At 36.6% G+C, this 144,179-nt stretch overlaps 3 protein-coding genes and 1 pseudogene across 5 annotated transcripts; 3 read left to right on the top strand and 1 right to left on the bottom strand.

Moving 5' to 3' along the window:
- Positions 1 to 52,771: 52,771 nt before the first annotated feature.
- LOC149848790 (putative 6-phosphogluconolactonase 2) lies at positions 52,772 to 87,944 on the top strand. Of its 3 annotated transcripts, none has more exons than XM_089997478.1 (6): positions 52,772 to 53,139; positions 53,299 to 53,355; positions 53,450 to 53,553; positions 53,675 to 53,858; positions 54,059 to 54,194; positions 87,271 to 87,944. In XM_089997478.1, exons 4-6 carry the CDS (start codon positions 53,686 to 53,688, stop codon positions 87,760 to 87,762), a joined length of 801 nt encoding a protein of 266 aa, XP_089853604.1. In that variant the 5' UTR covers positions 52,772 to 53,139; positions 53,299 to 53,355; positions 53,450 to 53,553; positions 53,675 to 53,685; the 3' UTR covers positions 87,763 to 87,944. The 3 variants fall into 3 exon arrangements, with proteins under 3 accessions (XP_089853604.1, XP_089853613.1, XP_089853595.1); XM_089997469.1 differs by having other exon boundaries at positions 52,773 to 53,139; positions 53,450 to 53,519; XM_089997487.1 differs by lacking the exon at positions 53,299 to 53,355 and having other exon boundaries at positions 53,450 to 53,519.
- A 10,981-nt stretch (positions 87,945 to 98,925) lies between these two features.
- On the top strand, positions 98,926 to 102,997 carry LOC149848789 (COBRA-like protein 1). The gene is made up of 6 exons (XM_089997408.1): positions 98,926 to 99,112; positions 100,011 to 100,090; positions 100,366 to 100,822; positions 100,971 to 101,130; positions 101,208 to 101,485; positions 102,343 to 102,997. Exons 1-6 carry the CDS (start codon positions 99,043 to 99,045, stop codon positions 102,633 to 102,635), a joined length of 1,338 nt encoding a protein of 445 aa, XP_089853534.1. The 5' UTR covers positions 98,926 to 99,042; the 3' UTR covers positions 102,636 to 102,997.
- Positions 102,998 to 103,811: 814 nt separating this feature from the next.
- Positions 103,812 to 106,304, bottom strand: LOC149848788 (COBRA-like protein 4). The gene is made up of 5 exons (XM_090005250.1): positions 106,278 to 106,304; positions 105,087 to 105,543; positions 104,693 to 104,840; positions 104,231 to 104,508; positions 103,812 to 104,104 (listed from the first exon to the last, which is right to left on the bottom strand). Exons 1-5 carry the CDS (start codon positions 106,302 to 106,304, stop codon positions 103,812 to 103,814), a joined length of 1,203 nt encoding a protein of 400 aa, XP_089861376.1.
- A 22,266-nt stretch (positions 106,305 to 128,570) lies between these two features.
- LOC149848787 (secreted RxLR effector protein 161 pseudogene) lies at positions 128,571 to 129,074 on the top strand (annotated as a pseudogene).
- Positions 129,075 to 144,179: the final 15,105 nt, after the last annotated feature.

Genomic DNA, 144,179 nt, shown 5'->3' with positions numbered 1-144,179 from the left:
TTTGGTTCATGGCCGACGATCGCAATTAGCGCTTAAAAACCCGTCGGGGGGGTGGAGCGGTGGATCGGGGAGTGCGTCGAGTGGGAGAGGGTTGCGGCCGAGGGAGTGCGTCGGGCGGAAGAGACGAAACAGGAAAAAGAAAGAAGGGTTTTGATTAGGGATTTACGGGAAACTTAGCGACGGATTTGACGACGGCCTACTTTTGTCGCAACTCCGTCACAAATTTACATGATCAGTTAGCAACAGAATATTTCTCGCTAACGTCGTTGCTACGTAGCGACGGAAAAACCTTCGTCGTCAAATTCGTCGCTAAATGTCATGGGTATTGCGACAAAAATCTAATGTTGCTAAGTCATCGTTAATTAGCGACGGATTTGACGATGGAAGTTTTTCTATCATTATTTTTATAAATATTACGGATTTTAGCGACAGATTTGTTTCTCTCGTTAATCTGTCACAAAGTTGCGATAGAAAAAATCTGTCGCAAACTTCCGTCGCTAATGGTCATTTTTCTTGTAGTGTAGATTTGGGTCCTAACCCAATACCATACCCAAAAATTTGGTTCAAGTCTGGTTCTACCTAGGTCCAAACTAAACTCGACCTGTTGACACCCCTATTCAAAACCCAATGGTATATTTGTATAATAACTGGTAGAGGTCCGCTTAACCCCAACTTACATTTCAAAAAAAAGAAAAAAAAAAACGTGAACAAAAGGATATGAGTTGACCAACTGGGCTCAGAGCAGTTTGTGCAAGTCACCATGTGATGGGATGTTGCAAGTTCAAACCTGACTGGTATATGGATGGTTGAATAACTGGTCAGTTTATCTTATACACAAAATGAATCTTGTAACACCAACATTGTGGAGATATCCAACAAACATTTTTGTATGTAAAATAAATGATGCATTATAGATCAGACAGTTGATCTGTTTGGCTATCTTGATCATATTTCAGTGAAAAATTAAAGAAGAAATTGACACATACCAATTTAAACTTAAGGGTGCAATGAGCGTGGCTAGGGACAACAGTGGACGGGTCTCGCCTCGTTTGGACCGGGGATGGAGAAGGGATAGATGTTAAAATCAAAACCCATGCGGAAATGGACTTGCCCATTCTCTGCCCCATCCAGTCTTCAATCCCCATTAATAAAATAACTAAAATACCCTTCAACAGTTCGACCTCCTTCTTTAAGGATGGCAGTGAACCGGGGAAAACATGGGGTCTCGCCCCGCCATGCCCTGTTTGGACCGAAAATGAAGGACATCAAATGGGGATGGAGGTTAAAATCAAAACCTGTGCGGGGATAAAGGCAAGGATGGAAGGCAGAATTTTGAGACAGAGCGGTTGATAGAGGCCTTTGAAGTAGCCTTCCATCCTTATATGTGGTTGCTTTGAAGCAGCCTTAGTGTGATTGACCAAGCATGGATATCATGCTTATTTAAAGATGGATGATGCCCTAGTTGGGCTTACTTCCAGGCATAGTGACAAATTTCGTGAGATTTATGAAAAATCTTGCGATAATATCACACGAAATTGCTTAAAAGTTTAAAACGGTAATTTCTTGTATGTTTTTTAAAATATCATGAGATTTATGAAAAACATAAATACCTCAATTTAAACTTGTTATTTATGTTTTAAACGTCTATTTATCATGAAAAAACAATGTATTTTTATTTTTAAATATTTTTTATTAATAATTTCTTATAAACATATTTTTATATTTTTTAATTTATATTTATTGCCAATATTTTACCCAAAAATGCAAGATTTATAAAAAAAATTCAATTTCTCAGAAGATTTTGTAAAATGAGATTTTCTCAAAAAAAATGTTTGTCACTATGCTTCCAGGCAACTATGGTTCCATCATGATATATTCTAAAAGTCTAACGTGCATCAGAACTTTGAAATTAAATGAAACTTAACCAGTTTCCTCAACTTAGCATTGCAGCTAGTGGTAGGAAAGTTGAGAATTCAAGAATTTGGTCATGTTTTTTGGCTCCCAAAAATTACCCTACACATACCAGATAAATCGTTTAGCTTGTGACACAATATAAGGTGAGCCATTTTAGCTTGTGGCACTATATAACTTGTGACACTATATAAGGTGAGCGATTTTAGTCATGATCAAAATGCCTGCATGGGGATTCAAACTTGGGCTAAGGGGAAGAATCCCTATCCACAAGCCCAAATCCATGCGAGCAACCCCTTGAGGTAAGTGGTTAGCCCTAGGGGCGGGCAATGGGTCAGACCCTTGCTTAGTTATACACAAATCCTCTGCACATTATTTTGCAGATGAGATTCAATTTAAATATATCCTTATTTAATTGGGCACAACCAAAGGTGCATGTTTGATACCCTCGGATCTCGATATCCTCAGATCTGAGATCCATGGATCACAAGTCCGACCCTTCTCCATCAGAGTTCAAATCCTTGTCCCTCTCCTTTTTAGTGATCTCAGATATCATTTGCAGATCTGAGTCACACCAGCAGTTCGATTTCATTCATCCCCTATCTTCATATCCCTCTTAAGCTGGTTGGTGCAAGTTTTTTTTATCCAAACTGACCCGATAGATGGATTCAGCATGAGAGACTTACAAACTTCCAATAATCTGGGAATAGCTTAATTGAGACACAGGAACGTCAGTCGTATTCTTATAAAGAGGAGTAGAAGGGTCATATGGAGTTGCTACAGATCTTCCTTTGTTATAGCCAAATTTCTCAAGTACTTTTTCAACAAAGATTGAGAAATAGCTATCCCCTCAACTGAACGAGTCAACTTTAAGCCTAAGATCACATTTGCAAATCTCATATTCTTCATATTAAATTTACTACTAAGAAACGACTTTGTCTCATTCACAATTCTCATATTGGAACCAAACAATAGAATATCATCTACATACAAGCATAAAATGATACATGCATCACTTTTAACTTTGCAATAAATACATTTATCAGATTCATTGACAACAAAGTCAAATGATAAAATAATTTTATCAAACTTTTCATGCCATTGTTTAGGGGCTTGTTTTAGTCCATATAATGACTTAACAAGTCTACAAACTTTATTTTCATTATCAGGAGCTACAAAACCCTCAGGTTTATCCATATAGATATTTTCTTCAAGATCGCCATATAAAAAGGCAGTCTTTACATCCATTTGATGGACTGATAAATCATAAATGAAGGCCAGTGCAATAAGCACCCTAATTGTGGTCATCCGAGTAATCGGAGAATAGGTATCAAAATAATGTATTCCTTCATTTTGTTTGAACCCCTTGGCAACTAGTGTAACCTTGTACTTATCAATGGATCCATCTGGATTTAACTTCTTCTTAAAGATCCATTTGCACCCAATAGTTGAGCTACCATGAGGGAGGTCAACCAGTTCTCAAGTGTCATTAGAGACAATGGAGTCTATTTCACTCTTTATGGCTTCTTTCCAATGCCTTGCTTCAGGTGAAGCCATTGTATCTCAAAAAGTGGGAGGATCATCCTCAATAAGGTAAGTGATATAATCACTTTCCAAATCCTCAGTAATTTGTGATCTCTTGCTTCTTCTTGGTTCAATCACTTCCTTATACTCAATTGGTCTAGAGTGGAAACAAGATGGCCCAACTCTCACATCTGTTATTCTTTCCACATGTTCGAGAATGGAATCAGAAGTTGAAGGTACATTCGAAGAAGAAAGATTCTGAGGTACATCAACTTTCATAAGAAATACATTCTCAAAGAATGTAGCTTCTCGAAGCTCAACAATAGAGTTTACATCTATACTTGATATCTCAGACTTAATTACTAAGAACTTATAGGCATAGTTGTTCTCTACATAATCCAAAAAGACAGCGTCTATAGTTTTAGGACCCAGCTTCTTCCTGTTGTGCACTGGGACAAGTATCTTTGCAAGACACCCCCACACTTTGAGGTATTTTAAGCTAGATTTCTTATTTCTCCAAAGTTCAAATAGGCTACTATCTTTATGCTTCTGGGGAACTCGATTCAAAATATGGCAAGCCATATTCAGAGCATCTCCCCACATATAGGTAGGTAATTCAGAACTCCCAAGTAGAGCATTTATCATCTCAGTTAGGGTTTTATTTTTTCTTTTTGTAATCTCATTAGATTTAAGAGAATATGGAGCGGTAAACTCATAAACTATGCCAATGGATTGACAAAATTCATCAAGTTTGTTAGACGTATATTCTCCTCCTCTATCAAACCTTAATCTTTTAAGTTTTTTACCAGTTTGTGTTTCTGCTTCATTCTTAAAAATAAGAAACTTATCAAAAGCTTCATCTTTTGATTTTAGCAGATACACATAACAATATTTAGTGTCATCATCTATAAAAGTGATAAAATACTTTTTATGATTTCTGGTTAACACTCCATTAAACTCATAGATATATGTGTACACCAGACCAGATCCAATATTTCAGAATCTCTAACAATCGTATAGAATGATTTTCTATGTTGTTCTGTTTGCATACAAATTTTATATTTTTTTAGTTTTATCTATGGAATGCTCAAGAATCATCTTCAAATTCATCATGTGTTTTACTGAATTAAAATTCACAAGACTCAATCTATTATGCCATAAATCAGATGATTCTATATTGAAAATAACATTAGACAATGAATCAAAAGAAATATTATTCTCTAATTTATTACTGCAAACATGTTAAACACGAAGTTTAAATAAACCATCATCTAAATATCCCTTGCCAATAAATGTTCTAGAATGCAAAATAACAACTTTATTACATTTAAAGTTAAACTCATAACCCTCTTTAACTTTGACATGAACCACTGAAAATAGTTTTTCTAACTGTAGGCACATGATACACTCTGTGTAGAGATAGAACTCGTCCCGAAGGAAACTTCAGGTCCACACATCCAATCCCCAATACCTTTGCAGTTGTGTAGTTGCTCATAGTCACGAATCTATCCTCAGCAGCCTGGTAAGAGACAAAGACAGACTTTTCAGCACAAACGTGCACATTGGCCCCAGTGTCAACCAACTACTTAGTTGGCTCATAGACAAGATAGATTTGAGGATTAACAGAAACATACCCAACACAGGTCCCAACTACCTCAGTCACCATATTGATTTGAGGAGTATCATTTGTGGTACCATATGCTTTGCCCTTCTTGGAAGGACATTCCTTGGCCTAGTGCCCAACTTGTCTACAGTTCCAGCAAGGTTTGTTCTTTGGCTTTTTCTGGATTTTGGCCTTAGGTTTGAATTGGTTTTTCATTGCAGGTTTTGCTTTTTGGTTCTTGCCTTTAAAGGAACCGGTCATCATATTCACTTTAGAATGTTCAGATGGAATCACAACATGTTTCTGACTCCTATGCTCTTCCTCAATGGCTATGGCTACCATTATATCCAGAGAAATCTTTCCTCTATGGTGCTTGAGAGACATATCAAAGACTACGTAAGACTTAGGAAATTTTTTCACGATGGTTATGACTTGAAACTTCTCAGAAAGTTTCATATCAGCCTCAGCCAAACTATGAAGCAACAACAAAAACTCGTGTGCTTGTTCAGTAACCGACTTGCCCTCAATTATCTGATATTTCAGAAACTTGGCAACCGAGTACTTCTCAAGACCTTGGTCTTCGGTATTGTACTTTTTGTTAAGTTGATCCCATAAGGCTTTAGCAGTGGTAGATGAGAAACTATATACATCAAACAAAGTGTTAGATAGAGCCAACAGAATGCAACCACAACATATATTATCCTTCTCTTTCCACTCTACAGCCGTAGTGACAGCGGCGAGATCAGGATCAGACTCAGAAACTGAAGAGCATTCGACCTCTAAAACGAAAATCAAGCCTATAGTCGTGAACCGGTTTTTCATTCGTTGTTGCCAACACTTGAAATTCTGACCGGGAAACTTTTCAGGCATCTCTGACATGTATACTTTCGGTATAAAACTAGATGAAGTCGACATGCTTAGAATCTTCTCTAAGATTGTTGAAACAATTCATTTCATAATCAACATATTAGTGCAAATCAGATTATAGATTAACATAATAATCATGATTATCAGTTAATTAAAATCGAAATAAGGTATATGCATGTCGAGTTCCATATTATACCACAATCCAGAAAGAGACAACAGAATAAACAAATGCATAGAACAGAATAACAACATCAAATGCAATATGTCAATATTTTGTTATAAGCTAAGGCGTATAAAATACTTTCCTTAGAGAAGATTCGCCCCCACATACAGTGCAAAAAGGGTCCAGCGTCCTTCCCCAGGATACAATAGCCGCAGCGATCTGGATCAGTACACTCCGATGGTAGATCACCTTTTGAAAACAACCTCAGGAACTATAACTGCAGAACTCCCGGTTTCAGGAAAGCAAGAGAGAGAGAGAGAGAGGAGAAAGGAACAATCACAATACGTCAGTCAGTCTGTACGTTGGTCCCTTTGAAACCTCTCTAACTATGTTTTATAGACGTGGGGGAGATCTGTTCGAAAGGACATGGCTCTTGATGAGTTGCTCATTTCGAATAGACATAACTTCTTGCAAAGAGTTACAAGTTCTGAACAAGTGTGACACAACAAAGGGTCACCAGTTCTGAACGGGTGTGACTCTGCAAAGAGTCACCAGTTCCAAAAAGGCATGACTCTTCTCCTTTATTTAATCCAAGAAAAAACAGTAAAATAAAAAGCAGAAAACATTGGATATGGCCCTAAAGGCCAATTACCCGAACCTGAACCGACGGGCGAGCATGTGTGTGTGGTAGCCATCTCATCCCTTTGTTCTATGAAACAAGTGATAGAATCTCCATGTAGGTTATAAACCTCACAACCCTTTTGAGATTCTTTAATATGGGACTATTCCACACCACCATTGTCCAAAAGTACTCCAAAAAGAGTGGTTCCTAAAACTGTTTTCTCATTTGAATTAATCCCTTACCTTTTTTCTACATCCAACAAAAAATTTTGGGTGTTTGATGGGTGCCATGGAGGAGAGAAGTAGGTTGTAGAGATCATGCATCAATGACCAGCTTCACATTTGGCAACCTGAACTGGAATGGGTTTTGGACCCGAAACTTGTATTGGATCAGCACTTGCATACCGATCCTGAGAACTCGATTCTCTTAACAACGTGGTGCTAATTTAAGAGTTTAGTGGCCTAAGCATCAACTAAAGTGATATCGAAACCCAAGGGGGGTTTGGCGCGGTGGGATGGGGCCTAGGCAGTTTGACCGGCACCTAGGATCAAATCCTATGGGCGTTACCCTCTTGCGTAAGTTGAAGCATGTCGTAAGTTGAAGCATGTCGACTTCCTGGGGTCTACCTTCCAAGTATTGCACTGACAGGACAGTGACCATAAAGTACAACTAGCTGATCCAGCATGAATAGATCTCTGCGCTTGGGGCGGTTTCTCTGAGTAAAATTTAAAAAAAAAAAATACTAAACTATATAGAAATGGGTCCTTTCTCCTAGAGTATGGCTATTCTTTTGGAGACATATTGGACAAACAAAAGAAAGTGTACATATAAGCAAAGTTAGGTGTGCAGCTACAGGCGGAATAACTGTGGCCGTCCATCACTCCCCACAAAAAAAATGTGAAAAAGGACAAAAACGTGTTATTTGCATGACAGTTTTTTTTTTACCACCGAGAAAGGTCCCAGCAAAAATTGAGGCCTTTAGTAACAGTCAAAAACTGCTAAAAATGTCACATTTTTTTAGTGTTTTTTGTGCTGGCCGTCCATCAAGCCCTATGATGGACGGCCAAAGCAGTTGCACAGCTACTACTTTTTCTAATTTATTATAAGGAAGAAATAACAAGTCTTTCATGTTTTCTGAAACTCCAAGGCCATGTTTTTTCATTCATTTTGCACATGAAAATTGGTGGTTTATGCATGAAACCTTCCTTTTTCATATGCAGATGAAACTAACATGCCCGTCAAGCCCACAGTCAATGAGGGTTCTTTTTCAGGTCGCCTATGCATTTGATACTAAAGTCCGTTCATATCACCCTCCCGTGAATTGGGGTGTCAACAGGTCTGGTTTACCTGGACCGGACCCGACCCGACCCAGACCAAACCCTATAGGGTCTGGGTATGGTGACAAATAAGAAGACCCAATTAAGACCCAGGCCCAGACCCAAAGTTCTGATTAATACATGGATCTGGCTATAGCTTGTAAAATTTTATACCAGACTTGAACCCGACCCGAGTTCCGATTAAGACCCGCAAATTTTCAATGAAAACATGATAAAAAAATTTATTTTACGGGATATGGTCCGGGTCTGGTTCATGTGGTTTTTATCAGATCTGCATATGGTTTGTCTTATAATAAACCCGATACCATACCCGAAAATCTGGTCCAAGTCTTATTCCACCTGGGTCCGAACCAAACACGACCCGTTGAGACCCTACCTATGAACCAAACCCGACTTAAAGTGTCTCACATAGGATGGCCTTCCCGTGATGGGATGCCTTTCCCATGGGGGTTGGTGGGAATGAAACAAACGAAGCCTGAGTTGTGCTTGAATTTATCGCAACTCATATGCGAAGAAGATATCAAATCCAGGGTTTTCTGAGGATCTCAGATCCTTGCATTTAAGTTCCTTCCTTGGGGGGAGATTGGATGTGATATGGGTGTCGCACCAAATCTAAGCTCGATTGGTGTTTCCACGGATCTCTAGGTGATAAAAATGTGGACCCCATTCGACTAATGGTTAAAATCTGTTTGGTAGTACATTTAAACAAAGAAATTCAAGAATTTTAAAAACTGTTGATATATCCCTCTTTGCCTCTTTGGCACTCATTTATGCTCTTTTATAGATATTAAAGCTATTCCAGCAGCTCAAAATATGGGTCAGATTTAAAATATGGGTCAAATCCAAATGAGAGAGAGAGAGATTGTTATTGATATGACATCGATTGAAATCTTTCTCTAAATAGTGCAGTTTACTATTAGCAGGTCCATAGAAGCACTAGAAAGAGTCATCAAGCTTTAGTGTCAATGATCTCAAGGGATCCCAAGGACCACTAGTATCACAGCAACTTTCAAAGTCAACACTGCGATCAGTTTCTTATCTGATGAAAACTAGTATGTGACTCGTATTTACACATTTGATAATTCTGTAGCTTAACAATGGAAATCAATCATAATTAAAATAGAGCTATTCAGGGTTACAATGCACACAAAATGTTGCATCGTGCTTAATTAGTTCTTTGACATTCATAATCTATTTGATCTATTCTCCGAAGTGGCATTAGCTAAGTTTATAAGATGTAAGAAATTAGCTACATCAATACTGTGCTATACGGCAATTCTTGGTATATGGCTCTCTGTAGTTTGTTGCATTTTGATATATAACCAACAATGGCTTTCTGAGGTGTTTGGATCAAGCTATTTATCCAGAAAAGTGAGATAAGTTGGGGTATTGTGTTGCGAAGTAATCATAAAGGCATATAATCCTATTCATATTTTTATGTAACCAAATGCATCCAAATCATAGTTAGCAGAAGTGCCTCCCTAGGGGAAAAGCATGCTTCCGAAGCGAGAAGTATGGGGGGAACTTGCTTTTTATTTGTGGGAAGCATGCTTCCCACTCGCTTTTCAAAGTGCTTCTCTCTTGCATCAGTTTTGCCTTCCTGTTCTTGTCTTTGTATTTTTCCTTTGTTAGCATTCTCTTAGGGCATGTTTGGAAGAGAGAAAGATATAGGAAAAAGTGATGCAAAATGGATCCAACCCTTCCAAATGAGAGAGATTTTTTCTCTCAGAGAATTTAAAAAACGTATACTTTTTTATAAGAAACATTCCTCCATGAAGAGTGGTGGAAAAATATTTCCTATCAAGAGAAAATTTATTTTTATACTCCTCACCACCCACCATCATCATCACCACCCTCCTCGTCCTCTCTCTCATTTTTTAACATTTTCTCATGTTGCAAGCAAAAAACTTTCTTTTGGAGAACTTCTCATATCAAAAACTCTCATAGGCAAAACTTTCTTTTTCAATAAGAGTTTTCCTCTCTTTCGAACCTGCCCTTAGTAGGTAATGTGTAGATTATTTTTACTATACAATATACTACACCTTGGATCAAAGTTGCTAATACTTGTGGTTTAGATAATGAATGAGAGCTACATTTCATTATTGAAGACAACCAGACATGAGCTTAGATGCTCGAATGCAGAATTGTTGTGGGGGTGAAGAACATGTTGTTACGCTCAAAATCGTCAGGAAGATGCACACTCTCAACTCACTTATAATTTTAATGCTTTTCTTGTAATTGTAACTATTACATTTTGTATATTTGTATGTTTTCCTTACCCTTTCACTGCATTTATAAACTTGTAAGGAGTTCAAGTTTTGGAACACATCTCTAAGAGAAATTCTTTTGTCCCCAAGAAACACATCTATTTGTATTTGAATTGCATGACCGTTGGAATAGCCCCCAACAGTCACCTTATGGTCATATAGCCTTACATCTCTCACTTGGCCATAAGAGATTTTCAGTGTTTATATGCTTGTTCTCAACCGGAACCTTGCATACACACGTTTTGTGTGATCTTTACTCACTCACCACTTAGACATATCTGAGTTTCATCTGACTGGTTTGTCTAGTAAAAACATCATCAGTGACTGCCTTGGTTAACAGATCTGCTACCATGTCACTCGAAGGAATATAATTCACTGTTATTTCATTTTTCATAAGCATATCATGAATATATTGATATTTAACTTAAATATGCTTACTTTTAGAGATATAAGCTCTTGTATGTATTAGTCTTATGACAACTTTATTGTCACAATAAAGTTGAACTAGATTCTTTGGAATGTCCAATTTCAACTTATTTAGGAAATGAGTTATCCACACACCAAATGTGGTTGTCATGTTACAGGCAATATACTCAGTTTTCAGGGTATGTTGTGCCACACACCTTTGTTTCTTACATGACTATGCAATTGCCCCACCTCCTAACATAAATACATAACCAAAGGTAGACTTTGCTTCATCTCTATCTCCAGCAAAGTCAGCATCTAAGTAGCCTACAAACTTTAAACTATTTGATTGATATCATAGCTTGAGTTCCTTAGTTCTCTTTAGATATCAAAAAATCATTTTCATTATTTTTCAGTGAGAGAGCCCATGATTACTTTGATATTTACTCACTAGACTTACAACAAACTTAAATCAGGTCTAGTGCAAAGCATTGCATACAATCATTCTTACTTAGTTTTTGTCATTTTATTACAGGAGTATCGTTTGCCTTGGTACTTTTCATTCAAAATTTCTTTAGAATATGGTCAAGAAATTTTTCTTGACATAGCAATCTCGATTTTTTATCTCTCTGTATATTAATTCTAAGAATATATAAAGCTTCACTCATATCCTTCATTTCAAATCAAGAACTTAATCATGATTTAGTCATATTTATCATGTCTATGTCATTTCCTGCAATTAATATATCATCAACATAGAAGGATAACACAATAAACTTACTCCCACTATTCTTGGCATATACACAGTGGTCCAGACTATTTGCCTCATAACCCAATTTGGTTATAGCATTATAAAAATTCAAATACTACTGTCTTGGTGACTGTTTAAGTTCATACAAGAATTTATTCAATTTGTATACTTTATCCTCTTGACCTTCAATTTCAAAACCTTCTGGTTGCTGCTTGAAAATAATTTCATTTAATTTATCATTTAAGGTCATTTTCACATCCATTTGATATAGGTCAAGATCAAAATAAGCTACTAATGCCAAAATGATACGAATAGATGTCAGTTTGGCTACAGGAGAGTAAGTTTATTCATAATCAATCCTTTATCGTTGAGAATAACATTTTTCTACTAATCTTGCCTTGAATTTATTAATAGATCCATCTGTCTTGATTTCTTTTTTTAGAACCCACTTACTACCAATTTCTCTATATCCATTAGGCAAAATGGTTAGTTCTTAAACTCCATTCTTTTCTATAGAGTACAATTCATCTTTCATTGCTTCCTTCGATAGTTCAGACTCATTGGAAGCAACCACATCTTCAAAATTTAAGTTGTCAAGAGTTTCATCCAAATCCATGGAATAACATAATTCCTTACTTAAGAATTATAATAATCATTCAAATAGGATGAAGGAGTTCTTGTTCTTTTCTGTCCAATTACTAGTTGCAAAATTTGCTCATTATTCACAACTCGATCGTTATGCTCTAACTCTTGATTTGGTACCTCAGGATAATTTATGATATCTAGAAAGACATTATTATCTTCAGGATCAAAATTACTTTCTTTTATTTTTAGGGATTCTACATCTACTCTCTATAAATTCTTTTTCAGGATTATATGGACGATATCTTTTTTATCCTTTTGGGTATTCCATGAAGATGCATTTGATAATTTTGCTATCTAACTTGTCTCTCATTTGACTAGGAATCAATACATGAGTAGGTAATTTCCACTTTTGCAAATGACTCAAATTTGGCTTCCTACCAATCCATAATTCATGTGGTGTAAGCTCTACAGCCTTAGAAGGAACCTTATTTCGGATATACATGGTAGTGCAAATTACTTCTCTCTAGAATTTCTTAGAAAGATTTACATGTACCAACATGGATCTTGTCATATCCATTAAAGTTCTATTCTTTCGTTCCGCTACATCATTCTATTGTGGTGTATAAGGTATAGTTGTATAAAAAGTTATATTATTATCATTGCAAAATATCTTAAACTCATCAGAGTTATATTCACCTCCTCTATCAGATCTAATAACTTGGATTTTTCTTCTTAGTATTCATTTAATTTCATGTTTATATGCCTTAAACTTTTCTAGACTTTTAGATTTCTTAGAAATTAGGTATATGTATCCATACATTGAATAGTCATCTATCAATATAATAAAATATGATTTCTTTTCATGTGTTTCTACTGTTAAGACACCACATATATTTGTGTGTACTAAAACTAGTAAGTCACTTGATCTACTTCCCTTAGAAAAATGTTTTCTAGTCATTTTACCTGATATACATGGTTCGCATTTTTTAAATTCTATATTTTTAAGAGAAGATAATAATCTCATGTGAATTATTTTTTCATTTTATTGACATTTACATATCCTAACCTTAAATGCCATAAATATGTATCGACATTAAATGCATAATCAATATAACCAAAAATATTCATTGCATTATTTATACAAGGAGTTACATTTAAACGAAAGAGACCATGGTCAACATCGTAGTGACCCGTGAGCTTCACTTTTTCATCTTTCTCAATAGTGACCTTGTCATCCCGAAAGCGAATTTTGAAGCTCTTTTTAGCAAAATCTCATACTGTTAAAAGATTTTTTTTCATGAAAGGTACATAAAATATATTTGTTAGTAGGAGACTGGTCTCTTCTACTTGAAGCCAATAGGTCCTTATCCCAACCACATCACTATACGTATTATTTCTCATATACACCTTATGATCTTCAGGCTTCAACTCCTTCATCACCATAAGTCATTCTTTTGACTTAGACACATGTCGCGTCAACCCTAAATCAATCCACTACCCTAAGAGATCACTATCTGCGATCAATGATTCATATATAGTGCATATTATTTCTCGTTTTCCATTTACTTACTTTCCTTAATTCTCTTTATTAGTTCTATTTGGGCAATTATTCTTGAAATGCCCAACTTTTTTGTAAGAAAAATATGCTCCCCTGATTTTAGTCTTTGAGTTTTTGGTTTGCACTGAACACTTCTTATTGAATTTATTCTTCTTAAATTTCTTGAAGAATATGCCTTTAGGCTTGAACTTATGAGAAGTTGCCAGAAAGGTTTCTTTGGCATTCATAACTTCTCCCTCCATGTCTTTTGACATGTGTGCTTGCTCAAGGGTTAATTGTAGAGGGAGCTCAGTTAGAATAAGGATTTTCTGGTTTAATCTCATGACAATTGACACTATCTTCCAAGTTGGAGGAAGGTTGTTCATTATGGTGGAGATTTACATTCGCTTAGAAATATCATTTTCAGCTATGGCTAAGTCCTTAGCCATTACCAGCATTTGATTCACATAATCAACTACATTGTCTGACTTTTTCATCCTGCATGAATTGTATTGCTCCAGAAGAAGTTGAATATGGGTTTTTGAAGTCATATCATACTTCTTTCTAACTTCTTCTATTATTTTCTTTGCAGTGTCAAAGTCTTCAAATACTCGGATGATGTCATTTTGCATAAATATTAAAAGAGTTGCTCGAGCAAATTGATCATCTTCGATCAACTTATTATTAGCTTTCTTCTCTTCTTCACTCAATTTATCAGTTAGTGAAGATTTTATATTATTCAATACATATAGAGTCTTGGCATGTGTTAATAGATATTTCATCTTCCTTCTCCATATTCCAAAATTTATCCTATTGAGTTTTTCAATTTTGGACAACTCAACCATGACTATTCGATTTGCCATATTCCTAATTACAAACAAATATTAGAATTAATAAAGCTTATTTTAACTAATATTTATAATTGTAACCAGTTTTGATCCTTCTAAACGAATTTAGCATATAATAAAGTACATAAACGTGTAATAATATGCACAAAATTCTAAATTTTAAATACTTTTAACACAAACAAGCACTAGGTGGTTTTCAGAAACTCAGGACCACTTTTCTATAATTTTAAAAAATAAAAGAAGAAGCTTTATGTAAGCAAAAATACATAAACATCTTTTTGCAACTTTCTTAGTTAAACATAAAGTTTCTAATCCTCTTTCTATAATATTAGAAAAGATTAAATGCTATGTCCTACAAAAATTCAATAAAGCATAACACTTTTTGAAATTTCTGAGTTTATCAGAAAAGATAAACCACCTTTCTGCAATTTTCAGAAAAGCAGAAGCTTTTCTAAGCAAAAATAAAAACAGAAACTTCAAACTGAATTTTTTTTGAGTTAAACAGACTGATTCAACGCTATTTCTATAATTTCAAAAAATATCAGTAGCTTTTTCATAATTATCCAGCAGGCTATATATATTTAAAATTTCATGAGGTTAACAGAAAAGAAGAGAACCACTTTTCTGTAATTTTAGAAAAGTCAGTGTACTGCTTTTTTGTTTTTCAAAAAAAAACTAAATTAACAACCTGTTAAAGAGACATTTTTCAGAATTTTTAGAAAATTTCAGTTTAAAATTGATTTTTTTTATAAAGAAAGTTTATACGTAAAAAAACAAAAGGGGAACCCGATTAGGGTTCCCTTTCTATTTTTTTTGTTCTTTTCTTTGAGAGGGGAGAACGGCAACTAGAGCGACGTCGGGTTTTCCGGTTAGGGATTTTTCAGCAATGGGTGGCAGCCCAGTGTCTCTACCGGTGAGTCGCTGCCTGAGGGTGGGTTTGAGTCACCCTCTGCTCGAAGGAGCGTCGATGCTTGAGATTTTTTGGTGAGTCACTATCCTCTCCTTTCAATGGTTGATGGCAGCGACAGGGACGAGGAGGTTTTGCTACCTCCTCTGGCCTGTCAGGCGACTCTCAGGCACCGGCAAAGGTCCTCTCTCTTTTTTTTCGTTGATGAATTGGCGAAAAACCTCATGCGAAATGGATTTCAAACGTGTTTTCCCATTCTCCGACAGGGTCGTCTGCCCTACGAGCAATGATTTTTTTTTCAGTCCCTGGCCTCTACCGCTACCATCGCTCTTCGGTGAGAGGGCAGATGCCGAAAAGGAGGGAAGAGGGCAACAACCGAACCCTCTTCCTCTCTTTTTTTTTCGGCATTGCGACTCCTGCCATGAAATTAGACAGTTTGAGCCAGGAAGAATCTCGCCGACCGATGCACAGAGAGAGAGAGGGTGAGAACGACCGGGCCACCACCGATGTCCGATCACCACCGGTGGTGATTTCTTCTTTTCTATCTGAAAAAGAAAAATGAAACGAGAGAGGATCGAACCCTCTTTCTTTTCCCTATTTTTTTTTTCTTTTTTTGTTTAGTTACGCAAATCGGGGACCCTTGGTTCACCGATTTGTTTAAAACAAAAAATAAAACTGAGCTTTTGCTTTTTTTTATTTGTTTTTTTTTAATGTTCCTCTTTTCCGGCGATGAGTCCCTACCGTGAAAGGGGTGCTTTAGTCTAGCATCATCGATGTTCGATTTTTTTATCAATACACTCGCGCACATAGGCTGCTTTCGGCACTATCAGGGATCTGTCGAACCTGCTCTTATACCAATGTTAGTCCTTGGATGCTCGAATGCAGAATTGTTGTGGGGGTGAAGAACACGTTATTATGCTCGAAATCGCAAGGGAGATCCACACTCTCAACTCACTTATAATTTTAATGTTTTTCTCATAACTCTAACTATTACTATTTTGTATATCTATATGTTTTTCATACCTTTTCATTGCATTTGTAAACTTGTAAGGAGTTCAAGTTTTGGGACACATCCCTTCTAAAAATCCCTGCATCCCCAAAAGGCAGGTCTCTTTGTATTTGAACATTGTGACGGTTGGAATAGCCCCCAACAATCACCTTATGGCAATATAGCCTTACAAAGTATACATGGGGCACACCAACCAACTTTCTCTTTGCGTTGATAGTTGATGTCCCAATGATGCAGAAGCGGAGAAAAGCACAATGCGGGTCTAAGAGACCCATTTGGATCTAGTTCCAGTTTAGAGTTTTTATTTGGGTTCTATTTAGTTTTGAATCTTTTTAATGTAATGGATCTTTCTTGGTCCGTAATAGACTTAGGGTGTCTCATGTTTTCCCTATAAATACCTATTATACAGATTTCTTAGTTAGATTTGACGGATTGAGTTATTGTTATTTTCTTTAATTTTCTGTATTATTTTTTTTTCCATTAATCTTGCTTTGGTAGCATAAATCTTTAGGAGAAGCGTACCTTAGTTGTTTCTTCGCGAATCAGGCAATAGATTTGCATCACCTAGATAGGTCCATCAAAAAGCTAGGGATGGGCATTGCACCATGTCTACTAGGTTAACAACGGGATGCCCGTGGACCATTTGGGCAGGGCCTGATCAGGTTCCATGAGGCTGGGTCAGGTATGGCAATTTGATGGGCTATGCCCCGGTCAATAGGCCCAGTGCCTTTCAATGAGGCAGTCAGACCAGTCAAAATAAACACAGCCTAGGTTGGCCTGACCTAACCCATATTTTTCTTCCAAAACATAGTCACAAACATTGCCAATATTTTAAAAAAACTCGTGATTTTAATGCAATACTTACAGTAGATATTATGTGTACCAAAAAAAGTTTGATATTATCATACTTTTACCTAATTTGAAATTATTCATTTTTAACCTGATATTAATGTTATAAAAAAATTGTTTTTTATATTATTATTTTTATATTTATAAAACCAATATTTTCAAGATTTTCTTGAGAAAACTCATTTTTTCACAATATCACGACATTTCCCCCCTCATACTTTTTTTAGACCACGAAGTTTGTGATTGTGTTCTAATCAATGTTGTTAGTATCTGTATTGGACCTGTATCGTTTGGCCAACGATTCTGGTGAAATCGTGATACCGATTCTCAAGTGAATCGTTCTGAATCAGCCAAAAAATAATTAAAAAATATTATGTATCAATCATAACATGACATATGTTGAAGCCATTAAAATGATATTAAAAAATTAATTTAAACTACTTTTGTATTTATTAAAATTAGCCAATTCAGGTCAGCCGATTCAAGCTGACACGCACGGATACTGACAACACTGGTTGTAATAGTAGATAGGTGGCTTGCTAGTTTGTTCATGGCCTGGACTGTCTGGGCTAGGTCTTGGCCAGGTTTTTTCCCTCAGCTAGTCCTTTTTCACAAACAGGGTTTGACTGGGTTGTTGCCCGTTGAGGGACCACCAGGCATGTCCAAAAATGAGCAAGGCCGTTCCATAGCTTACCCCTACCCGTACTTAATTATTGGTGACAACAAGGAAGATTCTGTTACATCAGATTCTCTTCAAAAGGCAGCCAAATCAAACCATGTGCCGAGCATGGTCCGGTTGCCACCAGGGGTGTCAACTGGTCGGGTTTGATTCCGACCCAAGTAGAATCAGACTTAGACAAGATTTTTGAATATGGCATATGGTCTGGAATCAAGCCTAATTGGGTTTATTATAAAAGAAATCATACATGAACCCGATAAAAACTATATGAATCAGACCTGGACCATACCCAATAAAATAATATTTTTATCATTTTTACATTAAAAATTGCAAAAAACGAGTCAGGCATAAATTTCACAAACTATACCCAGATCCATATATTAATCGAACCTTCAGGTCCATATCTGGGTCTTCTTATTTAGTATGGGTTAAAAAGTACTTAAAAATATTTTTAATAATATTTTAATGACTTTAACACTTGCCATATTCTGATCGAAGAAGGTTATATGCTCCCCCCCCCGGAACAGGCAGGTGCGTGTTCTCGGGTCTGAATGAGTGCCACACATGTAAGCACGTGGAGCTCATTTTCCCGTGTGTGTCTGCATCACTTAGCATCGAAGTCCGGTGCGTTTGTAAAAACTAAAATATCCTTTCCTTCCATTAGCGCCATGAAACGACGTTTTGAGTAATGTACCAAAATCTCCTCCAGCCAGAAAATAGAGGATAACCTTTTGTTTTTGCCATAAGCAACGCCTCTGCTTGAAGAGTCTCAACCTCGAAATATGTCACCTTCTCCGTTCCGGATCACCCTTACACTTTCAGAGGAGCACCCTTTGTGTCGTATGATGCTGTGGGAGCACCTTTTGTCGTCGTCTGTTGCTGGAGCACCTTTTACCGTCGTCTGCTGCCGGACCACCTTTTACTGTCGTCTATTGTCGGACCACCCTTTGTCGTGCAGCTGAGGATCTATCAGATATTAAATCAACAAGAGCATATTCAAAAGTATACTCTGCAGCTGGTAGCTCCATGTTCTTTTGCAGAAGTTCTGATAACAACTCTGTATCAGGGGTCAGATCCCACATATCCTTTGCAAGCAAACGAGCTCATTCGTAATGGTAGCCCACTGCACCATTCAAATCGCTATAGTTTCTCATATGTTTGTTATGTTCAATATTGTTTCAATTGGTGGTTGTACATACTCATCGAAGAGAAATAATTGAAGATCTTTACAAAGAATGGGTTGACCTTGCCAAAGAAACAGTGATTCAGTTATTTGTAATGATCTTTGAGTTATTATTTATCATGTCAATAAAAGTAACGATTTATAGTATTAGCATATTTTGATGTGATTCATACAACAAATATCGTAATAATTGACACTAGCAAACACATAACATCTATTTACAATGATTCATACTTCAAATAATGTGCAACGAGTTTAATAGAAATCGCTAAATGAGCAACGATTTGAACACACACATTGATGTACATATCGCAAACACATAACATCTATTTAAAATTCATGTAACTAGCAAAAGCAAGCATCATTTGAATTGACTCCAATCGAGCCACTGGTGCATAGGTTTCATCAAAATCTATGTCTTCTTCTTGATTATAGCCTTGTGCTACTAGTCTTGTTTTGTTTCGAATGACTTCGCCATTTTCTTCCAGCTTATTTCGGAAGACCCATCTTGTTCCAATTACTGGATGATCCTTTGGTCTATCAACTAGATCCCATACATCATTCCTAGTAAATTGGTTAAGTTCTTTAGACATGACCAAAAGCCAAAATTTATCATCACTGGCTTCATTGATATTCTTTGGTTATATTTTAGATATGAAAGACATATTTGCAATATATTGCAATTGCCTTCTAGTTTGGACACCACTCTTTATTTCTCCAATAACTTGTTTGTGTGGATGATTGGGAACTTCTTTCCAAACCGGTTGAAGAGGAACATTTTCTTGAGAAGTACTATCTATCAAAGGTTCTTTTTGAAGTATGACTTCTTCTCCTTCACTTAGAGGTATAACCTGCTCACAATTCTCATCAAATGCAACATGTAAAGATTCTTCAATGCAGAATGTTCTTTTATTAAAAACACAATAAGCTTTACTTCTAGAAGAATATCCAAGAAATATTGATTCATCTGATTTTGAATCAAACTTATCAAGATTATCTTTGGTATTTAACAAGAAGCATTTACTACCAAAAAATTTGAAATATGAGATCTTTGGTATATGATCATAATACAATTCAAAACATGTTTTATGTAAGATTGGTCGAATAAGAACATAGTTTAAAACATAACATGTTGTATTTATTGCTTCAGCCCAAAAGTATTTTGGTAAATTTTTATCTTGAAGCATGGTTCTAGCATATTCTTGCAAAGTTCTATTCTTTCTTTCAACAACTCCATTTTGTGGAGCCGCTCTAGGAAAAGCAAAGTTGTGAGATATACCATGTAAATCACAATACTTTATAAAAGATTTATTTTCAAATTTACCACTATGATCACTACGAATTTTAATAATAGATGTAGATTTTTCATTTGTAATTCTTCTACTAAGTTTGGAAAATTTAGAAAAAGCATCATTTTTGCTTTTTACAAAAATCACCCATGTAAATCGAGAATAACCATCTACTATAACAAAAGCATACTTGCTACCATTCAAACTTTGAATTCTAGATGGTCCAAATAGATCTAAATGTAAAAGTTCAAGAGGACGTTTTGTTGAAACTATATTTTTTTCTTTAAAAAAAACTTTTGATTTGTTTACCCATTTGGCAAACATTACATAAGTGATTATTCTTATATGGTATTCTAGGTAGGCCTCTAACAAGATCATTCTTGGATAACTTGGAAATAATTTTAAAGTTAACATATTCAAGTCTCTTGTGCCATAACCATTGAATTTCATTTAAAACAATAAGACATTTTTCATTAAAAGTGGGTAACTTATCTAGATAAAGTTCATACACATTGTTCCTTCTTTTACCTTTAAAAATGATCTTTTTAGATTGAAAATCATAAATTAAGCATAAATCATGTTCAAAAGAAACAAGAAAACCTTTATCACATAATTGATTAATGGATAATAAATTATGCATTAAACCATCTACTAAAAGAACATTTTCTATCAAGGGAAATTTTGGATTACCAATGTTGCCGATACCGATTACTTTTCCCTTGTTATTGTCACCAAAGGTGACGGTTCCTCCATCCTTACTTTGAAGGGTAGAAAATAACTCCAGCCTTCCAGTCATATGTTTGGAACAACCGTTGTTCAATATCCATTTGATCATTATTTTGTGTACCTACAACAAAATTAGAAGACAACGCATTTGACCCCTTTCAATTTTTGGGTCTATGAGAGTTAGTCTTAGGAACTCATATCCATTTAGATTTTGGTTTCCTTTGATAATAAATATTCTTTGTATAAAAAGATTTTGCATTTCTAGAGTAATCATGTCTAAGCTTATAAGCATTATAAGTTCCATGATTAGATGCATTTCTATTATAACTAGAAAATTTAGTTCTTTGAACAAATGGTTGAGAATATTGTCTTTGATTCTTCACCACATAGTTTGGTCTATTTTGAGTATCAAAGAAGCTATATCCTAATCCGGTTTTATTAACCGAGCATCTTTGAGAACCAAGAAGTCTTTCTAGATTCTCTTGTTCATTTGTGAATTTAGTCACTATAGAAAGAAGATCATTTGATTTTTCTTTTAGACTAGTTATTTCTTTTTGTAAGAGATTGGTTCTAATTCCAATTTCTTTTATCTCAAATGCTTGACAAGAGTTTTCTTTCTTGAGATCTTCTATCTCTTGAAGTAACACTTTGTTGTGAGAGTCAAGAGTTGAATTTACAGTTTTTAACTCTTTGTTTTTAGAACTTAGACTCTTAAATTTAGCATATAAATCATTAAATGCTTCTAATAAATCATCATACTCAAATTGACTTACCGAGTCTTCTTGTACTACAAAGCACATGTTGGCGACTTCTTCATTTGATTCTTCATCGGAAGAGGAGTCACTATCATCCCAACATGCTTGAAATGCCTTTTTCTTCTTGAATTGGTCCTTGTTCTTGATTTTGAGAAGAGGATAATCTTTCTTGATGTATCCTACCTTTTTGCAGTTAAAGCACTTGACTTCATTTGGATTGGAAGAATCCGCTTTCTTTACCTTTCTTTGAAATCTTTCTTTTTTGATGAATCTTTTGAATTGCCTTGTAATGAGGGCAATATCTTCATCTTCATCTTCATCTTCTTCTGAATTTTCAGAGTCATAAGTAGCCTTAAAAGCAAGAGATTTCTTCTTGGGTTCTTCTTCTTGTTTGTCTTAAAGTTGGACTTCATATGCCATTAAGTTACCAACCAAATCTTCAAGAGTGAGAGTGTTTAAATCATTTGCTTCCTCTATAGCTGTGGTTTTTCTCTTTCATTCAGGAGTTAAACACCTTATAATTTTTCTGACTAAATCCACTTGTGAATATTCTTTTCCAAGGGATTTTAGAATATTAGTCATATCGGTCATTCTAGTTACCATGTCCGATATAGATTCATTTTATTTCATTTTAAACAATTCAAATTTATGAACTAAAGAAGCAATTTTAGATTCTTTTACCTTTGACGTATCTTCATGAGTCACGAGAAAAGTATGACAGATTTCATTTGTTGTAGAGCATTGAGAGATGTGATTAAACTCTACCTTGTCAACGGCATAATACAATGCATTCATAGTTTTGGCATTAAGTGAAGCAGTCTTCTTTTCTTCATCGGTCCATTGACTGAAATCAGTTGATGGCATTTGGTACTTTTCTGAAACAACTATCCAAATTTTGAGATCCATGGATTATAAGAATATTGTCATTCTCACTTTCCAGTATCCATAGTTTGTTTCGTCGAAGAGAGGAGGATGAACAGAGGAGCATCCTTCTTTGTGCTGATATGATGTTGTTGACATGCTAGATGATGGTAAGATCAAAATATAGCTAACCTGCTCTGATACCAAATGAAAGTGTTATAGGATCGAGGCAACGAGCACTAGAGGGGGGTGAATAGTGCTTTTAAATAGCGTGTTTGAAATTTTGATGGATTTTGAGATTCACAAAGCAATCACACAAAGAACACAAGAATTTATTTTGTTTCGGTCTTTACCAACCTACATCCAGTCCCCAAGCAAAACCAGCTTGAGATTTTCACTATCAATCTTGTGTAACTACAAGATCATACACAAACCAAATCTGGTCCCACTTTTAGTAACAAACCTACTGAAAGCAAACAACTCCTTTAAACCAAGGAGTCTTTTCCTTTTACAGAAAAATGAAATAATCAACTTACAAACAACCTACGAGCCCTTCTTATAAATGCAAATGAGATGCAATTAGCTTTTGAGGTTGTTGAAATACTCAACTCACGAATTTACTATCTCTCAAAGGAATTTGAGTGAAAACTGAAGTAAAAAATATCAAGTGAGTGAGAAAATGAATATGAGTGAAAAGCAAAGAGTAATTCAATGTAATTCGATTGGATTACATTGCTTTTGAGTATGGAATGCACTCATATTTATAGTTGAAAGATTCCATACGTTGAGGGTATGAAAGGGTGTCAAAATAGTCCATTTTGAATGATCAAAATGCTTGAAAAATGAAAAGACATGCCTTTTAAAAGTTTTAGGAAAAACGGCAAAATTAGTCGACTGGAACAGTAGTTAGTTGACTGATAATTAACTATTAGTAGACTAACAGTTATCGTCGGTCGACTAATGTGTTTATCAAGCCGTTTGAAAATCTGAAGTTTTGAAACTTAGTAGACTAAAGAAAAAATTAGTCGACTGATAATATCATCAGTAGACTGAAAAAATTTTAAGTCGACTGCTGTTAAATTTTTTCTAAAAATACATGTTCTGTTCGGTCGACTGATAAAATCATTAGTCGACTGCTGCTAAATTTTCCAGAAAACAGACATTCTGTCCGGTCGACTGATAAAACCTTCGGTCAACTAATTTGACAAAAATGACATTTTGCTTAGAAAATTTGGCACGAAAGGATTAGTCAGCTGGTGAGTCTATTGGTCAACTAATAAACATGAAAAATTAAATAAAGAGTTTTCTAAAAAGATTTTCATGAAGGATTCTTTTAGAAAAGTTTTTCTACAGATTTTTTAGGTGAAATGCAACTGAAATATGCACTCTAAGTAAGGCTCTTACAAGAATTTAAGAATTTTAATGAATTTTACATTTGCACACTAGTCTTCAAAGATTCTTCATCGAATTCTTCAATTCTTGTCATCTTTCTTTATTGCCTTAGTTGAAATGCAGTTGATTCACTTGTTCATCATCAAAACCTTGTACTTGAAGTATCATGTACGGCTTCATTGTCGTAACAACGACGTGAATAATAAATGAATGAATCATCATGTTTCGCAAGGCACACAAGACGTTTTCTTTAATAGCATGGAACAAACGGCATTTCATTTAAAGAAGAAAAGGAGCCTTTCCTATAACCTGCTTTGTGAGCAACGAACAGAAAAACCAATGTTTCCTCTAACCTCCTTCTAAGCGCAAGTTGTATCGATGTCAAAGAAGGACACTATGATTCAGTCGAATGTCCACAAAAAAGGATACCTTCGATTTCTATAACCCGCTTCAGCCTTTTTACGTCATTTATAGTTCGTTTACTGAATATAATGCTACAGTTATTTTACTGAATATTTAGCTAATTTTAGTGCAATATCTACAAAACAAGGTGCCAGAAAACTCAACAAAGTGCTTGAAGAGAATATCGACCAGATGCGAGATAAATTTGCAGAACACACTATCAGTATTTTTGTACGTATGAAACCACTCTCAGTTATACATTAACGTATGTCATGGGTATGTATATTAACAAATGCACATTTGTTCTAAACAGACTATACATGAATTCATCATGTATATTCAATGCAAGGGAAGAACCATGTCGGTCTGCATCGTCACCCCTTATTTTATGGTATATCGGTTATCTAATATATGTATTTTGTCATTTTATTTACTAATGTACCTTTGTGTTTTAAACTTACTATTATTATTATTTCGTTCAACAAAGTATTGTCCACTGGATGCCATATGCGGCTGGATTTCTAGACGAAATACAATACCGGGGTGACGATGACCAAATAACAGACTTTTTTTCAAATGAAAAGGTTTGTGACTATATCAATTTGTAAGATGTTAAATCTATTTAAGATCCTGTTTTGATTCTTAATATCGATTTTAAGCTATCAATAGGAATTTGCATATCGATTTAAGATATTGTTTTGATTTTTAATATCAATTTCTATGTTGATTCTAAATATCGATTTTTAAGGCATTGTTTAGATTCTTAATATCGATTTCTATGTTGATTCTTAATATCGATTTAGGATATTATTTTGATTCTCAATATCGATTTAAGATATTGCTCTGAATCTTAATATCGATTTTTATGTTGATTCTTAATATCGATTTAAGATATTGTTTTGATTCTTAATATCGATTTCTCTTCTGATTCTTAATATCTATTTTTAAGCTATCAATAGGAATTTCTATAGCGATTTAAGATGTTTTGATTCAATGCTGATTCTTAATATTGATTTAAGATATTGGTTTGATTCTTAATATCGATTTATATGTTGATTCTTAACATCGATTTTTATGGTATCAGTACGCATTTTCATATCCATTTTTTAAGATATTTTATAATCGATTTGCATATATTGATTCCTGCATTGTGGCAATCAGAAAAACATTGGGTCTTATACGTGTTGGATGTACGAGAACAAAAATTATGGCTATACAACTCCTTGGACTATGACATTGGTGTAGATCGTGACATTGTGCATTTGGTAAGTTTCTATCTTTAAGATTATCGTATCTTGTACCGTGGCCTAAAATTTACTTGCTTTTGTATAAACCACAGGTTGGATTTTTCAAAGACATGTCGGGTGTCGACATTGGCCCGTGGAGGCTTCACGTCGCAGAGGATGCTCCTTTACAAAATAATGGCATCGATTGTGGCGTCTTTGTAATGAAGTATATTAAAGCAATATACTATGGACGAGCACCAGAATTCATCGTTGTATGTTGTACACTTAAACATTATTTATTAACCTATATTATTGATTACTATATTTTTATATTGTTCTTATTTCTAGGTTTTTTTTTTCAGGATGATATACATGGATTCCGCAAAGAACTATGCCAGGAATTGAAGGATTTTCTAGTTGAGGATGATACAAAAACACAGACTGCAAGATTACCTACAAAACTATAAAGGACGCGAGGACCCCAGAAGTAAGAGGAAGTCATTTTAAACGTCTACCTGTTCTCAAGGATAACGTGAAGATGGTTACGTTCTACTGCTGAGAGAGAGAGAGAGCAATTTTTGGTTCAACTTTCAATTTTCAATTTTTTGTGTATAGACATTTGTAACAAATTTTGTAAAACTGTGTACAAAATTTACATTGATCCATAAATCAAAATCACGAACCTGGCACACGTGTGTTGAACATGCAAATCGCCACCTCAATCGCCCAAATCGCAACAATATAAATTCTGCAACAATTTAAGATATTATAACGATTTTTGTGAGATATTGTATAAATTGTTAATATCAATTTGGAATATATGATGCTGAATTGTCATATATAGATTTATAAGATATTATGTTTTTTCTAATGTCGATTTGTGAGATATTGTTTGGTTGTTAATATCGATTTGTAATATATTATGGTCAATTGTTGTATATTGATGTGTAAAATATTATGTATTTTCTAGTATCAATTTTTATAATATTTGTAGTATGATTTCTATTGTAGAATTACAAAGAATTATAACAAAGAATTATAACACAGAATTATCGTTTAGCGTTTTGTAGCATGAAAATGCCACTGATTTGCTTTTATGAGCTGTGTTCCTATCGCGATTTGCATAATGATTAATAAAAGTCAAATGATTTGCACGAACATTGACCGTGCAATTTTACCGCGATTTGTACTCATGCATAGTGCAATTTTTATTCAAATGTGGCTGACATAGACGTCATTGTGTAAATCGTTATACCATTGCGATTTGCACAATGACGTCTATCTTTTAGACAATGAGCTTTGTCTAATTGAATGACACGTATCATCGCGATTTACACAATGACGTATGAAGGCTACGTGCTATCGCGATTTGCTTTTACAGGCTATGTCTATGTCAATGATATTTCATAATCGCTTTTACGGGCTATGTCTATGTCAACGAAGGGCGAACATTACAAGCCTTTGTTTACCACATACATCGCTAATTCCTTTTTTGATTTTCATTCACGTAAGGTGAGCATCACAACAATTTATGAACAGTACATGTCTCTAATCGCTTATTGGATTTTCATTGATGAAGGGCGAACATTACAAGCCTTTGTACACTGCATACATCACTAATCTCTTTTGCGATTTGTAAGATATTATATGTTTTCGAGTATCGATTTATAAGATATGGTTTTGTTTGTTAATATCGATTTGTAAGCTATTATGTTGAATTTCCGTATATCGATTTGTAATATATTATGCTCAATTATTGTATATCGATGTGTAATATATTATGTGTTTTCTAGTATCGATTTTTATGATATTTGTAGTATGATTTCTATTGTAGAATTACAACAAAAAATTATAACATTACAACAAAGAATTATCTATTTACAACAAAGAATTATAACATTACAACACAGAATTATCTATTTACAACAAAGAATTATAGAATTACAACAAAGAATTATCGATTTACAACAAAAAATTATAGAACTACAACAAAGAATTATAGAATGCTAAACATTACAATGATTTGTAAGATATGAAAGTTAAATGCTACAACTACTTTGAAGCTGAAGAATCCACACACGATTCCTATGTTGCGTTGCTCGCTTTTGAATTGAACAGCGTCTGTCATGAAACAAAACAATATCAGACACTACATTAAGTTCAACAAGAAATGCTAACATCCTCCCAAAATTGTTACATACTAAAAGACTTGTCATACTCATGACATCGTTCCACTCAAACAGGTCGGGTGGATTGCAGGTTACAACATTGTAGTGCACGTCTGTATGGTATTGCTGCATGTTGAAAATTATACAAGTTAGATATTGATAGGTTGCACGTAATACAATTTACATGGGAAGCAATATATTGTATTACATACATGTTCATGCAAAGGGCTTGGTTGTTTCTTAGACATTTTCTTGTCAACCAATTCTAGTGCACTCTTTGTCCTCCGCCGACTACGATCAGAGGCAGGTTTCCTTTTGATACCCTTTGCTAGGTGAATATTCTCATCATAATTTACAATGTTTACTCCTGACTTGTCGAAGATGATGTTTATGCTTCGGCCCAACTTCTCACAAGGGTTAGGGGAAGCATGATTTTTACCTACATTTTTCTATCCCGTTTTCTTAGATTGGTCTTTATGAGCTACAATGGACTCATGGTAAATTAACTGCACTTTTTCAAGTAATTTCCTTGACACGTTTCTCATACATACATAGGCTTCTTCGCTTTTTTATGCCAAATCTACAACATACATAAGTGACCTACATAGTTGTTGGTAACAGGAAGCTATCTGACACTTCTCATCAACACTAGATGAACTGACATTATTTATCTCTAGCAGTTCAATCTTTGCTTGTCTCATCCATCTTCGCATTATATATGACTCAGGTATTTCTTGTATCTTCTCTTGATTAAGTGCCTTTAATGCATGACGACATAAAATACCTTTGAATTCAAACATTTTGCACATACATTCAACTGTTCTGTTGTCAACATTGTACGTTACATATGCTTCTTGTCTTTTTGGATACCTATCGTCATCCCATACAACATGGTATTTGTGCATATTCCTATATTGCACACGTCCTTCTATGTTGCAATTCATGACCTGTATAACATCCTTCTTAGTCTATTCAAATACAGATAGTGTATATAGATCTGCAGGTCGTGTCAATATTTTCATGCTCAAAGTTACAGGGCGGGTGTTAAAGCATTTCACATCTTGTTCAAACTCATTCTGTCTAAGACCGTCTACAAATAATTCATATTGTTCCATGAAATAAAACATTGTTAAACATGAATACAATGTTTTTTTCAGTGTGGCATGCGTAGATTCAGCTCTTTGTGTGCTTATCATACCTGCATAAAAGTATTGTCTTTCATATACAATGCCCACTTCTCTTTGTCTGCATATAAATGTTGTAACCACACACAGTATTCAAGGTCGTACATCTGAATCATTTGCTCTCAATCAGAGATAAAGGTGACCTCGTCTATGCTCTCAAGTACATACTGTCTAAACTTTTTATTAAACCCTATCTTCTAATTAAAAATGTGTTATATGTTCTTTGTTGCATTTTGAAAGATATGCCACAAACATAGGCGATAATGCACATATGGCCATACATGAGACACTGCAGCTGCAATTGCATGATCACCATCTGTAAGTACAGCTCCAGAGTGCTTCCCATTCATTGCCTGTGTAAATACTCTGAACAATCACTTAAAGGTTTTCTTGGTCTGGTCATACAAAAAAGCACCACCTAATATGCAACTCCGTGAGTAATGATTTACTCTGATAAACTACGCAAATAGCCATTGTTTCGTATTAATCTTCACAGTCGTATAAAAAACAAGCACATCATTGAAGCATTCATAATCCACTCTTGACTTTGAATCTGCCCAAAAAATATTCACAACATACCCATCTTCATCCAGTTGCATTGCACTAAAGAAACTAGGATCAATGTTTGATTTTTTCTGTAGGTAATCAACCAAAGAACATATTCCTCCATTCTTCATGTTTTCTGACATCTTCCTTCTCAAGTGGTTTCTTAGATTCATAGGTGTGAATGAAACATTCTCGGGACCACCATCTACGTGCACACAAAAATTGTATATCTTCCTTAGTGCAATGTCGGCGGTATCAGCTATTTCAGCAATTGCAGCATACACTGCAGTTACTTTACAATGTGACCTTAACATAGGAGTTATAAATGAAGTGGCTAATTCATGGTTATAATCATTGATTAAAGTATGAACTGCATATTTTTTATTCGGAAGTCTTCTTAACACTATTCTTGTTGGACAACTGCATCTTGAATCTGACTTGCTCCTTGTTGGATTTCCACTTAACTTCTTCCAACCTTGCTTTGAACAAACATATGCCTTTCTTACCATGACACCCTGTGCATTTTTTGCCTAAAAATATCTTCTAACATTGAAGCCAATTTTTAAGGCATAACCATTGTAAAATTTGTATGCAGCTTCCTCATTATTAAACTGCATTTCCTCTACGGGAACAGAGCCAAGTGTACTATCATGTAGACTTGAGGTACCTGCACCTTTGTCAAGTGCACTATCATGATTGTCTACCTCATTATCGAATTGCAATTCGTCTACTGGAATATTTAAGTCAAAATTGAATCCAATGCCTGCACCATTCTCATCATGTGCATCAGGTGTATCGATAGTACGGATGTCCGTTACTCTATGACTTCCCAATAATTGAGATACGCCATCTTCACTGCAACTAGTTGATATGCTCAACACTGTCATGTGCAAAATATCAATTTACGTTAGCCAGTTGTGATCATCGCAAAATTTTTTTTCTTGGTTTTTCTCTCTTTTCCTTTCTCTTTCCCTTTATAGCCTCTATTTTCCTTTTTGAAGGGAAAAATAAAAGACAGAAAAGAAGAGAGAAGAGAAAGAGGAACTCTTTTGCGAAGGACTCACTTGACTTAAATTTTGAAAATATTTTGAAATTTACTCACCTTCGCTTTTGAAATATTTGTGAAAAAAATAGAGAGACGGGATTCGCTCATCGATACGAAGTTCGACCATTTCTAGGGCCTTTACCAGGGGTAATCGAACCAACGATCAAATTTATGTCTTTTTGCTTTGCCTTAATATTGTCTGAGAATTTATTCTAAGTCTAAATGCACAAAGAATCATGCTTGTGTAAATGCAAAAGATGTATGCTTTTTAAGAAGAATCATTTTAGAATTTTTGGATTTATCTAAATGGTTTTGAAATAGATTTCAAGATATTTGGAGAAATGATTTAAAGGGTCGAAATTGATTTAGAAAAGTTGGATTTTTGGATATAAACTCAAAGTTTAAAATAAACTTGAGTGTTGAGAAAGACAACTCAAAATCCAAGAATTGGAATCATATCTGGGATCAAAATGACTCAAAAATGGTTGTAAGCTCGTTCTGAAGAAGAAAGATTCAATATTGAAGATAAGAATCTAAATAGAACTTGAAAATGAGAATGAGGCTTGAAATTGAGATGGAATATGAATTTTGAATTTGGATTTAAACTTTGAAAAATAGAATTGAAAGGTGAACTTGGAAATGGATTTTGAAATTGGAAATGAATCTTGAATTTGAGATTTGAATTTGAAATCTGAAATTGGATTTGAATTTTAAAGGAGTTTGAGATCTCTGAAGAAAGTAGGGTTGGAGTTTAAATCTAGAATTAAAAATCAAGATAAAATTTGAAAAATAGGGATTGAATTCCGGATTTAAAGTTTTTAAAATCAAAATGAAATTTGGAAACAGAATGAATTCAAGAAATTCAAATGGGATTCAGAAATGGAATTTGGACTTTAAGAATGAAATTGGTTTTTGAAATCTGAAATCCTAGATGGAATTGGATTTGAAATCTGGAATCCAAAATGGAATCAGATTTGGATATCTGGGATCCAATATGAAATTAGAAGGTGGATCTGGATTCTGGGAATCTAGATGGAATTTAAAAAATCCAGATTTGAATTTAAAAGTGGGCTTTAAACTGAGGAAAAATTGAATTTTTGAGATTCAAAATCAATCTCAAAACCTTGATTTTAAATTGAGAATCAAGACTCAATCTTTAGATAGAACTTTAGAGATTTTGAAAAATAAAGGATAAACTTGATTTTAAACCTGAATCTTGAAATCAGAAGATGAATCTGAAATTTCCAAAGTTTAACTTGAACTTTGAAATACAATCTAGGATATTGAATTGAATTTAAAATCGAATCCTGAAAAGAGAAATGAATTTGAATTTCTAAAGTTAAATTGAACATTGAAATTGGATTCGAATTAAATTTTGAATTTTGAATGTAGAAGTGAATTTCAAAATTTCAAAGTCAAATTGGACTTCAAAATTGAAGTTTGAATGTTGAAATAAGATAAAATTGAGAATAGAAAGATGAATTCGAATTTATAAATAAGAATTGAAGACTGGTTAGAGAAATGAAAGAGATATTTGAAGAATTATCTCAAAATTCCTTGGATTTTGAAATAATATGAAGAGAATTTTGAAAATATGATGTAAATCAATCCAAAATGATGAATGAATTAAAAGAATTTGAAATTGAATTTAAAAAGCATATTTCATTCTTTAAGTGAATTGAAATAAGATTGAAGATATAATACATTTCTGACTATGGTCATAAAATGTATTATATAATAATTTATATTTAAATTCAAATGAAGAATAAGACACATTTTGGTGCCTTTATAGAGTTTGAAATGAAATTAACCCACAATATATCCTGACTATAGTCATTGATATATATTTTGAGTTAATTTTAAATTAAACTCTGATAAAGGAGGAAAATATTTAGAAAAATATGATGATTTTGAAAAAAGATCGAGTGTGGATCCAATGTTATTCCATAAAAGATGAATATTCTAAGTTTTGTTCACACCTTGACTATGGCCATTGATGCAAATCGTCAACTTAGGATTTAATCACCTTTTATTAGAATAGTGCATGTGCCATTGATGTTCCTATTCATGAATTTTTGAAATGAAAGAGGAAAATGGGCAATTTATGATATTTACAATGCTCATTCATTTTATCCTAAGACTGAAAATGTAAAGTTCTCATTAATCTAGCTATTACAATTATTAAATTGGAATTTGAAATGATATAATCTAAGAGAGGAAATCAACATTTTCATATATCCCTGCAAAACACTTTAGTTAGCCACAAAGCAAAATATCCAACATGAAAGAAATGTTAAATTGGAACTAAAATGGACATATTGATGGAGGGAGGCATATATGATGTATTAATCAAATGAGAAAATGAGTTTAAAAATGCATATGAGATGGAGATATAAGAAAACATGGACCTACTGTGAACATAAAGTACATGAACTGATTTATTATATACACACACTAGAATTATGATATAAATTTGATGAGAGGGATAAATACATGTGCCACCGAGGCTATGAGATGTGTTATACGATATCCCAATGCATAAAGGGAAGCAATGCATTAATGTACATGGGAATTGGATAATGAAATGAGCATATGCAGGTAGCAAGCATTGTATGAATATGGACAACATCTATAAAGGAATTGCCTATCATTGGATGGCATGGCTAAGAACGCATTTAATGGAGGTATAACAACTTTGAAAGTGTTATGAAGAGAGATAGAGCTATAAAGGTTCAGGAAATACAGTGGAGGTGGTTGTTGGAACGTGGAAGATGTAGGTAATGTTGGGTAGTGAAGGTGGGCAAATAGCAATGGATGCGTGGTAGATGGCTATGAAGGTTAAAATGGTGGTGCTGAAAAATGGCTACAACAAGATGGGAATTGGAGTGTATAGGATAATGATGAAAGGTAGGATGTGACCAGACTTGTGAGGACAACACGAAATGTAGGGGCTGATAATTAGAAAATGTGAAGATGCAGAATGTGGCTGGAAGTATGTGGTGAATGGGTGCTACTCTGCTACAACAGATGGTTTTAGGGGATATAATGCTGACCATAGGCAATGTTGGGGGTATGTGGATAGCATTAGTGGTGCATATGAAAACACAGGGAATTGGTGCCTACGAAGTTGCATCAGAAGATATGGAGTGAGCAAATAAGCTTTTGAGTGTAACAATGAATTGATATAGGTAATGAGGTATAGGGGAAATGGATAAATCATATTGTGAAGATGCAAGATGCCATGGAGATGTGGTGACAGGGGACAAGTGAGGGTAGAGGAAGGTGATATGTTGGGAAGGATGTTGCAGGTATAATTAGAAGTGTTAGATATAGGTGGATGGTAAGATGGAAGGTAGAAGCAATATGTCGCGGTAAACTGATGTTACAAAGACATTGACAGTAGAATATCAGTGGGTGTGATTTTGTGCATACAGGATGGGTATAACAGCATATGGGAGATGAATGCAAATAGGTGGGTAGCTAGGATGGGTAGCACAGTGGATACTGCTATGAACCGGCTGTGTTGGTGAGATGGGTTCAATAGGCAAATAGCACACAATAATACTATTGAACTGTGATACATTGGGACCATTTACGAACCCAAGAAAATAAATGGGCATGATGTCGACGGCCTTAGAATTCTGAGATGGGAGATTTAGATGCTCATAGAAATATGGAATGCAAGGGTATAATGAGTGAGAATGATGCTACGGTGTAAATGGAGTGGATATATAAAAAAAATAATTAAAATGCAAATGAGTATATATACATATGGAAATCTAAGATGTAATGAAGGTAACAAATGTAGAGTTTAATGACCACATAATACAACAACTATTGTAATGAGGTTATCATGCATGTTGCAAATGCTGAGTGCGAAGGGTAGAAGTGCTGGTGGTGAAGTACTTAAAAAAATAGAAAGAAGCAAAAGATTCGATGATGTAGATAGAACAAAACACTATTAAAAGATAGTAATGAGACACCAAACTGTAATGAGAGATTAGTGAATTTGAGCGATGAAGCATGGATGATGCTGTAACGAAGATGAACAAAAGCATATTTTTGGCACTGTTGGGTATAAAACGTGATTGATCAAAAACTAGCAGAATATAAAAAATGTAATGTAGCAAACCAACAGGTAAGTAGAAAATAGAAAATGTTAGAATACTAAGAAAACAATAATTTGATGAATGCAAGGCATATAGACATTCCTGGATGGGTTAGAAAGAAAGCAAAACGACGATAATATCATGCGATGTAAAGACATAAACCATGAAATCTCAAACAGATCGATGCTTAACAACTGCAAATGTTGTGCCATTAAGCAAAGGCGCAATCTGACACTGCAGAGTTGAACCAAATACTAATGTATGAGGAATGTAGCGAACGACTAATATGCAAGAACATAAACCATGAAATCTCAAACAGACCGATGATAGAATTAAATTAAAACAGAACAATAATGAATTGCAAAATGCTGAATAAAAGAAAATAACCAAATCAGAAAGGAATTGTAGGAACATTCTGCCTTATGAAGAGAATGTTTCGTTGATGTTGCATAGGGTGGGTGGACCCTGCTATAGGCAGGTCGATCCCACCATTCTGCCTTATGAAGAAACGAAAACCAAAACCAAAAAAAGGGCAATGTTATGAAAGAGAATGGGGATTTCTAAAAAAGAATCGAAGAGGAAAGAGTTACTTACCTGTAACTGCAGATGCTTCGGGGTAGTTGGCTTCGATTGAGAGCGGAGATGTATTTCTTCTGTGTATTGCTGCAGGGAGGGTCGATTCCCTTCAGCGTGGCTTTGCAAGATTGAAGCGAGAGAAGGCTGGAGTCGCTTGGAGACGGAGATGTTCGACGAAGAAGGGAAAAGTAGAAATGAGAAGGCAACAGGGACCAGATCTGGAGGAGAAGAAGAATCGAGAAGAGCAAGTGGAGGGGTGAAGGTGATCCGTGAAAGAAGAAGAGGGTTGCTGGGGTGAAGAGGCGATGAAAATGAAGGACCTCTGCGATGGATTTTTATAACAGCAAACCGTTACATTTTTTTCAAAGGGAGTCTTTTAATTTTTAAGAAAATTCGGAAGCAAGGTTTTTGAAAATAGTCTTTTTCAAAGCAATGGTTTTCTTTACAAAGTTTTTCAGAAAGGAGTTTTAAACTAATATTTTTCTTGAAATCTTTTTTATATTTTTTGAGAAAATTCTAAGAATACGAGGAATTTAAGAAAAAAATGGGATTCACACGAAGTTTTTAAAAGATTTTTATAAAATATTCATTTTGAAATTGTAAGTTTTTCTGAAATGGGGTTTTTTATAAAATATATGATTTATTTCAGAAAATAAACTCTAAAATGGATCTGGATCCAAGATCTTTAGAAAATATTGGGTTTGGATCTCAAATTGAGATCAGATCTAGATGAAACATCCGAGAAAATTCAAAGAAATGATTTTTTTTTATTTTTTGAAGAATAAGAGATTCAGTCTCAGAATTGGATCCGGATATCCGATTTGGATCAGAAATTGGGTCAGAAATAAAAATTGAATCTGGATTCCAGTGTACTTGAGAAATGAATGGATTTTTTATCAGAAGTCGACCCGATTATTCAGAAGATGTGAGTCGGGGGAAAAAAGAGAATTTTTGGATTTTTTAGAAAATTTGGGGTGTTCACAGATGCCCTTCTTTGTTGCTAAGTCGGTTATAAGCTGAGCTTAGCTGCAAAAAAAATACACCAATTTTTTTTTAATGCCCCAGTCAGGAGGTCTGAACTGGGTGTGAAAGAATTGTTTTTGTAAAACATTATTCTCAGGTTTGATACCTTATCTTGAAAGGTTTTGGGAGGAAATGAAATCCTTGAGAATGAAAATAATTTGGACAAAAGAAAATGAGGAAATTGTGATGGGACTTTGGAATGAATATCCCAAAATGGTAAAAAGGAGAGATTTTGAAGAAGTCTCATGGCTGAGACAAAAATAAGTATTTTTAAAAAGACTCAGGTTTAGCTCTTAACCTGAATGGGATGAAGATATTTGAAAAACCATGATGGGACATTTTTGAAAAATACCTCATGAGACGAGGTTCAGATATAATCCTTATTTGAATAAATATACAAAGCATGGATTCCTCGATGGGGAAGACCATGATGGGACTGAGAGAAATACCTCACCAGAATGAGGCAACTCTCTTTGAAAAAATAAACAACGCTAGGTTGCATCAAAATAGATATTGGGCATTTATTTCATTTTTGGATAACCAGAAAATTTTGCCAATAAGAAGAAATTGTAATTGATTCAAATGCTTGAAAGTGTGCACGTATGTGCGAAAGGTATTCCCTCTTTTTACCTAGAGTATTTTCTCCAAAATGAGGTTAACTTCTTGGATTCCAGAGTCAGAATTTTTTTTATGTTATTGAGTTTCTTCAAGGAAGTTATCCACTTTCTTGATATGAATAGAGAAGAAATACTCTTAATTTCATAAAAACAAGCAGCAAAAAGATATTAATAAAAGAATTTTGCATAAGAAAAGATGATTTCTGGCAATTTTGGCAGTTTGATATCCTGGGGCTTTTCCCATAATGATCTTTCTGGCACTCTTTTTTAGTCATTGAGCTTTCTTGGGATTCGGGGAAAGTTTATTACATCATCCTTCATTTTGGAGATGTTCTGACTTTTTTTTTCGGAGAAGGGTACGTCACAAACTCCTTCATCTTAAAGATGCTCCGATCCTTCTTTTTCTCAAAAATTATACTGACGATATTAGATCATTGGTCAAAATCTTTAGATGATAGCAAAAATCAAATATCTTTTAGGGTTTGTCGGGAGGTTCATCGCAGCCGCCTTCATCTTGACGGTGGTCTGAACTTTCCCTGGAAGGGTTCGTCACAAACTCCTTCATCTTGGAGATGATCCAAATTTTCTTTGGCCTTGGGGGTCTAGATCGCATATTCGCCTTCATCTTGACGACAATTGAGAGATCCCTTTTTGCGGATATTTGATTGCAGCTTAAATGAACGATATGGATTGAATGAATTCTTTTTATTGCTTAGGATATTTCTACTGCTTGATTGCCAGAAAATCGACTTTAAACATGCGCCATAGCTATGATCAATATTGATTCGCTTCTGGCTTTTCAACATCATTGAATATTTCTTTCGCTAATCATACCAATGATATTTTTTACATCTTTTTGGTTGATCAACAGAGAAAATATTTGAATTTTATCCCTTTTTCGCAAAAAGCTTCACCCTTTTGAAAAGAATACTAGAGGTAATCTGAGGTGATTCTTTTGTGCGCTAAAATATTGGAATCAACACATATTTTTAGCAAATTGGCAATTTTTTTTTAGAATCCTTTGTGAAATAATCACTCAATATAGATTTTGATAGGACCTTTAGCTGAAATTTGGAAGAAATAACATGAAAATATTGGTTTTATTAAAGACAATATTGGCTCAATAGGGACTCAACCTAAGAGCCATAAAGAATATTAGATCTGTAGGGACTCATCCTACAGACAAATTTTTTTTTTGAAAAATGAAGTTAGTTTAATAGGAATTCAACCTAAGAAATGCAAAAGAATATTTGACCAGTAAGGATTTATCCTACAGACTGAATTTTTGAAGAATGAATTTGATTCAATAGGAATTCAACCTAATAGCCGCAAAAGAATATAGATCAGTAAGAATTCAACCTACAGATGAAAATTTTGAAAAATGAAGTTCGCTCAATAGGAATTTGACCAGAGGACTGCAAAAGAATATAGATCAGTAGGAATTCAACCTACAGATGGATTTTTTTTGAAAAATGAAACATGAATTTGACCTGAGAACCGCAAAAGAATATAGATCAGTAGGAATTCAACCTACAGATTGATTTTTTGAAGAATGAATTTGGTTCAATAGGAATTCAACCTAAGAACCACAAAAGAATATAGATCAGTAGGAATTCAACCTACAGACGAAATTTTTGAAAAATGAATTTGGTTCAATAGGAATTTAACTTAAGAACCGCAAAAGAATATAGATCAGTAGGAATTCAACCTACATATTGAATTTTTGAAGAATGAATTTGATTCAATAGGAATTCAACCTAAGAACTGCAAAAGAATATAGATCAGTAGGAATTCAACCAATAGATTGGATTTTTGAAAATGAGATGGGTTCAGAAGGAGTTCAATCTAAAGATCGACTGAAGGAAAATTGGTCCAAAAGGAGTTCAACCTAAGGGCCTTGATCAGTAGGAATTCAACCTAAAGATCAAAATTTTTGAAGGAAAATTAGTCCAAAAGGAGTTCAACCTAAGGGCCTTGATCAGTAGGAATTCAACCTAAAGATCGACTTTTTGAAGGAAAATTGGTCCAAAAGGAGTTCAACCTAAGGGCCTTGATCAGTAGGAATTCAACCTAAAGATCGACTTTTTAAAGGAAAATTGGTTCAAAAAGGCGTTCAACCTAAAGGCCTTGATCAGTAGGAGTTCAACCTAAAGATTGAATTTTAAAAAACATTGGTTCGATAGAAATTCAACCTAAGAACCTCGGATCAGCAAGAATTCAACCTACAAATTGAATCTTTGAAAAATAACATCGATTCAAAAAGAATTCAACCTAAGAACCTCAGATCAGTAGGAATTCAACCTACAAATTGAATTTTTGAAAATGACATTGGTTCGGAAGGAATTCAACCTAAGAACCTTAAATCAGTAGGAATTCAACCTACAGATTGAATCTTTGAAAAATGACATTGGTTCAAAAGGAATTCAACCTAAGAACCTCAGATTGGTAGGAATTCAACCTACAGATCAAATCTTTGAAGGAAAAATTGGTCCAAAAGGAGTTCAACCTAAGGGCCTTGATCAGTAGGAATTCAACCTAAAGATCGACTTTGAATGGTCCTAAAGGGGTTCAACCTAAGGACTGCGAATCAGTAGGAGTTTAACCTAAAGATCGTTGATCAGTAGGAGTTCAACCTAAAGATCGACTTTGAATGGTCCGAAAGGGGTTCAACCTAAGGACTGCAGATTCGTAGGAATTCAACCTAAAGATCGTGGTTAGGTAGGAGTTCAACCTAAAGATCAACTTTGAATGGTCCGAAAGGGGTTCAACCTAAGGACTGCGGATCCGTAGGAGTTCAACTTAAAGATCGCGGATCAGTAGAAGTTCAACCTAAAGATCGACTTTGAATGGTCCTAAAAGAGTTCAACCTAAGGATTGTAGATCCGTAGAGGTTCAACCTAAAGATCGCGGATCAGTAGGAGTTCAACCTAAAGATCGACTTTGAATGGTCCTAAAGGGGTTCAACCTAAGGACTGTGGATCCGTAGGAGTTCAACCTAAAGATCGACTAAAGGAATGATCCTAAAGGGGTTCAACCTAAGGACTGCGGATCACTAGGAGTTCAACCTAAAGATCACGGATCAGTAGGAGTTCAACCTAAAGATGGACTGAAGGAATAGTCCTAAAAGGGTTCAACCTAAGGACTGGGGATCAGTAGGAGTTCAACCTAAAGATCGCAGTTTAGTAGGAGTTCAACCTAAAGATCGACTTGAAATGGTCCTAAAGGGGTTCAACCTAAGGATTGCGGATCAGTAGGAGTTCAACCTAAAGATCGTGGATCAGTAGGGCTTCAACCTAAAGATCAACTTGGAATGGTCCAAAAGGAATTCAACCTGAGGATTGCGGATCAGTAAAAGTTCAACCTAAAGATCACGGATCAGTAGGAGTTCAACCTAAAGATCGACTTTGAATAGTCCGAAAGGGGTTCAACCTAAGGATTGCGGATCCGTAGGAATTCAACCCAAAGATCGCATATCAATACGAGTTTAACCTAAAGATCGACTTTGAATGGTCCAAAAGGGGTTCAACCTAAGGACTGCGGCTCTGTAGGAATTCAACCTAAAGATCGTGGATCAGTAGGGGTTCAACCTAAAGATCGACTTTGAATGGTTCGAAAGGGGTTCAACCTAAGGACTGCGACTCCGTAGGAATTCAACCTAAAGATCGCGGATCAGTAGGGGTTCAACCTAAAGATCGACTTGAAATGGTCTGAAAGGGGTTAAACCTAAGGACTGCAGATCTGTAGGAATTCAACCTAAAGATCGCGGATCAGTAGGAGTTCAACCTAAAGATCGACTTTGAATGGTCTGAAAGGAATTGAACCTAAGGACCGTGGATCAGTAGGAATTCAACCCATAGATCACACTGGGTTGAGAAGGAATTCTAGTTCACAAAGGGATTCAACCTATGAGCCATATTGGTTTGTTAGGGGTTCAACCAACGAACTATCGATTCTATAGGGGTTCAACCTAAAGATCACAATTTAAGAAGGAAGGGTTCAACTCGTGGGTTGAATAGACCATCATAGTTAGTTATATATGGCCTGATTTTCAGGATTAACCCCTTATCCTGAATGGAGAAGAATAGAATTTGAGGAGATTTTAAAAGAAATAAAAATTGACATAAATTTATAAAATCGAGGAAAATTGATGAAAAAATTGTTTTACAAAAGAATTCTCATAGGTAGCATTATTGCTCCTATGAGGGGTCTCTGGATTATCCTTTATCCTGAATGGAAAAAGAATAGAATTGACAAAATTGATGAAAAGTTGATGACTCAAAAGAATTGATAAAGATCGTTAAAGAATCAATAGAATTGATAAAATTGATAAAGAATTGACTAGGACGGACAAAAAATCTGGTAAGAATTGGTAAAATTTGATGAAAATTGATGAGGCTTAAAAAATGATGAAAGACTTCAGGACTATCCTTTATCCTAAAGAAAGAAGGACCTCACAGGACGAGGTTCAGGTTTATCCCTTAACCTGAGTGGAAAATTCAGGTTTATCCCTTAACCTGAGTGAAAAGATTCAGGTTTATCCCTTAACCTGAGTGGGAGGATAAATGGGAAAGGAATACCTCATTAGAAAGAGGCATTAGGTTTATCCCTTAACCTGAAAGGGTATATAAAGAGGAAAGAAATACCTCATGGGAAAGAGACATCAGGTTTATCCCTTAACCTGAAAGGGTAAAAGAATAGAATAAAGATTGACAAAAATTGAAAGAATTTGATGAAAACTCGATAAAAATGATAAAATTTAATAAAGAAGGATAAAATTGATAAGATTGACAAAAGATTAATGAAAATTGATAAAAATTGAGAAAAGAAAGATTTTATTTGATCCTGCCTGCAAACAGGTTTTCGAAAAAATGATTTTTTATAAAAAAATGCTCCAGTATAACTGGGAAGGAAGAATAATATTTGAAGAATGCTATTTGAGAAAAATAAAAGAACTTAAAAATGGGATATTTAGAAAAAAAATTGAAAGAAATTTTGACAAAACATGGAATCAGGTTGACAAAAATGATATCCCATTACCAGGGATTGAGTCATCACAGAAATTGTGACAATTGCATTGTTTCTCCGTGAGAGGGTATAAGCAATGAAGAAAAATGTTATTTTGAAAAGGATATCTCTTGACAAAAGATATTTCATTTATGAAGAGGTAAACAAGAATTTTTGAAATAGAATCAAAAGATACACTCGAAGATATGAAGAAAGAAGAGTTTGAAAATAGATGGCAAAGATTTAAAATTTGAAGAATTGCAGGCAGGATCAAAAGAATTGAAGAAATCAGAAAAAGAAAGGGAAAACACACCTGTGTTTTGAAAACAAGGAGGAAATTTTGAATAATATACCCAGGGTTTTAGAAAATATAAGGAAAATATAAAATATCACACTATCACAGTTGTACAAACAAGGATGCATAAACAACACTCCCTAAAGCTGACTCAAAATGCAATATTTGAAATGGCTTGTTGGACCTCAATCTTAACTCTAAGGTTTAGATCATCTGATTCCAACCAATGTACGCTGATATACTCAAGCCGAAGCTCAAAGTACGTGGCATAAAAATATTTCTCCGGTTCTAAGGTAATGGCTCTCCAACATCCTTGAGCACCTATCGATATACTTCGGACTATGGCCCTTAAGTACATGGTAGGGGGTGTTAACCCAGATAAGTGGTTCAGTTGTGAGGCTCTCTCACGAACAATGGTTCAGTGAGACAATCCAGCAACGTGAAGACCAGGACAATATAGGTAGGGATGTTTTTGAAAACATGTTCAACATGCAATAAAACCAGATGGCTCTAATGCAAGTCCTAAAGAGATATAATTTAAATGAAGAGAAGCATTCACTTGCTTACATTGTTTACATCCAATCCCTAGAATTGATGAGAGTTGTATTTCAGACCTAAGTCTAAGTGAACATGGAATAATCTCCTCAATATGGTCCTACCAAACCATACTTAAAATCCTATATGTAGTATGTCAGCTAGGACAAAGTCTAGGCTCCTAAGGTTTGCATGGAAATGAAGCTGACATTTGAAAAATAAAGACTTGGATAATATTAAAGCAAAGCAAAAGGCAAAAATTTGATCGGACGAAGACGAGTCCCATCACGGTCGCCAACTTCTGTGATCATCGCAAAATTTTCTCTTGGTTTTTCTCTCTTTTTATTTCTCTTTCCCTTTATAGCCTCTATTTTCCTTTTTGAAGGGGAAAATAAAAGACAGAAAAGAAGAGAAAAGAGAAAGAGAAAGAGGAACTCTTTTGCGAAGGACTCACTTGACCTAAATTTTGAAAATATTTTGAAATTTACTCGCCTTTATTTTTGAAATATTTATGGAAAAAATGGAGAGACGGGATTCGCTCGTCGGTACGAAGTTCGACCATTTCTAATGCCTTTACCAGAGGTAATCGAACCAATGATTGAATTTATGCATTTTTGCTTTGCCTTAATATTGTCTAAGAATTTATTCTAAGTCTAAATGCACAAAGAATCAAGCTTGTGTAAATGCAAAAGATGCACTTGGAAATGGATTTTGAAATTGGAAATGAATCTTGAATTTGAGATTTGAATTTGAAATCTGAAATTGGATTTGAATTTCAAAGAAGGAGTTTGAGATCTCTGAAGAAAGTAGGGTTGAAATTTAAATCTAGAATTAAAAATCAAGATAAAATTTGAAAATAGGGATTGAATTCCGGATTTAAAGTTTTTAAAATCAAAATGAAATTGGAAACAGAATGAATTCAAGAAATTCAAATGGGATTCGGAAATAGAATTTGGATTTTAAGAATGGAATTGGTTTTTGAAATCCAGAATCCTAGATATAATTGGATTTGAAATCTAGAATCCAAAATGGAATCAGATTTGGATATCTGGGATCCAATATGAAATTAGAAGGTGGATCTGGATTCTGGGAATCCAGATGGGATTTTAAAGATGGATCTAGATTTTAAAAATTCAGATTTGAATTTAAAAGTGGGCTTTAACTTAGGAAAAATTGAATTTTTGAGATTCAAAAAAATCTCAAAACCTTGATTTGGAATTGAGAATCAAGACTCAATCTTTAGATAGAACTTTAGAGATTTTGAAAAATAAAGGATAAACTTGATTTTAAACCTGAATCTTGAAATCAGAAGATGAATCTGGAATTTCCAAAGTTTAACTTGAACTTTGAAATACAATCTGGGATATTAAATTGAATTTAAAATCGAATTCTGAAAAGGGAAATGAATTTGAATTTCTAAAGTTAAATTGAACTTTGAAATTGGATTCGAATTAAAATTTGAATTTTGAATGTAAAAGTGAATTTCAAAATTTCAAAGTCAAATTGGACTTCGAAATTGAAGTTTGAATTTTGAAATGAGATAAAATTGAGAATAGAAAGATGAATTCAAATTTATAAATAAGAATTAAAGACTGGTTTGAGAAATGAAGCAGATATTTGAAGAATTATCTCAAAATTCCTTGGATTTTGAAATAATATGAAGAGAATTTCGAAAATATGATGTAATTCAATCCTAAATGATTAATGAATTAAAAGAATTTGAAATTGAATTTGAAAAACATATTTCATTCTTTAAGTGAATTGAAATAAGATTGAAGATATAATACATTTCTGACTATGGTCATAAAATGTATTATATAATAATCTATATTTAAATTCAAATGAAGAATAAGACACATTTTGGTGCCTTTATAGAGTTTGAAATGAAATTAACTCTCAATATATCCTGACTATGGTCATTGATATATATTTTGAGTTAATTTTAAATTAAACTCTGATAAAGGAGGAAAATATTTAGAAAAATATGATGAATTTGAAAAAAGATCTAGTGTGGATCCAATGTTATTCCATAAAAGATGAATATCCTAAGTTTTGTTCACACCTTGACTATGGCCATTGATGCAAATCGTCAACTTAGGATTTAATCACCTTTTATTAGAATGGTGCACGTGCCATTCGTGTTCCTATTCGTGAATTTTTGAAATGAAAGAGGAAAATGATATGAAAATGAGCAATTTATGATATTTACAATGCTCATTCATTCTATCTTAAGACTGGAAATGTAAAGTTCTCATTAATCTAGCTATTACAATTATTAAACTGGAATTTGAAATGATATAATCTAAGAGAGGAAATCAACATTTTCATATATCCCTGCAAAACACTTTAGTTAGCCACAAAGCAAAATATCCAACATGAAAGAAATGTTAAATTGGAACTAAAATGGATTTACTGATGGAGGGAGGCATATGTGATGTATTAATCAAATGAGAAAATGAGTTTTAAATTGCATATGAGATGGAGATATAAGAAAACATGGACCTACTGTGAACATAAAGTACATAAACTGATTTATCATATATACACACTAGAATTATGGTATAAATTTGATGAGAGGGCTAAATACATGTGCCACCGGGGCTATGAGATGTGCTATATGATATCCCAATGCATAAAGGAAAGCGATGCATTAATGTACATGGGAATTGGATAATGAAATGAGCATATGCAGGTAGCAAGCAATGTATGAATATGGACAACATCTATAAAGGAATTGCCTATCATTGGATGGCATGGCTAAGAACGCACTTAATGGAGGTATAACAACTTTGAAAGTGTTATGAAGGGAGATAGTGCTATAAAGATTCAGGAAATACGGTAGAGGTGGTTGTTGGAACGTGGAAGATGTAGGTAATGTTGGGTTGTGAAGGTGGGTAAATAGCAGTGGATGTGTGGTAGATGGCTATGAAGGTTAAAATGGTGGTGCTGAAAAATGGCTATAGCAAGATGGGAATTGGAGTGTACAGGATAATGATGAAAGGTAGGATGTGACCAGACTTGTGAAAACAACACGAAATGTAGGGGCTAACAATTAGGAAATGTGAAGATGCAGAATGTGGCTGGAAGTATGTGGTGAATGGGTGCTACTCTGCTGCAACAGATGGTTTTAGGGGATATAATGCTGACCATAGGCAATGTTGGGGGTATGTGGATAACATTAGTGGTGCATATGAAAACACAGGGAATTGGTGCCTACAAAGGTGCATCAGGAGATATGGAGTGAGCAAATAAGCTTTTGAGTGTAACAATGAATTGATATAGGTAATGAGGTACAGAGGAAAAGGCTGAATCATATTGTGAAGATGCAAGATGCCATGGAGATGTGGTGATAGGGGACAGGTGAGGGTAGAGGAAGGTGATATGTTGGGAAGGATGTTGCGGGTATAATTAGAAGTGTTAGATATAGGTGGATGGTAAGATAGAAGGTAGAGGCAATATGTTGCGGCAAACTGATGTTACAAAGACATTGACAGTAGAATATCAGTGGGTGTGATTTTGTGCATACAGGACGGGTATAACAGCATATGGGAGATGAATGCAAATAGGTGGGTAGCTAGGATGGGTAGCACAGTGGATACTGCTATGAACCGGCCGTGTTGGTGAGATGGGTTCAATAGGCAAATAGCACACAATAATACTATTGAACTGTGATACACAACAATGTAGTTGAATGGCCTGGGAGAAGCCTTTGTTTGAAATTCAGCAGAAATTTCAACGATCATCATGCACATGATCCATAATGTCTTTTAAATGCTCATTCAAAACTGGTTGATGCAAAAGATGGTCTAAATGCAGCACTTGATACCCAGATCAGCACTACCTCTGCAAGTTCTAGGAATCGATCATTGCAAATGAAAACCATCTGTGGGTGGATCTTGAACATTTTCTCAAGTGTTGGGAAATGTTGGAGGACCTATTGGGATCATTTACGAACCCAAGAAAATAAATGGGCATGATGTCGACGGCCTTAGAATTCTGAGATGAGAGATTTAGATGCTCATTGGAATATGGAATGCAGGGGTATAATGAGTGAGAATGATGCTACAGTGTAAATGAAGTGGATATATATAAAAAATAATTAAAATGCAAATGAGTATATATACATATGGAAATCTAAGATGTAATGAAGGTAACAAATGTAGAGTTTAATGACCACATAATACAACAACTATTGTAATGAGGTTATCATGCAGGATGCAAACACTGAGTGCGAAGGGTAGAAGTGTTGGTGGTGAAGTACTTAAAAAAAGAGAAAGAAGCAAAAGATTCGATGATGTAGATAGAACAAAACACTATTAAAAGATAGTAATGAGACACCAAACTGTAATGAGAGATTAGTGAATTTGAGCAATGAAGCATGGATGATGCTGTAATGAAGATGAACAAAAGCATATTCTTGGCACTGTTGGGTATAAAACGTGATTGATACAGTGAATCGATCAAGAGAATAAAACACAATGATGTACAGTATGAATGATAAACAGCGGAAGCAAAAGAAAAGATGATTATCCGATGTAATGATGGGATAAGAAGCAATGTTCAATGAAACTAGATGCTCAATGTTAAACAATAACACGACCAACACTGTCAGTGGAATAGAATGTACAAAAACTAGCAGAATATCAAAAATGTATTGTAGCAAACCAACAGGTAAGTAGAAAATAGAAAATGCTAGAATACTAAGAAAACGATAATATGATGAATGCAAGGCATACAAACATTCCTGGATGGGTTTGAAAGAAAGCAAAATGACGATAATATCATGCGATGCAAAGACATAAACCATGAAATCTCAAACAGATCGATGCTTAACAACTGCAAATGTTGTGCCATTAAGCAAAGACGCAATTTGACACTGCAGAGTTGAACCAAATACTAGTGTATGAGGAATGTAGCGAACGACTAATATGCAAGAACATAAACCATGAAATCTCAAACAGATCGATGATAGAATTAAATTAAAACAGAACAATAATGAATTGCAAAATGCTGAATAAAAGAAAATAACGAAATCAGAAAGGAATTGTAGAAACATTATGCGTTATGAAGAGAATGTTCTATTGATGTTGCATAGGGTGGGTCGACCCTGCTATAGGCAGGTCGATCCCACCATTTTGCATTATGAAGAAACGAAAACCAAAACACAAAAAAAAGGCAATGCTATGAAAGGGAATGTGGATTTCTAAAAAAGAATCGGAGAGGAAAGAGTTACACCTGTAACTGCAGATGCTTCAGGGTGGTCAGCTTTGATTGAGAGGGGAGATGTATTTCTCCTGTGTATTGCTGCAGGGAGGGTCGATTCCCTTCAGTGTGGCTTTGCAAGATTGAAGCGAGAGAAGGCTGGAGCCGCTTGGAGACGGAGATGATCGATGAAGGGAAAAGGGAAAATGAGAAGGCAACAGGGACCAGATCTGGAGGAGAAGAAGAGTCAAGAAGAGCAAGTGGAGGGGTGAAGGCGATCCATGAAAGAGAAAGAGGGGTGCTGGGGTGAAGAGGCGATGAAAATGAAGGACCTCTGCGATGGATTTTTATAACAGCAAACCGTTACATTTTTTTCAAAGGGAGTCTTTTAATTTTTAAGAAAATTCGGAAGCAAGGTTTTTGAAAATAGTCTTTTTCAAAGCAATGGTTTTCTTTATAAAGTTTTTCAGAAAGGAGGTTTAAGTTAATATTTTTCTTGAAATCTTTTTTCTATTTTTTGAGAAAATTCTAAGAATACGAGGAATTTAACAAAAAAATGGGATCCACACGAGTTTTTTCAAAGATTTTTATAAAATATTCATTTTGAAATTGTAAGTTTTTTTGAAATGGTTTTTTTTTTATAAAATACATGATTTATTTCAGAAAATAAACTCTAAAATGAATCTGGATCCAAGATTTTTAGAAAATATTGGGTTTGGATCTCAAATTGAGATCGGATCCAGATGAAACATCCAAGAAAATTCAAAGATTTGATTTTTTTGATTTTTTGAAGAATAAGAGATTCAAACTCAGAATTGGATCCAGATATCCGATTTGGATCAGAAATTGGGTTGGAAATAAAAATTGAATCTGGATTCCAGTGAATCTGAGAAATGAATGGATTTTTTATCAGACGTTGATCCAATTATTCAGAAGATGTGAGTCGGGGGCAAAAAGGGATTTTTTGGAAAATTTGGAGTGTTCACATGAGCGCATACGTTTACTACGATTTATTCAAGATGCATATAACAGCGATTACTGATTAGTTAAGCATAATAGCTTACAAATCGATATTAACAAACAACACCATATCTAACAAATCGATACTTAAAAACACATAATATCTTACAAATTGATATACGACAATTCAGCATAATATATTACAAATCGATAGTATCAAACAAAACAATACCTCACAAATCCATAATAAAAAATATATAATATCTTACAAATCGATATACGACAATTCAACATAATATATTACAAATCGATATTAAAAAACAAAATAATATCTGACAAATCGACAATAGAAAATACATAATATCTTACAAATCGATATACGACAATTCAGCATAATATGTTACAAATCGATATTAACAAACAAACTAATATCTTACAAATCGTTACTAGAAAACACATAATAGCTTATAAATCGATATACGGCAATTCAATATAATATTATAAATCAATATCAACAAACGAAACAATATTTCACAAATCGATACTAGAAAATACATAATATCTTATAAATCGATATACGACAATTCAACATAATATATTACAAACAAAACAATATCTCACAAATCGATATACATGTTACTACAACCGCAATTTGTGTTACATTGCATATACTGAGTGAATGGACGATACAGGATGGGGTAGAGGCCCTTGCTCGCATCTATAACCAAGCATTCTTGTCAACAGGTCCCATCGTCTTACAAATGTCTTCAAGTTTTCAACCGTTGAAACGATAAAATCTACTTGGAATAACAGAACAATGCCTTAATGACACTCACAATGACATACATTCTTCAACAATAGCACGATGACATGGAAAGGTACTCACGACGCTTTAATGACACTTGTTGGAATGTTTGTGCTTCATTGCTTTTTTCCATACCGCCTAAAGAAAATAAAGAAGAAGAGAAGACTGTAAAAAGAGATGGCCGATAAATCCCCCTTGATGCCCACCAATGATCAAACCAGTCGTTCGATTTATAGTTATTTCCACGAGGTAGGAACTAACCAGAAAAAGTTTTCTATCTAACAAGTGTCTCTCTTTGCTTCTCCCTTTCCTCCTCCTTTTGCCTTTGTTTTTAGCTTGTGCTACAACAAAGGCGGAATGTGCAAATGTATATATGAGAGTGGGAGGACATTTTCGTCCAACACATATTTATCTTACGGAAAGACATTTCAGTCAAAAGTATATATACTTTTTTTATATATTATTTTATTATAAAGTCATTGTGGCATATGAATTATCATGGGTCCCAAGATATTCTTCCGTAGACACAAGAACATGGGAATTTGTGTTTCGGGGACAACACACAACACCCTCCCTATTCTAGGGATTGACATGTAATATCTTTTAATTATTTTTTAATCGGCTGATTAAGCTGAGACCAGTATCCATACTGACAACATTGCTTTAAATTGCGACAAATCGGCTTAATCAGCACAACATTAGGTCATGGTAAAACCACACCGAGCACGAAGACCTGACCCCACTGGCTTAGCCTGCCACACTACGTACGGTCATCATGCTGGTGGCGTAAACTCCGAGTACTCAAGTATTAAACCGTTAAATTACTTAGGGTGTGTTTAGATCCCTCGAATCTCAAATACAGGAGAGATTAAGGATATGAGAATTATTGGATTTAGGATTTGAGTCTTCCTTCACTCCCCCTTTATACGAGAGGTCTTAGATTCTTTATTGTGATATTCTGCATTTGAGAAGCCAAGAATCTTGATGTGGGTCCTACTCCACATGCATCCTCAAGGCTTTAGATCTAAGATTTGAGGTTCTCAAACACCCCCCTTATAGTGGAGATGGGATCTGGTATTCCGGTACTTCTAGATATGCCGATGATTTCAAGCCGAACGGTACTTCTACTTGGATGAGCCCCTTTTTTTTTTTATGGTGTTCGTGTAAAGATGGTCGACATCAGAATGATTTAAAATGAACGGCTCACAATGAGGTTGTTCACTGTTTTGATGGGTGTCTTTCATTTTTATGATGAATGACATCCAAGGCAGCTATTGTCGGAGCTGCCTCTCTCCTTGCAGTGGGCCTGTAATGTTTGCCAATATGATCATTTTGAGATGTCAACAACCATTTCATTATGTTCACAAGAAAAGGGCTGTGCATTATTATTCTTATGCAAGCAAAACGTAATAACATTTTCAAAGTATCTTGGTTTGTTTTGAGTAATCATATTTGGCATTGATATATTATTAAACCTTTTATTCATCTAATTTAACTGAGGTTAGGCTAGTCATATACCGACAAATGCAACCAAGTGAGTAATTAAACCACAATCAAGGCAGCAAATTAGGGAGATGATTATGATGACAAAGACTTCCAAAATTTTCATATATATATATATATATATATATATATATAGAGAGAGAGAGAGAGAGAGAGAGAGAGAGAGTAGCCCTTAAACCATCCTAAATGGTTTCAAAGGACAAAGTTTTGGGTGTTTGCTTAATTTGAGCTGCTCATAGATGTGTTCTTAGTAAAATGACATGTATTAGATTAAACATTTTGTGTTTAGATGTATATATAGAACTATCCAAATCTTTTTCTCATATTGCACTGAAATTTGATGAAATAGAAATAAGGTTATTTTGCTGGTTTACGCATTCCAGTTTCCCTATAATGAACAATTATATGCAGCATCATTGTTCGGTGTCTGCTTGACAGCCACTTTGATATTTCTTGAGATGAGTGTGGTGTTTATCTTGAGAAATGTTGTCATATGTAGCGGGTGCCTATATATATATATATATATATATATATATATATATATATATATATATATATATATATATATAACGATTGTCGCAATTTTGACTGGGCCCCAGTTTGAGTAATGGAGCACGCAATTATGCAATATTGGCCATTGCAGTTGTAATCTTAACCAAGGGATTGGGCTATGTATGAAATTGCTCAAGATAAAGGAATTATGTCATTTTCTTCAAAAAGTGATTCACAAAAGGGTCACCATCGCCATATATATAAGAAAGAAAAAAAGAAAAAGAGTATATTTTTGAAATGATGATGATAGTGATGACGACAATGATGCTGATGATGGGGATGGGCGGGGAAGAAACGATAAAACAGACAAGATGAAGTGGAGGGCAGGCCTCCATTCACTCCCATTTAATCCCAATTTGACGCAATGCATCGGATATTCTAAACATCTTTCAGTTAATTGAATAAAATAATGGTGATTGAATGGCAGAGGCGATTGCCCCTTGTCTCTTCTGGTTTTAATTTTCTAAGAAGCCCAATGAATTCTACTCTCTCCCTCTCTAAAATAATTTCACTAAAGTTGATTCTCGATTTCCCTCTTTTTCTAGTTTTTGTTTCCCATTGAGAATCTCAATTAACTCACACCACCTCTGCTCTCACTTTTTCTAGTTCTTCACTTGAAAAAGACCAAGCAACACCATCTCTCCCTCTCTCAAGTTGATTTTTGGTTGTTCATTTTGGGAGTTTTTTACTTCACTTGGAAAAAACCAATTAATCCAACTCTCTCTAAAATAGTTTTTTTCTCTCTCTCTAAACTCCAGTTGATTGCCCCTCTTTTTTAGTTTTATTTCGCTTGTAAAAAAACCTTCATCTCTCTCTCTGTCAAGTTGGTTCTTGGTTGTCCTTTTTCTTAGCTTTTATTTCACTTGTGAAAACCCAATTGCCAGTTGTCACCATCTCTCTCTCTCTCTCATAATTTCTAAATTTTTTTATTATCCTTCACAGAAACGTAGTTCTTAAAGGCTAAAGAAACCCAATACTTATGATTCCGCTCGGCGGGTACAGGCATCCGTTGTCGCGTCGAAAACGGTTCCCGAGGATAAAAAATACGGCCACCTTTTCTTATCATTTCTCGGGGTTTTCCTGTCTGTCCTCCCCGAGGAAATAGCGATTAGTGTTAGATTCGGAATCAAAGAATCTAGCATGAACTTGCGTGAAATGAAGATTTGGGGAGGCGTTTCTATCCCCACTTACTGCGATTACCTATTGACTTTCTAGAGAGAGAGAGTGTGAGGACGAGGAGAGTGAAAGAAGGATGATTGGATCGCGTCGTGGTTGCACGTGTGTGTAGCAGCAGCAACGTAGAACTTCTCGTGTCTCCGTAATTCATTCCTTCCGAAAGCCTCTTATTTTTTGAATTTTTTAATCAGTTCTCTCTCTCTCTCTGAGTGTGCTGATTGTGTGCTTTTGCATGTTGGAGTAGCTTAGTTTCATGTTTTCCTTTTGCTAATCTTTGTGTTGGGTTTTTGCTTCAACATAGAACTGGGGGAGCATACACGGATTTTGTGGTCCTCTATTTAAACCAAACGCCAACTTGGTTGTTTTCTCTCTCTGTTAATTGGGTTGTTTCCAATTTTGGAAATTTTGGGTTTTGGTTGCCTTTCTAGTAACACTCATATCTTGTTTTCCAGGTTTTTGGGGAATAGCGGTTCCTTTTCTTTTCTTCAGGCCTTTGGGGTGTTGAGTAGAGGCGTGATTTTGGTTTGTGATATTTAATCTGAGCTTTGCGAATTAGGTGCTCTAGTTTGAGATTCGCTAGAAGACTACTCTCTCTCTCTCTCTCTCTCTCTCTCTCTCTCTCTCTCTCTCTCTCTCTTTGTGGGGGAGGTTAACTTGGAGTTGCATTTTAATTGTAGCTTTGAAAGAGATGGATATTGGTGGTGAATTTAAGAAGAGGGGAGACGTAAGAATCCATGATACTTTGGATGACCTCGCCACAGACTTGGCTGATTATGTAGCAGAGTTGTCAGAGATCGCTGTGAAAGAAAGGGGTTACTTTGCTGTTGCTTTGTCCGGTGGATCCCTGATAAGCTTGATGGGGTATGCTCACTATTCTGCATAGATCTGCTTTTAGTTGTTTGTTTCAGTTGTTGTGACGATTGACCGCTAGTGTTGTCGTTGCAATTTTCGTGGTGCTTGTTGATTTTGTGATAGCTTTCTTGTTTTCTATTTCATTTGTTGCTTTCCTTCTTTGAACTGTGATGGAGATTGTGAGTTTCATGTTTTGGGTTGAGGAACAGGAAACTTTGTGAAGCTCATTATCATAGGACTGTGGATTGGGCAAAATGGCATATATTTTGGGTTGATGAGAGGGTGGTAGCTAAGAGTCATCCAGACAGCAACTACAAATTAGCAAAGGACGGATTACTTTCCAAGGTACATCAAATTATTATTATGATTTTCATGAAATTTCTTGGTGAATTGCTGTCTTTATTTTTCTATAGAATAATGGAAATTTTGGATAAACAATATTTAAGGTCGGTGAAACATCAAGCTTCCAAGGTAAGTCTGGTTAAACTATATTCAAACCTTGGAAGTGAAGAAACTAAGATGAGCAGAGCTGGCAAGCATAAAATTTAGTCGTCATACTTGATTTTGATTACAGTGCTTTTTGTCGGTCAATTGATTCATTCTGTCAGTTGGAGCTTGTATTTTAGTCAAGAATTTAGAGCCTGACCCCAGTGAACTATGAAGCAGGATTTGCAAGGGGTTAAAGTTTGGGAAATTCTTCGTTCTCATCTCCTAGTCTCGATTAAAATAATCCGATTATTAATATGAACTTGATGAGTTGATGGCGAAAGCACCTTTTAATCACTGAGGATCTAAAAGTTGAACGTCTTAGAGGCTTAGTTACTTTGTTCTCTATTTTGGGAAGCAATAAGAGATGCACATTGTAACCTACCACAGATTTTCTCCTATCCTATTTTAGTGAGGTCCAGGGAACCTAATCACTGAGGATCTAAAAGTTGAACGTCTTGGAGGCTTAGTTACTTTGTTCTCTATTTTGGGAAGCAATAAGAGATGCACATTGTAACCTACCACAGAATTTTTTCCTATCCTATTTTAGTGAGGTCCAGGGAACCTAGCAACCACTGATGGCCTGATCCTTGTGTCAGTGGGAGATGGGGCAGGATTGGACATCCCATGCTTCACAAAAAAGAAAAGAAAAGAAAAGAAAAAAAGCTTGTTTCAAGAAACTGTGGCATTGTGATTACTGTCATTGTTTAGAGGGTGTTAATGTCTGTGGCCTTGGACGTTAATGAGCTCACCTGATTTTTTTCCTGTCCATAATGAACTTTCAAATAACTGTGTGATTTCAAACATTAAAGATTTTGAATGTTAGTTGTTCACCACCAAGGCTGACTCAGTAAGTTTTAAGAAGAGGGACATTTATGGTTGTACTTTGAGAATCCATAAAATCTTCTTTGATGTATATAAATGTACTAAAATGATTGTGATGATGCACTTATGTGAAAGGTCACCATGGTATCTTGAAATCTTTTATGGGAAAAAGTGTTGTGAACTTGTGAACATCCTTCTGCGCTAAAGGCTGTGGATCTTAACAGCACCTATTTTATGTATGGTAATGTTAATCCTGTTGTTTTTTGCAAACATGCCCATTGGACATCCCTCCAACCTTTCATTGCAAATTTCAATTTACAAGTGGATACAAAAAGCCAATTCTAGTCTTCCCTTGAAAACTGTATTTTGAATAAGTTGTTGATTTATAACTGGCAGTTCATTTTTTCCATCAAAGGTCAGTGAAAAAGTCTGATGTCATGGATAATAATCATAATACAGACAGACAATTAATTTGAAGTTTGCTATAGTATCTTTTAGATCCTTCCTCTGATCCTGTTTGGAAAATTTGTTCCTTCTAGAGTGCCTTCCAATCACTATGTTTATACTACCAAAATTTTGCTTTCATGCATGAAATAACCATTAGTGGTTGCAGTAGAAGCTACCTGTTTTTCAAAATTCATTTCCTTTACCTGTATGCAACTTCTGGGTATTGACCGTATGACACATCATTTATAGGCTGTCACGAGCCTTCTTGTCCTCTTTCTGTATTTTAATATTCTACACCTGATAGATGCTGCTGAAGCATCTTCAAGTGGGTATGCTTAATTTGATTTAACTAACCTCAAATGAGTAAAGCTCTGCTGTTCATTTTTTGTTTTCAATAGTATACTATAATAAAACAAGAAGACTTCAATCACGAAGCAAAGGTTTTCCAATCTTCAACGAAAGTGTTCTCTCAAGGAACACACTTACAACATCCACAAAGTGTTCCAAAGGATCACTCTCACAAACTCCACAAAGTGATAAAAAATATCATTTATTAACAAAGAGAGTGTGGCAAAAGGCTTACAAAAAAAAGGGGAGAACACCCCTATTTATGCACAAGGGAAAGAAGTGAGAGAGAAAGAGTAGAGAGGGATCAAGGCTCCCAACAGATAGAAATTTTAGTTGTTGAGAGCAGTGAACAACTAGAATTTCTAGCCATTGAGAGTAGTCAAACTTAGTTTGACTTCTCCCTATATTACATATATTATTTATGTTTAATAAATATCTATGATATATACAAGTATATATATATACATATACGTATATATACTACCATATATATAAGTATAAATGTATCTATATTTTAACACTCTCCCTCAAACTTACGTTAGGATAACCGAAAGTTTGCCTAAAAAAGTGAAACCTAGGAGCTGAAAGAGGTTTGATAAAGAAGTTTGTCAACTATTACTCTGATGTGACATAAGGCAGATCGATAGTTATTTGAAGATATTCCTATCGAACATAACGACAGTCAATCTCGATGTGCTTCATTCTTTCATGAAACATGTTATTGTTGGCAATGTAGATAACACTTTTGTTGTTGCAACACATCTTTAAAGCTCATAAAATCTTGATTCTCATATCATCCAACAGTCTTCTCAGCCACACAACTTCCATTATGGTAGTAGTCATGGCTCGGTACTCGTCTTCAGTTAAAGAGAGAGGGACTTTCTGTTGCTTTTTTCATCGCCATGAGATCAATGATTCACCTAAGAAAACACAAAAACCTGTGATTGAGTGTCTATTGTTTGAATCATCTTCCCAATCTGCATAGGTATAGGCAAGTAAATCTAATGCAGAAGAGGAAGACATAAACAAGCCTCTCCCATGTGCAAAACAACTCTCATGTAAACAATTATAGAAGCGTGCTAAAACTAACTGGCTATGTGTACAACATATGCTATATTAGGTCTAGTAATAGTTAGATAAGAAAGAGTTCCAATAAGCTGTCTATAAGGATTTGGATCATCCAGAGGCTCGCTATCATCAATTCTCATCTTAACATTTGTTACTTCAGGAGTGTCAACTTTCTTATCATCTAATATTCTAGATCTGAGAATAATATTAAAAACAAACTTAGATTGAGATAATAAATACCCTATAGGAGAATAAGCAACTTCTATTCCTAGAAAGTAGCATAGAAAACCTAAATCAGTCATTTTAAAATTAGTTTTAAGAATATTTTTGATATATTGAACTCTTTGTTTGTCGCCTTCAGTGATTATCATGTTATCTATTTAGAGTAGAAGAATAATAGTATATGTATTAGAATCCTTAATAAACAAAACAGTGTCAGTTAAACGAGATCTAAAACCAATGTCAAACATAACTTTACTGAATCTATCATACAAAACTTTGGGTACATGTTTCAACTCATATAATGCTTTTTAAAGGCGAAGAGTCTTTTCTTGAGAAAGATTCATACTAAAGGTGCCTCTATATACACTTCTTCCATAAGATTTTTATTTTAAGACATTTTTAACATACATTCGTTATATAGACCAGTTTTTAATCAAAACTACTACAATAAGAATTCTAACTGTAGTCATGCGGGCAACCGGTGTAAAGGTTTTTTCATAATCAATGCAATGTTCTTGCAAATATCCCTTTGCAACTAACCTAGCTTTATATTGTAATGAAGTGGATTGAATCCGATTAATATGCAAGAACACACACCTCAATCAAGTGGGAACACTTGATTGAATAATCACACCACCCACACAAGGGTCAAATGAGAAAGTATATTGCATAAAAAACTCTCTTGAAAAAGAGATGAAATAATACAAAGGCCATAAGGCCTATTTATAATGCAGGAGGCTAAAGGGGCAGCCAATATGGTTGTTGGGCTGCTCCCAACGGTCATATTTATGACTGTTGGGAGCAGCTCCAACAACTATATTAGAGCTGACCCAATAGTAAAAAACAAAAATTATAAAAAATAAAAAGTAAAAAAGGTTGTCAGCCCCTAATAGGCTGACGCATATTACAGAGAAAAGATCAAAATACCCTTCCTGGGTATTTCGGTTATAATACATATATATATATATATATTAACACCCCCCACCCTGAAACTCATGGTGGAAGAACCGAGAGTTTGCCAAGTAAGAAGTGAAATCTTGGAGATGGAAGCGCTTTGGTGAAGAAGTCTGCTAATTGATATTCAAACAGAACATAGGGCAATGTTGTAACGCCCCAAAATTTTGACTTGTGATTTCGAAAACATTATCGAAAAACCTTTCAAAGATTTAAAGTTTTAACTTTTAAAAACGACAGCGGAAGACATTTAGAAAGGGGCACAAGTCAACAATCCTGGGTACGTTAGCTGAAAAACCATCATTCACATGAACAACAACTTAAAGGAATTGAGAAAATAAGGCAATAGATTAAAAATCTGCAGTTTATTACAAAATGAGCATTTTGTTCCAAAGTTCAATAATCTAAAGAAAACTCAAAAAAAAAAAGACTCAGAGCCAAGCCACCAGTAGAAAGAAGATAAATCTTGATCCATATTGCACCACGCTATCGGCCGCCTGTGAAGTCCTACTCCTCACCTGCCCATGAAATGGGTCAGTTTCATAACAAACCAGTAGGTGCACGAACATATGAGTAGAATGAAAATAAAGCAGGACGTTTATGAGATAAGCAGTTATGATATTTAAACAATCAATACAATTGTAATCTATTCTAACAAGTGTAAAATGTGCAAAGAGCTGCTAGTTGAAGCATTTCAAGCAGTGTAAGTCTCAATCATCTACAACTATTCAAGAAGATATTCTTTAAGTTCTGATATTAACTGCCCTGTGGGTACGCAGAGACGTGAAACGTAGAAACAGTCGAGACCGATCCGGGGGTTTATTATGTCAGGTGTTTTCATTAACCCGGATGGCTGACTGATTCTGCTCCTAAGGGTACGGTCAGTGACCAAGAGAGTAAATCCCCAAAGGCATTCGTGGCCCATGGATGCATCCAACTTCTGCAGAAGTACCTGGGAGTTACCACCTAGGATAATTTATGGTAATCCCAATTCCCCTAACTCCGATGACTGAGGAAGCCGAGTCTTTTGCTTGTGGAGTGGTTGTTAACAACCTGTCCATCGGAGTTTTTGTACCATCTATCCTCTCTCTTGATGAACCGTGAAGGTCGAATGGGTACGACGGGGATTTCTTAACCGCCGCCCCATCCTACATGCTCTGGTCTATTAGACCCCCTCGAGCATCTTGCCGGTGAAGGAGAGTTGTCACCATTTATGTGATCTCAGCATTGTGCTAATTGCACGCATCAAGGTTGCTACAACCTCATCCTCCAACCATCGTAACCCACATGGGACGTACTTGTCCAAAAAGTACGGTTATACCTCCCTAGAGGTACGATTACGATGAGAGAGCAACATATAATGTTTTATGATTCTTTTGGTTCATACATGACATGTATTGCTCTTTTGAGCAATTGGCCTGTGGAGGCCGATATTATCACATCAAAATCAATAAAGTGTTGATTTCCCACTTCAAGATACTCCATGACCTCACATAAAATTCATACCGTACCTACCTTAAGGTTCGGTTACAATAGCAATTGCAGTGGTTTTCTCTCCAGAAATGAGTCTATTCACAAAGTCTACCTTAAGTATGCAGTTTCAAAAGAATAAGCATGCATAACAGATAATCATGAGTTAAGTAATCCTACAGGTAAACAGGTATGTCAATTAAACTACTTGATTCTTTCTAGAATGAGTCTACCCAAAGAATTTACATTAAGCATGCAATTTCAAAAGAATCAAAATGAGTAAAACTCTGACCAACCAATACTTCTTCAGATAAGCAGGTATGTAAAATAACTATTCTATCTCAGAAGTCTTATTTTATTTTGTTCATACAAACTCTTCGTGCGACTTTCCCCTACCTTGGGATGTCATGCAGCTGCGTGCGTCTACGAGTGTAGATGATACGAGGCTCAGGCCGTGGAGCTAGAGCGGGGTTCGATACGATGTCTGCAAAAGTATGAGAATTTAGCGCTACTCTATTTATCATGCGGAGAAATAGAAAACATGTCTGTCGATTGGAAAAGAGAGAGGCAGCAGGGGTGTGCCCCTGTTGGCCAAAAACACACAAGTGACAGGGGGCCGAGCCCCTGCTTGTCGACAACAACGGGGCGACAGGGGGGCCAACCCCTGCCGACACCAACGAGGCGGCAGGGGGCCTGCCCCTGCCGACAGCAGCGAAGCGGCAGGGGCTGAGCCCCTGCCGACAGCAGTGAGGCGGGAGGGGCTGAGCCCCTGCCGACCGCAACGAAACAACAGGGGATGAGCCCCTGCCGACAGCCACGAAGCGGCAGGGGGGCCAGCCCTTGCCCACAGCACGAGACGGCAGGGGACCAGCCCCTGTCGGCAGCATCAATGCGGCAGGGGAGGCAGCCCCTGCCGACAGCCAAGAGACGACAGGGCTAGCCCCTTTCGACAACAACAAGGAGGCAGGGGCCAGCCCCTGCCGACAGTCGAGAGGCGGCAGGGGGCCAACCCCTGCCGACAGAGAGAGGGAGAAAGCTCGGGACGGGGGGTGACAGGGGGACAAGCCCCTGCGCTGAGAATCAAGGGGCAGCAGGGGGTATCCCCTGCCCTCCCAGAAGCCAAGAGGCGGCAGGGGGCGAGCCCCTGCCAGCCCAGCAAAACAAAGGGCGACAGGGGCATTGCCCCTTGCCAGTCGAGACAGGAAGGCGGCAGGGGCACTACCCCTGCGCGCCAAAACCCTAGAGGCAGCGGGGCGAGCCCCTGCTTGCCGGGAAACATGAAGCGGCAGGGGCATTGCCCCTGCCTACCGGTGATCGAGAGGCGGCAGGGGGACTAACCCCTGCCAGAGAGAGAGGGCTCGGGGCGGGGGTGACAGGGAGAGAAACCGACCTCCCGTCAGTTTCCCTGTCATCCACAGGGTTGAGGGGGGGTGTCGCAGGGGACTCGGTCCGCTGCCGGCACTCCGGCGAATTCCCAAAGGGAAAAGGGAACGACAGGGGCCCCATAGGCCACCAGTCGGGCCCTCGATGGGCACAGGGGAGGTGGGAGGCCGCGGCAGGGCTGTGAGCCGCCTTTCGGCCTCCCGGCGAGGTGACAGAGAGGGGGGTGTGAGGAAGAGAAGAGGGAGGAGAACGACATACCTGGGAGGCAGTGGTCGGCGTCGGCGGCGTGCGCAACAGAGGAGGAGGGGGGTCGTCGCGAGGGGATCGAGGGCGACGTTGGTGGCGCTGGAGGCGTGCGCAGAGAAGGAGGAGGTCGGCAGGGGGGTGGGGTGGGGGGGGGGGGGAAGGGTTGTGCCTCCCTTTGCCCTCCTGCAGTGTTTTTAAAAGCTTCAGGGGGGGGGGGGGGGGCGATGAATGGGGAAACCCTTGGTGGGTTTCCCTAATCCGCCCAATTTCGTAGGCGGGGAGCGGCGCTCGGGAAGGGGGTTCTCTCAAAATCCCCTTCTCTAGTCGGGTTATTTTAAAACCCTATCGATGGCGGGCCCCGGTCGGGTCCGGACCCAACCCGGCCCGGGTCCAATAAATTTTTTTGTGTGGGTTTTACATCCTACCCCTCTTAAAAGAATTTCGTCCGCGAAATATTTATTGCCTTAAAGAGTCAAAAAATACAGGTCAAGATATTTTTCCCTGATATCATTCTCAGGTTCCCAAGTACATTCGTCAATTCCATGATGTTGCTACCGAACCTTTACAAAAGAAATGGTCTTTGATCTTAGCACTTGGTCACGACGGTTGACGATCTCCACCGGTCTTTCTTCGAATGTCAAGTCCCCTCTAATGTCCACATCATTATAATGAATGATGTGCGATGGATCGTGAACGCACTTCCTCAACATGGATACGTGAAAAACATTATGGATATGGGCGTACTGAGGAGGTAATGCCACGCGATAAGCTGCTTCTCCAATCCGCTCCAGGATTTCGAACGGTCCGGCGTATCTAGGACTTAGCTTCCCCTTCTTCTCGAATCGAAATATGCTCTTCGTCGAAGATACCTTAACAAAAACCATCTCGCCAATATCGAAGGTAAGCTCTCGTCGGCGCCTATCTGCATAGCTTTTCTGCCGACTCTGAGCGGTACGGAGTCGTTCTCGAATCATCTGCACTTGTTGAGTATAGTGTTGCAAAACTATAGGTGCCTCCAATCTTCGTTCGCCAACCTCGTCCCAGTAAACAGGTGATCGGCACAACCTCCCATACAAGGCTTCGTATGGGGCCATCTCGATGCTCGCATGATAGCTGTTGTTATACGCGAATTCCGCCAGACTGATGTGGGAATCCCACTCTCCCTTCCAGTCCATCATACAGGCTCGAAGCATGTCTTATAAGGTCTGAATCGTACGTTCCGACTGCCCGTCAGTCTGAGGGTGAAACGCAGTACTGAACTTCAACTTTGTGCCCAACGCCAACTGAAGTTGCCCCCAAAACCTTGAAGTGAATCTAGGATCACGATCGGAGATAATCGAGACTGGAACACCGTGCAATCTTACAATCTCTCTAACATAGAGATCAACGAGACTATCCAACGATTGGTTGAGACGGATAGGTAGGAAGTGAGCAGACTTTGTGAGTCTATCGACGATCACCCAAATCGCGTCATGCTTCCTCCGCGTCCTCGGTAGACCGACTATGAAGTCCATGTTGACATCTTCCCACTTCCATAGAGGGATTTCAATCTGCTGCATGACCCCACCGAGTCTCTGGTGCTCGATCTTGATCTGCTGACACGTCAAACACTTTGAGACATACTCAACCACGTCTCGCTTTATACCGTCCCACCAATAACTGCGTTGTAGGTCCTTGAACATCTTCGTGCCGCCAGGGTGAATGGTGTATCTAGACTTGTGGGCTTCCGCAAGAATTTCATTTCGAAGGACCGGGTCGTCAGGAACCCAAAGGCGCTCCTTCAACCATATACTTCCATCCTCCTTCAGACGAAAAGGTGTATCTGACAGTATCACTTGAGCCTTCAACTTCTCGTAGCGTGCATTTGTTTTCTGTCCATTGATGATCCTCGCTAGTAGCTCAGGTTGAGCAACAAGGTGGGATAAACCGATTGAACCTTGAGTGATCGCGAAAGGTTCCCATGAGGCTAGGTCTTCGACCAACCTCCATCCAGCAAATAAAGCATTAGTCGAAACTTCCGGTGCTATGCGACTGAGGGCGTCAGCCACAACGTTCGCCTTTTCTGGGTGGTAGGAGAGGGTGAAGTCGTAATCCTTGAGGAATTCAGGCCAACGCCGTTGTCTCATGTTTAATTCTTTCTGCGAGAATAGATACTTAAGACTCTTATGATCGATGAATGCTTCAAACTGCTCCCCATACAAGTAATGTCGCCATATCTTCAGTGCGAACACTACCGCAGCTAACTCTAAATCGTGAGTTGGGTAGTTCTTCTCGTGAATTTTAAGTTGCCGAGAAGCGTAAGCGATCACTTTCCCATTCTGCATCAGCACGGCCCCTAGGCTTGACCCAGAGACATTAGTATAAATCACGAATCCGCCTTTACCAGAAGGTAAGGTCAAAATATGAGCACTGGTAAGTCGCTCCTTCAATAACTGAAAACTCGCCTCGCACTTCTCGTCCTATAAGAATTTAGCCTCTTTCTTCAGCAACTTCGTCAGGGGTAACGCAATTTTAGAAAAATCCTGAATAAATCTTCTGTAATAACCTGCTAGTCCAAGAAAACTCCTGATATCACGTGCGTTCTTTGGTTGTTGTCAACTGAGTACAGCCTCAACCTTTGCGGGGTCCACGGACACTCCTTCCTTAGAAATAACGTGTCCTAGAAACATGACTTCCTCAAGCCAGAATTCACATTTAGAGAACTTGGCATACAAACGTTCCTTTCGCAGGGTCTCCAACACGATGGTTAGGTGTTCCCGATGTTGCTCTCGACTCTCTGAGTACACCAAGATGTCGTCGATGAACACGATCACGAAGGTGTCCAAAAATGGCTTGAACACCCTATTCATTAAGTCCATGAAAGTTGTTGGGGCATTGGTCAGTCCGAACGACATGATTGTGAACTTGTAATATCCGTATCTTGTCCGAAAGCCGTCTTAGGAATATCATTATTCCTAATTCTGAGTTGATGGTATCCAGACCTAAGATCAATCTTCGAGAAAACCTTAGCCTTCTGTAACTGATCGAACAAGTCTTCGATACACGGCAATGGGTACTTGTTTTTTATCGTGGCCTGGTTGAGCATTCGATAGTCGATGCACAGACGCAAGGTCCCGTCTTTCTTTTTCACAAAAAGCACAGGAGCTCCCCAAGGAGATACGCTGGGGCGAATGAATCCCTGATCCAACAACTCCTGCAACTGCTTCTTCAGCTCCTCAAGCTCAGCTGGCGTCATTCTGTAAGGTGCTTTAGAGATTGACGGCATACCTAGTAGCAATTCAATATTGAATTCTACCTCACGAGACGGTGGAAGTCCCGATAGTTCTTTAGGAAAAACGTCGGGATAATCGCGAACCACATCCAGCTCACTGATGGGAATAGGCATTGGATCCGATTGGATAACACTAACCAAAAAGGCAGTGCATCCTCTCCGCAAGAAGTTCTGCGCCTTAAGCGCCGAGATCGTCCAGCTTGCTCGAACAGGTCTGGGAATTCTGAATTCTACTCTCGGAGAGCCTGGAGGTGATAAAACGATCTTGCCATCACGGCAAAAAATCTTGGCATGATACTTGTGCAACCAATTCATGCCTAGGATGACGTCAAATTCTATCATCTCAAGCAAGATAGCACAAGCAGGCAAGTGCCGCTCTGCCACAACTACGTCCAATTCAGGTATGTAAGTGGTGCAAACTGTGTTCTTTACAACGGGGTTATACACGTCTAAAGCATTGTCAAGTGGTTTTACAGTTATATGCAATTGTTTTACGAATTTTTCTGAAACGAACGAGTGTGTAGCACCACAATCAAAGAGTGCAAAAGTTGCTTGATCAGCAACAAAAATGGTACCTTGAACGAAATCCCCTTTCGTCAATTGATCGACCGTGGCTGCATAAACTCGACCCGGCTCCCTGACACTACTTGGTTGTGCTCGTTGTTGCTGCTGATGAGGTGGTCGAGGAGGCTGAGATACGTTGCCGGTTCGCTTGAGGTCGTCTGCTGCTTTCTTTCGACAGTCGCGTATGAAATGACCCATCTTGCCACAGTACAGGCATCCGCCAGTGTCCCGCGGACAAAATTGTCCCACGTGAGGCCTCTTGCACCTGGGGCAGTTATCTCCAGACGGTTGTCTGGACGGTGGATGGCCCTGCTGTCGTTGGCGCTTTACCGGAGGGAACTGTTTCTTCCCTCCCTCAGTCTTCACTGGTAATGGTAGTCGCTGCCCTGGGCCACCAGAATAGGTCTTCTTCTGATCACCACCTGACGCGGGTGACTTTTTGGCTTGCACACTTTTTGAACGCTCCCAATCCTCATTCAGTAGGGTGGCTACTGCTACCGCCGCAGAAAAAGTCATGGGCATGCTGGTGAGAACCCTATGCCTGAGTCCTTCCTTCAGTCCGCGAATGAACTTTCCAGCCCGCTCGTGATCATCCTCGAATAGGTGAGGACAGTAGCGCTCCAACCGTTGAAATTTGGCGACATATTCGTTCAAACTTAAGCTGCCTTGGCACAACTCCAGAAATTCCACCTTCTTCTTTTCCCTCGCATGAGGGGGAAAGTAGTTTCCGAGAAAAGCCCTCCGGAAGGCCTCCCAAGGAATCACCTCCGCACCTGGGAACTGCACCTCCCGGGTAGTGTCCCACCACTCGCGAGCGTCATCCTTCAATCAGAAGGACCCAAACATCGTCTTCTTATCGTCAGGGACGGACAACACTTGGAACACCCGTTCCACCTCTTTGACCCAACTCTCCGCCAAGTCAGGGTCAACCTTGCCAGAGAAGGTAGGAGGGTCAAGCTTAAGAAATTTTTCATACGTGGCGGTTGGTGTATTCCCAACAAGAGAACCCGGATTCTGCTGGGGGCGACCCTGGTTACGAATTGCCTCAGCCAAGGAGTTGAGGGTATCCATCATGAATCCCCTCTGCTCACGCAACTCATCAGCCATGCTGTTGCTTGAGTTTCCCGTCATCCTTAAAAAACAACCAAGGTTAAGAGTCAAAAAATACTGAAGAAGCACAAGAAGACCTAAGTATAAGAGCAAAGGCAAAAATATAGATCTTTATTACGAAAGTCATTTATTTTGAATCCAGACGTGCTGGTACACAAGCAAAAGTTCCATTATATAATTATAAATGAGTTCACAGACTCCAACAAAACTGGGTAGGTGCTACCTCCCCTTAGGGACGGCTAGAGTACTTCCTAAGATATTCCCTTTTATTGCCTGTGCGCCTGAATCTGTGCTTAGGGGTGAAGGGAAGTGGCTCCCCGTAGGAGGTCTCATGTCCGTAGAGGGGCGTCGACGGAGTATATTCTTGTGAGCCAAGGCTATAACTTGACGAATCAGTTGCAGGCGTGTATGTAGGTGATACACCGCTCACTGGGTCTGCTGGAGGTGGCGGTTGCTCGCCTGCAGTCGAAATTGCAATCTTGCCATCATGCTCGGCCTTGTGGAGGCAAGCATCCATGGTGTGCCTTGATTCTCCACAGAAAACACACTCCTCTGCTAACTCAAGGGGAACAAAATCTCCCGATGACTCCTGTGGTGTCTGATGGTGCACCCGAACGTGTGAAGGCGCGAAACCACCTTCTCGAGCATACACCTCAGCCCACGTTGTTGCCAAGGGTATTTGGTAGGCGATCGGTAATGGGAAGCCTTGCTCATCCATAAAAATAGGTAGAGGAGGGCGGTTAGCCTAGTAACCAGTCTCAAACATCCCATGTCCGCCCCTCTCCCTTACAAAACGGTCACGCACTCTACGTGTGCCCCTACCGCGACTACCACTAGAACCAACAAATGGATCCATCTATCTGACGGTACTACGAATAAAACAAGAATATAATTTAGTCTAAACATGCTATAAAATATCAAAGACTTACTTACAGCGCGATGGGATGCTCAATAGTCAAGATTCACTCCTTTCTGATCTGGCTCTGATACCAAGTTGTAACGCCCCAAAATTTCGACTTGTGATTTCGAAAACATTATCGAAAAACCTTTCAAAGATTTAAACTTTTAACTTTTAAAAACGACAGCGGAAGACGTTTAGAAAGGAGCACAAGTCAACAATCCTGGGTACGTTAGCTGAAAAACCATCATTCACATGAACAACTTAAAGGAATTGAGGAAATAAGGCAATAAATTAAAAATCTGCAGTTTATTACAAAATGAGCATTTTGTTCCAAAATTCAATAATCTAAAGAAAACTAAAAAAAAAAAGACTCAGAGCCAAGCCACCAGTAGAAAGAAGATAAATCTTGATCCATATTGCACCACGCTATCGGCCGCCTGTGAAGTCCTACTCCTCACCTGCCCATGAAATGGGTCAGTTTCATAACAAACCAGTAGGTGCACGAACATATGAGTAGAATGAAAATAAAGCAGGACGTTTATGAGATAAGCAGTTATGATATTTAAACAATCAATACAATTGTAATCTATTCTAACAAGTGTAAAATGTGCAAAGAGCTGCTAGTTGAAGCATTTCAAGCAGTGTAAGTCTCAATCATCTACAACTATTCAAGAAGATATTCTTTAAGTTCTGATATTAACTGCCCTGTGGGTACGCAGAGACGTGAAACGTAGAAACAGTCGAGACCGATCCGGGGGTTTATTATGTCAGGTGTTTTCATTAACCCGGATGGCTGACTGATTCTGCTCCTAAGGGTACGGTCAGTGACCAAGAGAGTAAATCCCCAAAGGCATTCGTGGCCCATGGATGCATCCAACTTCTGCAGAAGTACCTGGGAGTTACCACCTAGGATAATTTATGGTAATCCCAATTCCCCTAACTCCGATGACTGAGGAAGCCGAGTCTTTTGCTTGTGGAGTGGTTGTTAACAACCTGTCCATCGGAGTTTTTGTACCATCCATCCTCTCTCTTGATGAACCGTGAAGGTCGAATGGGTACGACGGGGGTTTCTTAACCACCGCCCCATCCTACATGCTCTGGTCTATTAGACCCCCTCGAGCATCTTGCCGGTGAAGGCGAGTTGTCACCATTTATGTGATCTCAGCATTGTGCTAATTGCACGCATCAAGGTTGCTACAACCTCATCCTCCAACCATCGTAACCCACATGGGACGTACTTGTCCAAAAGGTACGGTTATACCTCCCTAGAGGTACAACTACGATGAGAGAGCAACATATAATGTTTTATGATTCTTTTGATTCATACATGACATGTATTGCTCTTTTGAGCAATTGGCCTGTGGAGGCCGATATTATCACATCAAAATCAATAAAGTGTTGATTTCCCACTTCAAGATACTTCATGACCTCACATAAAATTCATACCGTACCTACCTTAAGGTTCGGTTACAATAGTAATTGCAGTGGTTTTCTCTCCAGAAATGAGTCTATTCACAAAGTCTACCTTAAGTATGCAGTTTCAAAAGAATAAGCATGTATAACAGATAATCATGAGTTAAGTAATCCTACATGTAAACAGGTATGCCAATTAAACTACTTGATTCTTTCTAGAATGAGTCTACCCAAAGAATTTACATTAAGCATGCAATTTCAAAAGAATCAAAATGAGTAAAACTCTGACCAACCAATACTTCTTCAGATAAGCAGGTATGTAAAATAACTATTCTATCTCAGAAGTCTTATTTTATTTTGTTCATACAAACTATTGGTGCGACTTTCCCCTACCTCGGGATGTCGTGCAGCTGCATGCGTCTACGCGTGTAGATGATACGAGGCTCAGGCCGCGGAGCCAGAGCGGGGTTCGATACGATGTCTGCAAAAGTATGAGAATTCAGCGCTACTCTATTTATCATGCGGAGAAATAGAAAACAGGCCTGTCGATCGAAAAAGAGAGAGGCAGCAGGGGTGTGCCCCTGTTGGCCGAAAACAGACAAGTGACAGGGGGCCGAGCCCCTGCCTGTCGACAACAATGGGGCGACAGGGGGGCCATCCCCTGCCGACACCAACGAGGCGGCAGGGGGCCTGCCCCTGCCGACAGCAGCGAAGTGGCAGGGGCTGAGCCCCTGCCGACAGCAGTGAGGCGGCAGGGGCTGAGCCCCTGCCGACCGCAACGAAACATCAGGGGCTGAGCCCCTGCCGACAGCCACGAAGTGGCAGGGGGGCTAGCCCCTGCCGACAGCACGAGACGGCAGGGGACCAGCCCCTGCCGGCAGCATCGATGCGGTAGGGTAGGCACCCGCTGCCGATAACCATGAAGCGGCAGAGGTTGAGCCCCTGCCGACAGCCAAGAGACGACAGGGCTAGCCCCTGCCGACAACAACAAGGAGGCAGGGGCCTGCCTCTGTGTGAACACCCCAATTTTTTCAAAATCTTTTAAATATTCCCCTTTTTGCCCCTGATATCATTTTCTGAGCAATTGAGTCTCTTTTAAATCTAAATTCCAATACCTTTCTCAAGTTTTACTGAAATTAATTTCATTTTATATATCTGACTTGGTTTCGGATCCGGACCCATCATCCTGATCCAAATCTGAGTCTCATTGTCCAAATCTTAAATTAAAATTATAGAAAATACCAAAAATAGTTTTTAAAATAGCTCAGACAATCCATCCGACATCCGTTTGGATCCATCACGTGTATTTCTCGATTCGAGCTTCAAAAACTCGAACATTTTCTAAAAACTCTGGTCCAAACCCAGTCTTCTGAAGAAATTTCCCGAAATGGTCTGAAATTCTCAGAAAAATACTTTTGTAAATATTTCTCAGAAAAATACAAAAAAAGTAGTGTTTAATCTTTGTTTTTGTGTAAAAACTTAGATTTTTGTTCAAAAAATACAAAAAATGGAAAAATCATGCAAAAAAACAAAAAAATTAGGAAAAACTACGAGAAAAATAAGTGGTTTTTGAAGATTTTGCCGAAAAACTCACCTTGAACCATTTTACAAAAACCTTTAGAAAAGGAGCCCCCTCTTTGTAAATTTGGGAAAATGGCAAACGGCCATCTCCCGCGCATCCTCCCTCTCGCTTGCCTACCCTCCATCTTCAAATGGCTTCTTCGTTCCTCAACCTTCCATCTTCAACCAATTCCTTCCCGAATCCTCCTCCTTCTCTTTAAAAGAATCTCTCCATCCTCTTCTTCAGGATCCGTCTCCTGCCTCCCCATGGTCATCCATCGCCTCCCCTCCTTCTGCCCTTCTTCTGCTTCTTCACCTCCATTGCGTAGAATCCATTATTGACCCCTTCTTCAACTATTCACGGTCCGATCATCCACCTCTCCTTCTCTGAGAATCCCTGCAAAAGCCACGGAGATCATCATCATCAGCGTTACCAGTCGTGTTATCAGACCAGAGCAATATCCATCCATTGTTTACTTTTCTTCTGAAGGATCCACTCCCATATCAAGTTCCTCCTCTAGTTCTCGATTTCCCCTTTTCAAGTCAATAGGGCTATGATAAAAGAGAGTCCCCACAGTAGAAGAAGGGTCTCTCTCCTCTGACCTCTAAAATTTCTGCGAAATCAAGGTAAAAACTACGTCTCCCATTTTTCTAAATTTTGCTTTTTCCTCTCTGCAGTCGTTGTAGTATCGATCTGCTCATTGCAAAATCGACCTACACACATGCTACATCAAAAGGAATAATTATATTCCAACAACCTTTCGTTTCTGTATAATGCATTTTGAATTCCTTTAATAATTTGGCATTGGTTCTTTATTTTCATCTGTGTTTTTCTCATAACATTCTGTCTGATATTCTCTGATCCCTTGCATCTTTTATTTTCGTCTTTCCGTTTCTTTGCATCTCGTTGATGTTCTGTTTTATTTTTCTCAATGCAATACACTCTGCACCTCGATTATCACTTCATTGCCCCACCATATATATATACCTATTAAAGTCCGGCCTCTGCTATTTGTGTTAGATAAGGGCTGGGGGTTCGTTTTCTTGATTAATGTTCACATTCACGGCATGTGTTTTCTTCAAAGGGGATGAGATTTTATTATAGCCATTCATGACAACTTGGCTCTAGTTCTTCAGTATCCAGTAGCGAAGGTTAACATTGATTCAAATCGATTATGAAATGGCCTGGATTTATGGCCATCAGAGGGGTCAGTGAATAAATTTCCTTGTGCCTAAGTTGGATGGTTTGTTGAAGATCGATCTGCATAAGTTGGATTGCTGGTTTGGGCGTTATCACTAAAGCTTGGGAAGTGAAGGGTGATGCCCACGTATACTGGAGCTAAATGGAGTAAGCTGGGATAATATAGTACGCAATTTCGCTCCTGTTCATTTACCTTCTCTTAACAGGTGATTATACTGTGTCGTTTACCAAGACAATGAAGACTCTTTCAGCATCCATTGTACGTAATACATTTTTTTTTTTTGCTGAATGGACTCTACTTAGTTCCGTCACTTGCCCCATGTGTTCATTCCTCATTCCATAGTGTATTTCTATATTCTGAGCCTCCTGCGTTAGCTGAATCCTTTGGCATTCATTGGCATTAGTTTATACCCTTGCATACCATGGCAAATTGATTCCTGTTTAGTTTGACCATTTATATTCTCATTCTTTTTTTTTTTTTTTTTTTTACATAGGGTATTATTCGTAGCAATTCACAGGTAGGCTATTCCAAATACACGCCACTGTATCTGTCTACAGCAACACCATATTTTTTTTTTCTTTCTTTTTTCGTTTTATGAACTTATAAGCGTTAGAAGTAGCCTGGGTCAATCGTGTGTTGTTTAGCCTTTTGGATCAGATATCGAGCTTATGTCAATTATATTAATATTATTCATATATCAAGGTTCATCACCCAGCATCTCGGTTCCATCATCCAGGTACCCTGCAATATGAAGTTCAGCCATTAATCATATGTTACATATGTGCAGCAAAAACAAGTACGTGAACCCCTTACAATTCATCTCAACCATGGAATTCACAAGACTGAGTTGCGAGGAGCTTTAGAGTTGGAGTTCAACTCAGCCGTAATCAATGGTTCTCATTTCCCTTTTTGAAACTAATGTCTCATTTACAGGGAACTGGAGATAGCATGTTAGTTGAGAACATTAAAACTAAGCTCACTCATCCGACCAGTGGTAATGCCTTAATAAAGTGTATGGGAAGTTGTACATGGGCAATAAAAGAGGAATGGTGAGTATATCAGTATACTGGAGCAATATTTGCAGGTAAACTCAGTCATTGATATATCTCAAACAAGGCCCCTGCAGTTAAAAAAAAAAGAGAAGTCAGATTATATGTACATTATGTGGGGAATAAAAAATAAAAGTGGAAAGATGGGTGGATGTTTAAAAGGACAGCATGTATGGCTTTTCCTGCTGATGGTTCTGGGTATCGATGGTGATTTGGAGGAGCCTCAATTCATTTACACGGCTCGGACAGGTGGTTGATAAATAAAAAAAAATATATATATATATATATAAAAATATCCTGGTCATTCTTTCTATTATAGGTACAAGCATGGATAGTAAGCAGGTCCTTTTGGTATAAATTTTTGCAGATTGCATCTTGATTACATAACTGTTTTGTGCTTAATATCACATTCATCCAGCATTTTTGTCTACTGTCATATGATATATCTGAACTTTGTCATTTCTATCACCCTGCAGCACATGCATACATGTCATTCACCATCCTTTTCACTGGAATCATATCCCCTGTTACTTTGATGCAAACAGCATTGTTTGTACCCATGTTCTTCAGCACCTACCCTCTTCACTTTCTTTCTTTCATCTGTTGAACCATGTCATAAACATCTCCTCCCTCTGTATACTCATGACAGTAGTATACGTTGTTATAGTTCCTCTTTTCAGTTGTGTTATAGTTCCTCTTTTCAGTTGTTACAACTTCATCCAGTTTTTGTCATATCCACCTTCTAGCAGCACCATCCTGCTGCTATCGCCCAGTTATATTCCTACTGCTGCAAAATGCAAACATGCATTTGCAAGCTAATCTCCGGTCACATTATCTCATCTTCCCTATTCTAGCACTTGCTTTCCCCACTTCTTTCACAGTTGAACTTTCATATCCTTTACACATTCTCTATGCAGTATATTGCTATATTCACAGCACGCATTGGCATCACTGCATTGCTGTTGTATTCTCCAGCTTCTATTTGCATTTTTAGCAGTGCAAGATGCAGCTGTGATTTCCCTAAAGCCCACGGCAGTGCAATGCTGCATCTTCCTGGCATGGTGCAGCAGTATAAAGTATTATTGTGGTCTTTTTACATTCACAGAGGTGCAAGATACTGCCATGCCTCATATCACTTCTCATCATACCATATCCTTGCCACACCTCCATTTACACCCAATTACATATGTCATCTATCTCAGCCACTTGCAATGTCCCTCACATTCACCATTTCACCTATATATATATATATATATATATATATATATACATATATATATACATGTATACCTATATGTATATGGATACACATATATATATATATATGCATGTTCATATGTATATAAATACATATCAATCTCATCTTTTCCACAAATTTGAACCTTAAATACCTTGACATGAGAGCATTTTTTTGACATCCATATAATATGTGCACTTTTCTTCCATTTTTCATATTAACCCAGTTGTTTTGCAGGGAATATATGGAAAATATCATTACTTGGAGTTGTAAATTCTATTTTATAGGTTGTAATAATTAGATTTTGAATGAGAATTTATATTTCCAGTTTTAGATAGAATGAATGAGCATTGTAAATTTGCTTATTTGCATGTTTTTTTTATCTTTATTTTCAAACTTCTCACAATGGTAACACGAATGGCACGTGCACCATTTCGTAAGAGGTAATTAATCCTAAGTTGATGATTTACATCAATGACCATAGTCAGGGTGTGGACAAAACTTAGGATTTTTATCTTTTACGAAATAACACTGGATCCACACTGGATCCGTTTTCAAAATTCATCATATTTTCCTTAAATATTTTCTCCTTTTATCAGAATTTAACTTAAAATTGACTCAAAATATATACCAATGGCCATAGTCAGGGTATATTGAGAGTTAATTTCATTTTAAATCCTATAAAAGCACCAAATGTATTTCATTCTTCTCTTGAATTTAAATATAGATTATTATATAATACATTCAATGACCATAGTCAAGGATGTATTATATTTTCAATCTTATTTCAATTCATGTAAAGAATGAAATATGATTTTCGAAATCAAATTTCAAAATTCTTTAAATTCATTCATCATTTAGGATAGAACTGCATCATATTGTCAAAATTCCCTTTTTCAAAACTCCAAGTGATGTAAATATCTTCCTCAATCTATCTCCAATTCTCATAAAATCCAATCCATCTTTTCATTTTTCAAATCCTATTTCATTTTCAAATCTCAAAGTTCAAATTTAATTTTGAGATTTCAAATTCATTTTATATTCAAATTCAAATCAGATTTCAAAAGTTCAATTTGACTGTGAAATTCCAAAATTTTTATATTCAAAACTCCAATCAAACTCAAAGTTCAATTTAACTTTGAGATTCTTGATTCATTTTCTAAAGTTCCAAATTCAAACTTCAAGGTCTAAATTGACTTTGAAATTCATTTGTATATTCAAGATTCAATTTCTAAATTCAATTGGAAATTCTGATTCATCTCCTGATCCCAAATTCTAACTTCAAAATTCAAAGTCCAATTTGACTTTGAAATCCATTTGTATATCCAAAATTCAAATTCTAAACTTCAAATTCAAAGTCCCAATTGACTTTGAAATTCATTTGTATATCCAAAATTCAAAATCTAAATGAAGTTTCAAAGTTCAAATTAACTTTGAAACTTCTGACTCATCTTCAAATTCAAAACCAAGTTCATCTTCAAAATCCAAAAATCAAAGATTGAGATTGTTCCTGAATCTCAAAAGCTTGGCCTTTTTCTAAGTTTTAAATTCAATCTGGGTTTTCAAAACCCAGATCCATACTCAAAAGTCCCATTTTTGGACTTTCAAAAAAAAACTCAAATCCAAAATTAGATCAATTTGAATACAAATCTACCTTGGATCTTAGATTACAGACCCAATTTCATCTTAGGATCCAGAACCCAAGTCTACATTGGATCTCAGACTTCAGATCCACAATCTATCTTAGGGTCCAGAGTCCAACTCTACATTTGGATCTCAGACTTCAGATCCAATTCCACTTTTTGGATCTCAGACTTCAGATCTAAATCCATCTTAGGATCCAGAACCCAATTTTACATCGGATCTCAGAACTTCAGATCCAAATCCATTTTTTGGGTCTAGAATCCAATTATACTTTGGATCTCAGACTTCAAATCCAAATCCATTTTAGGATCCGGAACCCAATTCTACATCGGATCTCAGATTTCAGATCTTAAATCCATTTTAAAGATCCAATTCCATTCCCAATTTTAGATTTCAAATCCAAACTCCATTTTCAGATCTTATCTGAACTTCCTAAATTCACTTTATTTCTAAATACCATTCAAAGTCATCATTTAGATTCAAAATTCATTACAAGTTTTATCTCTTTTCCTAAATCTAAGTTCAAAGTCTATTTTCTGACTTTGGAATTTCTTTCCTTTTTTCCTTTTTTCACTCATCTTCCAATCATTCTTTCCAAATTCAAGGATTCATTTTCCCAACTCTAAATTACTTCCAAGACTTAGAACTTCTCTAGTCTATCTCAAGTTCTAAAGTTAAATTCAACCATTTCTTCACTCCTTTACCAAGTTCATCTCAGAACACTTGGAAATTTTCAAAATATCTTTCAAAAAGAGCATACATCCTTGCATTGCATAAGCATGATTCTTTGTGCATTTAGATCTTTAGGATAAATTCTTAGATGATATTTAGGCAAAGCAAAAGGCATAGATTCGATCCTTGATTCGATTACCCCTGGTAAAGGCGCCAGGAACGGTCGAACCTCGTACCGACGAGCGAATCCCGTCTCTCCATTTTCCCGCAAATTTTCAAAACGGAGGTGAGTTAAATTTCTAAATATTTTCAAATTAAGGTCAAGTGAGACCGCGCAAAAGAGTTCATCTTCTCTTTTTCTTTCTTTTCTTTTCTCTTCTCTTTCTCTTTTTTCTCTTTTATTTTCTTCTCCCCTCAAAAAGGAGAAGAATAGAGGTTAGAGAAGGAAAAGAGAAGGAAGAGAGAGAAACCACGAAAGAGGAAAAATTTTGCGATGATCACACCCTGCCGACAGTCGAGAGGCGGCAGGGGGCCAACCCCTGTCGACAGAGAGAGGGAGAAAGCTTGGGACGGGGGGTGACAGGGGGACAAGCCCCTGCGCTGAGAATCAAGGGGCAGCAGGGGGGTATCCCCTGCCCTCCCAGAAGCCAAGAGGCGGCAGGGGGCGAGCCCCTGCCAGCCCAGCAAAACAAAGGGCGACAGGGGCATTGCCCCTGCCAGTCGAGACAGGAAGGCAGCAGGGGCACTACCCCTGCGCGCCAAAACCCTAGAGGCAGCGGGGCGAGCCCCTGCCTGCCGAGAAACATGAAGCGGCAGGGGCATTGCCCCTGCCTACCGGTGATCGAGAGGCGGCAGGGGGACTAACCCCTGCCAGAGAGAGAGGGCTCGGGGCGGGGGTGACAGGGAGAGAAACCGACCTCCCGTCAGTTTCCCTGTCATCCACAGGGTTGAGGGGGGGTGTCGCAGGGGACTCGGTCCGCTGCCGGCACTCCGGCGAATTCCCAGAGGGAAAAGGGAACGACAGGGGCCCCATAGGCCACCTGTCGGGCTCTCGATGGGCACAGGGGAGGTGGGAGGCCGTGGCAGGGTTGTTAGCCGCCTGTCGGCCTCCCGGCGAGGTGACAGAGAGGGGGGTGAGAGGGAGGAGGAGAACGACATACTTGGGAGGCGGTGGCCGGCGTCGGCGGCGTGCGCAGCAAAGGAGGAGGGGGGTCGTCGCGAGGGGATCGAGGGCGGCGCTGGAAGCGTGCGCAGAGATGGAGGAGGTCGGCACGGGGGGGGGGGGGGGAAAGGGTTGTGCCTCCCTTTGCCCTCCTGCAGTGTTTTTAAAAGCTTCAGGGATGCGCGATGAATGGGGAAACCCTTGGTGGGTTCCCCTAATCCGCCCGATTTCGTAGGCGGGGAGCGGCGCTCGGGAAGGGGGTTCTCTCAAAATCCCCTTCTCGAGTCGGGTTATTTTAAAACCCTATCGATGGCGGGCTCGGGTCGGGTCCGGACTCGACCCGGCCCGGGTCAAATAAAAATTTTTTTTTTGTGGGTTTTACAAATGTGATGGTCTTTCTTAGGAATTCTTCACGAACGTAGTGGCAATTCATCTCAATGTGTTTCGTCCACTCATGAAATGTATGATTGCTTGCAATGTATACAGCGCTCGTGTTGTTACAACATAATCTTGAAGGTTTTGCAATATGAACCCCCAAGTCTTCGAAAAGTTGTCTTAGCCACGCTAACTCAAACGTAGTTGTCGCTATGACACAATATTCAGCTTCAGTAGAGGAGAGTGACACTTTCTACTGCTTTTTGCATCGCCATGAAATTAGGGAGTCACCTACAAATACACATAAACCAGTGGTTGAGCGTCTATCATTGGCATCCCCTCCCTAATCAGAATCAGAATCAGAATATGCAATGACTTCTAGTGAGGAGGATGATAAAAACAAGCTAAGATTAATAGATTTTTTAATATATCTAACAATTCTCATTACAACTCTCATATGCACTATAGTGAGAGCATGCTGAAATTGACTAGCAGAATGAATAGCATGAGATATATCAGGACGAGTAATAGAAAGATAAGACAAAGCTTCAATCATTTGTCTGTAGGGCATTGGATCTTGCAAGGGCTCTTCATCATCTTTCTTCATTTTGACATTTATGACTTTCAGGGTATCGACCAATTTTTCATCTAAGAGTCTTGATCTTTCAATGATTTTCGTTGCGTATTTAGTTTGTAACAAAAAATAACTACGATGTGAGTAAGCAACTTCTATTCCAAGAAAGTATCGTAAAAAACCAAGATCTGTCATATCAAAGTTGACTTTAAGCACATCTTTGATATGGTTAACTCCCTACTTATCATCTACTGTGATTATCATATCATCTACGTAAAGAAGTAGGATCACCATTCCTATATTAGAAGACTTAACAAACAATGCAATGTCAGTAAAGCAAAATTTAAAATGAAGTTGTATCATCACATTATTAAACCTATCATACTAAGCTTTGGAGGTTTGTTTTAATCCATATAAGGCCTTACGTAACCAAAGAGTTTTCCCATGTGCTAAAGATAAGCTTGGTGGAGGATCCATGTACACCTCTTCATCTAGATTACCATTTAAAAATGCATTTTTAACATCCATTTGAAATATAGGTCATTTCCTAATCGATGCTATAGCAACGAGAGTTCTAACAGTGGTCATTTGAGCGACTAGGGCAAACGTCTCATCATAGTCTATCTCATATTTTTTATTGTATTATGTGACCACTAACTTAGCTTTATATCTTTCTAATGTTCCATTGTACTTGGTTTTTACCTTGTATACCCATCTGCTTCCTGTAGTTTTTCTTCCTTTAGGTAATGTTTGGATTTCTCAAGTTTTTGCTATTTCTAATGCTTCTAACTCATCGTTCATGGCCTTAACCCATTCTTGATGATGTTTAGCCTCATGGTAGATTGAGGTTCAAAATACGAGTGAATGACCATTAGACACGGTCTATACCTTGGTTCAAAAGAATCATATGATACAAATTTACTATGAGCTTTTGAAATTCTTATAGATTTTCTAAGGTTAAAAGAATCTTCTTCTTGGTTTTGAGAGTATATTTCTAGGGCACATGGTGGGTGACCTTCTGTACGTCGAGCATAGGTTTGTAAATTATTGTGAGATATGTCTATATCATCAAGATTTCTTCTCACATTCTCATTTGCCTCGTGCATATCTTCACTTTCATGAATATGTTGACACTTATCATTGACTTGGTCAAAGAGGAACGAATAATCATAACTCTCTTGGATTTTTTCTTTGCTAAAACCGTTTTCATTTTCAAGGAATGTAACATTTCGAGAAACATACAATTCGTTTCTTTCAATGTCATAACACTTATATCCTTTTTGGTTTTCGGCATAGCCTAAAAACACACAAGGAATTGCTTTAGGAGAGAGTTTATCATTCTTGTTGGTAAGAACAAAACACTTGCAATTGAAAACCCTCAACCTTTTGTAATCAGGATACATTTTACAAAGTTTTTCAATAGGGGAGACATTTTCAATATTTTTTGAAGGCATTCTATTTATCAAATAGACCGTCGTAAGGGCGGCTTCGGCCTAAAAATCGTTTGGAACATTTCTAGATACTAGAAGTGTTCTAGTGGTCTCAATAATGTGTTTGTGCTTCCTTTAGGCAAGTCCATTTTGTTGAGGAGTGTATGGACACGATTTTTGATAAACAAACTTATTTAGGTCAAGATAATTTTCAAACTCTTTTGACACAAATTCTCTCCCGGAATCAGTTCTAAAGATTTGAATATTGGTTATAAATTGATTCTTTATATAACTATGAAATCTTTTAAAACAATCAAATACTTCCAATTTGTGTTTTAGAAAGAATATCCAAGAGTGTCTACTATAATCGTCTACAAACACAACATAATAGGAAACACCTCCTTTGGACATAACCGGAGCCGGTTCCTATACATCCGAATGTACTAATTCAAATGGATTCTTAGTTATAAGGTGTCTTGGTCCAAAAGGTAAAGAATTCATTTTGCCAAGAATGCAATCTTCACATAAAAAAAATCTTTATAATTTGAAAGAAATGGAAACAATTGTAATTTGGTCACACTAGGGTGTCCTAGTCTTTTGTGCCAAATTTTTATATCTTTCTTTTTCACAAAATTATAAAAAAATTATTTTGGTAATTCAAGATTGTCCATGACATAGTGATCTCTTCTTCTATGGCCTCGCCCAATTGGCTTCTCGGACTGGAGATCCTGTATTAGACAATCATTAGATGAAAAAACTATTTTGTAACCATAATCCACAATTTGAGAAATCGATAAAAGATTTAAATTTAATTTTGGTACTACTCTAATGTTTGGTATGTGAAAGATAAGTGTTTTTTGATAAATACCAAAACTTTTAATTTTCAAAGATGTGCCATCGGTAGTTGAAACACAAGAATCATTTGGATTAAACTTGCATTCAGTCAATATGGACTCATTAGGGGTCATATGAAATGAAGCACCACAGTCTAGGATCTAAGAGGTCTTACCATGGTTGTCACTTGTAGATATGGTCGCTTCTGAATAAGAAGTAGCTTGAGCTTTAAGCATAGGTTGTAGTGCCTTCATTAGTTGAGCTAAAGAGAGCGAGCCGATACATTTGGAGTCGTCCATTTCACTTATTTCAACCGAAGCCACTCTTTTGTCTTCTTTATCTCTTTTCTTTTGGGACAAAAATGTTTGATGTGTTCCAGTTCATAACAATGATAACAAATAATTTTTTCACCCTTTTTAAAATCATGATCACCTCTTTTTTCATAGTTGTTGGGATTTCTACCATTCTCATTTCTTAAAAAATGAGGTGGTTTATAGCTCTTGGTATGATTTTCAGGCTTTAACATAGCAAAGCACGAATTCTTCATCTTTAAAAGTGGATGGCTTTTTCAATCTATTTTCTTCCATCGTTAATTCTTCAAGAGTTTCAACTATGGAAGAGACCCCTCCTTTATGAAGAATAGCGGATTTAGTTCCTTCAAATTCGGGCCTAAGCCCATTTATGAATTGATAAAAATGCTCTGCTTTGATTTGATTTTCGCAGAGTTCAACATCTTGTGGGCAATGTCACTTTGGTTCAAGAAGAGCAATTCATCCCAAAGGAGAGAGAGTGCATTATAGTATTCTCTTATGCTCATCTCCTCTTGAGTCATGGTCCTTACTTTTTTTTGGACGTTACATATATGTGCGATATCCTTAAGACTATACATTTCTTTAAGGTATTTCCATGCATCACTAGCGAAGTCAAACTTCGCCAAAGTAGAACACTTGTAGATGTCCACACTATTGATGAGCCATCTAATAATTTTGGAATGACCCATCCTCCATTCCTTCCATCTTTTCTCATAGTTGAAAACGACTTTAGCCATTTTCTCTCCTTGAAGCGCAACTTTTTTTCCATTCTCAATTTTTGTAAGAATGAGTTTAGGCTCATTTTCGGTGTCGTCAACCAATCCCCAAAGTCCCTTTTCCCATATTTTATGTTTTACTGTTGATGCCCACATCACATAGTTGGTGTCATTTAGGCGTATGACAATGGCGACTATTACCACCCTCTCATTCTTCATTTATAATAAGTGGATAGAGAGAGAAAGAAAGAAAGAGAGAACGAAGAAGAAAATACAAGATTTTTTTTTCTGAAGTGGTTCGCTTCTCGATGCAATAATTTGTGATTTGTTGTATTTTGCCAAGCTCACGATCCTCCTCTTGATATTGTCACGATCTTCTCTAAAAACGGCTTTTGGAACACCCAAGCTCTGATACCATGTAATGAAGTGGATCGAATCCGATGAATATGCAAGAACACACACCTCAATCAAGTGGGAACACTTGATTGAATAATCACACCACCCACACAAGTGTCAAATGAGAAAGTATATTACATAGAAAACTCTCTTGAAAAAGAGATGAAATAATACAAAGGCCATGAGGCCTATTTACAATACAAGAGGCTAAAGGGGGCAGCTAATATGGCTGTTGGGCTGCTCCCAACGGTCATATTTATGACTGTTGGGAGCAGCTCCAACAGCTATATTGGGGCTGGCTCAACAATAAAAAATAAATATTATAAAAAACAAAAAGTAAAAAAGGTGAAAAAGGTTGTCAGCCCCTAATGGGTTGATGCCTATTACGGAGAAAAGACTGAAATACCCTTGTTGGGTATTTTGGTTACAATATATATATATATATATCACTCAAGGGTTCCATCACTCTTGATTTTTATTTTATATACTCATCTACAACCTATGGATTTTTTTCTTGGTGGAAGATTTTGAATAGGCCAAGTTTGAGCCTTCTCTAAGGCTTCAAGTTCTACCCTCATAGCTTCAACCCATTTAGGTTGTTATTTCGCATGAGTGTACGATGATGGTTCTACATATGAGTGAATCAGGGTTATGCATGCTTGATATTTTGAAGAAAATGATTCATAGGATACAAATTTTGATGGAGGTTTTGATACTCTAGATGATTTCCTAATTTGCAATTCATCTTTAATAAGGTTAGAAAACTTTTCAAGTGCACATGGAGGGTTTTGATTTCCTCGCCTAGAATATTGCATACAAGTTTGATCATTGTGCGACAATTCATCAAGTGGTTCAAAGTCGCTAGATTAAATAACATTCTCCAAATTATGCTCACAATCATAGTTGTCAATATCTTTCTTTGAGACAAGGTCAAACAAAAAAGAATACTCGGTTACTTTTTTCAGTTGATCCTTCTCAAAGAAATTTTCTTTTTCTAAGAAGGTAACATTTCGAGAGATGTATAATTTTTCATTTTTAGAATCATAACACCTATGTCCTTTTGGTTATCGACATAACCAAAGAAGGCATAAGGAATAGCTCTAGGAGAAAACTTGTCATTCTTATTGGTAAAAACAAAACATTTGCAACAAAAAAATTATAATATTTAATAATTAGGAGAGAGTTTAAAGAGTTTTTCAGTTGGTGAGATATTGTGTAAAGAAGAGGATGGCATTCTGTTTATAAAATAAACAACATTCAAGACAACTTCTGCCCAAAAAACCTTAGGCACATAGCTACCAATAAGTAAAGTCCTTAAAGTTTCAATAATATGCCATGTGAGTAGAGATAATTTTTAAATTATTTTGACAAAAATTCTCCCCTTGAATCAATACAAAATATAGAAATATCATTTTCAAATCTATTTTTGACCATTTTATAGAAATTTTAAAAATATTAAAATACTTCAGGTTTATGTTTAAAAAAATAAATCTAAGTATATATAGTAAAGTCATCCACAAAAATAACATAATATGCATATCTACCTTTAGACACAACTGGTGCTGGACCCCAAACATCCGAATGAACCAACTCAAATGGTCTAGATGAAACAAAAGTTCTATCTTTGAAAGGTAATCTTTTCATTTTTCATAGTCTTCATAAGTAAAATCATTAATGTTACAAATGTTCTCAAACTTAGAAAAAATGAATTTTAGATACATTGGGATGTCCTAGTCTTCTATGCCATAATTTTAAATCCATTTTTTGGACATTACAGCAAAAAAACATCTTTCGGTATCTCAGTGGACATTACAAGAAAATGACCTCGCTTTCTATGGCCTTGCCCAATCTGCTTTCCTGACTGGCGATCCTGCACCAAACATTCATTTGAAGAGATGGAGATATTACAACCATAATAAGATATTTGAGATACGGATAAGAGGTTCAAATTTAATTTAGGAAAGTATCTAATTTAGAATAAGAAACTTTTTTGAGTTCGAAAGATCCTTTTCAAAACTTTCTATTCCTTTGATTTCAAGAGGTGTACTATCGGCCGTAAACACTTTTGACACACTTGAGTTGCTATAGCATTCATATAAAATATCATTGTTTGGGGTTACGTGAAAAGATGCACTAGAATCAAGAAGTCAAGGAATCTTACCTGGGTCCAAATAAGATGATACTGCAACCCCAGTTGAGGAAAATGACCCTCTAAGAGGAGGTTGAAGGGCTTTAACTAATTGAGCTAGAGACATGCTTCCAATAGATGATTCTTGAGGCGTGAGAATGTCCTTGTCCTTGTCATTTGATTCTTAAGGAGAGTCAACCGAAGCAACCTTTTTTTCAAATGTCCTTTTTAGTTTAGGACATTGAGGCTTAGTGTTTACCGGTTCATGACAAAAATAATAAATGATTTTCTTTCTTTCATAGTCATTTTCTTGTCTTCTGTAGTGAGCTGGCTTATATGTATGAACATAGTTTTTCAGTCGAGAAACGACTAAGACCGAGTCATCTTCACTTTTGCTTACATGCTTTTTCAATCTATTTTCTTTCACACTCAACTCTTTTATAGTGTCTTCAATAGAAGATACTTTTCCTCTATGGAGAAGAATAACCTTTGTAAATTCAAATTCCGGTCTTAGACCATTAATGAATTGATAAAAGTGCTCCACATTTATTTGCTTTTGGCAGAGTTTTATGTTTTCGGGACAATGCCACTTTGGCTCTAGAAGAGTCAATTATTTCCAAAGTTCAGATAGGTCATTGTAATATTCTCTAATAGTTTTATTCCCTTGAACCATAGTCTGAACTCTCTCTTACACATTACATACACGTGCAATATCTTTAAGATAATACATCCTCTTAAGATAATCCCAAGCCTTGTTGGCATGCTCAAATTTGGCAAGGCTTGAACATTTTTTTACATTCACACTACTAATAAGTCAAGGCATGATCTTTGCATGTCCTATCATTCACTCCTCTCACTTCTTCTCATAAGTGGTTATAGTCTTAGATTTCTCATTTTTGGTTAGAAGAACCTCTTTCTCACCCTCTACTTTAGTGAGAACTAACTTGTGTTCCGGATCAGATCCATCTACTAGTCCTCATAATCTTTTTTCCCAAATAAGGTGCTTCATGATATAAGCCCATGTTAAAATCATTGGGTTTTATGGGTTTAGTGGTGACATTATCATTGTCATCTATTTTTACAAGGACTAGGAGAGAAAAAAGAGAAAGAGAAAGAGAAAGAGAAAGAAGAGAGGAGATAATGAGCACGAGCACTCCACCAAAGAATTTTACGATCACTTGAACGCTTGCAAGATCACCAACACTTTTGAGAAAGATAATTCAAATGTGCTTCAACACTTCCAAGTTTTGATACCATGTAATAAAACAAGAAGACTTCAATCATGAACCAAAGGTTCTCCAATCTTCAACGAAAGTGTTCTCTCAAGGAACACACTTACAACATCCACAAGGTGTTCCAAAGGATCTCTCTCACAAACTCCACAAAGGGGATAAAAAATATAATTTATTAACAAAGAAAGTGTGTGAAAAGGCTTACAAAACAAAGGGGAGAACACCCTTATTTATACACAAGAGAGAGAAGTGAGAGAGCGAGTAGAGAGGGAGCAAGGCTCCCTGTCAAACTTAGTTTAATTTCTCCCTATATTACATATATTATTTATATGTTTAATAAATATATATGTAATATATATTATATATACAAGTATATATATACATATATATGTATGTTTATATACTACCATATATATATAAGTATAAATGTATGTACATTTTAACATATACATGGGAAATGCTTGATTGTATCCATTTTAGGTTCTTGACTAATGTGTCATGAATTCTTGAGTTTGGGATTCTGCCTTTTCATAAAAGCCATTTGATTCTTGAGTCATTATTAATGCTTTATTATGGGATTTTATTATGTGTTGTCCATCAAGAGAAAAGAGATATGGGATATATGTGACATGTTTTTATATGGATGTGAGGTACTTGGTCTCCTTCCCTAGCTTATGTTCACTCTTTGTTAATTATAGGGGTTTCCTAACCCTTGTTGTGGTTCAGTTTCTACATATAAAAATTGACATTGCACCTCTCTCTCTCTCTCTCTATATATATATATATATACATGTGCATGTGATTATCTGTATCCGATCAGCTTGTTTTACGTGTAAAGATGGATATGGTAAGGATAAGAGCTAATGTGACGGAAGGATTCTTTCATCTGAATTCATTTAAAGCTAGTATCTGGTTATGCCATTTGCAATTATGTCAGATTTATACAGTATCTGCATCAGAATAGAATCTGAGCAATTTACATCACAAAGTTTCTTTCATCATGATATCTTTGCATTCTTTTTGTATTGTTTTCTTTCTTCTTCTATTTAGAGTGCCACCTTTTTTATATTCATTGGCTTCCTCTTCTATGGATTTTCTTTTCAATCCAAAAATTTCCTCAGACAAGGTTTCTTTCAAATGGACTTTCACTTCATAATTGTAAAATGTTAAGAAAAAATCTATTTGTTTACAAATTAAGGCTCATAGGAACCCTAGAGGGAACTTCTATATTTTGGCAGCATTGTTGTTTGGATAAACATATTCCTTATGTATGTATTGATGCTGCATTTTTTAAAGATATGACAAATGCAGTGCATGTTCAACTGGCAAGTTGTGAGATCCCCTCCGAATCTTACTCACAAACACTTAAATCTGGGTCACCATATGCTTGGCATCACCAACAGAATGCAAGCGAAAGTAGGGATCCACTAGTGAACAGTTGAACAAGGTGGAAGGACCTTGTGACCATCTGCAATTAGTCATGATGTCAGTGATGCTAGTGAAGTGTCATATCTATTTGTAGGTTCTGGGGAGGAACATGCTAGCCAACCTGATACTAATGTTAGACTGGGGAACGGAGGTGCCATATTTGGCTAGTAAAGATCAGGCTATCATTTTTCTCCCCTTGTGCAGCCATTGATGTGATCCTCGTAAAATGTTCCTGCCCTAACACATTTAGCATAGCTAGGGATATGGGTGCTAATAACTGTCTAAGATATAATGTGAGTCATGAATCCCAACGTGATCTTGCTGGTCCCTTAACGTAGGGCCAAAGGACTTTGCTGCCTTGCCTATCTTTAAATAGAGCATAGACCTGTTTGACACATGCAAGCTGAGTGGCAACGTGTGGAATGACTCCCATGTGACTACATCATTAATCTTTTGCCATCCTTGAAAAGAAGTAGCACATTACTGAAATCTTTATCTACTGCAAAATAGAGCATATTGGTGGCAGTTAGGTCGGGTATTAATTGCAAGTGATTCGCTGTTTGAGGAACAAAATTCACCTAGTTTTGTCAAATCCTGTGCTGACAGGAACTTATCAAGTTTCTAAATTTTAGAAGCATTTCAGCAATCCAGAATTCCATATATTTCTCATGCTTCGAACACACTATACAAGCTACAATGTGTTTGCTGTTGAATCTTTCCTTTCAAGCATTTTGCTTAACTGACACTTAATTTTACTTTGTAGGTTCCAGTTGTGCCGAGCCATGTGTACTCTATCAATGATTCTCTCTCAGCAGAGCAGGCAGCAGAAGAATATGGCTTTGTCCTTCGGCAGCTGGTGAGAACACGGATTGTGGATGTTTTGGAGAGCAGTGACTGCCCAAAGTTTGATCTCATCCTTCTGGGCATGGGCCCAGATGGACATATAGCATCCCTTTTCCCAGGCCATTCAGCAATTAATGAGAAAGACGAATGGGTGACTTTCATTACTGATTCCCCTAAACCACCACCTGAGAGAATCACATTCACTCTGCCAGTCATCAACTCTGCCTCAAACATCGCTATGGTTGTGGCTGGTGGCAACAAAGCCGAAGCCATTCGCTTAGCCATTGATGAGACACCTGAGCACATATTGCCAGCGTGTTTGGTTAGCCCAAGTGATGGGAATCTGGTTTGGTTTTTGGACAAGGAAGCTGCTTCAAAGCTTGCTGGTTGTCAGTCTACTGAGGGATCTTGATAAACAAAGGGAGGAGGAGCATGGTGTGAAGAACTTTAGAAGATCTTTGTTTGTTTCCATTTTTTATTTTCTTTAATCTTTTTTTCCCTCTCCATCCTTTTGCTTCTATTGTGTTTCTGTAGGAAGGCATGATTAATAAAATGGCCAATGAAAGCATTTCCGAACTATATAGTTGATATCAAGTTTTTGTTTTGCATGCAATTAATGTCTTCTGCCAACTAATGCAAATAGAGGCATTGCTGGGATTCAAACAAAATAGTTATTTTTGCTGCAACTTTCAGCAACTCAAAGGCTCATCCATTTATTTTCTCTGGAGAAACAAAAGCTATGAACTACAAGGGATGAAAATTTTTAAGGAATGGAATTGGGCAGCGTAAGATCTTTGGGCTTCCCAAGGTTCTGATTTTAAGGAATGGAATTGGGCAGCGTAAGATCTTTGGGCTTCCCAAGTTTCTGAATTCCTTCTCTGAAATGCTTGATCTTCTTCCATTCAGTGCAGAAGCAGGGCCTTAATTGAATCCTTCTTTACGAGGAAAGCATCTTATTCACGCAATTATCCATTGATCTGTAACTCTATGATTGATGCCATACTTCAGTGGATATCTTTAATTTTGTCTGCACAGTAAATTTTCTCAACATAGCTGTGACGGAAAAATTTGCAATTTTTTCATTATCAAAATTTAGTAAAAAGCAATGGAGAGTTTTGGAAAGACAGGTGGGTGGTTAAATAGCATCGCCCCAAAACCAACAAAATTTACTTTTAAGATGCTGTTGTCAATTAACTTATTCGGATCTTTTCAAGCATCTAGCTGTACAAATAAAGTGTTCCACTAGGTTACCTCTTTATTCAAGTATCTTAAAAAGATTTGCACACACACACACACACACACACACACACACACACTTTAAATTTTCCTCAACCTCCAAGCGCTTGCAAGATTGTCTCTCCCCTAATCTTTTTTGAATGGTGAGCAAGATAGCTTAAACATGCCATGCTAGTCTGAATAAAAAAGTGCTATTGCTCGAGAGAAGATGCTCAAAATATTGGAATTGAAGTCCAATCATTGAAGAGGAATCATGAGTACTTTCCTCAGGAAACCATTATTAAACAATGGTAATTTCCCTAAGGTTTAATTTGGAAGCAGGTAAAAAAATCTCATAGGAAAAGAAAATTTATCCTTTATGAGAAGTTTTGATGTGAGAACTTTTCTTCATGAAATATTTTCCCTTATTTGTGTCACATGAGAAAATCAGATTGGAATAATGTTAGAATGTTCTGATCAGTGTGAGGCTGACCTCGAAACTGATTTTTTTTATAGGAAAAATTTCTCCATCTCTGAGTTGAAGAAGGTTTTCCCATCAAAATCAGGCAAAACTATGAAATTTTCCTTTCAAAAAACTTTCTGTTGTTTGAAATGAATGAAAAAGTTGCCACTTTTTTTCAACCTGCATTTTTCTTAGCTTTTTTCTACTTTCAAATGTGCCCTTATAGACTCCCTAACAACCTTCAATCTCCAGAGCCTATTGAAGAAAATTTAGATAAAAATGAGGTGCACGAGAAAATGCCAAGAGTAAACCTACTACACAAAAGCAAGTTAATTAGGGGTGCATAAAGCCCTTGTGGTCACCCAGTAATTCTCTTAACAATGTATGTGAAACCCCACAAAAGCTCATGTTCTTTTCTCAAGTCAAGAGACAACAGAATGCCAACAACAGTTGCTGGTGGACTTGAAGGCAAGGGCAAATTCCTTGCACAACACTGAGCACACTACACAATTTGTTCAACGGTCTCTTTCTCTCTCATGAAAGATTGCCCTGACCTTAAATCTATACATTAATGGATTCTCAAAATAGCTGATTGATAAAATTTGGAACTATAAGTAGAGCTGGTAAACGAGCCAAATTGGCCAAGCTTAGCTTGTTTGTACTCGGCTCATCAGGCCTGAAACTCTCTTTGACCTTGAGCTCAAGCTCGTGCCAAATCGAGCTGAGTTCACGCTAATAAGAGGTCAATTTCAAGCTTGCTTGTTCAATAGGACTCCAGCACTCACCACCTCTTTCTAGGCCACATCTCTCATAGCATGTCATTTTGTTGGGCATCTTTTTGGTCTTTTTGAATCTATTGTATGTAGGCGAGTCTTGTATAGCCTCTCACATCTTGTACTTAAATCCAAAGATCCATAGAGGGTGTATGGGGTTACTTGGGACTTAGTGAGCGGTAATCTCGTCTTTTGGGCTTCATATATAGCCTATATATAGTGATATATTGCCATTTGCTTTAGAAACTATGATTTTATCGAAAAACAGCCAAAAAATAAATTTCACAATAAGTTTTGAATAAAAACCATGATATTTTTCTTTCTTTTATCCTTTTTCCAGATTTTATCTTCTAAAATGATGTGGTTTATGACGAAACCGATTTTTAAGGTATTTATGTGCAAATCTTTGCAAGTTGCACTATATTTACCTTGTTTTCTTTTTTTAATTCCAGTATCATACCTTTTTGTTTATGCCTAAATCCCTTTAATTCATGGTATATTCTAAGTTTTCTTTTATGTGTTCCAATATTTTAGTAGTTTTTTCACTTAAACATTTGTTGCAGTGAAAATTGCATTTTAAGAAGAATACTTTTGCATTTTTTGTCTTTATCTAAGTTCACATGGGTTTTTGTATATGCACATTCTTTGTTTACATTTTTTTTTAAAGATTAGCTGATGGTTGCAGCTAATGAACGTAATTTAGTGCCTCAAATTTACTATTTTTTGTGTCCATTTTTATAGAAACTAAGTTGTCGATAAATTAACAATATATAAGCTATATATAGCCATATGCGACATAGGTGGCAAACTATAAGTTGACGATATATTAACTTGTGACCATGATATATACCCATGCTAGGATAATATATAAGTTATCAATATATATTAACTACTAACTTTTTTTTTTTATGGCTAGGCCAAGGATCTCCACCGTCACCAACTGCACATTGGCAGGCTTCGATTGGTAAAACTCTTGAAGTGCCCTCCTACTCACTGTGAGTATGCCTAGCTTTGACCTTGAGGCAAGAGATGTTTCCCATGGGTTTGGTTTTCGATCTCATGACATCTTGTCAATTGGTGACATTCACAAGTCACCCCTACCAGATGAGCAGAGCTAACAACTTTAATATTTGGGTTGGATGTAGGCATTGCCTACTTTTAGAATTGGCATAATTGGATTTGGATTCATATTTGCATACAGTTGGGAACAAGTTTCTACTGTTCCTTAATTCAATTTAGTTAGTTAACCTAATTGAATGCAATTTTTCATCTATTCATTTGGATGTGAAAACCTAAATCCGAATTAACTAGGGATGGCAGTGGACCGGGGTGGGGGGGGGGGGGGGGGGGGGCGCATGGCCCCACCCAGTTTGGACTGGGGATGAAGGACATGAAACAGGGATGGAGGCTGGGATGAAGGTTAAAATCAAAATCCGAGCAGGGATGGAGTTACGCTTTCCCCGCTGCGCCCCGTCCCCAATCCTTCTAAGTGATGGCAATGGACCCAGGGGAAACGGGGCGCAGCGGGGAAAGTGTTTGGACCGGGGATGGAGGACATGAAACGGGGATGAAGGCGGGGGTGGAGGTTAAAATCCAAACCTGTGCCGGGATAGAGGTTCAGATTTTGAGACAGGATGAGGGTGAAGACCTTGTCCTCTTCCCCAGTCCACTGCCATCCCTAGAATAAACCCATATAAGTAATCATACTGGAAAGCTTACTAGATCCAACTAAATGGATTGGGCTGATTGAAGATGTTGAGATGGTGAATGTTGTTTGCAAGTAGAAGGTGATAAAACCTTGGTCCGGATATGTTTCCTACATATGTCTACCAAGTCTATTGGGACATATATAATATGTAAAGACATATAATATAATGCAAAAGATTAATTTGGAAAAAGTATATCCCTAATTAGAGGATGTATATGCTTTTAAAGATTTTTTACCATCACTTTATGCAACTTCTTATAGAAAATTCTTTTTTTTTAAGGCGATGGTTAATCATATTCAATTGATATTTTAGTGCATCTCTTATTTTTAGAGAGGGTTCTTTTAAAAGTTTCTTTCATAATGACCCCGTCTCTCTTATGTGGCAAACGCTTATCTCATTTTCCAAAATCATTCCTTCTTTTTAGCCAATTACGGCTAGTGTGTCTACCAATGGGTTGGTAGGAGCTGTCAGTGCACTGGTGGGACGTTGCAGGTTCAAAACCCAGTGGTAACTTCAATAATATCTGGTGGGGTCTGCCTAACCCCAGCTTGTCTTTAGAAAAAACAAAAAAAAGGTCGTTCGGTGTCAAATGAGGAAAAAGTGCTTTTGTCTTAACATTTTGAAATGTAAGGACGTATTCTAGAAAATCAAATAAAGTAGGGATGTGTTTGGATATCGTCCATGGGGGTAAGGAGGGTGAATGGAAAAAACTCTTCTTTTAAGTTATGGCCAAAGCTAGTTCTCTCATGTGTTAGTGTGAAGCATATGTGCCTTAACTAGAAAAAGAGCTTGCTCGTAAATGAAAAACATGCCTACAATGAGGCATTGAGGAAGAGTTCATTTGTCCTAACATTTTGAAATAAGAACCATTTAAAAAATCAATTAAGGTAGGGATGTTTTTGGGTATTATCTAGGGATGGCAATGGACCGGGGTGAGGGACAAGGTCTCCACCCCAGCCCCGTCTCAAAATCCAAACCTCCATCCCCGCACAGGGATGGATTTTAACCTCCACCCCCGCCTCCATCCCCGTTTCATGTCCTCCATCCCCGGTCCAAATGGGGGCGAGGCGGGGCCCCATTTCCCCTTGGTCTAGTGGCATCCCTTAGAAGGATTGGGGATAGGGCGGGGCGGGGATTGAGACAGGGACGGGGTGGGGCAGGTGGAAAGCATAAGTCCATCCCCGCACGGGGATGAATTTTAACCTTCATCCCCATTTCATGCCCTTCATCCCCGGTCCAAATGGGGCGAGGCGGGGTGGGGCTCCGCTTTCCCCCGCTCCACTGCCATCCCTAGTATTATCCATAAAGTAGGGGCGGTTATTAAAAAAACTCTTCTTTAGTTAGGGCTGTTCAAGGGTAGGCCCATATATCATGTCTGATCGGGAAGCTTATGCATCCAGCTAGTGCATTGAATAACAAGAAGGGCTCGCTTGAAAATGAAAAACATATGGACAATGAGACATTGAGAAAGAAGGGCTTGCATCATGTTGGGATCTTAAGTATGTAGAAAATAACTGATCCAGTTCATAAATAAACTGAGCAATGAAACGAGCAATGATCACTGGAAGCAATTGAGTCATCAAAATCCAAATTTTCATATGCACTATTTTTTTTTTAATTTATAACTCGAAGTAACTGCACACAGTCACGAAGACTTGGTTGCACTGGCTCAACCTGCCATACCTACGGTCGTCATGCCGGAAGAGTAAAACTCTTAGGCTAGGATCTCTACCCTTGAGACCTATGCTATGCATTGGCTTGCGTAGAAAGGCAACACCCATGAGAATCGAACTTTGACTGTCTGTCTAGCAGCCAAGGCCCCACCCCACTATGCCAACCCTCTTTGGGGCATATGCAATATTGCCTTGAAGTTAGTAGTGGTGAAAACATTACATATGCAGTTTTATCAATTGTGCATTATTATGGAACAACGTCCTCGCACACAAAAACTACAAACAATGAAAGCTTTGTTCATTCTCACAGCTTGACAATACTTACACTTAAATGAAGTAAATGTTGGATCGATTTTCGGATCACACAGTTTCACAATCATCATCATGATATAAAACATGATATAAATTATAATATGGAGCATAATACAAATCATGATTTTCAACAGATCGAAACATAAACAGAGAGCAGGCATGTCAGGTTCCACCATATACCAAAATCCAGACACAAGCAAATAGACAAACAGATGCAAGGAACATAATAGAAACAACAAAGACATGTTTAAATTATGTAAAAGGCTAAGGCGTATGAAAGTACTCTCCTTAGAGAAGATTCGCCCCCACATACAGTGCAAAACAAGGTCCGACGTCCTTCCCCCAGGATACAATAGCCACGACGATCAGACCAGTGCACTCCGACAGATCGTCCTTCGAAAACAACTTCCACGAACCGAAGTTGCAGAAAACACCTTTCAGGATAACTCAGGAACCAGAGCGTCTGTCTCAGCATCTTCGTAACCCCAACCCTGATCACGCTTTTATAACCCACGAACGGTTACAAAGCATGGAAGTGACCCATTACGGAATCCAAGGAGTCATGACCCTTTAACGAAAATCGAAGAGTTGAGATCCGTTAAAGGAATCCGAAGAATCATAACGGGCATGGACTACAAGGAGTCGTGACCCGTTATCATTTCCCATAACCCGTTAACGAATCCAAATATCCACAGAAAATTTGGGCAAAAAGGTACTTTGGTCTTGATTGGATATGGCCCAAAAGGGGCAATTACCCGTCGCCTTTCGGGATAACTCAGGAGAGAAAAAGAGCAACAAGGAAAAGAGAAAACCACAGAGCTTCAGACACCAGAGCGTCTGTCGCAGCATCTTCGTAACCCCAGCCCTGACCACACTTTTATAACCCATGAACGGTTACAAAGCATGGAAGAGACCCATTGCAGAATCCGAGGAGCCGTGACCCTTTAACGAAAATCGAAGAGTCGAGATCCGTTAAAGGAATTCAAAGAGTCATAACGGGCACAAACTACGAGGAGTCGTGACCCGTTATCATTTCCCATAACCCGTTAACGAATCCAAATATCCACAGAAAATTTGGGCAAAAAGGTACTTTGGTCTTGATTGGATATGGCCCGAAAGGGGCAATTACCCGACCCGACGCGACACGGCGTGATGCGGCACAGCGGACGCGTGTGTGTGGTAGTCATCCCACCCTCTTGTTCTCAGAAACAAGTGTAAGAGTTTACATGTGGCTTATAAAGCCCACAACAAACTCAAACACAAACAATATAGGACTATTCCACGTCATCAAAACCACTTTCTCTAAACAGCCCATGTTTCTCCTTTGAATTCTCTCTCCCTTCCTTCTTACACCTAACAGTAAACATAAACCATAAACCACAAAAAATTCAATATTTACATGGTTAATAGATGAACCTCCTAGGAAAGAACAAAGCTAGGGACTTCACTATAGATTAAGAGAAAATATAGAAGAGGAAGACAAACCTTACACTAGGCGTCATGGTCTTCTTCCTCACAACAATCTCTCTCTCTCTAACCATAGGTAACATAAAGGAGGGAAAGAGATAGTTTCCTCTAAGAGAACTAGAATATGAGAACTAGAAATATGTGCATTAATTTCCAACATTTTTTTTGCAAATCCAACCATGTGAATGTGCTTGGCATGGTGAATTTGCTAGGAATCAACAATTGTATCGTGTTATGAAAAAATGTGATTTTCGAATGCTTTAATATTTATGAAGATTATGAGTCATTGATTTTAAAGCCTTAATAAAATATCATTTATGCATCAAAATAGAATGATTCAAGAACAAGTTCTTATAAAACCAAACATGTAGATCACATCCATATGGTTATATTCAATAGAAAAGAACAAAAAATCCATGAAAATCATGGTTCACACGTTAGTTTTTATATTTCTAGTTCTCATATTCTAGTAACTATATGTAGTTCTCATATTCTAGTAACTATATATGAGTCACTACGATGCACAACGGACCCAGTCGGCGTGAGCTCGGTAGTCGGCGTGAGCTCGGCTATGTTATACTCAGCCTGAAGCTCATCTGTGCTTTAAATGATTCAAGCTTGTCACATGGCTCTGAGACTCGAATAAGCAAACAATCTGAGCTTGATCTGCCTTCGCTAAGCCTCAGATAAATGTATATATATATATGTAATAGATTTGAAAAAAAAATAAAAAACTCATTGTTATTGCAATGGGTAGTGCGTTAGTTTTGTCCTCAAAAGCTGCTGAGCTTGAATCCCACATTTTAGTTGTTTGTTTTCGTTAATCTAAAGGAGTTTTAATATATATATATATATATATTATCATAATAAACAAAATACATCATTTGGCTTAGTGGTGGGTCACTTGTGAAACATTGAGAGAGGTTGTGGATCAAATCCGACCTTTTCAAATTTTTTTACAAGATGCAACTTTTTTTAAATGCCATTCAAGCTCAAGCTGAGCTTGGACAGAGGTGCCGCATTTTGAACTGAGATAAGTGTGCATCCCTAGTCACTAGAATATGACAACTAGAAATATCCTACACTTTTTTTGCAAATCCAACGATGTGGATGTGCTTGGCATGGTGAATTTGCTAGGTTTCAACCATTGGATGATGTACTTTTGCTATATATATGAATTAATATTTGCTCATGTCGACATTACCTACAAATGAGTTTTTTGTATTTTATGAAACTAACTTTTACAGATGTGATCTACATGTTTAGGTTAGTGCAGGTCTGCTCTTAGCTCATAAAATCAACGGTATACATTGTGTGATATTTTCTTAGCTCATAAAATCATGTTTTTTTCGTGAAAAACACGATCCAAAAGCCGGTTCCTAGCATTTGTTTCATGCTAATCCATCCATTAAGTTGGATTGGGTCAATACGACATGGACATATGATTTTCAGCTCATTCGGATGGTCAAGTCAACATTAGCAAATGTTAACCATATATATATATATATATATATATATATATATATATATATATATATATATATATATATATATATATATATATATAAACCAGTAAGAGTGAACGACTTAGATGCTGGAGTCGCGTCCAAGTTAATCCACAACATTTTAATGGCGGTCACAACTGAATGTTCAAGGGGAGAAAGAGGAATTAGAGGCACTCATGACCGCTGCGCTAATTCCTGTTTTCACTTAAAAAAATGTCTGCCGCTGATTTGCGGATGATCAATGGTTGATATTGGTCCGATATTGTTCACTTTCATGGGCTTCTCTCTAGCATGCTAAAACACATCTAACTGTTCAGATCTATCACAAAAACACTTAAAACCTATGAGGATGGGCCTAATATGATCTGTTCTCATATATATATATATATATATATATATATATATATATATATATATATATATATATATATATACTCACGCACCTATGTGCTCACCCTAATTTGGATTTCTCTGGTCCAATCATCTTAGAATCAAGTCAGAACAGAACAATTGACAGCCATGTGGTTCATGTATGAATCAATTCAGGTTATAGTGGGTGTGAATATAACTGAGATTGAAGAAAAATGGGTTTTTGGTTGGGACTCATTTTTGGTTCAGATTATGATGAACCACTAAGATGAGGATTATGCCATTTTAGTTTAATCATATGCTTATTTTTTCATATTGATTAATTTTATTTGTTGACATAAATATTCCTATCTAGAGCCCCGCCCGCCATATGGATCATTCTAGTATACATAAACGAGGACGCAAGAGCACAACTATTGCCGTAATTTTCAATCTGGAGTGAGGATTTGTGTGCTGGTTCCAGCATGAACGCTCTGTGGCTCATGGCCGTGCTCACGCTATCCAACATGACCATACTGTGCTGGAACAATTACAGAAACACTGGATTCTTTTTCTTTCTGAACTTTATTATGAAAAGAAGCTGGCTCACATGGGCCTAGTGTCAACAGTTCTTGGATGCGCATTTGTGTGGGCCGTCCATCACGACAATTATGAGTCTGCGTAACCTTCTGCACCACGTTTCTGAAAAAAAAAAAGTGTCGGTTCCATCCTTGTCCCATTTACAAGTTGGATGGCTATTGGGCTCATCCAAGTAAAACGAGGAACATGACCATGACATCACTCTGCTTTATATAAATAAAAAATTTAATACGCCTTTTTTTTTCTCCTTATTAACTCTTTTTCTGAAATTAAATAATTGCTGCACCGACAGTGGAGGAAGCCACATGACAAAATACCAAAGATCATGAAATACTTTCAAGGTTACAGCTAAGAGTTTTTCCACCATAAAATAAATAATACCAACGACCAGCTATGTGATTTGTTTTGTATTAAACAACTGCAGTTTTTTTAAAGTAATGGTTTGGTGACTTGGTCTCTCTCTCTCTCTCTCTCTAAAAAATAAAAAAGTAAATAGTTTGGTCTCATAATAAATAAATATAAAAATGTTCTTGATACCCCCAAGTGCCTTTTTACCTAAACTTAAAGACTTCTACCCTCATTGAATTACCAAGAACTTGCCTTCCTCAATTTTCTTTTTACCATTGGCAAGAGAAAAAAAGTAACTGCTTTGACTGAGGATGATAATGATACAGAGTTGATAAAAAGACAAAAATGTCCTCTTCATTTGGCAATGCGCTTTTCCTTAATACACAGCATCAATTTTACATTCAAAATCAAGTTAACTTTCCATGTACAAAATCAACTGTGCATTTTCGAGTTAAGAGCATAGGTTGGAGAACAATTTGTAGACAAGCTTGGATAATTTTACAGATTGCAGCAAATTACAGCCAGGGCTTATTTTACAAACTCACTCATTTGTGTTCATCATTTTTGAAGAGTACTTATGGGCAAGAAACCCAATATTTTTTTGCACATCTAACCCTCTATGGATATAATTTCAATGTTTCATTTAATAAAAACCTGCCTTGGATCATGTTTTTCTGAAGTATGGGATTTTTGGAAGTTAAAAATCAACGACTTTGAGATACCAAATTTTTAACCTTCAAAAATCATATTTTTATATCAAGCATGCAATCCAAAAGCCGATTCCTACTACTTTGATAATGTTGAACAGGTTTATAAAATCAGATTTGAACATAACAGACATCCCTGGAATGAGTTCCAAATTGGGAGTTCTTTACCCAGGGCAGCAAATACTTGCTTTTTTTTTTACAAGTACTTGTATCAAAGGGTTGTGTTCATTTAAGAAAAAATTATATGGGGACATCATTGTCGCTTCAGAAAACAACAATGCTATTTTGGGGATTCTACATAACAAAGCTCAAAGACAGTGTCATTAAAAAAAAAAAATCCCGTGAAAATTAAAGTCTTCCTTACAGCTAAATATTAGGAAAGAAGAAAAAAGATGAAAATCACCAAAAAATAAAAAAGTATTCCATCCAATAAAGAGAGACATTGTTAATATTGCTGGACTTAGATCTCACAGCCACCCTTCTTTCACGAGTGAGAGAGAGAGAGAGAGCAGGGGCTCATCTCTCTGCAGACCTACACTTTGTTGGTCTTCAGAGAAGAGGAAGGAATCAAAATGAAGCTCCCCACCATCTTCGGTCTTCCTGTGCTTGTCCTGCTCCTCTGCCTCACTATCACTCCAGCAGGTTAGTATTCAATTCCTGTTTTTTCTCTGATTTGCTTTATTTAGATGATTTCCACATCTGGGTAGTTCTACTATTTCTTTTTGAGACTCGGATCTCATGGTGGATGGTGTTCCCTTTTTTAGGTGGGTAATGGATGGATTTTAGAGAGAGAAAATAGTTTTCGTCCCCTCCTTCGGGGAGTTCTCTTTAGTGTTGGTTCGATCGATAAATTGGGAAGCAGGAGAGAATGTCATATTAGTTAATTCTTAGTGGAAGGGTTTCCATTTGGGGTCATAGAAATGAGATTTGGAGTTAATGTGATGCTAAGAACTTGGAATACTGATCGGGAAAATATAAAGTCTTTTCTGTGAAAAGTTTGGTTCTTGAAAATGTTCTTTTGTCAATTTGATGAGTCAATGCAATAGCAAAATTTTCGGAATTTGGTGGTATGAAGATATTGAAGGGAAGTTAATTTCGGTTTTATTGATGCAGTGAGAATTTTTTTTTCCCTTTCGGGAGATTTGGTGTCGCCAAAGTTGTGAAAAAAATCTTTGTTTTTTTTTAATTTGTGAAATCTGGATTTTGCGACTCAGAGAGACTTGAGAAAATCCTGTTTTTCTTTGATCTTTTCTCGTTTAGCGTTTGTGAGAATATTGAGAAGATTAGAAAACGAAGTCGGTCAATGATATCAATTAGGGATCCAGATCTGAGCTTGAGAAATTCAAACGCGGAAGCTGGACATATTTTGCATTTGGTATTGATTAACGTATAATAATTCCATCCTGTTTAGAATGGTTGATTTTTGGGGTTTGGTGGGGACAAATCTATTTTCTATTTGGTTTTCCAGTATGACAGATTGAAGATCTGTTCCATGAATTGATTTATTTTTCTCCCTTACACCATTTGTTTCTGAATTCAGAAGCATATGATCCGCTTGATCCAACTGGGAACATCACAATAAAATGGGATATTACACAGTGGACCGCAGATGGATATGTTGTAAGTATAAATCTAAAATCTTTTCCCTGGGCCCATATATATATATATATATATATATATATATATATATATATATATATATATATATATATATATATATATATATATATATTCTTTGAAACTTCATTCAGTCTCATAAAGAACAACAACAAAAGGGTTTACAGTCACAATTTTATGAATTATCACGATGGTGAAATAAGAATTTTGTGCCTTGATTTAGGTATTTCTTATCTAGATTCCCCAGTAGAGTTTTGATCCAATTATGTGACCAACAGGCGACCGTCACTATTTTCAATTTCCAACAATACCGCCATATTCAGACGCCTGGATGGACACTTGGTTGGACGTGGGCGAAGAAGGAGGTGATCTGGAATATGGTTGGAGCTCAAACAACAGATCAAGGAGACTGCTCAAAATTCAAAGCAAACATCCCACATTGCTGTAAGAAGGATCCCACTGTTGTGGATCTCCTACCAGGGACACCTTATAACCAGCAAGTAGCCAACTGCTGCAGGGGTGGAGTGATTAACTCAATGGTTCAGGATCCAACCACTTCAGTCAGTTCCTTTTTGATAGCTGTTGGTTCTTCTGGAACCAGCAATAAAACTGTAAGACTTCCACTGAATTTCACGCTCAAAGCACCGGGCCCTGGCTATACTTGTGGTCCAGCAAAGACAGGGAAGCCTAGTGTATTCTTGACACAAGATGGAAGAAGAGTAACCCGAGCTTTGAGTAAGTTGATTTACACAAAGCCAAATGTGATGAGCATAAAACGGTTGTGTCAATTCAAGTTTGCAACTTGTGTACCATATGGTTTGTTAGTGCATTCTGATTATTATCAAGATTAACTAATATTTGAGACCTTTCAATATCTTTGCAGTGACATGGAATGTTACATGTACATATTCTCAATTTCTAGCTCAGAAGACTCCCACATGTTGTGTGTCACTTTCTTCGTTCTATAACGAAACTATCGTTCCTTGCCCAACTTGCACATGTGGCTGTCAAAACAACATATCCCAACCTGGAAGCTGTGTAATGTATGCATTAGTAGATCTGCTGTTTTCATATTATGTTAATTTTACTATTGTTGCCGCTGATTTATTTCTTTATACAGGGGGGATTCACCATATTTGGCTTCTGCAATTGCAAATGGGGGAAAGAATAACTACAATCCTTTGGTTCAATGTACGAGCCATATGTGTCCTATCCGGGTCCATTGGCATGTTAAGCTGAATTACAAGGAATATTGGCGAGTGAAGGTCACAGTCACCAATTTCAATTACAGGATGAATTACACACAGTGGAACCTTGTTGTCCAGCACCCAAATCTTGACAATCTCACACAGATTTTCAGCTTCAATTACAAGTCGTTGTCTCCTTATGGTCCGCTAAGTAAGTCGATCAATGAATTTTTTGTGGACTCCTGTGAGATTGTCACCAGACATGTTCTCAAATTCTACTTTGTATATGAAACCACAAATTAGAAAAGTTACTCAGTGGACATCTCTCTCTCTCTCTCTCTCTCTCTATATATATATATATATATATATATATATATATATATATATATCAAGAGGTTAATTGAAGCAGAGTCTAAGATTGAAATCCTTAACATTTCCATTCAATTTCTGAAGAAATTGAATGGAAATATATAAAAGTTCTTGTGTGATGCATATTAGGTTTCACTGGGCTTATTCAAAATTACTTGTATTGAAGTCCATCTTTTCAAGCATTTTTTCTGTAATATTTGATGATTTTCTCCACGTGTAAGAGCTTAAACATTTGGTAGTGTGTCATTAAGTGTTCTATAACCTAAGAATGTCACTCCTATGTATCCCCATAGGCCATGTAACTGTTATAACAATGCACAGACCTGTGAACTACTTCCTCATCTGCAAAAATAGGCTGTGAATAATTTCCCCAGGGGGAGAGGTGGGGGCAAACTTTCACAGGAAAAAGTTTGTAATCTGAGAAAAATTATACTTTTTTCCATGAGAAAATGATTAACGCATTTGCAAGCCCTATGAAATGCTTTCTTATTTGGGAAACATGGGCCACTTTCCCACTAAGAGGACATTTCTCATTTGGTTTCTTCCTATCACATATTTTACTCACTCTTCAACTTAATTTGATTCTAGTCGAGAATTTTTTTGTTCTCTCTGTTGTCAGACCTTTTAATACCATTTATTTTCTTTCTTTCTGGTCTTGATTTGTTTGTCTATTCATATTGACATTTTCTTGATATATAGATGATACGGCCATGCTTTGGGGGGTCAAGTTCTACAATGATCTGCTTTCAGCTGCCGGACCACTTGGGAATGTGCAATCAGAGCTGCTCTTCCAGAAGGACCCATCTACATTTACATTCAAGCAAGGATGGGCTTTCCCTCGTCGTATATACTTCAATGGTGATAATTGTGTCTTGCCATCACCAGATGCTTACCCATGGTTACCAAATTCCAGCCCTCACCGAAGAGCTTTATCTATTGCTCAAATAGCAATTTGCATGATAGCATTGGTGTTCTTGTTACCTTTCATGTAGTTCTGATGCTTACTCCAGTTATTATTGGCCCTCCTGGGACTTCTTTTGGATTCTTCAAGGGATAGCAGAGAATCTGGATTGGGTGTAGCTGCTCTCCAGCTGAAAAATCAAGCTAAGGTGTGCCTACAGACTACTTGTGTGTGTTGTGCTGGTCAAATTTTGTCACTCCCAAGCATTTGGTGGAAAGAATCTACTGCAATTCTTGATTTATGGTTAGGGATAAATTCTTGTTTTGGTCTTTATGATGTCACACTCTAGTGTATAATATTTATTTAATCCTAGGGGAACCAGACTATTGGTATCGTACTCTGTGAATTTGTAATAAGAATGTTCATGAAGAAATATTCAAACTTTCACATTCGGTCTTATACAGGCTGCAACATTTCCTATTTGTGTTACCAGTAACCAGAAAAGACAGAATTAGATTTGTGAACCATTTGATATTGGTACTTGTTTATCATAAATCTTGGTGCATGTTTGCTTCTCTTAAAACATGCAAAATTGTTAGTGATATATTTTTAGTGTTTCAACAACTCATTTTTTCTGAGTGATTGAAATACTCTCTTCCTGAGGTTTACCTGATACAACCAAATATCTAAAGGCGGTTGTGTTTGTACCTTTAGACCAATATGTTGTTAAGAGTGCAAATTTGGCTAGCTAGAGAACTAATATGATGCATCTATTTTGTCCAAATATCCATCATAAAACCAAGAAGTTTGTGTTATGGCTGGAGGTAATTCTGAGAGGATGGTATCAAGGCTAGTATCTGACTTATTTTCTTATCTTTTTGGTGGCATAAGAAAATGAATGAGATCGTAGCAGTAATGTAGCTCTGTTATGAATTCCAGTTGGGATGCATTATAGTAGTTTAGGAATGTGTCTCCTGATCAGAATAAAATAGGTGGTTAGTTGTATCTCATCTAAAAAGCTGTTGTGCCCTGGCTGATTTATTCTGTGTTGATACACCTTACAAAATTAATGGAATCTAACTTCACTAGACATTGCAGTGGGCTTTAAAATCCCTGCCACCCCCCTCTGTTGTTTCTTTGTCTTGCAAAAGTTTGATATAAACAAGAAATTGTTATTAAGCTTTCATCAGCTTTATATCCATAAAAAATTAAGACTCCGATTGTGACTGTTTACAGTTTCTCCCTCTCTTCTCTCTTTCTCATTCTCTTACATAAAACTTACTAAGCAAATCAAGGTCATGACAGATGCTGTGAATGTGAGCATCTTTTGAATGTTTTTTATAGGGCTGGTATTAGGCAAGTATGGATAGCTGTCTAGTGGGGGCAGCATGCACTCATCCCCATTAAAGTAGACCTTCCTTGGAAATGCCCATCCCTGCTTGAAAGTGAATGTCTCAGTGTCCTTCTCTAGTAGTAACTCAGATTGCACGTTTCCGGGCGGTCCTGCTTCCATGAGCAAGTCGTTAAAATATTTCATCCCGTAAAACATTCCAGTATCATCTGCGTATGCATTCCAAAGTTTGTCAGTTCTTCCTTCTGAACATATATGCACATGTGCATGCATGTGTCTGTGTGTGCAGGTTTGTAAAATTAAAATTGTCTAGTTATGCAGGCATATGAACTTACTTATAGACCCATAGGGTAGCAGGGGCTTGTAGTTAAAACTGAACACTTGTGTAACATTGTTTAAATTGGGATGCTGAGCCACTAAGGTCCACTGCGTGTAGTTCATCCTATAATTGAAATTGGTGATTGCAATCTTGATGCGCCAGTACTTTTGATAGTTCAGTTTTACATGCCAGTGAACTCGGATCGGACACATGTGCCTAGTGCATTGCAGCAGTGGCCTGTTATCTTTCCTTGGCGTATTGACCCCAGGCACAGTGAGAAGTGGTGAATCGCTACTGTTAAAACATTCCCCCTTTATGGATCAGTTCAATTAATTAGGCAATCTCAATACCTCAAGAGCAGTGCAAAAGACTCATTGTGATGCATGTGGTGTGTGTGTGTGTGCGCCTTGCTCTCTTGTCTCCAATAATTTCAAGATAATTGGTTAGGAATTTGGAGGAAGAGATTTGATTGACTTACTTGATACAGGTGCTATTATTCTCGCAGCCACAAGCACAATTAGGACAAGGAGTGATTGTGTCATTGTAGAAAGACGAGAAGGAAACACAACAACTTGGGTTCCTCTGTGCTAGCATTTGTGAGTATGTGCAGGTCACGTTCCATGTCACTGTAGTAAAAAACTCAAAATAATTAGTTTAGAGATCTGAAACTAGGTGATACCAAATAGCTTCTTTGTGAAGATTCCATCTGAAATGCTAATCCTTCTAGAGGACTGTTACATTCTGACTCATCTTTCTAAATTGCCAGATCCAAGGTCCTAGACTGAGTTAGAGTCCATTTTAGACTTGATCAGAGTTGGATTCTTGTCTCCTAACTCAGGTCAATACATTTGAGTGGAGCATGTAGAGCTTACTCAAGGCTTGTGTTTTCCGGCGGCCATCTGGGGTGAAGAAGGTAGTGGCCTTAACCTTCTTAGCAGGGCCGCACGTGTAACCTGGTCCTGGAGTCGCTAGGGTGAAGTTCTTGGGCAGCTGCACTGTCTTGTTTGATGTCCCTGCTTGTCCAATGCTCACCTGAAATGCAGAAACAGCATTTGCTGAATCTTGGCCCCATGACGCCACAACCCCACCTTTGCAGCAATTGGTGAATTGCTGATTGTATGGAACACCAGGAAGAAGGTCTACAACCGTTGGATTCTTTTTGCAACAATGTGGTATATTTCCTTTAAAACGAGAGCAGTCACCCTGATCTGTTGTCTGGGCACCCACCATTGACCATATCACCTCCTTCTTTGCCCATGTCCAGCCTAATGTCCAGCCTGGGCTCATGATATGTCGATACATTTGAAAATTTCTCATATTTACGACTGCCTGGAAAACACAAAATTATCAATCAGAGCTTCAAACTCTTCATTCTTATATGTGATGGAAAGTTTGCATTATTAGCAGTGTGTGTGTGTGTGTGGGGGGGGGGGGGGGTGGTGGTGGTGGTGGTGGTGGTGGTGTCGTCCTCCTCATGATAAAATTGAAGTGCTGCTTTCAAGTTAAGCTCTCTTTGATAGAGAAATGAGAATGAAAATGAACTTTGAGGAACACAGTATACGTATCTTTATCTGATTATGTTTTGAGGGAAGTAGAGATGGAATAGGAAAGATCATTGGGAAATTTAACATTGGTTATAATTGTAATTTAAAAAGGATAATGGCTGATTAATCTGTGTTCAATGAAGATTTGATGTAGTTACAATGTTGTGCTTCTCGGTTCAGGTTTTTTGGCTGTAGATAACTTACAAAACAACTAACTTGGCAGCTTTGGCTAAGGCTTGATCAAGTTACATTTATAAAATTTAACATTAAAAAGATGGACCATGTCAAAATCATCAGTTTCATGACAATTTTCTTTTCACTGCAGTATACAGCAATATCAATCTCTGTCTGATTAAGATAAATGAGTATTAGAGATTGGTTGTCTGTTTTTACCCTAGTCACAGAGCTTTAGATTCTAGTTTCTATTAGAGAAAGTTGCTCATAAAGATATATCGTAAGCTATTTCAGATTAATGAAATTCTAAACTGCTGAGAAACAGAAGACGGCTATGAAACATACCACATAACCATCAGGAGTCCAAGACATCACATCCCATGTAATAGTTATGTTGCCATTTGGATCCAATGGATCATAAGCATCTGAGCCAGCAAAAGATGATTTAGTAAACTGATATACAGTTCATTTAGATCTAATTGCTAAACTATAATCTCACCACAACCTTTACCTGCTTGATTAACAGTCAGAGCTAAGATTGCAAAGATGGTAATGCTCAATTTATCTAAGAGGCAACCATGAAAACCATGAACATTATCTTCAGCATCCGTCCGTTCTGCACCGCAACAATCAATGAGCTTCTCTTCTACCATGTCTGCAAAATTTAGATTTTCACGCTTGCCAAAGATTGTGCAGAATCGATGTTGTATCTGTGCTGTGGGGGGAAGGGATGAAAGTGCATTTTGGATTCCGATTTTAAAAGATGGAATGAGGTTAATGCTTTATCTGAAATATATGACGGTTCACCAACTGGTTGGTGGTACTTCGAAGAAGCTTCAACTGAATAACATATTAGTTTTCATTGTTCAGTTACTCCTCTCTTCTTTACCTTCCTTCCCTTAAATTGAAGCAAAGTGTTGGTTGAGAAAGAGACATTTGAATACTAAGTAGAGCTGCCCGAAAGGACAGGTGGTTTTCTTAGGTAATGATCTAGTGCAAAGCAGCCCATAAGAACATTGGTGTGATTTTTATCTGGATCGTTGGTTAAATGGTTGGTGTGATCCACCATCCCAAGATTGATGGTTTGGCCAAGAATGTGCATGTGCTATCATATATAACAAAGTCGGTTGGTACATCAGTAGTGGCACCAAATCTCTGCTAGATTGACATTTCAGTGGTTGGTATAGGATTCAAACTGATCTTTGGTTTGATTATTAAGCATTTGAGGCCCTCTAGATCAGCCTTAGGAATACGGATGCACTGGGTCCGTCATTGTGCCAATCACAAGGTTTTCAATTTCTCATGATTTTATCACGACTAGCAATCATGATAAAAATCATGAAAAATTTAATTTATTGCCTATTCCCATTTTATCATGATTTTTATACAATTTCATTTTTAAATTTTATTTCAAATATATTTTTTTTTTGTTAAATTTTAAATCAAGAAAGGATTTTCCGATATTTTCAAGGAAACCAAAATTTTTAGTTTATCGCCTTTTCTCACCCATGAATGAGACTCATGACCATGCCAACGACCTGCGGTCGTTTGCCTTGAGATGGATCCACATTTTTGGTTTTATAAAACAAGTACCTGTATTTTCTGGTCACAAAAAAAAACTTAATTTTCCCTAATAAAGAATAAAAAACACCCATACTGATCTGCTCAACATAAGTTTATACAATAACAATATTGTAGGCCATCCAGTTTCAGGAAGTGGCTTCAAAGGCTTTGGACCTATGATGTTGTTTGAATGCTTTGCATTGGATCACTACTTTGTGGGCTCAGCATCCTGTAATAACCAAAGCATATCTTTCAATAAAAAACTCAACTCCCCTTTCATTTTTGGCCAACTGATATCTCATTATTTTTGTGGCATTATGTGCACAACAATATCCGGAGTACTTTTTAAATATATGGTGCAATTTTATTGTTTGTTTTATAACTAAGTCTAGGTCTCATCTTTTAGTATGTAGTTCGTATTTATTTTTCATGACTAGTTAGCTTTTGGGTATATATAAGTGAAAGGAATTAGGGGAAAATTGGAAAGTCCACATCTGATGGGACCATCATCATGTTTTTAGCCACACAAAAAGCTTTAGCCTCACATTTTCTCTCTCTATTTTTGAATTGCAGGCTGTGTTCGGTGGGATGGAATATAACCATATTCAAAATGTGGAGTGATGTGCAGAAGATAAAGAAACATTTCGGCATCATTATTCATATCGTTCTGACTTTCTAGATGAGTCACATTCTAAATATTTCTGATTAATCAAGGGGTGGGTTTAGAGGGTTAATTATATCAAGTCAATTTTTTCACGTTTACTTCTTTTTTTATATATACATGGAGAAACTGCCCCCAGGAACAAAGACCTAGCTGCCCTGGCTAAGTAAAACTCCGTGGGCTTATCCCTTTCCCCAGACGTCTACTCTTACTTGAAAAATAAAAAGTTGCTACTTTTTTTTTATTTATTGATGATATTTTGCCATGGCCATGAACAACCAATCCAGTAGAAGGCAAGCTGTATCAACTCAACCTGACATCATACACGTGTTCAACATGCTATATATATATATATATATATATATATATAGCCACTAGATTATGTTAACTAGAAATATGTGAACTGAAGTATGAACCAACATTTTCATGTTTTTTTTTTCTTAAATTTCATCTTAGGGATTTGATCTAGATCCTTAATTTTATTAAAAAGGACTCTTAGATCATCAGATTACAATGCATAAGAAGGATCTTTTAAGGCTTGAAAATCAACAACTCAAAATTTTTGTAAATACTCAAGCATCTAAAAATCACATTTTTCATAAAAAATACATGATATGATGATCGAGCCCCTTTAGTGTCAAACAATGCTTGGATGCCCGGCATGCAAACCACCACTAAAGACCCTTTGGTCTTTAACTGCTGCTAAAGGATTCCTGAGGGTGAAAAAAAAATATTGTTGATGTTGGTCGAACAATTTGGGTGTTTGATGATACACTTCTCTCTCTCTCTAGAAAAATGCATGCTCGATCACACGGCATACTAACCACCGCTAAAGACCCTTTGGTGTTTAATTGCCGCTAAAGGATTCCTGAGCGTGCAAAAAAAAAAATGCCACTGACGTTGGTTGAAATGATACACTTATATATATATATATATATATATATATATATATATATATATATATATATATATATATATATTGAGTCGTAAATGTTTTGTACATTGTGAGTCATTATTTTTCAAGCCTTTGACAAAACCTACTTAATAATCACACTATTCAAAACTCATTTTCTGCTAAATAAATCTTGTAAATCACATGTGTGGGTCCGATTTAAAAAAACAAATACAAAATGATAATGTTTTTTAGTATATATGATGTCATGTTGCAATGACCAATATATTACGAAAAATGATTGCACTGTACAACAAAGATGGCATGTTTCTCAAAAAACCTTATAATTTTTGAAAATTTGTTAGTGTCCCAAATTGCAACTTTTCAGTTATGAAAGGATCTTTTCACCTTCCACACAAGTGAATTTTGTTTCATAGGTGAACTTCCCTCTTAAATATCCAAATATGCCAATTTTCTCTCATATTTGCTAATTTTCTCCCACATTTATGGATGTCCTCTTGCATGCTTCCACATTTGCAAGTGTCCTCGTGCCTTTGCCCCTTATGCCATTTTAGTTAAAAGCACTTTGTTGCAAAAAAAATTGACACTTCAAAATCACAATATGCATTTAGAGACACTTCAAAAGCACCACTAAAGCTTTTAGCACTTCAAAAGCAAGATGAACATTTAGCGATACTTCAAAATCATGATGAGCCTTTAGCGACACTTCAAAAGTGCCGCTAAAGCCTTAAGTGCTGCTTCAAATTCATGTATTTGAAGAAAAATCACAAATTACAGTATGACATTCACATATTTAGAGCGAAAAATTGCATATTTGAGAGGACATTCACATATTCTCATATTTTGAGAGAAAATTCACAAATAAAGGAGGAAATTCTTATATTTGAGAGAGAAGAAATTCACATGTGCTCAGAGTGAAAAAAATCCCTTTAAAGCCGAAAAGTTGCAGTTTTGGACATGGGCAAAATTTCAAAATTCTAGGATTTTTTTGAAAAAAATGCATCATTTTTTTTTTGTACAATACTATCATTCTTCGAAAATATTATCCCCACATTTTTTTTTCTTATTTGTCTTAATGGTGATACGAAAAAGGAGATGCCTGGCGCCAACTTCCAAGGCTATAGCTCTTACATGGGTGCTGTGGGTCCATATCATGACACCAAAGGAATGGCCATCTAGTCAAGCTAGCCGCTACAAGGTACTCCTTCATTTGGTCTTCTTTACCTAAGTTATAAATAGAGTTTCCTAATAGGCTAATCCCAATAAAACAGATGGATCATGAATGCTTGAAAAATGAAGTCTAGTTAACAAGCAAAATCAACATCAACATGACATCTTAGATAGAACTTGTTGAAGTCCATGATCTCTCTCCCTCTCTCAATTAAGGCTGGTAAATTAACGAACAGCTGGTGACTCTTCTTGATTGGCTAGTATGCTCAGATCAGCTTGTATAAATAAAACAATTATTTTATGCATGATATCTATTTTTAGTATAATATATAAAAAGAAGAATGCAAAGAATATATATACATGTCAAATATGCACTATTAAGTTTGTTAATTTCTTGACTTTTCCTCACTACTTACAAAAAGGTTAAGAGAATATACTCACTTTTCATCCATTATTTGCCTGCTACAATCGATAGACTTTAGGCCATTGGATCCAAAGTTTATATCCATTTGCATTTACTTGTTAGTTTAGGATGAACCAACCTAGATTTAGGATTTAAAGTGATTGCAATCCAGTCGGATATGCCCATCATCAATCTTGTGTAATCAGATGTGACCTCTCGTTGGATTTGGATATGAACACCAAAGACTTACAAAACCGGATCTAAGGCCCAAGGGCATGTTTGCTTGGCCCCGAATAAGAATTATTCTCTCACAATGGTGAATGGACCAAATTTATTAGTCCTATTTCTCAAGCACAAGCAAATGAGATGTCGAAATTTGAAATCACAGGCTATTTTACTCATCACGTGCTTACAAATCACATCGTCCACCCTATAATTTGGAAGCATATGATTTTGAATTGCATGAGATGGAATCACAAGTGATTTCATATCACATGAGATGCAAGCAAAGATGCCCTAAACATCTAATTAACCATTTTCCCTTATTGGATATATTCTGATCGTGTTTGTATATGGAAAGCTTTTTCCATGTTTTTCCACATCTGAATGTGAGACCCCAAACCGGGTTTTACCATTTAGCTAATATAATCCGAAAAGGATTACACAGCCTAGTTAAATAGTAAATCGGTATCTAAAAAAAAACAGTTCCTTGATGTTCCTTACCTAAATAAGATTAAAATGGTTTCAATGTGGGTTACAGGAAATGCTATAGGACTCAAGAAACTATGCTTCCTCGAAATACGTTGCTTTCGAAATACGCTGGAAAACAACCTTTTAAATAAGAAGCCCGCTTCTCGTTTGCTTATTCGCTTCTCAATATCAAGAAGTGAGTTTTTTTTTTTTTTTTGGAGCTTGGAGTTTTTATCAATTTTTTTTTTCATTTTTCACTCGAATCCTAAGTTGCTTTTCTCTTCGTGTCTTCTTCACTTTAGGTTCACTTCTTAGGTAGCTTCTCTTCTCGCTTTAGAGACGATTTTCGGTTTGCTTCTAAGTTGTCTCACGCTTTTTGCTTTCTAAAATTTTAAAAGTGCTTTACTTTTTGCTTTTAAATAGCTTCATGCAGTTGTTGCTTACTCAACTGACAACTTTAGTTTAAGTCTTTACATTTGGATCTGAATCTGGTAAAAATGGATCAGCTTAGTGATCATGACAGGAATTAAGATCAGGTAAAAATCACATTGTACAAATGCAATGTGCCGCTGTACCTGATCGCCCTCTGTCTGCTGTTAGGCCCTGCTCTCACAGGCTGTACCACAGGAGATGGCGGGTAATCAGGTGCAGCGGCGCATGGCATTTGTGCAATGTGATTGCACCTGATCCAGCCTCTTATGATAGTGCAACTTAACCGTCGGTTTGACCCACAAGTGTCATATTGATTAATTTCATGTGGAATGAATCCAATTCAGCACCCGAATCCAAATGACACATAATCAGTGCTACTTGAGACCTGGTTCTTCCTGAACCAGGTCGAATCCAATTTCAAAATTTGCTCCTATTTATCTGTGACATGTGCAGGAAGCAGCAGGTAAGGATTCAACTAAGACAATATGCTGATAGACATCGTTGGTGCTATCTTTTTAAAGCATAGAGGCAAAACTAAGGATCACAATTAAGGTGATAAAAATGTGTGTAAGGAAAAAAATAGAAAAGTTGAGAGAAATATCAAAATTTATTCTTCCACTCTGATGGAAACTCATTGATAAATTCATTTTTCACATTATCTTAACCAAGAAAATCATGACTTCAATTACAGCAAGGGAAAAAGAACGGGTTGATTCATTTCGTCTTGACTTGGTTGTGCTTCTCTTTTTTGTATTTTATTTTATATTTTAACGATACAAAATCTGGCTCTTCTCCTACCAGTATCGAATAAAATCAATTTTTTTCATGTAAAACCTGCTCAATTTAGACCAAGAAAATTGTACAAATTTTATGAAACCATATGTTATGACTTTGAATCTGTAGTCTATTAAAGAAGCATTTGACAATGCTATCCAATTTTTTCCAGTATTTGACTCATAGTTGTTCAGGAGTGAACGAATCGGTTGCCGAGAGCTTGTCATCACGTACTTGTATATGCTAGTTCCTGATCTAGATGCCACCACAATGTTGCAGGATTTGCAATTTTGAACCAAATTAGTAACCTGGTGATGGTTAGTTAGTTTGTCTTTGTGGTGATTCTTTTGGGTTTAGATTAGATAAGTAGATAAGCCATATTTAATTTTGATGATGAAGTTCCCTACCGAAGTGGGCAACACCCAAGCTCTTATGAAGCCCAGCAAAAAAGGCGCCCACAAAGTTGGTGGGAGTTGAACCTGAGACCAAGGGGTCAGCTCTTAGATATTTTATGTAGGCCTACATATGTAATTAATCATTCATTATAAATTGTCTAAGGTGAAGGCTCATTTAAAGTGATCTTATACGGTTGGGTCATGTGATATCTTATAAAGTGTGGTTATAATAATGTGTAGATACCTTATGTGCTCTTATATGTCAATTTTTAATTTTATGATAAACTAAATTGGAAAGAAAACTATATGACGGTTACAATTAAGTTATGGTCTTCAAAACCATATATAGTGACTGCTCTTTTTTTTCTCCCCATCAAGAGAGAAACTGTCCATCTCTCATTAGGTTTAGAGAAGAAGAAAATGTCATCTATAGATGTTTTAAAAGATCTAACCCCATCAAGATTTATCAGTGCAATGATAGATTCAGGTATGCTTCCGCATTATGCTTTATTTGTTTTTTATCATTTCAATGATTTAGCATGAACAAATTTAGAGACGAATAAAGATGTTTTTCCTAAATCAAATTTCAACAATTAATATCAAAGCCTCTTATTCTTGTTGAATCATTGAAATATTTGATTTTGCCATAATATATTTCTTTTAGATCGCTAGAATTCCATCGAATTCAATTTTTTCCCATTGACTGTCAGTATTAGGGGTCGTTTATAAACAAAAAAAAATTTATTTTATTACTACTGCAGCCGACGACATCATTGGAGGGTTGTTGGGACCGACGACCAACCACAAGGAGTGGTCACCCCTTTCGGTGGCCGCAGGCCACTAGATGGCATCAGGCGGATTGTCGAACATCGTTCGACTTTGCGCAAACACCGTTGAGTGCCTGCACAGGGTAAAAGGAGAGAGGGAGGATCAGACTATCCTCCCCAATCCCTCAACGATTTTTGAAAGGGGGGTCGGATGCCCCCCCCCCCTTTTTTTCCTGTTCGATGATAGTGTGCATAGGCGGAGGAGGGCTGAACGACCCTCCCCACGCTCTCTGGCGATGCCCGGATAAAGGAGGGCCCGATTTGACCCTTCCTCTTGGGAATCCGACGACCGGGAGGAACGGCTAGCCCTCGCAGGGTTGCTCTTGCCAAACGCCTTGCAGGCACCCGACGATGGTGGTCTGGGGCTGGCTGTTCACCCCAGCCACCATCGGGTGACTTGGATCCGGCATCGGGCGGGGTGGGTTCAGTTCCCTCGTCAGGTTTTGCTGACCAGACCCGATGGCCCACACCCTTGACGCAAGTGCTTTGGAACCTTAAAAAAAAGGGCAGGGGAATTTTTTTTGAGGTCCAAGCCATCAGATATGCCTTTTGGGTGATTTTAAAGGGTTGACTTCAGATATTTTTGACCCGGTTTGGATTATGGTTTTAATTTTTTTATACACATATGCATGCTTTTACATATAATATTTGAAGTTTGGTATTCTTCTTCTGAATAAATGTCTAATATTCTAAAATGAGTTGATTAAAACATATTATCAAAGTAACCTCTCTTGTGAATATTGACTTGTTTGAAATATTAAGATGTTTGTATATTTGAAATTAATGAGAATAGTGATCGGTCCAAAGAAAGATTACTATTTGGTCGAGTTCAAATGTACATTCAGTAATACATATGGTATGATTATCAAGTTTTTCATGTGAACAATGAGTCAGTCCCAAAAAAGGTTTGTTGTTTGGTATGATTAATTGTCCATATTTGATTACTGTAATAAGAGTACTACTTAAAAGTTGACATTTCGTTTCAAAGACTAAATGTCAATGTTGTGTTGGGTATCTTGTGATGGGTCTCAACATAGTTTAAATATGTAAATTAATGTTAATGCATGTGAATATATATATTGATTATAAGTTTATTATAATTTATTTTGTTCTTTATTCATTAAATTCTTTTGCTTCTATAATATTTGCAAACATCAATTGAATCCATGTTTTGAATGACACAAACTTTAAAAACTGAAAAGAGAATGTTATGATTGTTCTCGAGTGTATGGATTTGGATCTTGCACTTCGAGAGGATCAACCACCTACTCTCACAAATAAAAGTTCCGTTGAGGATAAAAGAAACTATAAGAAGTGTGATCGATCCAATCGCATGAGTCTTATGATCATGAAATGTGCAATTCCGAAAACCTTCAGGGGCGCTATGTCTGAAGAGGTTAATGCCAAGAAGTTCTTTAAGGAAATTGAAAAATGTTTTGCTAAAAACAAAAAGACTGAGATAAGCACTCTTCTTTCGAGTCTTGTTTCAATGAGGTATAAAGGTAAAGGGAACATAAGGGAGTACATTATGGAAATGCCTCATCTTGCTTCAAAACTAAAGGCACTAAAGTAAAGGTTGTCTGAAGACTTACTCATGCATTGAGTTCTGATATCTCTTCTTACACAAAATAGTTAATTTAAGGTCAATTATAACTGCCAAAAGGATAAATGGACTCTAAATGAGCTCATTTCACATTATGTATAAGAAGAAAAAAGAATGAAAAAAGAAAAGATAGAAAGCGCTCACTAGACAGTTACCTCTAAAGACAAATATAAGAAAAAGAAAAAGAATAAGAAAGCTGCAGTAAACCCTTCATCGCAGAAGAAATAAAAGAAATGTCTGGATATAAAATTCAATCATTTCTTTTGTAAAAGTGAGGGTCATATCAAGAAGGATTGTACCAAATATCATGCTTGGCATTAAAAGAAAGGTACTCCCTTACTTTGGTTTGTTCTAGGGTTAATTTAACTTATGTACCCAAGCATACTTGGTGGATTGATTCTAGTGCTATCACTCACATAAGTGTGTCTATGCAGGGTTGCTTAAGTTGTTGAATGTCAATTGATGCTGAAAAATTAATCTATGTGGGCGATGATAAATCAATTTAAGTTGAAGCAATAGAGACTTTTAGGTTATTATTAAAGCCTAGTTGTTATTTAAATTTGAAAAAAATACACATTGTATCATCATTTAGACAAAATTTGGTTTTTATTTCTGCATTAGATAAATTTAGTTATTCTTGTTTATTTGAAAATAGTCAATTTAAGTTATTTCTTAATACAAATCTTATTGAAACTGTTGCTTTATCTGTGATCGATAACCTATATTTACTTGATATGGTTGTCTCATATCATGAATCCTTGAATGCAACCTACCAAACAAAAATTAGCCAATGAGAATTATGTTATCTTATGGCACAAGCGCTTAAGTCACATTTCTAAACAAAGAATAGGAAGACTTGTGATAAGTAAAATTCTTGATTCCCTTGATTTTACTGACTTTTAGGTTTGTGTTGAGTGCATAAAGGAGAAACAAACAAACATAAAAAAATAGGTGCCGACAGAAGAACATACGTCTTAGAACTTATTCATATGAATATTTGTGGTCCATTCTCTACAACTTCATGGAATGGTCAACAATATTTTATTATGTTCATAGACGACTATTCACGTTATGGCGACCTATATTTGATTCATAAAAAGTATCAGTCATTGGATGTGTTTAAACCATTTAAGGCTGAAGTTAAAACTCAACTTGACAAAAGAAAGCCGTCAGATCTAACCATGGTGGTGAATACTATGGTAGATATGATGGATCGGGCAAACAATGTCCAGGGCCATTTGCTAAATTCTTAGAGGAATACACTATCGTTCTAGAGTACATTATGTCAGTTAGTTCTAGCATGAATGGTATTGTTGAGAGACGAAATAGGACCTTAAAAGATATGGTTAAGAGTATAATTTGTCATTCTACTTTACCAGAATACCTATGGGGAGAGGCTTTAAATACTGTAGCTTATATACTGAATAAAATACCAACTAAAGCAATAACTAAAGCCCCATATGAAATATGGATAGACAAAAGGCCTAGTATAAAGCATTTTTATATTTGGGGATGTCCAACTGAGGCAAGGCCATATAGGCCACATGAAAGAAAATTAGACTCAAGAATGGTTAGTTGTTATTTTGTTGGATATTTTGAAAGATCTAGGGGTTATAAATTTTATGACTCTATGAATAAGTTTTTTTTTTTAAAATAGAAAATGCTTGTTTCTCTGAGGATATTGAGTTTGGGAGAGGTGATAAGGAAAAAGACTTTGCTTTTGAAGAAGAATTTGTTTGTTTTCCTATAGTTGTTGTTAACAATTATCAGATTTTAATTTTTGATATTATTCAAACAAATCTGAAACAAGGCAATATTCAAGATCTCCCTATCCAAAATTAAGCATTTATTCATGAAGTACAAACTCAAGTAACTCAAGAATAAGTGCCATTGAGAAAATCCACTAGAGAGAGAAGGGCAATTCTAGATGATTATATTATTTTTCTTCAAGAACATAAGAGTGATACTAGCTTAATGAAAGATTATCCAATCAACTTTCATCAAGATATACAAAGTTCCAACTCTCAAAAGTGGATAGATGCCATGCATAAAGAGTTTAAATTCATAAAAGACAATGACGTATGGGATCTTGTCTCATTACCTAAAGGTGTGAAACTCATTGGTTGCAAATGGATATTTATAACCAAGAGGGTTTTGAAGGGTGATGTGAAAATATATAAGACACATCTTGTTGCAAAAGGGTTCACTCAAAGGGTAGGCATTGACTATACAAAGACTTTTTCTCTAGTTTCCACGAAAGACTCTTTCAGAATAATGATGGCACTTGTGATTCATTTTGATTTGAAACTACATCAGATGGATGTAAAGACTACATTCCTTAATGGTGACATTGATGAGGCAACATATATGGTGCAACCATAATATTTTATCTTAGGATAATCAAAGAAAATAGTTTATAAATTAAAGAAATCCATTTATGGACTTAAGCAGACTTTCTATCAGTGATATCATAAATTTTATCAAGTTGTCATCTCATTTGGTTTTGAGATGAATGTGGTTGATGAATGCATATACCATAAATTCAGTGGGGGTAAATACATTTTCATGGTTTTATATATCGATGACATACTACTTGCAAGTAATGATATATGTTTGTTGTATTAAGCTAAGAGATTTTTGAAAAAAAAATTGAAATGAAAGATCTTGGCAACACCTCTTTTGTATTAGGAATTTAAATACATCAAAATTATTCTCGAGGTATTATTGGATTATCATAAAAGAGATATATCGAAAGGATTCTTGACAAATTTGGCATGAAAGATTGTAAACTAGATGACACACATGTTGCTAAGGGAGACAAGTTTAGTCTTGCTCAGTACCCCAAACACCAGTTTAAAGTTAAGGATATAGAAAAGATTCCCTATCCATTTGTTGTAGGGAATCTTATGTATGCTCAAGTGTGTACACGTCTGGATATAACATTCATTATTGAGATGTTAGGCAGATATGTGAGTAATTCAAGAATGAATCATTGGAAAACAGTCAAACTGGTTATGCAGTACTTATAAAGAACAAAAGATTATATGCTCACATATAGAAAGTCAAATCAGTTAGAGATCATTGGGTATTTTGATTCTGACATTGATGGGTGCCAAGACAGTCATAGATTCATGTTGGGTTATATTTATCTGTTAGCCGGAAGAGTTATTTCTTGGAGAAGTGCTAAGCAGACACTCATTGCATCTTCCACTACGACACCAGTGTTTGTAGCCTGTTATGAGGCACCCAATCATAGAATATGGTTACATAATTTTGTCATTGGGCTGCAGATTTTAGATAACATTGAAAGACCATTAAAGTTGTGTTGTGATAATAATTCGACAGTACTATATTTCAATAACAACAAAAGCTTGTCAAAGTCAAAACATATAGACATTAAGTTTCTTGTTAAAAAAAGAGTGGAGAATGGTCAAATATCTATTGAACATATTGATACAAACTCCATAATCCACTTACCAAAGGTTTACCACCCAAGGTCTTTCACGAGCATACTGCTCAAATGGGTGTTGTATCATTTAATGATATGCTGGTTTAGTTGAAGTTTGTATTTGGATGTTGTGAAATAAAATAAAATTTTATTTTATTATTGCAGTATAAGTTTCAGGTTTCAGTTTCATTATATACTCATTTATTGTGATCTCACTAAAGAATAAGGTAGGACCAGTTAGAAATAGGCATGTTTATATCACATTACATATAATTTTCATGTTTTGCATCCATACTTGTTCCATGTCGTTGGTTATGTCAATATACATGATCATTGATGAGTCTATTTACGATGAATGTAATGAAGATCGCTTTGGTTCTATGTTGACATGATCAATGAACCGGATTATTAGAGACAATCTAGTAAGATAGTGGTTTTGAGCTCAAAAGGTTATTATATAATGCGTGATTGTATGGTAACATATATGGCCCAAGTGGGAGGTTGTTAAATATTTTATGTGGGCCTACATATGTAATTAATCACTTATTATAAACTGTCTAAGGTGAAGGCTCATTTAAAGTGATCTTATACGGTTAAGACATATAATATCTTATAAAGTGTGGTTATAATAATGTATAGATACCTTATGTGCCCTCATATGACAAAATCTGATTTTATGATGGGCTAAATTGGAAAGAAGACTATAGGGTGGTTATAATTAAGTTATGGTGCCCAAAACTATATATAGTGATTGTTCGCTTTTTCTTCCCCATCAAGAAAGAAATTGTCCATCTCTCATTAGGTTTAGAGAAGAAGAAAATATCACTTATAGAGGTTTTGAAGGATCTAACCCCATCAAGATTTATCGATGCAATGATGGATTCGGGTACACTTTCGCATTATGATTTATTTGTTTTTGATCTTTTCAATGATTTAGCATGAACAAATTTAGGAAAGAATAAAGATGTTTTTCCTAAATCAAATTCCAACATCAGCACCTTCAGCCTAGGTGACCTGGGTGGGTGTAGTAGACGAGCCATCTTCGACTAGCTTGAACTTGATGGTTTTACCGACTTCATTTTGTTATTGGTTTTTTTTCTTTATCTTCCTTATTTAAAAGAAAACCCCAAGTTGGAAAATGAATTATTGGTTCTATTTTTTAATTCATTTTAACTCTTTTTTTCTTTATTCAATGTCATACAATAAGTCAAATGTTGGTTTTTTGCATGAGGTATTGGGCAAAGAGAGATTTTTTTTTCTAATTATTGGCAAAGAAACTTGTCTGCAAATTTTTTAAGTATTTTCTGATGTTCTTTGCATGTGAAGTTTATGTTTGAGATGGTTGAATTAATTCTGGGTAATTGATTACTGTCGGCAAGGTTTCATATTGTCATGGGTTGTTCATGTTATTTTTGTTTGTTTGTGTGAGTAATAATTTGATTGAGGTTATTTCTCCTAATATTTTATTTCTTTTAGTAGAAACCCTAGCTGTGATATTTTGGCTCCAAATGCATAGAAATCCAAGAATTTATTTGCATCATGTTTTGAGCTAGTACCTGTTGAGATGATTGTTCAAGATTTCCAAGGTCCTACACCAGTCTAAGAAGGATCCAAGAAGCCCAAGACATCTCTGAGTGTGGCTTATTCTCCTCTAGAGTCACCTCTTGAAAGGATTTCTCCTAATGTCAAGAACTTTTTAAAAAAGATTTCTATTGATTGTAAATCTAATGTAGAAAACCAAATAAAAAAAAACTCTAAGGTGATTGAAAATTGTAGAATCCTATATAATCTTGAATGTACTCTTAGTGCCTATATAAATGAAACATGTTCCCCTCCTTTCTACGTGAAATAGAGAGAGAGTGTGAGGGTTCATTGTGAACGTAAGGTCATGAAAGTTAAATTATGTGCCTTTGTGTGTGTATTCTGGACAAGTTCATATCATTTACATGGCATTAGAGTCTGACGTTCATTGCATGTATCAGTGATCGAAAGCTATGCCAATGTGACAAATATCGGGAGATTTATGAAAATCTCGTGATAATATCGCAAAAAATTGCTTGAAAGTTTAAAATGACAATTTCTCATGAGATTTATAAAATATCACAAGATTTATGAAAAAACATAAATATCGCGATTTAAACATGATATTTATGTTTTAAACAGCTATTTATGGCAAAAAAATCATGTATTTTTATTTTTAAATAATTTTTATTAATATTTTTTTATAAAAAATATTTTTTATATTTTTTTAAATTATTTTTTATTGCAAAGATTTTGCCAAAAAATGTGATATTTATGGATTTTTTTTAATTTCTCGTGAGTTTTTGGAAAACGAGAAATTGTTGATAAAAATGTTTGTCACTATGAGCTATGTCCATTCCTGGTCGTATTTCTTATGACTTCAAGTTTAGCCTCATCATTCTCAAATCTCTCATCCCTCATGCTTAATTCGACAATCCAGTGGAATGCTTTCTCCTCATTAGTGCCAATCAGATTTGATACATACAACTATCTGTTATGGAGATCTTAAATAGAGTGTATTATGTTTTCTCAGGATATCATCAAGTATATCGATGGATCCTTCCTTGCTCCAAGTCATTATGTTAGAGAGGAAGAAAAGATAAAGCTATATCCAGAATATATGGTGTGTAAAAGGGTTGATCAATTGACCCTAAGCTAGATTCATGCTACTGTTAATGAGCCTGTGTTGGGACAGATCACTAGTGTTTTGTCTGCCCATGAAGCATGAATCATGTTGGAACGTTCTTACTTGTCTCAATTTAATATTTGAATTCAACAATTAAAGGACTTTTAGGATTGTCAAAAAGGAGCAGAAAAGTATGGTAGAATATCTAAGCCATATGAAATTTCTTGTGGATTCCTTGTGTGTTGCTAGTGAACTCATTTCAAATGAAAATCTAGTTCACTACACATTGAATGGTCTCTTGAGATACTATGAAAGCTTTGTTACTTTTATTGCTATTTGTGAGTGCTTGTCCAACTTTGTGAAAATTTATGAATTACAACTAAACCAAGAGAAGAGGTTGCAAATGATTAATAAGCAACCTCCTCAAGGATAAAACGTCCACCGGGTTTCTTTTCCCAAAGAGAGTGTGGGAGAGGTGATGGACAAGGTAGAGGTAAAGGAGGTGTTGAATGAGTTTTTAGAAAATTTCAAAATTTTAACCAAGATAATCAAGGTGGTCAATCTAAGTCATGTTCTCCTATGAAAGGACAAGTTGTTTGTCAATTTTGTGGTCTTTATAATTATATTGCTCACATGTGCTATGATAATTCAAAAGCATTTGTAGTCATGGCACTCAATAGTATACATGATTCAATATGTTACATGAACACTCGGGCTATAAACCACGTCACTCCGGAGGATTAAGGCATGACCAATAAAAATAAATATCAAGGCTCAGATGCCGTCATGGTAGCGAGAAACTCACAGTTGCCTATATGCAATACAAGTAATCTTTCTTTAGAACATGGGAATAAGACTTTTATATTGAAAGATGTTCTACATGTGCTCATTATTAAGAGGAATCGCTTGTCAGTAGCTAAGTTCACAAGAGATAATCACTGTTTATTTCAATTTGATGTTAATGGATTTTGTGTAAAGGATCTGCAGAACAGGACCACTCTCCTAAAAGGACCAAGTAAGAGTGACTTTACTCTTAGCCTTTTTGGAAGCATGACAAAGAAAATTAAACTCCTAAAGTTGGGTTTGCTAAAGTTAGTAATAATAAGTTTAGATTTTCTATTGAAGTTTGACATAATCGGTTGGGACATCTTGGCCTCAAGGTTTTGGAAAAACTAGAGAAAAGTAAATCTATCTTGTTCATGAATAAGGATTCTGCATCATGTTCATCATGTTCTATTAGCAAAACTCACAAATTACTGTTCGCTAAATCAGAGTTGTCCACTCAAGCTCCCATAGAACTGGTTCATGCGAATCTTTAGGGTACTGGCCAACACCGTCCTGTGAAGCGTATAGATTTTATTTATTACTTGTTGATTTTTCAAAGTTTTCTTGGTTATTTTTATTGGTCAAGAAATCAAATGATTTTTCTTATTTCATAAATTTCAAAAATATTGTTGAAAAACAAATTAAAAATCAAATAGAGATATTTCATAGTGATGATGGTGAAGAGTTTGTTAGCAAAGAGTTTAGAGGGTTTCTTAATGAATGTGGCATCAAGCATTGGTTGTCTTGTCCTCACATTCTTGAACAAATTGATGTAGTGGGGAAAAAACATAGACATATAGTTGACACCATGGTTTTAAAATCCAGTGACTCATCACTTGGCTCATCCTTGAGTGACTCGTGACTTGATCGGGTCATATTAACTTTATATTTTATATAAAATATATAAAATTATATATATACTATGTATATTTTATAATATGTTATCAATATATTGTATATAATATGCATTATATGATATTTTTATAATATGTTTAATGTATAATATTATTAATGCACTAACTATATTTGTATATATAATATACATAATATTTAATATAATATATATAATTATATATAAAATATATCATATATGTATAGTCATGAGCAAACTTGGCCGAGTCATGCTAAAACTAAGTTGACTCGACCATGACTCAACCGAGTCTCACGATGCAAAAGGATGGAGGTGGCGGCGATGCTCCGATGGTGATGACTCACCAAAATTCTTGATAGTGTAATGGAAAATGGTGGAAACGAGGGCCAACAGCCCACTGGAGTCGACAGCGAAGGTGGAGGTGGCGGAGAGGAGGGCGGGTGGTCGGTCGGTGGTGAAGATATCCGGGTTTCAGGTGACAGAAGAGGAGGAGGAGGGGGGTCGGTGGGTACGGATGGTCAGAGGAGGAGGAGGGTGATCGGTGGGTATGAACGGTCAGAGGGACGAGTGTCAGTACTGCTAGCGGGAGTTTGCGAACTAGCAGGCACTTGAGCAACCTAATTACTTGCAAACTTTCTATCACTCATCTAGAATGAAATTTTAAAGTTTTCTGTTACAAGAAACCTGCAAGATTTTGAGAACAACCTAGCACTTAAAATGGTGCAAATTCCATCTCTTGGTACAAGCACCAATTATTGATTGATTCCAGGTAAAGGGTTTCAGCATCCTCATGACCAAAGCAACAATATTTTACAGAGGGTATTCTATGAATCATGACTTAGCTTCTATGAATCATTGTAAAAGGAAATGAAAAACCCAAATGTAGAGATCTCTTTTTTTCATATACTTTCCTGTTCTTTTCTAACCTAGAACCCTAAACTTGACTAACAGAAGACATACAGAAATATCAGATGGTGAAAAATTAATTAAATGGAAACTTGAATATGATCTTATTGGATCTTACGAGTTTGGATTTGGATCCATGATGCATAACGGATCAACTGTAAGGTTCAAAACTATTCAAATGAAACTCAGAAATAACTTAGGTCTCATAATTACCACAGAGATATGGAAGAACCATGCTCATCTTAGAAATACTTACATTACTTGCAACAAAAACCAGAACCATATGATTCAAGCAATGATTATGCACTTTTTTTTACTCATAAAGATTTAAAAAAAGGTACCTAAAACTCCTTCAAATCCATCATAGCATCTCTTTGATCTTAATTAATAGTAAAGAAACAATTCTCAGCATACCCAGTAGATTATTTAAAGAAGGCTGGGCTTCCAACCTAAAGTTGAATATTCATATAAATACAAATTGTAAAATACATTCAATATGAGTTCTCATTAGGACAAAACATTAAGAATAAGAGAAATGTATAGGAAAAGAGATGGAACTTCCAGCATGAACAGTTATAAGCTGACTCACTGCTGAAATTTTGAAAGTTGCCACGTGATCTGGGAACGTGCACCAATCTTATTAAAAAGGAGAACTGCCCACCTACAAGAACGATAAGCCATCCTTTCTACTTCAACCTTTCACTTCTGGCGAGAAATTGCTCGTAAAATTATGCAACTATCCTAATTTTTCAATAAAATCACCAATATTTCCTTCATGCTGGACATTTCAGCTTTCTTTCTCTGCATGATATTAATAGTTTGAACTTTTTGTAGCATCTTGTCCCTTGTTTTCATTTTCAATGCCCAAAGAACCAACTTTTCCAGAAATGACGTCCTCACTTTCAACCTTTACTAGTTGGTGGTGTCCTGGTGCAACTTGATTCTCTATGGTCATATTATCTGCCTTATTTTTCTCCGAAGTAGCCTGTGATTCAACCATGGTGCAGTCAGGTTGCAGATGCAGTGCTTGTCTCTCCATGCCCATACTGTCAGTTTGTCTTCTAGAAACACCAAAAAAGCAAAATACCTTGTTATCATAAGATTGTATTAGACTCTAGTTACAAAAATAACTAGCATATATTGGCATCTTGTCATTACACCAAATATATACCTATTCATTAAGCAATTCCTAAGAGACAGAAAATTCATAAATCACCAATGGCATGGTAGTGGTATCAGAGCTAGGATGACTTGCAACAATATGGTGCAACCACAAGTTCCTTGCTTTGCTGAAAAAAATTATAACAAGTGGAGTATTCAAATAAAGGCATTTTTTGGCTCTCAAGATCTATGAGATATTATTGAAAGTAGCTTCGATGAGATGGACAATGTGGAGGGCATCACTCCACGACAACAAACTGAGTTGAAGGAAAACCGAAAGAAGAACAATAAGGCATTGTTCTATATTTATCAAGCTATTGATGAAGGCATTTTTGAAAGGATATCTTCGGCAGAATCGGCAAAGGAAGCATGGGATACTCTATATACAACATATAAAGGAGAAGACAAGGTAAAAATGGTGAGACTCCAAACTCTTAGAAGTGAATTTGATTCTTTAAAAATGAAAGAATCTAAAACTATTAAAGCATTTTTCAATCGAGTATTCTCCATTGTTAATCAAATGCGAGTAAATGGTGAAAAACTTGAAGATCAAAGAGTTGTTGAAAAAATATTGAGAAGCTTAACTCGCAAGTTTGAACATATTATTGTTGCTATAGAAGAATCCAAAGACTTATCCACCTTGTTCATTGATAATTTAATGAGATCACTTCAATCCCATGAACTTCGTATAAAGCAATTTGATTCTCCTCCAATCGAGCAAGCTTTTCAGACACAACTCTCTATTCGTGGTCGTGCTCGAGGAAGAAGATATGGAGGTGGTAGAAATCAAGAGACAAAAGAAGATAATTGTGATTCATCTTATTCTATGCGAGAAAGAGGTCAAGGTAGAGGTTGAGGTCGTGGCCGCTCCCTCTCACAAGTTCAATGCTTTCATTGTCAGAAGTATGGTCACACCATAAAGTTCTGTAGAAAGAAATTGGCAGAAGAAAACCAAAAGAGGTAACTTTTATGCATGAGAAAAATGAAATTCTTAATGATAATATTCTCTTTCTTGCTTGTGATACCAAAGAAGAAACACATGATGAAATATGGTATATTGATAGTGGTTGTAGTAACCACATGACTGGAAATAAAAAATTATTTGTGGACTTAAATGAAATGGTCCAAACTGAAGTTAGAACAGGTGATGATAATAGGCTTGCTGTCAAGGGATATGGTGATATTCTTGTTAAAACTAACCATGGCAGCAAGCACGTCACCGATGTTTTCTATGTTCCAGGCCTCAAACACAATCTTTTGAGTGTTGGGCAACTTATTCTAAAAGGATATGATCTTCATTTCAAAGGAGAAATATGTGAAATCAAGGACAAGAAGAATACTCTCATAGCCGAGGTGAAAATGACTCAAAACAAAATATTTTCATTTATATTTTAAAGTGTTGTTCTTCCTTTGTTCAATACTATTATTAAAGATTCATCATGGTTATGGCATCTTCGATATGGGCATTTGAATTTCAGTTCTTTATCTCTCATGTGCAAAAAATATATGGTCAGAGGCATGCCTAACACTCATCAGCAAGATAAAATTTGTGAAGGTTGTGTTCTTGGAAAACATCACAGAGACTCTTTTCCTGGTGACAAATCTTGGCGAGCATCAAAACCACTTGAGTTGGTTCATTCTGATCTATGCGGCCCTATGCGCACCACATCTATTGGAGGTAATCGTTACTTTTTAACATTCATTGATGACTTCAGTCAGAAGACATGGGTTTATTTTCTAAAAAAAAAAATCTGAGGTGTTCAAATATTTTAAGCAATTTATGACATTTGTTGAAAAGCAAAGTGACCGCTCTATTAAAACTTTGTGTATTGATCGTGGGGCTGAATATATGTCCAATGAGTTCGAAGAATTCTTGAAAGAGAAGGGCATTTGTCATCAGTTGACTACTTGGTACACACCTCAACAAAATGGCGTTGCGGAAAAGAAGAATTGCACGATCATGAAGATGGGAAGAAGTATGTTGAAATCTAAAGGTATTCCTAACATATTCTGGGGTGAATCAGTGGCATATGCTATTTATCTTCTTAATCGTGCCCCCACTAAAAGTGTTCAAGACCTAACTCTTCAAAAAGCTTGGAGTGGGCAAAAAACATGTGTTGCTCATTTGAAAGTATTTGGCAGCACACGTTATTCTCATATTCCCGATGAACGAAGGAGCAAGCTTGAAGATAAATCTGAAAAATGTATCCTTGTTGGGTATAGTGAATGCTCAAAGGCTTATAAGCTTTACAATCCAATCACCAAGAAAATTATCATAAGCAGAGATGTAAAATTCAATGAAGAAGAATCTTGGAATTGGGATAGCGAGAATGAAAATAAAAATTCACATTTCATCAATAAGGAGGAGAGTCATGAACCTAATAGTGATGGTGGCGAAGGAGATACTTCACTCTCCTCTCCATCTGCGCATTTATCACCGTCTTTCTTATCTTCAAGGAGTTCTGAATCTCCTCCTATGAAGACAAGGAGTCTTCAAGAAATTTATGAAACAACAAGAAGAAATCTTGAGGAAGATTTGGTGAATTTTGCTTTATTTGCAGACGTCGATCCAATTACTTATAAAGAAGCATCTCAAGAAGAGAAGTGGAGAATTGCTATGAATCAAGAAATGGACTCCATTGAAAGAAATCATACTTGGGAGTTGACTAAGCTCCCAAGTGGACACAAATCTATTGTCGTCAAGTGAGTATATAAAACAAACTTCAACTCAAATGGAGAAGTTGAAAAATGCAAAGCTCAACTAGTGGTAAAAGGTTACAAGCAAAGGTATGGCATCAATTTTAATGAGGTTTTTGCTCCTGTGTCTCTCCTTGAAATAATTCACATGGTATTAGCTTTGGCTGCTCAAAGAAAATGAAAGGTCTATCAAATGGATATAAAATCGGCTTTCTTGAATGACCTCCTTGAAGAAGAAGTGTATATTGATCAACCTCCAGGTTATGTGAAGAAAGATAAAGAAAACAAAGTGTGTCGATTGAAGAAGGCTTTATATGGGCTGAAACAAACGTCAAGGGCTTGGTATAGTCGCATTGATGGATATTTCTTGAAGAATGGTTTCAAACGGTGTCATTTAGAGCATACTCTCTTCATCAAAGAAGGCATTTAAGGGGAGTTCTTAGTCATATGCTTATATGTTGATGATTTAATAATTACCGACACTAGTGCAAGCATGGGTGAAAATTTCAAAAAGGATATGATGCACGAATTTGAAATGACTGACATGGAGCTTCTTTATTTTTTTCTTGGCATTGATGAGGTAAAGCAAGCCGAAGATGGAATATTCATATTTCAAAAAAGGTATGCTGAAAATATATTGAAAAAGTTTAGAATGGAGGGTGCTACACCTCTTAATACTCCCATGAAAGTTGGATTGAAACTTAACAAAAATGATGGTGAAAGAAAGATCGATGCAACTCTCTGTAGAAGCCTTGTTGGTAGTCTTATGTACTTGACTGCTACAAGACATGATCTTATGTTTGCTATCAACGTGATTAGCAGATTCATGGAATCTCCTTCTAATACTCATTGGGACATAGGCAAAAGAATTTTGAGATATGTGTGTGGCACTACCGATTATGGAATTCATTATAAATGTGTCGAAGATTCAACATTGGTGAGTTTTTGTGATAATGATTGGGGTGAAAACAAAGATGATAGTAAAAGCACTTCAGGTTTCATTTTTCACATTGGCTCATGTGCAATCTCGTGGGCATCGAAGAAGCAAGCTGTTGTGGCTCTCTCCACAACCGAAGCTGAGTATATTTCATTGGCTCTTTCTAGTTGTCAAGCTCTCTGGCTAAGGTGGATTCTTCATGAGTTGAAGCATCCTTAATGTGAAAGCACTCCTTTGTTTTGTGACAATAGTTCAGCCATAGCACTCACCAAAAATCCAGTTTTTCATGGCAAAAGCAAGCATATTCGAATCAAGTATCATTTCATTAGAGACTTGGTCAAAGATGGAGATATCAATGTCACGTTTTGCAAGACTCAAGACTAAGTGACTAATATCTTTACAAAAGCATTAAAGAATGAAACTTTCAATAAATTGAGAGAGAAATTAGGCAAGACTCAAGACCAAGTGACTGATATCTTTACAAAAGCATTGAAGAATGAAACTTTCAATAAATTGAGAGAGAAATTAGGTGTCGTTAAAATCTAGCTTAAGAGGGTCTGGTGGAATTATAAACTAGACTCTTTGTATTCCTCCCTCATTTTGGGAACTCGTTTTACATTAAGGCTATCTGAAGTTTTTCTATTTAAACTCTTTTGGTTCCCCTTCCATTTATTTCTTCTCCTTGAAAATGTAATAGCCTTTTAGTTTTTCTATGGTAGGAATTTACTATGTAATTAAATTCTGGTTGAGCTTGAATGCTATATATATATCAGCCATGTATCATCATTTTGATAAGTTGTTGGACTATTTTGAAGCCATTTGTAGTCTTCTTCTTCTCTAGCACCATTTCTACGTGTTTTTTATTCTAGAGCACAATCTTCTTCTCTAGTTTGTTGTTTTATTTCCAATACATGGTATATAGCACAAAAAAGTCTCTGAAAATTACATAATTCAAATCTGCAGCTCAGTCATCAACAATGAACAACAACATAAATCAGTCTGTAAGAGTCCATTACGACAATAGGCCAACAACCCAAACACAATGAAAACAATAGTTGCATTGCCACAAGACTAGCATAGAAGAAGCGTCGGTCTGCAAGAGTCCATTGCGGCAATAGGCCAACAACCCAAACACAATGAAAACAATAGTTGCATTACCAAAAGGCTAGCATAGAAGAAGCGTGTTACGTATGAAACAACAATTTAAAGGACAAAATAGTCAGCTGAAATAGCACAGTTGAAGCAGGCTATAAATAGAAGACTGCCTCCAGTCTGCAGCTAGGATCACCTGATATATGGCACCTAAAGTCCATTCTTGATATCAGTCAGACACTCCTGTAGAAATAGCTTCAACTTTTTCCTTAGCCAGCTGTTTGTGGTTTTACTTTTAGTACCATTGTTCTGACAAACTTCAAAATGGGATGCATATATTCATGGTACAAACACGAGAGTACATCAACAAGTAAAATAGTGCACTAAATTTAATAGAAACAATTCTTATATAAAGAGTCACTACTAAGTATGAGAATAGAAGTGACAATGCTATCAATGAGAGAGACAACTGATCCAGACTCTGTTTTTTTAAAATGGGGAGAGAAGCAAAGAAATGCTTCATAATATGGATGATAATTTGGTATTTTAAAGACTTTAAAACGAACAAACCGGCTCATCAAATGGAATTTCATGTACTCTTTTGGTTAACTTAAAAAAAGGTATGATTTGGAATTATGTTACTCATTGAACATGATTATGAATTAACTCTACGAGTGCCAACTAAAATGTAAGTACCCAATGCGAAGGGAGGGTGTTGTGTGTTCTCCTCCGAAGATGCACTGTTTGCTACAGTGCGTGTTTGGGGGTCCGAATGAACACCACATATATAAGTATGTGGGGCTCGTATTTGCGTGTGTGTCAACATCACTTAGCATCAGAGTTCGATGCAGTTGCAAAGACTTAAGTACCCTTTTTTGCTATTCTCGTCATGAAACAACGGTTCGAGAAAATAACAAAAATGCCCTCCATTCAAAAAAAGGGAAACGACGGTTCGAGAAAAGGACAAAAATGTCTTCAAAGTCCAAACAGCGAAATGAACCTGAAGCGCTCTCTCTTTCTTTTCCGTTTAAACTTTCTGTCATTATCTTCTTCTTCTTTCTTCTCCGTGAAACACTATAAATCTCTCTCTCTCTCTCTCTCTCTCTCTCTCTCTCTCTCAATTAAGGGAGGCAAAGAGTCGACGATCCGATGGTGATCGCCATCCTCTTCCTGCTAGCAGTGGCCGAAATGTTGCCCTTGTCCAGCAGACAACCCACTATGGCGGCCCCTCCGCCGCCTTCGAGGAACACCTACAACAGAATCTTCCTCCGGTACACCTACAACGAAGTCTTTCAAAGTACAATCTATCTACCCCTACATCGACAATACTTCCAATTAGAGCTATGCCTTCCAGGCCACCCTGACGCTGCTTAACACAGGCGTTTGCACCCTCAAGGCTTGGCAAGCATTCGTCGGGTTCTGGCACCGTGAGGTCCTCATCTCGACCTCCGGCACTGTGCTCTCCGACAGGACCCACCTCCCCACCAACGTCAGGAATGGCATGTTCCTCTCTGGATTCTCCGTCATGGACATTGTGGTAAAATAAATAGCAAATCTCTACACGATTTTCGTAAATCGCTATATCGAGTAGCGATTTATGAAAATCGCATAGCAAAAAAAATGGCAAATCGCTAAATCGAGTAGCGATTTACGAAAATCACATAGCAAAAAAAATGGAAAATTGCTAAATCGAGTAGCGATTTACGAAAATCGCATAGCAAACAAAAATTGCAAATCGCTACGCGATGTTCGTAAATTGCATCGCAAAAAAAGGCAAATCGCAATACGATTTTCGTAAATCGCGTAGCGAAAAAAAAAAAAAAATTTTGTCCTTTTCTAGAATCATCATTTTATGACACTAATGGTGGGAAAGGGTGTTACAAAAATCGTGAGCAGGAAACAACTGAAGGAAACAATAAACAAGAGCGATCAAACAAAATACAATGACACACAGATTTACGTGAAAAAACCTTCCCTCAAATCCGAGAGGGAGTAAAAAACCATGGCCGCCCAAAGGAAAAACTTTATTGCTCTTTTTCAACAGTTACAAGAGGGAAAGAAAATAAAGAATTTATACAAGGCCCCAAAAAAAATCTTCTTAGATTTGAGGGACCCGCGCCATGGGGAGCCTCCAGACCCCCCCCCCCTCCTGTAAGGGCAAAAACTCTGAATCAGGCTCCACAACTCATCAAGTTGAACCATGCTACAGTCAGTATGCAGGTCAGTCGGTGCTTGATGGAGCAGCGTAGGATCGTCTGCTGGATGTGCACATAGGCATAAAGAGAAGGGAGAGAGAGAGAGGGTTGTTGTTTATGACCTTTTTCAAGGGGGATGCTTTTCTCACATAATCCTGCAGTGTAGGGACTGGGTCTTAAATAACCATCTTCAGGGTACTTAAGTCTTTGCAAATGCTCCTTTTCTAGAATCATTGTTTTATGGCACCAATGGCGGAAAGGGTACTTAAGTCTTTGCAACCGCACCGAACTCCGATGCTAATTGATGCTGATAAACATGGGGATACGAGCCACACATGCTTACACACGTGGTTCTCATTGGGACCCCCGAACATGCACTGTAGCAAACAATGCAAGGAGGCGGGGGGGGGGGGGACATATAACCTACTTCGGTAATGTGAATGCCAAAGTGGAGATTGATCCTCAGTATTTGGCACTAAAGAACTATTGTCCAAATAAAAGATTTCAAGTGGGAACATTCTGTTTTGTGTCATATGTAAAGCAACAGGCAAATCCAAATTTTTACCTCTAATTTCATATTTATCACTATAAAAAAAAACTTATAACCTCTCTGAAGTAATCGACCAACAGTATGTAAATTATGTGCTAAACTAGTTACATAATACACATCATGAATTATTTTTCCTATATTTGATTTAGATTTCACCACTATGGTTCCTTTGCCTTCAATCTTCACTCATTTATTATCACCATGTCAAACATGCAACCTATTATATTCATCAAGGCTATGAAAAAGCTCCTTCTTTCCTGTCATATGATTACCATCTATGAACTATATATACTATATATTACTTTTGCTATCATTTGCAACAATACAAGAGATAAGTTACCTTTTTCCTCAACAAAATTCGCTTGCTGCTTATGCTTTTCAAAGCAATGGGCTTCCACATGCCCATGTTTCTTACAATGATAATTGTCATGGGCTTATTGAAAGCATTGTGCGACACCTGATAAACTTGGCCAGGTCAGCCTAACGAACCTAAAAAAAATATTGAAAATACACAAAGACGAACGCAAGATCTTAAATGGGGCATGAAGATGTAGTCTCACAAGCACGGTTACAAAACATCACATACGCAGCAAGCAAAAAGAGCAAGATCACTTGAAGAAAACATAAGTGTTAGATATTTCATATGAGCCTACATATGTAATTGATCACACATTATAAATTGTCTAAGGTGAAGGGCCATATAAAGTGATCTTATACGGTTGGGCCATATGACATCTTATAAAGTATGGTTATAATAATATGTAGATACCTTATGTGCTATCATATGTCAATTTCTGATTTTATGATGGGCTGAATTGGAAAAAAAACTATAGAGGTGGTTACAATTAGGTTATGGTCCCCAAAACCATATATAGTGGTTGTTCTCTTTTGACTCTCCATCAAGAAAGAAAATTGTCTCTCTCTCATTAGGTTTAAAGAAGAAGGAAAGGTCACCTATAGAGGTTTTGAAATATCTAACCCATCAAGATATACCAGTGCAACAATGGATTCGGGTACGCTTATGCATTATATTTTATTTGTTTATTTATGATCTTTTTAATGATTTAACATGAACAATTTTAAGTATCAAGAAATATGATTTTCCTAATCAAGAATCCAATAATTGGTATCAGAGCCTCTTGTTCTTGTTAAATCGTTGAAATATTTGATTTTGCCATTGTTTCCTTTGTTGGGTTGCCAGAATTCCATTGAATTTGATTTTTCCCTTTGATTAATGCCATTAGAGGTTGTTAATAAAAAAACATTATTTTTGCCGCAGCTAGCAGTGTAAGATAGGGTTTTGCTGGGATTGGCGATCAATCGTGGGGTGGCATGCTCTTTCGGTGGTGTAGGCCACCGGACGACGTCGAGCGGTTTGCTTGACATCGTTCAGGCTTTTGGCATAGGCACCATCGAGTGCCTGCATGGATATCGAGAGAAGGGGAGGACCGAATTGTCCTCCCGGGTCTCTCATCAATTTCGGTGAAGGGTCAGATCCCCCTCTCTTCTTTTCCAATTCGGCATCAGGGCACAGACGAAGGCGAAGGAGGGTCGAACGACCCTCCTCACGCCATTCAATTGTGCTTGAATGAAGGGAGGGTCGATCTGGCCCTCCAACTAAAGTTTCGGATGGAGGAGCGGTCAATCAGCCCCTCCCCTTTCGGTTTCAGATGGAGAAAGGACTGATCAACACTTCCATTATTTTCAAACAATCAAGGAGTATTGGCAGGCCCCTCTACTGGTCATCCTTGTCGGATGTCGACTGGTGCCCAACGACAATGGTTTGGGTTTTTGGTTTGCCCTAGCCACCGTCGGGTGATCAAGTACCGACATTGTGCGATCGACGGCTGGGGTTTTTGGTCTGCCCTAGCCACCACTGAGTGACCGGGGTGCAACACACGATCGACCGGGCTAGGTCCCCATCCAGTTTGTTTAAGTTGTTATCTGTGACCTATTTGGTTCGAGCAAGTAGAGCCTAAGGGGTGTTTATACCTGGTGCTTTAAAGCCATCTGGTTTGGAAGCCACCGGCCCGAAAGCCCGTTACATGGACTTTATAGAGAGCCTAATAGATGTTGACATTGTATATGACAAAGAAGCAAGCTATACGTAAAACTATAAGAATTGAAGGTCTAGTGACTCGTACAATTAAGTTCGAAGGATACTTTGTATCTGGTGCTCTACGGTCGTCTGGCCTGGGAGTCACTGACCCAAAGCTCGTTACACGGGTCAAAAAAACTGGAAATTTGATATAGTGCTCAACAAAAAGAAAGAAAAGGTGTGGAAAAATTAAAAATCGGGAAAAAGAAAAAGAAAGAAAATTAAGAGTAAGAAAGAAAAAGTTCACTGCTTAGGAATAAGTATTTAGAAAACTTGTGCAGAAAATATATGAGTGAAGATAAATAAATAATGACATGTGTGTATTTGATTTTTCAAAATAAAGCATAAATGATTATGGTTTTTCTTAGAAAAGTAAAAGAAACAGTTTTACTCTGTGGTGGCATGTAAAAGGCTCTAACTATGTTTTGAAAGTGTAATGGCATAAAATATTTGTGAAAACAAACTCCTTAACTGTCTAATACTTTTTGAAGTTGAATTTTTATGCATACATGACAGAGATGTTTGTGGGTAGCATCACTGCAAATCCTCACGAGACCTTACTCATCTACTGGAGTAATCCAGTGGTTTAAAGGGTTTGTTGCATATGCTAAATGCAACCGTGATTTCTACGAAAGTGAGTTAGGTTTCTACTTCGTTAGTTGTCTTTTTGTTATTTAGGGTCAGTTTCCTCGAGGACTAGCAAATGACAAGCATGGAAAATTTAATCATGCATATATTTTGCATTTTATTCATACAATTTTATACATGATCTAGCAAAAAATTATATTAAAAACTCATTCTTATTGGTGTTTTTGAGAAACTGCTTTGAAATTTAAAATATAGGTAAAATTGCATATTTCAAGCTCTTCCCTGCATTTTTCAAAGTTTTAGTTAGTTTAGAATTTTTCAATGTGTAATCTAACTAGATTAGGAGTGTATTAATTAATTTTAGTTTGTTTAGAAGTATTTCTTTTTGAAAAACATGTTTTCCAAAGGACTCTTTTGAAAATTCTTGAAAAATTATCGAACCTCTTTTAAAAAATTGTGTTTTGACCTATTTTTAGAGTATAAATTAGATTTTTCCAGCCATAGAACACATTTTTGTCTTTAGAGAAAACACAGGCCTTTGTCTCCTTTCCCCTCTTCTCTTCTTCTCCTATTTCACTCTTTGTCAGTTCCTCCATCAGTTCTTCCTTTTCCTCTTGTTTTGTCTTGCTTCTAATCCTTGCTATCACCGACTTCTCCTTATCCCCATCATCGAAGGTACATGCAGCTCGAAGGTAAGACCATTTTTTGTTTCTCAACCTCTCCGTAAAAAATGGATCAGAAAGTACCTTTCTTCTCTCCCGTTTCTATGTAGTTTTGTTGTTTAGTTTCTACATACATACATCATTTCATTGCATGTAGTTTTGTTTATTCATGGTATATTCATCACATCTAGTTTAGATTAATTATATTTTTCATCATCTAAAATTATAAAAAGAAAAAAAAATAGCCTAATTTAGTTGAGTCAATTTTCTTGATTTTTGCATGGAATAATAATATTTTATTCAAAATAATAGATTTAGCATAGAGTAGCTTTATGTTTCATGCATTTTAATTTAGTTTATGTCAGAGCTGGGTTAGATTTAGTTTAGATTAAGTTTTCTTTTATTTCTAGTATTAACTAGATTTAATTCATCTATAGTTCTGAAGTAGCTGATTTAGGAATAGTTAATTATTTTATTTATTTAGTAAATCCAATTCACATTAATTCAGTTTTTTAGATTAGTTAGATTATTCTTGATCATAATTTAATGTCATTAGGAATTAGGTTATGTTAAATAGATTAACATAAATTCATCTTAGCCGGATTTCTTTTTTCATTATTAATTAGCATTTTTTTAATAAATTCGGTTTTTAGTTGATTAAATAGTTATAGTTAATTTTAATTAATAATTTTTTGATTCATGTTTTAGTTATGATTCTATGTTAATTAGATCAATGTTAACTTATTTTAATTTCATTAGATTATTACAAATTAGTTTAGATTAAAATTATTTTAGTCAATATTTCTTTATTTATTTAAATGCCCATTTTCTTTAGAATAGTTTAGATTATGATTAGTTGTAGATTAATTTTTGTTTTCAATTCAATTAGTTAGAGTTTAGTTTTAAATTTAGGCACGTCAGTAGTTAGTTTTCATTTTAATTTTGTATATAGATCTAGTTTTGTAAAATTCAATAGTTGGTTCTTTATTACATTGATTTCATCGGTTAATTAGTTACATTAAATGCATTAGATTAGTTTTCATAATTTAATTAGTTAATTCAGTCTATAGTGTAGTGTAGTTTATTTGATTCAAGTTATTAAGTTAGTTCAGACGTTGATTCAACATTGCATAGATTAGATAATTTAAACATTAGCTAGTTTATGTTTTTCTTCTTTTTATTCATGAATAATTAAATAGGTTAGTAGGTTAGCTTTTATTTTATTTCATTTCCAGATTTTTGTTATTAGCTTACCTTCATAATCCGTACAACATATAGTCTTTATTAGATTCATTTAGTTTGTTTTTTGTTTTTGTCTTTTAGTAGTTTGTTTCTTGATAGTTAGTTTGTTGTGCTATTTTGTCATTTAATGCTTTAGTTTGTTACAGGTTAGTTCATAGTTGTTACATGTAGTTAGTTTGTTATTAGTAGTTAGATTTTTGTTTTTATGATTTTTCTTTAAAATAACATTAGATTTTTGTGTAGTTTTTCTGTATTTTGTTTTTATTTTGTGATTTTATTTTGTAGGAAAGCAATTGATCGTGGGGTGAACCCCTGAAGAGCCCTCTAAGTCTCCCAAAAGGTCTCCTCAAAAAACCCTTCATGCCCTCCAGAGAGCCCCTCAGGGATCCCTTAACAATAAACAAAAGAATATCAAATAAAGAAGAGGCATCAAAAGGGACTAAAAGCTCAAGTGTTGAAAACCCTTTTCTTTTCTTTTTAGCTTAGGATTTTATTTTATTTATTTGATTCATTGGGTTTATAATAAGACCATTTAATTATTTTTATTTGTTTAATCCCTCCACAGAAGGTCGTACTCTTAGTTAAGTAATTAATTAATTCTTTTATTTTTCAAGGCAATAAAGAGTAAATTAGTTTTTTATAGAATACAAAGTGTTTCTCCCGTTCTCTGAGATCGACCCAGACTCCACCACTCGTACGAGCCAGTTTTTAGAATTTGGTGTCTGGCTTTTACACTATTTTTATTAAAAATATTATTTTAAAAACCTATTTCATAAAACTTACACCACTGAGAGATAGAACATGACCTTAAGAGATATGGTAAGGAGTATGATTTGTCATTCTACTTTACCAGAATCCGTCTAGGGAGATGCACTAAAGACTGTAACTTATGTATTGAATAGAGTACCAACTAAAGCATTAACCAAAACCCCATATGAAATATAGATAGACAAAAAGCCTAGTATAAAGCATTTTTATATTTGAGGATATCTAGCTAAGACGAGGCCATATAGGCCACATGAAAAGAAACTTGACTCAAGAGCGGTTAGTCGCTATTTTGTTGAATATTCTGAAAGATCTATGGGTTATAAATTTTATGACATGGTGAATAAGTCCTTTTTTGAGATAAAAAAATATTTGTTTCTTTGAGAATGCTGAGTTTGAGGGAAGTGATAAGGTAAAAGACATTGCTTTTAAAGAAGCATTTGTTTCTCTTCCTACAGTTGTTGATAATGATCAGATTTTAATTTCTGACATTGTTCAAACAAATCAAGAACAAGGCAGTGTTCAAGAGCTCTTTATCCAAAATCAAGTTTTTAGTCCTTAAATACAAACTGAACAACCTCAAGAAACACCTTAAGAAATACCTCAAGTAACTCAAGAACAAGTGCCACTAAGGAAATCCACTAGAGAGAAGAGAAAGGCAATTTCAGATAATTATATTATTTTTTCTCTAATAACATGAGGGTGATACTGGCTTAAAGGAAAATGATCTTGTCAACTTCCAGCTAGCTATACAAAGTTCTAACTCTTAAAAGTGAATAGATGTCATGTATGAAGAGTTTAAATCCATAAAAGACAATGATGTATGGGATCTTGTCCCATTACCTGAAGGTGTGAAACTCATTAGTTGTAAATGGATATTTAAAACCAAGAGATATTTAAAGGATGATGTGAAAAGATATAAGGCACGTCTTGTTGCAAAAGGGTTTACTCAAAGAGTAGGCATTGACTATAGAGAGACTTTCTCACCAGTTTCTATGAAAGACTCTTTTAGAATAATGATGGCATTTGTGGCTCATTTTGATTTGGAGCTGCATCAGATGGATGTAAAGACTGCATTCTTTAATGGTGACATTGATGATACAATATATATGTTGCAACCGAAATATTTTGTCTCAGGCGATGCAAAGAAAATTGTTTGCAATATAAAGAAATTCATCTATGAACTTAAGCAGGCTTTTCGTCAATGGTATCATAAATATCATCAAGTTGTCTTCTCATTTGGTTTTAAGATGAATATAGTTGAAGAATGTATATACCATAAATTCAGTGAGGGTAAATTTATTTTTCTGGTTTTATATGTCGATGACATACTACTTGCGGGTAATGATATAGGCTTATTGCATAAAACTAAGAAATTTCTGACAAAGAAATTTGAAATGAAAGATCGTGGTGACACATTTTTTGTATTAGGAATTCAGATATATCGAGATCGTTCGCGATGTATTCTTAAATTATCACAAAAGAGCTATATTGAAAGGATTCTTGATAGATTTTGCATGAAAAATTGCAAACCAGGTGACACTCCTGTTGCTAAGGGAGACAAGTTTAGTCTTGCTCAATGCCTCAAACATCAATTTAAAGTTAAGGATGTGAAAAAGATTATCTATGCATATATTGTAGTGAGTCTTATATGTGCTCAAGTATATACACGTCTGCATATAACATATATTGTTGGTATGTTTGGCAGATATCTTAGTAACCAAGGAATGGATCGTTGAAAAGCAACAAAATGGGTTATATGATACTTACAAAGAAAAAATGATTACATGCTCACATATAGGAAGTCGAATAAGTTAGAGATCATTGGGTATTCTGATTCTGATTTTACTGGATGCCAAGACAATCGTAGATCCACATCAAGTTATGTTTATCTGTTGGTCGGATGAGCTATCTCTTGGAGGAGTGCTGAGCAGATACTCATTGCATCTTCTACTATAGTGATATAGTTCGTAGTCAGTTATGAGGCATCCAATCATAAATTATGGTTACACAATTTTGTCATTGGGCTGCAGATTTTTTATAACATTGAATGATCATTAAAGTTGTTTTGTGACAATAATTCAGGAGTACTATATTCCAATAATAACAGGAGCTCATCAAAGTCAAAATATATAGACATTAAGTTCATTGTTGTTAAAGAAAGACTACAGAATGATGAGATATCTATTAAACATATTGGTACAAACTTCATGATTATGGATTCGCTGACCAAAGGTTTATCACCCAAGGTCTTTCACGAGCATACCGCTCGAATGAGTGTTATATCATCTAATAATATGATGGTTCAACGGGAGTTTGTAGTCAGATGTTTTAAGATAAAATAAAGTTTCATTACTTCAGCATAAGGCTCAGGTTCCAGTTTAATTTTTTACTCATTTATTATAATCTCACTAAAGAATAAGAAATGACCAATTGAAAATATGCATGTTCAGATCACTTTATATGTAATTTTCATGCTTCATATCTATACTTGATCTATATTGTTGGTTATGTCAAAATACGTGATCATTGATGGGTCTAATTACGATGATTATAATAAAGAACACTTTGGTTCTATGTTGACATGATCGATGGACCAAATTGTTGGATATGTCATCTGGTAAGACAGTGTTTTTGAGCTCATAAGGATATTGTATAATGCATGATTGTATGGTAACATATGTAGCTCAAGTGAGAGATTGTTAGATATTTCATATGGGCTTACATATGTAATTGATTACACATTATAAATTATCTAAGGTGAAGACTCATATAAAGTGATATAATATGGTTGGGCCATATGACATCTTATAAAATATGATTATAATAATGTGTAGATACCTTATATGTCCTCATATGTCAATTTTCAAATTTATGATGGGTTGAATTGAAAAGAAGACTATAAGGTGATTACAATTAGGTTATGGTGCCCAAAGCCGTATATAATGGTTGTTCACTTTTGACTCCTCATAAAGAAAAAAAATTGTCCCTCTTTCATTAGGTTTAGAGAAGAGAGAAAGACCACCTATAGAGGTTTTGGAAGATCTAACCCATCAAGAACTACTACCGATTCAACAATGAATTTGGGTACGCTTGCATTATGTTTTATTTTTTTATTTCTGATCTTTTCAATGATTTAGCGTGAACAAATTTAGAAATCAAGAAATATGATTTCCCTAATATGGAATCCAATAATAAGTGCATTAAGAAATAAACTTTACATCAATAGAAAACATGTACTCATCGAAGCAAGTGCAATCAATCTTCTACTAATCATAGAAACACACACTACAATTTTAAGGAGCAAAGAAAGAATTTATATTGTATTTACAAGACCCCGGAGGTCCAACAGGCTGGGCATAGCACTCACCCGATATAAAACTGGTGATATTGCAAAAGGGAGAGGCCAGGTGAAACAATAGCATTGCTTCCCTTTGCAATTCTGATTTTGGGTTCCTTTGTCAGTATTTTCCTGCTATTGACACCCTTGGTCTGATCTTCCTCAACCTCTACTGCGACCACGGTAGCCACCACGACCATGACCAGTGTACTTTTGGCCGGTCCTGCTGTCTCCGTTCTTCTCCTTGTAGTTCATTTCAACTTTGGAATGAAATGCCGCTCAATAGTTTTTTCCTACCACCCCGTCAATCCATTCTTCACGTGCTAAAAAGGGAACCCATGAGTTCATTAAGAGAATAAATTGGCCCAGCCTTGCTCAGGACATCTTCTAGTTGTTTGCTGCTTGGTGGAGAGTCTGAGCGAACGCAACAACAGGCTACTACAAGGAACTGAGTCTCCAATAGTCTCTCTTACACTATTGATTCAGCAGGCTGATGTCTATGATGATGCCTCTTTGTGTTGGCCAGCTTCCAATTTAACATGGACAGGACAACCCAATGCTTCAAATAAACTTTTTGCTCTATCTTCCTCAGTGCCCTCTTCCCCACGAGGCATGGTTCTGTGTTCGACGACAAACACTGCAAAAGGTTTGATTTCATTCAATAAGCTCCTCAGTTAAAAGTAATTACATATTCAGATTCCTCATGTCAAGGGCTATTAAATCGAGTATTTACATGTTAAAAACGGAAGTGAATACACTTCCGAAACCCAAAGTGACTTTGAAGTTCAACTTGTCTCTGATGCGCCATTATCATTTGGCCGGATTTTGAAAGCTATTTTTCAGTGAACTGTACATCCATTTATGGCGATCATTTAGTTTCTCCCAACAACTCTTATATGACAAACCTAGTGATGGCTTGCACTTAGCTAATTGAGGACTGTCCATGCACACACACACATTGTACAGGGACAGGAGCCTAGCTGCACTTCAGCTGTTAGCGTACAAGAATAAAAAATGTGACGCGGCATAGATCTTGGGAGTTGCGATGCACGAACCCAACACTGTTGTAGTGTGCCGGGTCTATGCTGGCTTGCACATCGCACGAGTGGCTGCTGCACCTATGCTCAGACCGTGTGTTACGTGAGCTGCGCCTATGCTGGCTTGCGCATGTCTGTACACTGAGGCCTCCTCTTTAATAAGGGGGTGCTTCCTTTTTTTTCTAAGGGGCAGCCACCACGTTCGGCTCCCCCTAGTTGGACAGAACACCTTATAAGGTGCTCTGCCCCGAACATTGGATCTACTTATTTTTTTTTATAAGGGGCAGCCACCACGTGGCTCCCCTTAGTTGGACAGAACACCTTATAAAGTGCTCTGCCCGGAACATTGGATCTGCTTCCTTAGCCAACTCCTTGTTTACAAGTAATACATCTACTTTTTGTTGCCTCTCACGAAAAAGAAGCTACAACATGTTTGAAAAGGGCATGACCTGGTCTTAGTGTCTTGGTGAATCATGTACAAGAGACCTTTTGCCTGGCCCAATGCCAATCTATAGTATCAAACATTGGTGATTCTTGTCATGTGGTGGTTTGTAATGGTTGAAAGGAATATTGGAAACTTCTTTCAAAAAAAGAATATTTGAAACTTCAATATGCAAAGATGTTAAATTTTTGTCAATTACTATTTATCTCTGATACACATGGCACTGTTGAAAGATGGCCTAGTTCTAATGTTTCATGGATTGGGCTGCCTAGATTAGCTTGTGATTATGGGTAGGCATGTCAATGTGGGTCGGGTTTGGGTGGAACCAGACCAAAACCTCATTTGAGATGATGGTATCAAGTCCAAACTCGTGTTTAATAGGACCCACCATAAGAAAAACCATACACAGATCCTATAAGAATTACATGAACTAGACCCAGACCATACCTGGTAAAATAATATGTTTTTATCATTTTTACATTGCAAAATTGTGGATCTTTCTGGTTGGGCCCGAGTTTGATATGAAATTTCACAAACCATACCTGGTTTTATATATTAATCAGACCCTTTGTGTCTGACTCGGATTCTAATCGGGCCTTCTTATTTATCACCAAACCCTGATCCTATAGGGTTTGGTACAGGTTGGGTCTGGGTCAAACCCCACCCATTGACACCCTTAATTATGTGTTGTATTAATGTTATCTAGTGACTTCTTATTGTTCCATTTAAGTGAAACTTTTATTTGCTAAAAAGGCTTGGTCATGAGCATAATAACACTGGCAAGATTTATGAAAATCTCGCAAAAAAATATCATGATAAATTACCTAAAAGTTAAAAGCGGCAATTTCTCATGATATTTTCAATTTCTCGCATATGTTTTTATCGGTATTTATTGTAAAAAACTGTTTTATTTTTAAATATTTATATTTTTTATATTGACAAGATTTTGTCAAAAAAACATGAGATTTACAAAAAAAAAAAAATTCATGAGTTTTAGGATGCTGAAATTTTGCCAGTTTTTATTTTTGTCACTATGGCCGCGAGAAGTACAGAGTATATCACTTGAACTCTTGACATACAACATGCCATTTTTTACGTTTTTTTACTTTCGCCGTTTTTTAATTTTCATCGTACTTGTGGCTTTCTTAGTCTATCTCAAACTTGGTCAGCTTTTATTTTAAAGAAAATGGTGACTAGCACTTCAACTGCTTGTCCAAGACCAATACAAAAACTGTTCCTGCACTTAAACATTTAGCAGTATGGGCCCAATGGAACCTATAACACATTGAGATGGGAGAGTCTACATTGGGTAT

The sequence above is a fragment of the Nuphar pumila genome, chromosome 1, assembly GCF_984573655.1.
Source record: "Nuphar pumila chromosome 1, dmNupPumi1.hap1.1, whole genome shotgun sequence".
NCBI classification, from domain to species: Eukaryota; Viridiplantae; Streptophyta; class Magnoliopsida; order Nymphaeales; family Nymphaeaceae; genus Nuphar; species Nuphar pumila.
Note: the sequence above shows the minus strand (reverse complement) of the source record. Positions and strands in the feature narration are given on the sequence as shown.

What these genes read in the sequence shown, in the direction of transcription:
- LOC149848790 (XM_089997487.1), top strand. Translation starts at nt 53,686, where the DNA reads ATGGATATTGGTGGTGAATTTAAGAAGAGGGGAGACGTAAGAATCCAT. An exon ending in TCCCTGATAAGCTTGATGGG is followed by an intron (nt 53,859 to 54,058) that starts GTATGCTCACTA and finishes GTTGAGGAACAG; the next exon opens with GAAACTTTGTGAAGCTCATT. An exon ending in AGGACGGATTACTTTCCAAG is followed by an intron (nt 54,195 to 87,270) that starts GTACATCAAATT and finishes TTTACTTTGTAG; the next exon opens with GTTCCAGTTGTGCCGAGCCA.
- LOC149848789 (XM_089997408.1), top strand. Translation starts at nt 99,043, where the DNA reads ATGAAGCTCCCCACCATCTTCGGTCTTCCTGTGCTTGTCCTGCTCCTC. An exon ending in AAGAGTAACCCGAGCTTTGA is followed by an intron (nt 100,823 to 100,970) that starts GTAAGTTGATTT and finishes ATATCTTTGCAG; the next exon opens with TGACATGGAATGTTACATGT. An exon ending in CAACCTGGAAGCTGTGTAAT is followed by an intron (nt 101,131 to 101,207) that starts GTATGCATTAGT and finishes TTCTTTATACAG; the next exon opens with GGGGGATTCACCATATTTGG.
- LOC149848788 (XM_090005250.1), bottom strand. Translation starts at nt 106,304, where the DNA reads ATGTCTTGGACTCCTGATGGTTATGTG. An exon ending in GGACTCCTGATGGTTATGTG is followed by an intron (nt 105,544 to 106,277) that starts GTATGTTTCATA and finishes TGTGTTTTCCAG; the next exon opens with GCAGTCGTAAATATGAGAAA. An exon ending in GCTACCCTATGGGTCTATAA is followed by an intron (nt 104,105 to 104,230) that starts GTAAGTTCATAT and finishes ATGCATACGCAG; the next exon opens with ATGATACTGGAATGTTTTAC.